This window comes from Harpia harpyja, chromosome 4 (genome assembly GCF_026419915.1).
Source record: "Harpia harpyja isolate bHarHar1 chromosome 4, bHarHar1 primary haplotype, whole genome shotgun sequence".
NCBI lineage: Eukaryota > Metazoa > Chordata > Aves > Accipitriformes > Accipitridae > Harpia > Harpia harpyja.
This window is the reverse complement of record NC_068943.1, coordinates 70,772,766-70,916,944: the sequence shown is the minus strand read 5'-3', so window position 1 is coordinate 70,916,944 and position 144,179 is coordinate 70,772,766. Positions and strand designations below refer to the sequence as shown.

Sequence of the window (144,179 nt, the reverse complement as noted above, 5' to 3'; positions counted from 1 at the left end):
GTACTGAGAAAAGAGTATATGACAATACACATATGTATCAGATCTCATAATTATTCAAAAGTAGCCAAAATTCAGTCTCTGATTTAATCCACTGTTAGGCATATTCATTACATTTCTTTTTACTCAGTAATTAAGCTTCCCAAAAGCCTGAAGAAAAGTGGTACTATGGTAAGAACAAATTAAATCAGAACATTTGTAAGTTCTGATCCTTTTTTCATTAGAGGACTCGCGTTTAACCTGCTTATGTTTTAAGCTGTATTTCTTCACCATTTGACCATTTACAACAGTTGGAATAACTGTATTTTTTGCAAGTAAATGGAATACTGGCATATTTTTTGTCTACCTGCATCTCTGCTAGACTACAGCCACATTGCCATATTTGTTTAAATTTTTGTAGGAAAACCTGTCCTAGTGCCAGAGATAAGTGTTACCATTTCAGTCTTTCTCCATGAAGATCTAAAAGCATTTATTAAATATTTTTGAACAAGGACTTAACAGAGGCTGCTGCTGGGGTTTTCTCTTTTTCTCCCTTTACAAATCTCTGCTTTCCAACCACACCAACATCACTAGAGAGCTGGCATGTACCCCAGGAACTCTTCATCCCATGCTGGAGGAGTAAAAAGAGGGCTGCATGGGGTGCAGACCTGCTCCTTCCTGCTGAATCCCATCCTAGCACACCACAGTTTTCCTAGGATTCCCCTGAATTTAAACACTACACTCCAGCACTTCCCAAAGCAGAAGGGATAGACCTCACTTTAAACAGATTGGAGGCAAAATAAGACCACTTCCACCCCTCTCTGTGATGGTGGAGAAGCCGTGAAAGTAGTGTTAATGTGGAAACCAGGAGACTTCAACACAGTAGTACTAATAATTTGGAATCATTTGGTGTGTACATTTAGACACAGAATTCTGTTGTGGCACACTGGCTGTCACTGATCTCTACAAGATCCGTTTACATCCTCAGTCATTCAAATCCAAGTGGATTAGATAAAGCATTGCCAGCAGGTCGAGGGAGGTGATCATTCCTCTCTACTCAACCCTAGTGAAGTCACACCTGGAGCGCCTCTCGACATGATGGAGACAGTCCGATGAAGGGCCACAAAGGTGATGAAGGGACTGGAACATCTCTCCTATGAGGAATGGCTGAGAGAGCTGGGACTGCTCAGCCTGGAGAAGAGAAGATTCAGGGGGATCTCATCAATGTATATAAATACCTGAAGGAAAAGTCCAAAGAGCACAAAGCCAGGGTCTTTTCAGTGATGCCCAGTGACAGAACCAGAGGCAATGGGCCCAAACTGAAATACAGGAAATTCTGTATAAACCTGTGAAAAAAATTTGTTGTAGTGTGATGGTGGTCTGACAGTGGCACAGGTTGCCCAGTGAGGTTGTGGAGTCTCCATCCTTGAAGATACTCAAACCCCAGCTGGCCACATCCCTGAGCGATCTGCTGTAGGTGACCCTGCCTGAGCAGGAGGCTGGACTGGACCATCTCCAGAGGTCCCTTCCCACCTCAGCCATTCTGTGATTCTTTGTAAAAGACAACACTTAATAAGCATAGCCCATTCACAAGAAAATGATTATGGAAACTATTATCATCTCTGGTGATTTAAGCATTTACTTTAATGAGACAACAACAATATTTGACAATTTGTGTCAAATTGTCAGAGGAAAGATGAAAGGTTAGTGCGTAGAAGACACAAGGCTCAATTATAGCTAAAATCCCTGGTTGCAGCCAGGCTGTAATACCCTAGAGGGCAAGTTCAGACATGTATATAAAAAGCAAATAATGGCAAACCATACCCAGTATTTAACATTTTGGTGGGGCAGAATCCGAGCCTTCCAGGCTGTTCAGAGACTGGGAGAAAGGAAAAAGGAGTATTACCTGATCTCATCTACAAAGTAGCTTAAATAGCCATTTATATATGATCAGCCTGAATATGAAAGTCTAAGCTTTTTTCATTAGCTATTATTTTAAAATCTATTTTATAGAAGATCTAAACCATTATGTCTGACATCTCATGTGCTCAAAAATCAGGTTTAAACAGTGGGCTGCTTCTACATATGTGGGTGTTACTAAGACTCTATCTCATGCTTTTGCCTCTAGCATATGATGGTGACTTTCTGGCATTTTCTTCCAGCAAAGACAACACCAACACACAGCAGGACACGGAGTTCAAAAAAAGATCCATTAAGAGACATTCTCTGCAGCAACACCTGGCACCATTAACCCTCCTTCCTCACACATGGTGATTCTGCAAAGACCCTGTCTTGAGGCATCTAATGCATTGAAGTGTTGAACACCAGTGATTATCTGATAGCAATCAAGACTGTGGAAATTCAGCTCCACAGTCACCAAACCCACCATATTCTCCATTTTAGAAGCCCAGATCTTCCAACCTGTTCCTTGTCTGAAGAACTACCATTTGCTGACAGCAGTAACTGATGTGTCTGTGTGGGCTGAGGAAACTTCTTCCTTCCAATAAGTTAATAGTGGGTGGAAGACAAAAGTAAAAACAAGCTACAGCTATTCATAATTCTTAACACAGGAATTTCAAAAATAGGATTCTATATTTACCAACTTGGTCTTTTACATATGAAATGTTTGTGGGTTTTTTTTTTTTTAGAAAAGAAACATACTTGATTTAATACTTTAATCTTTGCCTGAGACCTTGAAATTTTCCATCCTCCTCTCTCCTATCTACTGTCACTACTAAAACAGTCATTACCCCTAGGCATGCGTGAACAGCTCTACAGTCCAGGAGTAGCATTTCCATTAGTTGTGTTGTATCACAAATGTACCTGTTACTTACTCCATTTTCTTCACTTGGTTTGATAAATTGTCATTTAATTACATTGGAATTCAAACAAAACACAGGCTGGAGCTGAATTTTGTGCATCCTTGGTTTGGTGTGCTGCCTCTGAAGAACAAATGGGTGTGAAGAGCAGTTAAAGTGATTTCATTTGCTGAGGGTGGTAGGTATGACATAACTACGTTACCAAGATGATGACTGAAAAAACTGGTACAACAGCATTTAGTTCTTATGCAGCTGTTCTTGCCAGCAGATCTCAAGCAGTTTGAAACAACTGATTTCCTTTACCAGAGACTAAACCAAAGCATGTAGAAAGACAGCGGCTTGCTTAAGGATACTGCAAGGCTGGTGGCAGGGGACGGATAAGAATCCAGGTATTAAGCATCCCAAGCTGCTGCTGTCTTCAAAAATAAATTTTTTTTTTTAAGTTCAGAGGTACAAATATAACTATATAACTCCAGCAGAATAAGTAACAGAGCTATTCCTTTCTAGACTCACCTTCAGCTTGGTAAAAAGTATGTTTTAGTCTCTCCACAATGAATATGTACCTTTCTTAATTAACAAATCATACGTATTCTTAACAAAATGTTCTGTCTTTCTATGTCTGGAATAGAACTTATCTACAGAAGAGAGCTGATTAAAGCCAGTGTGTGTACAACATAAGCGAAAAAGAGTAAATCTTTGTAAAGCTGAATGCTATTATAATGGATTGATTTCATGCAGAATGACTGAATGTAGAAAAATGATGAAATTTAGACAATAGGATTTGATTGTTATATTACAGAGAGGAGTGGGGTCACAGGCCAAACAGAAAAGAGCACTCTTGCCTGGAAAATAAAGTGGGATTTGTGGAGAGACAGGGAGTGATTCGCAAACCACCAGTTACACACAATGAAGGCTGAATGAGAAAAAGAAAAAAACTGATCAAATTCAAAATTTCCTGGAATTTCAGCAACATAGAGGTCAGAAACAAATGCCAAGGGGTGAAGGCCTTGGGGAAGGATTCCTTGGACAGAAATGGGCATAAAGCCAGTGAAAGGGGCTGTGCACAGTGAGGACAAAAGTGTGTCTAGCAACACAGTTGAGAACAAATATGTGAAGCTTGACTTGGAGGGGTTTCGTGCAACTCCCGTTGCCTTTCTGCCAACTACGATGGCATCTGGTTCAGACCCGAGGGCAGCACACTATCGATGGGTGCATTTTAGAGAACCTCAGAGGCTAACAAGGAGCTCAGGTTTGATGAGTTCTCATACCATAAAGAAAGAAAAGTGCAGAGGATGGATACGAGGCAAAGCTGTAAGTGGAATATACAGTAAGTGGTGACTGAAAGTTTGTGTAGATGCTTGCAGCTTGTCTGCTTTTTGGAGCTGGAGCCTTAGAGCCAAGAAGAAACAGAGGGAATAGGAAAAAGACTAAGTGTATTTGAATTACTTTAACGTAAATGGAAGATTAAAAAAGAAGAATTAAACAAATGAGAAAAAACATCATTTTAATTTAACTAATTCTTAATTTGAAACAGGAGATAAAACAAATATCAATTATTCATAGGGAGCCACATCCATTGGCTTAGATTTCTTTTTTCAAAAATATTAATGAATATGGTTTTTACACATTGAAAATGTTTATTTAATGAAAATTAACCATGTGATGCATTAAGGGATGATTATTTAAAAATAGCAGCACTTTATGATGCAGAAAAAAGGCGGAATCTTAATAGCTGCTTTCATTTATATTTTATGTGCAAAAACCCCATCATAAAAAAATAAGAACCTGACTTTAACTAAATCAAAGTTATTCAAAGAAACGCTGTTTTCTCATTTTTTTAAAAACTTGCTCTCCTATGCTGAGAAAGTATTATCTACAGGTGAGAGCACGAGACTGCAAATTAAAACACGTGGCTGCTCTGTCACTTTATCACAGATTCACTCTGGCATAGGGAGAGATTTTATGGCAACTTCACCTTACCTTCTGTTGACTGTTAGCAGAACTGTATGAGTTGACCTCCTGTGAAAAATCCAAAATTCTAACCTAGTATTTGTCTAAACGCGGAGCTTCTGCTTGCATGGTGACTCACAGATGGACACAGCCCCAGAGCTTTACAGTTCAAATTTTCACAGCACTCTACAGGGAGCTATGCAGAGAACAGTCAGGTGAGCCGAAGCATGGCCATGTCTGCACCTTGCCTGATTGCCTTGCACCAATCAGATCTGACAGCGTTACTGAAACTCTTTCCACTCATAATGACACATCCCAGAGAAAGCTGCTCTACCCCATGAAAAATTTCCTATTCTGACCCCAAAATAAATAACAATTATAACGGAAGGTCAGTAAATGATCCCCATCTCCTGGTTTTGCCCATCTCTAATTCAATTATTTATTCTATATATTTTTTTAATGTAATAAATACATTGGTAATTAAGCATCAATGAAACAGATATACAAGGAAAGTTCACTATACTGACTGCTCATGCATTTAGACTGCGATGTCCTGGTGATGCAGGGATTATGTTCTTTTTATGGCACTTTGTAAGTTACTATGGACACTTACAGGGTTTACAGCAGAATAATGAACTGTATTACTTTCACTATTTTATTATCAGGTGATGAAATTTTTCTAAATTAACTAACATTCATGTAAAATGTTTCCTCCCAATTTTGTGTGAAGCATGTTTAAATGAAGAGATAAGCTTAAAATATAGCATGCAATCATGGTCAGACATATACCCTGCAAATTGAAAAGAAAAGTGACAAGTACCCCCCCAACACACACTATATGTAACACAACAGACACAAACTTTTTTATTTGTTGTTGGTGCTCATGACAAAGCAGCAGAACTGAACCTATTTCCTATGCACTCACTGGGCTGCATTATCCATGGATCACATTTAAAGTGGAACTAATAATTTTAAAGTAGCTGTCATAACTGTGTGCATGTTGAATTCAGTGACATGCACCCAGGGATATGATTTGCAAGAAGCATCAAAGAAACCAATAGTTCATGGTTCAAAAATAGCTGGTCTTAGAGCTTCAATGGCTAAAACCCCTGACATCACTGAGTGAAAAGAAACAAGGTAAGAAAGCAGCTACGTATAGAACTAACATTTATGGTTGACTAGAGGCAGTGGGGACGTAATAAAACTGGTTAGCTGATGAGAGACCCTACAGGAGTTTTTCGTAAAAACAGGAAAACAGCATTAAACTGACATTTACTCAGCAAGCCACCAACCAGAAGTGCTTGGGGGACCCCCTACACTGAAGCAAAATGCCAGAGCTGTATAATGATTAGACTTTGATGGATCCCACTGACGTCCCAAAGGCTGTTCTGTTTCTATTTTTTATTTCTTTCATCTGATCTTCATCCATAATTTGACAAACTATTTTTAAGTGTCTATTTTCCTTGTGATTTATATATTTCAGGCTCACCAAATTAATTCAATACTTCACCCGATCACCGACTACACTTATCTCTTGTTTAACTGTTGAAGTGACACCATAATCTGAAACCTGGCCCGTTTAGAAGTAGTGACAAAATCTCATCACTTTAAAAGTAGTGACAAACATACTTCTGCAGCTGAGATCCCCCCAATTTATGTGCCCCTAAAGTCACATTCTACCACTGTTTTCTTCTACTCTCTGCATTAAGCTCCAGTGACTGAAATAGGAAGACATTAAAAAAAAGTAACTGTGAAAGGTTTGTGCAGAATTCTTCAAAATGGTTTTCTGGGCACACTGAGAGACAGACAGTTGACTGGTATAAATCAGATATGTCCCCCTCAGTCAGAGAACCTCATCCCACTACTGAAAGTGTGATGCAGTCTCTGTCCAGTATGTTACTGAGACTCACTTATGCCAGAGCTCTTGTGTCTCCCATTTCCAGGGAAGCACAAGTAGAAGAATTTTCTGCAGGACCTGATAAAATGCAGCACTATTTGATGCTGGAGCTTCCCTGCTGCCTCACATTTCTGTGGATGATGCACTGGTAGTTATTTATTTAATTGGAAGAGAATTTTTACTAAATTTCTAACTCATTTATTGTCTAACAGCGGTATAGGCAAGTCAACAACAGTATAGGGAAGTCAAGTTACCTTTTAGGTACACTGAAGAGAGCCAGGTTAAACCTAGCAAATTGTTGGTGACCTACTTAGCATTTACAAAGGTCTTGTGTTTCAGTCTGCTGCTGCCTCGCTGCACTACGACTTACAGCACCTCCAGAACTAAGTTTCAAACAAAATATCATCTAGTCCCAGTTAAATCATAGGCAAGGCATAAACTTGAAAACTCCACCTGCACCATTACTACCTGAGGAAAAAGATGGTCTCTCACACAACCCAGGCCCAGCACACTAGAAAATATTTCTATGAGAAGTTTGAAGGGGTCTCAGAAATTCACCTCAGTGAATATACCTCAAAAGCAAAAGCAGACAAAGAGCACATATCTCAAATGCAGATGACCTCTGATTCAATGCTCACCACCACCATCATAAAGGTCTTTCCCTGTGGTATAGGGGACCGGGGAGAAAAGCTTTTGTGCAGTGAATGTTTTTGCTGTATTGAAAGATGTGACCAGCTGAAGATGCCATTTATGAGGAAAGATTCTCAAGTATTTAGACCGTTGGGTCAAAGAAGAAAGGAATAAATTGTTGGGGTTTTTTATTTGCTCTGGATAGTGCAAGTGATGGGTTTAAATTGTAGCAGGAGAGATTTCTAATAGAATAGATAGTCTATGGGAACTGCAGCATCTCCATCATTTAAAGAATTACAAGAATAAACGTCTATCAGGAGCAGTTTAAGTGCAGGTGAGTCCACTTTGGGGACATGGATATAAACTAGGTGAATTTCTGTCGCCGTTATTTTTTAATTCCACACTGCAAAAAGCCATTGTCAAAACCCCTCTGAATTCTCAGAAACAAAATTAATTTATGGGAATCCTAAGTTAACACAGAGGTGTAATCAGTGTGTTACACAGGTTTTTCTACATTAAAGAGCAGATTGAATTAATGAGTAGGTTTTATCTGTCTGCATGTGCACTTGGGGCAGGATCCAGCTGTTCAGACATAGTAATTTAATGCCTTTTCAGCTACTCCACAATACCCCACTTGCTGCCTAACTGCTGCTACAGAACGGCACATCTCTCCCATGGATCTGCCAGCCCCATGCACATCTGGGACACTGATGGTGTCTCAAAGGGAACCCCCTGCGGAGGAGAAGCTGAGTGCTGGCACAGCCCCATGCAGTTACCCCCCGAGAGGCAGCTAGTACCCTTTGGCAAGGCCTGGCACATCCTCCCATCCCTCTAACCGCTGCATGAGAAGGACATGGGTCTCCTCAAGGCCCTGGGTGAGATATCCTGGAGCCTCACAGGCGGTACAAACACTTAAGTCCAGGCAAATGGATTGAGCTCCTAGGGTTTAATGCAGGACTGGAGCTATAAAATGCTGCCTGATACCTCTTGCTATACATATAACATATTCTGAAATCATGCTATTGCAACCTCCTCTGAAAGCCTGCAATAAATTATACTTCAAACAATGACCAGCTCTGTTTTAAAACAATTTGGATATGATTTTCCCAACTCCTGTGCCGTTACCATCATAGCTTTTTAGTGGCTTTAATTTCCTTTCTGATAGACTTCCATTTGCACAATACATCATTAGGAAATACTTGGTTGAAAAACAGGTTTTAAAACTGTAAAACCAGTGGTAAATTATTAAAGCTTAATAGGGATATGCTGAAGGAAACATATAACATGCAAAGAAAATAAGAAAAAAAAAATCAGCTGTAATTTCTGTAGGAAACCATGTACTCTGTGAGCTGCTATACCTATCAGTATTCGGAATCCTATTCTGTCTGCTAGTCAGGGGAGAGATGAGGAAAGGTGAGAGAGGCATACTCTGAGACAAATATATGAAAACTTTCTTTACTTTTTGTTAGAATAGCGTTTGAACTTACAGGTCACTACCTACTAAGGTTAACAGAGATTTAACCCACTAACATTAAATATTAATGTTTTCTCTTTCTCTTGCATTTTAAATCAAAATTTAAAAATCTGTTTGTTCCCAGAAGCTAGCCAGAAACACTGGAAACCATCTTCAAAAAAAAAAAAAAAAAAAAAAAAGTAATTTTTATTAATTAACAGAAAAATCTTCAACATAATAGCTTTTGGATTCCTGTAACTTCCAGAATAAGAGCAGAGATAATTCTCACTGAGCTCCCACTGGCTTCTTTTGGAACTCTTTGTTATGATGCTACTGATTAACAACAGGACAAACAAAACTCTGTCAGTGGGTTTTTTTTCATAATTACCTCATCCTGGCTGATGAAAAAACTTGAAACAAATAATTAGTTAAGTTGTCCTTAAGAGAAAAATCTGAAGGTCTGTATCTGTACATATTTTTACTTTTTTATCAGTCAGAAGAAACAACTTCTACATCTTAATTGGGAGTTTGAAAATATTAAGTCAAAAAACAAATTGCAGCTCCTAGATTTAATTTTTCTTATCTCCTTTTTCATATGTTTTCAGTATTTTCTGAAATTCTCCTGAAGACATCAGGAATTTAAAATTTAACAAGAAGCTGATCCTGAGATTACATAATCAAAATTATACCTTTACTATTCCAGAGATTTACTAGACCTCTGGAAGTTGAAGATACAATGAAATCTCCTACAAGTGTAGGAGAAAGTTGAGATTACGGGAAACAAGGACAAGTGGGTTACCCACAGAATCATGTAGGTTAGAAGGGACCTCCAGAGCTCATCTACTTCAATTACTTACTCAAAGCAGGCCCAGTGAAAGCAGGTTTAATGCAACATGTCTGTATAAAGGGCAGCTATTTGAAAATGTTCAAGCCTTGCGGTCATTCTACAAAAATATACCTCTTTAAAATAAAGTGTTTATGAATAGTAAAGCAAGAACATATTTTAAATATAAAGTAAAAAGTGTTTTATCTTCTTCAAGAGGTTAATTTCTTGCTGGAATGATCCAATGTACTCTGTAGAAGGAACATGAAGGCAACAAGCACAGGAAGTAATAATTGAAGATTAAAGCTTTTGTGACCTTGGGTGGGTTAGAATGCACTTGTGCAGGTTCCAGTAATATAATTATAATTGCACTGCATAAAGGTGTGAGAGCTGAAGGACCATTATATAGTACTCATTGTCATTTGAGATGATGGATAACAAGCAGTTAGCCTGTTTTAGCATCCTGTTTGAAGATTAAAGCTTGGATAATAAGAAATAAATCTTGTTTTCTTCCTAGCATACACTGGTGAAACACAATAAAGCTTTAATAACCAGAGAAATGTTCAGAAACCATGGTGATGATCATGGTAAAAGAGATTAATAAACTAGCCAATTTGGTAAATTTCAGCTTCCAAACCTCAGCAAAACTGTAGGCATGAAGGGGCAAAGAGGAGTTTTCTAAGGGAAGGTCACATGATCACAAATTACCTGCTAGTTTGTGAATAACTTCAAGGTGCTGTTAAGGAAGCCATGTATCCATCAGAGAACTGAATTTACACCTCAGTAGAGTATTATAGACTTGCATTACATTTTGGAGTCAATGATGACTTCTACAATAGAAGGAAAGATGTTCATGTGGGTTTGTCCCACCTTTTTTTGCAAGATCCCATTTCTTAGCTGTGATTGTAAGCAATGCTTAGATTTGGGATATGCGTATTCCAATGTAGTAGTCTGTTACCCAGGAAGTGTTAGCATAATGGTTTTAAATCAATCACAAAAAGAAAAAAATTCTCTCAATTGAGAACTGTACTTCTAAGATGAAACATTTGTTCCTTTGAATATTTTGATTGCCCCATAGATTTTGTTCTGGGGAAGACAACAGAAAGAAATTCTACTAATTGAAGGATACATGCCCAGGTCCCTGAAGCTGTACTTCTGTTTCTCCAAACACCACAACAGGCTTTTGTTCCTTAGAGAGAATAAAAAAAACCCATGGCCCTCACTTGGAAAGTCCTTTGGACAAATCAGTTCTGCCAAGGCTCTGTAGTCTAGAAGAGGTTGTGCTTTCTGAGTCATGCAGGTGTGCTTTATAAACACCCTAGAATTTAGCACAGACTCAAGACCTATTGATGCAACAGGGCAAGTGCAAGGTCCTGCATCTGGGAAGGAAGAACTCCCTGCAGTGGTGCTGGCTGGGCTTCACTGAGAGGAACAGCTTTGCTGAAAAGACGCTGGGGGTGTTGGCAGACAGGGAGTGAGCATGAGCCAGCAGTGTGCCCTGGCAGCAAAGAGGGCTGTGTGACTAGAAGAATAGCCAGAGATGGAGCAACGTAATCATCTCCTTTTACCCAGCACTCCTTAGACTGCTTCAACAGTATTGCATTCCATTTGGGTCTCCCCAATACAAGAAAGACATCAATAAATTAGAGTGGGTTTAGTGGAGGGCCACCAAGATGGTCAAGGACCAGAGCACTCACCCTGTGAGGAGAAACTGAGAAACCAGGGCTGGTTCAGCCTGCAGCAGAGATGGCTTTTGGGGCACCTATCAGCAGCTCCCCAGCACCTCTGGGAAGATCAGTACAAAGATAGAGCCAGGCTCTTCCCAGCAGGGCACACCAGGAGGAAGAGATATAATGGGCAAAGATAGGCCTGAGGAACCTGGTTTGAGCACATGGCTGACCCTGCCTTGAGTAGGAGGTTAGACTAGACACCAACCTCTCAATATCCCTTCCAGCCTGATTTATCTAGTCATAATGATATGTTCCCAGAAAAGAAGCCGAAGAGTGGAAAGGATCACAGCTAACATGAGTTAACAGTGTTTTGCTGTTGCCAAAGCAGTGAAATCATCCTGGGATGAATAAAGAGGAGCAGACTTGCAAGACTTTTGCAGAAAAGGGAATAGTCTGCCCTTTGCTTCAGTTGTGAGTAGGAATAGCCTTAAATTGTAGCAATAGATTCAACTTCCATGTATTCCTCCTTTCAAATGATATTGCTTAGCCATTCCCTGTTCTGGAATACATATAAAGCCTCTTCCATAGTTTTCTGTCTTTTAATTTGTATTATCTTTCTGGTATTTTCTGTCCTGTTTGTTCCTCCAGACATTTGAGCTTACGACAATAATAACAAAACCTTTTATCTTACTCTAAAACATCAGGGGTGTGATAAAGGGTGATTGAAGAGAAAAGGGAGTCTGAAACAGAGAATTCAAGCTTTGGTTTTTCTTGGCAAGCAAAATTGTGATGCTGTTGTACCTTTGTACTGGCAGAATATGCTTTAAATAATTTCAAAAATGCCTACAAAATTAGTTATGTCAAGATAGACACTGTTATATTTAACATGATATCAAAAAATGAGGAGGAAGAAAATTAGCTGTAGATCATCAGAAGAACTGTTCTTTCTTGCAAAATCAAGTGTAAGCATTGTAGGTCCTAGGCCCAGGATTACAGTCACTGAATAAAGTAAGCACTTCAACAGGCTTAATCTCAGAAATGGTGATTGTATCACTTAAGTCTGATATGAAGTCAATCTTTACTGGATTCTACAAGACCAGAGACATTTAATAGGTGCTTCTACTGCTCTAATTAACTTTCAAGATCATTCTCACACCAGATTTGTATTTCTAGATAACAGAAGAGCTAGCCAGAATGCCTGTAGAGAAAAAACTACTCTTGCTAAATAGGCAGTCTATGGAAATGAGGGAGATTTGTACTTAATATTTGATCTTACTTATCCTTTCCTTCACATAAAAACTTGGTGGACACCACTTTTAGACACACTCTTGTGTTCTTGACAAAATTTTTAAAGACTTTAATCAACTGCTTTGCAACCTCAGTTAAAACTAGAAGGTGAGTGAAGCATAATTGACCAATGTCTTTTTTCAGTCATCTGAAGGAAAAAAGGCAAAGAGTTAAGTGCTTTTTCAGTAACATAATTTTCTTGAAGACATACGAAGAAGTATCTTTACAGAGACCTCTACAAAATCAAGACGCAATATTTTTTATAACCTTGATCAGTCACAATGGGGAACTGTGTGGATGAATCCTATGAATTTCTGATTTTTTTCTGAAAGGTTCAGGTCTGAATTCAGAAAAAATACACATTGAACCTTGGACATCTAACACAATGTGCAGAGCTAATGCAGTCTGAGTTGTGTACAGCCTTACAGGAAAAAAAACCAAAACAAAACAAACAAAAAACCAAACCAACACAAAAAAAACCCCAAACCCCTCTGGAAATATTTATACAGTTTCATATGAAACTGGGATCAAGAAAGACAAATTATGTGTGCATTTCATAAGGTGGAAAGGATAGAAAAAGAAAAATAATTTTCAACAATTACTCCTTTTAACCTATCACTGCATTAGCTTTTTAAAACCAATTTCTATATGGAGTCTCTATTCTGCGAAGATCAATGCATATTTTTATATACGTTGTGTATAGGTACACTATATAATTCCAATAACATTCTTCAGAAAGAGGAACATAATTTTTCATTGAAGGACATCTATATCAAGAGAGAAAAATTGATGGACCTTTTCAAGGTATCCATATTTCAGTCCTTACAGAGACAATGGTCACAAGAGACAAATTCCTTGTCTTTAATGATGAAAAAAGAAAAAGAAAAAAAAATTATCAATGCAATTCTCTGCCATGTGTGGAAGAATGGAAATAATTCAGGCAAGCCTCAAATTAAACCCTCAGCTACTAGTCAGGTTTCATTCAGTCTTTATTTAGACAAGGCCGGCACACCTGTATGTCTAAAACTACAACAAAACCCCAGATTTCTGTACGCCCCAAGTAAGCCTACCCTCTTCTGCATCAGGTCCGTCCAGAATGGAAATCAGGATTAGGTGGAACCAGCTCCATTTCTTTCAGTGAGCCCCTACCTGAGTGCTTCCTAAAGGGAAATAATATACCTGTGCCCTTTGGGCTTTTTTCTTCCTCCATCCAGGTCTGCCAATTCCCACCACACTGCCTGCATCAGGAAGGGGATGTGACTCTGCTCAGGACTGAGTAAAACGGCTCCCAGTCCCTTTCTGACTTCTTTGAATTTCCCGAGCTTTACCAGTCAATACCACAGCCCTTTACAGTCATTCCTCTGGAAGCCAGACTGCCTGCTCTCCTAAAGAACATCAGAGGGCAGAGCTGGTAGGCAGAAGGCATCTCTGAGGTCCCAGCTAGATGTACTACTGATAAGCCAAGGCTGGAGAAAGAAACCTGTGCCACTACTGAGAAAAGGAGCTTTCTCCCACAGGGAGGCAGATGGCGTGCTGCAGAGCAAGCTCTCCCGCCACCGGGAGAGTCCCTTCATTGTTTGCCTGTATTTTCTGCTAGATAGTTAAGGGACAGTTAATCATCATCTGACAAATGCTCACACGGGCAGCTTTAACAATTTTTGTGCATCTCTGACTTCAGAACTTGCTTTGCAATCGCTTGTGCATGTAAAATGCCATTGTTTGCGTATTTGCTGCTGTCAACATGAAGAAAGCAAAGATCCTTACCAGGTTTATGTACCTATACTGCTGTAGGTAAATCTGAAACTTTAGAAAAGGTTGGTTTTTCTTCTTAACACTGGGCTTTTGTTGAGTTTCTGTCTAATTTTCTGCCAGGCAAATCAGAGCATGTATATTTTAAAAGGGCCAAGGAAGAATGTCACCATATATACCAAGAACTGTTACTTGAAAAATACCAGTTATGATTTAAAAAAAAAAAAGCATACTGGTGACTTATGATATAAGTCCTAAATTCCCATTCACTTCTTCATAAGAAATGAGAGAAAAATAGAATTTCTGATTTTTTTTCTGATTGATCTAAGTTGTGGTAAATAAAAATTGCACAACTGCTCTGAATGTTTTCTTTAATTCTAATTTGTAATTAATCCCTTTATGCTTCCTACATTGTCATATGTCTCAACAACATTAAATGTCAATTTGTTGACATCTGGTCCAGTCCAAATCAAATCAAAGATGTTTGACATTGCAGAGCTGTATTCAACAAGCTTTCAGACAAACAGCAGAGGTTGGACAGAATTTTTCAAACACTGCAACAGAACTCACTCATCCTCAGTATACACTGAAAAATAGTGTGAGAATCAAGTATCAGAAAAGAAAGAATCAAGAGATAGAAAAGGACCTCTGGTTCTTTCCACTTTTAGGTAAATGTGAACTAGAATAATTCCACTGAAGTCAACAGAATTGTGCTAGGAAAAAAAATAGAGAAATTACATTTTCTCACTTTGAACAAAAGTTCATTGATTTTAAATATTTGGATGAGTATTCTTTATTATTCACAAATGCATCATTCTAGTTCCCTTGTAATACAGATATAAATAAGCTTTCCCTAAACTTCACTTCCCTTCCTCCACACAAACCCTATCTACCTGAAATTTTGGCTTATGTAATGAATAAAACTTTCCTCAGGAAATCTGAAGCAGAGTCAGTAAAGCAACTTGGAAACAGGAGGTTTCAAAGTAGGAAATGATGTCGTTTCTTGCAGATTGTCTTACTTTCTACTTCCTTACTAAATATCTAAAATAGCTTGGGTGAGTAATTTTTAAATCTGTAAGTCATTAAAATGACGAAAACATTTGCTAGAGTTAGTGGGCATGGAGAATAACTCTTTTCCTCAATCAGAAGTTATTTTGTTCATTGTGTCTTGATTCAAGCTTTATACGTAAATCTTTGGAACCTTTATGAAGTAGTGTTTTAGTCTCTAGAATGGAGAGATGAAAATAAAGGGAATGGAGCTGTATAATGAGAGTAGGAGTCAAGCATTCCTGCATTATAATCCTGGCTCTGAAAACAGTTTGATGTGAGCTGTTGGCTAGTTATAAATTCTTGCTTCTGATTCTTCATTTGTGAGATGTAAATAAATGATAAGTTTGTGAGATTTAGTATGATTATACAGTGCTTTAAAACTCCTAAAGTTAATAAAAACTCAGGATGTATCCATCAAAGAATGTAACGAGAGATATAATTGCACAGACAAGGTAGAGGGAGTGCAGGATTTAGGTGGCATCAAAGATTTCATTCCTTCCAGTGCAGAGCTCCTGAGGAAAAACATCTGTTGTGATTTCAGTAACGTAACGGTCCCCTCCTGACTTTGCAGCCCCTTTTAGGCTATCCATGTCCACATCAACCAGAGCACCATCCAGAATGACTTTTAGTCCCTTGCTGTATCCCTTGGGTTAGGTATTGCAAGGTAATCAAGCACTAAAAGCTTTCCCCAGACAATTACGGAGGTTTAATAGGCAGCATCCAAGGGCTGCAGTAAGAGCAGTTTTCTCGGATTGTCTTTATACAATATAATTTCACATGTAGTTTGAGCTCAGTTGTCATCATCCCCAAACTAGCGACTGCAGCACTTCACTCTGAAATATCTTTTCAGTATGTGAGTTTACATTAGTCTACAATACACAAAACATTTGGTTCGGGGTGGTTTTGGGTTTTTTTTGGTTGAAGATTTCTATGCCAAATAATTAGCTTAGTAAATATAAAGATATCTATGAGATGAAACTATGATAATGAAAACATCAGCCTAGTGCTAAATTCCATCAACAGAAAGACTTGTGTCCTCACAAAGGCCAACACCATTTATCAACACGTTTTAAAAAGTACGAACACGTACCACCCTCAGTCGGACATGGCTGGGTGACTGAAATAGAACCATCACTCCTTTCAGCAATACATCTGTTTCACCATCAAAAACAACTCACAAGAGGATGTTAACAATTTTGCCTCAGCACCCCAAAATGTGCAGAGTACTTCATAAACAGAAAGTGAACAACATCTGCAGCAGCAGCAAAGCTTGGGGTCAGGCTGAGGAGGGAGGATGAGGACAGAAACGAGATGATGAGTACCCACAACAGTGAGTTAGCAACGTTAGCTATAACGTTGAGTTGGCATATAACTATTTCTACAAAAAAGAAATATGAAGGAAAGAAAATGTGACTAAATCAAAAAGGTTTGGGAAGAAGAGTGGGGAAGAGTGCTGCTCTAGAGCCACTGCCATTCGGAGGTGCCGCACGCCAAAGCCATGCAGCAGCCCTGTGTACCCCGGGCCTATTAAAGTGCAGCTGCTATTCACTGGCCTCAGTTTCTAAAACCAAAATAAACAAATAAGAAACCATAACACAGACATACCTGGTAAGAAGCGCTTCATGTGAGGGCCCTAATGGCAGCAAGCTGTGTGAAGTGCTTTCATGGGCTCTGAGCAGCCGCAGGCGCCTGCTGGCAGAAGGCCTGTGTCAGGACCAGAGCCTCTCCTCAGTCTATTTTTCACTATAAAAAAGTGCAGATATGATTCAATGATGTCATGCACCTCCTCACTCCCTCTCTCTACATGTTGAAGAAAGAAGCTCATCCTGTACTCTCCCACCTTCCTCTCCACCTCCAGGTGTTTTGAAAGAGCTGCCTGTCATATTTTAAAGCAGACCCCACCTTACGATGAATAACAGCATCTAATAAAATCCTAGGGCACCAAATCTTGCTGCTGGCCATGAACCCTTGAGGCTACTGAGACCTCTGCGGTTTGCCTGCGGTGGAAGGGTGAGCGACTCAGCCAAGGTACCAGCTGCTGGGTCACTGGGCAAGGGAAGGGCAACCGTTTCCTACAGGTGCTCCAGGTGAGACCCTGATACTAAAGGTGGCCTCCTATAGAAATGTTCCTGCTGCCTTTGCTCCTCCAGTCACCTGGAGGGAGTTACTTGTGTAAGGGGAAAAGAAGAATGCAGTCCTGACAGCCTGCTTTTCTTCTCCAGCCTCCAGGCTTCTATTTTGGGCAGAATGGGCAAATCTGCTGCTTCTCCAGCTGCACAGCTCCCTGGAGCAGCAGGGAGGAGGACGGCTGGAAGCACAGCAGCCAGCTGCAACCTCTTGAGAAGAATCGGCTCTGAGTCATCACGCCATCACGCCGCACCATTATCACCACTTAGCACGCATGATGACCAACGCCTTCCACAAAAGGCTAATAAAAGGCTATTACTTCTATTTTGGCCTTTCCCTCTTCTTTTTATTGGGTCTGATTTCTCATGTCAGCACTTCACAAGCATCTTGAAAAGCAGCATTCAAAGTGTCTTCTCCCAGGCTCTCACTTATACCTATTAAGAGGAATTAAATTTCAGATGGTAGCCTGAAATTCATCAGCACCAGAGCCATATGCCAGCTGAGGGATGTCTCTCTGGGCCTGTGCTGGGGCACTGCTGGCTAGATTGCTAGGACTACCTGCATTATTTGAATAATGACTCCTTTGAGGAGAGACTGAAGAGACATGCAGGATTATCTTGGAGTCTAAATCCATTTTACGTATCACCAGCTGGACTGTGCTGCTCTAAAAAATTTTTTCTCCTTGTGCAGGCAGAAATGTTATCTGTTAACAGTACAATAGTTGCAAAAAATACTCTGCAGGGGAATACCAGTTCTAAACACACTGTTATTAAGGAACCATCTCACAAAAATCTTCCACAGATTTGATGACAACTCCTTGCTGAATTATTCAAAGCGATAACATCTTAGCATATTTTTAAGAATATTACATGTGTTCACTTGCTTTTCTTTTCTGCTTGAAAAAGGCCTGTTGCTTTCAATAATATTCGCAATATTTCAGCATCATCATTTAAAATGAATAATCAGTGTTGTTCTCTGAAAGAGCACTAAAAAGACAGAATCAATGTAATTTATTGTGGTTTAGCCACAAATTTATTGCATGATTAGCGCTACGATGGGCTCAATTTAACATGACTATCATGGATCTAAATATATGCCTGTTGGGTTTTAAACTTGACAATGACAGCAACAAACACAACATAACCTGGCATTTACATCTTTGCAATGCACATGTAGGAGCTAATTCACCTCTCGCTCAATGATGAAATACTTTGATATTCACTGCAGTTATTCCAAAATTATGCTGGTAGAAATCACAAGAAAAACAGGCCACAGAATCCTTCTCATATAACAGGAATTATCTATACACAATTTGGACTGGATCCTCATATGCTGTGAATCATGTAGATGTTTTGATTTACAACAGCTGAAAAACCTGTCCCACCAAACATAAATTACAGCCTTCATCTGAGAGGTGAATCCCTGGGAAGCTTCAGCTGACGTGGAATCTATGTGCTGTTTTCACATGCAGAGTCTGTGTATATCAGTCAAAATCTTTAGTTGCTGAATATTGCAGGTTATACTGAAGCACAGCTAATGCAAGAAGTTCAGTAAGTAGAGGCGTACTTTCAGCTCTCAGTCATCTCCTTTTCTTCTTAACCTGCAGCAGGGATTTCAGAAAAGAGGCTTTCTTTCCACTTCCTTGACATTGCTCAGGACTGGAAACCTTTTCCCTCTGCCTTTCCACCATGGTACACAACCCTTTTTACCTCTCTGTTTCCTCTTTCCAAGATAGGACAAACCTCTCTCTTTCCGTGTGCCTGGGGCAAAGCGGAACAGAGTCCCTTCCACTCAGCTATCTGAGGATGTGTATCGTTCCAGCGCTTTTCTTCCACGACATTGATAGGGATCTGCATCTTTCCTGACAGGTGGGTCGGATCTATACATATATGGTAATTTCTTCACTATATTTCCTTTTTAAGTTCCTACAATCCATCTATCTAGCAAGTAGGCATACTATCCCTTGGGGAACTACAGAAATTGCATACATTGCTTACAATATTAGAAATGTGCATAATGCATTTTTACTTCTCTCTCAAACAGGATTCGGTCACTGCAAATAGGAATAGGATGAGGCAGCTCGCCACAGACTGCCAGGACATGTCTGGACACCCCAATCTGGCATTGTCTCCATTGCCTTGCTTCAATTCCAGAGATTTCCCTAAACTTTACCCCTTTGGCGAAAGATCTGAATGTGAACTGATTGTTATCCAGCAAATTCTCTCTCCACCATAAATGTAATTAAGAGTGTGGGCCAAACTCCAACCACTTTTAAAATGTCGTAGTTTTAGTAAAGATCATTCTCTACTCTAAAAGCTCAACCGATGGTGTTACAGCAGTTTAGCTGGTCCACTGTGGCTGCCTCTATACACGCAAATTACAAGTTACCTGAGAAGTTACCTGGGCACCACACTCTGTCTTGTAGTGTTAGAGCCGTGTCATTAGCCTGTACCAACAAACTTTTTCCCAAGTAATTCCTGGGTGCTGTTCAAAAGTTAACACTGAATGGAGATTATCACAAAGAGGTCCTGTGCACATAGCCAACCTCTTCTGGAGGCTCAGGGGATTTATCAGCATAGACATGGACTGTTCTGTACTAGTCAGCCTCATTTACTATAAACATTTCTGGACACTTTTATTTTGCCAGCTTAAACAAGGCTTATAACTGTGTGTATGTTCTTAGCCCACTCATAGTGCAAAGCAGAAAAATTTACTCTGAACACCACTGGATGGCCTTTAAGCTAAGGTGCGTCATGAAAACCAGGACTAAGATTGAGTCCTGGGACTGTTACCACACTTAGCAGATACCCAATACTTTCTTAAACCTCTGTAATATACTCATACATTTGATGCCTAAAATATAGCCTATTTTATGAATGCCTTGTATTGTAATATATATTGTTGTTATGGTGACTATTATTTCATGACAAATTAAGCACACACTCTAGTCAGAAAGCCTAAGCTGGGACAGTTAAAAGCTAAGAGCATGGTTCTGTTACATAAAGCTTGAAAAGTATCTTTTTTAAGTAAAGGCATGAGTATGCACATGTAGTCTTTGCAATTAGTAAAATAGCAATGCCATCATGGACAACTGCATCAATAGATTAAACCACCCCCAACCTCATTGTAATTCAACACTGTAGGAGGAGAAGGTCATGGCTATATTCAGGGGTTAAAATTAAGAGGAAGATTCATTAACTTTGAATCCAACTCATCATGCCTGCAAGACTGTATACTGGGCAATGGCTTCACATTCTTAACAAGACACAAAGCACTAGAAACTGAAAGACTGTAGAAAATAATTTAAGTGAAGTAATATTTAAAACTAAACAGTATTGGCTATAAAACAAGGTAGTAATTCAAGAAATATGTGTGTTTGAAAAAGCACTTGAATACGTCAATAAACAGATAAATTCAACTATTTTTTCTCATGTTGAACTCTGATATCTTTCTCAAATGGCTTTTGGAAATTAATGATAATCAACAATATAGGAACACTGTGCTGGAATTTAGTGTGAAATAGGAGTTGAAATCTTTATGCATGACAAATATCTAATGAAAGGTAAAAATCTTTGGTACTTACTTTATTTCAAGACCTTTTCTTTGCCTTTCTCCCCTTTAGCAGAGGACCCTTACTTTAGGTGTACATGTGAGTACTGGTATTGTTGTTGGCATCACAGAAACTGACAGAGTTACTGAGATTAGATCTGATTTTATATGCACTTATAGCAGTGCAAAGAAAAGAGCATAGACATAAAGATAGCCAAAAGTTGGATGGCTAGATTAATATGATAGCAAACTTGAAATCAGGGCCAAGTCTAATGGCAAGGATGTGGGATGGCACCGATGACACGAACTCTAAAGCTTTTTACAGCAAACCTTGCAGCAGGAAAGAAAAAGCTCCAGTATCACTGAGTTAGTGTAACAGTTTCTGCAAGGTTGTATCCGTGAGAGTTTCCACAAGGAAGGTCTACACAGGCATCTGCTGAAATCACCGAGTTCAAACTCTGCCCTGGCCACGGATCAAGAACTGTATGTGCGTGTGCTTTCACCTGCTTGTTCTAAATCCCTTCAGACAGCAGGGGAGAAGGCAGTTCTGTCCTCTCTGCTCTGATGTTAAAGCGCTGACTGGGCCTTTTTTTACAAAGTGGGAAAGATGATATGAGCACTAAGTATTTTAAAATAAAAAGTCTTTCAAAAGAGTAGTGTCCAGCTGCTTCAGAAGATAGGGTGGACACCGTGGTTCCACTAGTGTGAAGGTGTGTGGCTGCACTTCCCTTGCTGCAGAGGAGAAAGAGGCTGGAGTGGGGAAGCGCTGCTGTGGGTCTGTTCCTATCGCGCTGCCTGTGCCGGCAGTGGGAAGCGGCAGTGTTCCCTGCCAGCCTGCTCCCCTTTGCCTCAGGGTGGCCAGAAATGGGGGAGTACAAAGGTAGTTAAAATTTGCTTTTCAAGCTCGGCTCTTTGCTCTGGACATGATCCAGTCCGAGAGGCGAACCAGGTCTTTTATCACTCTTGGTCTTTGGTAAAACTAACAAAAAGGGACGTTCAGTGCTCCTGCTGTGAACTTTGTGTGGTAGAGTGCTGCAAGATGAGAGCAGGAGAGTTGTGAATTCAGTGTCTGTATGTGTGAGTGATGGGATAAGAGCAAAACAGGGGGTGCACATGATACATGTGCTCATGGACGTCACTGGCGTCTTACTAGCATAAAGAGTAAAACCAAGGGGCAATCCTGAACTCACCAGCATGCATTCAGGACAGTGCTAACTCAGCTATGTGCCTGGGTTTGGATAGGACCTGTCATGCTTCCCGCTAGTTCAGAGCACGGGTGGAGAAGTCAAAAGTCTGTCTGGAAAAATAAAAAGATAAAGTTTCTACAGACATGCCCTCATCACATACTCATAGTGAAGGCAAAAGAGCTACCTGAGGACTAGTTTTATAAGCAAAAAGAATCTCTTGGACAGTGACATATTAGTTAAGGAGGGATCAGACCTTGACTCAGGCCTCTTTTGAGTCATACTATGTTTAACATCACAAACCTGCATGAGGTGGAAATTACACTGACAGATGCACAGTAGCAAATACCAAACTTCTCAGCTGCAACTTTTATTCCATTTCATCATAATTTCTTCACTCTCCGGGGTGCAGAAAGGTTTACTGAAAATTTTCTGTGCTGTTGAAAATTAGTTTTTGTCCTTTGTAGTTGTTCCCCAGTGGTCATTGAGTAAGAGGACCTTGTGAGAGGTCGAGTTTGCCGACTCAGAAAGTCTTAGCTTGAAAGATAGCAAAATAATCTTGAAAGCATTTAAATTTGTCATCAGCATTGCAGGAATAAGGTGATGGAAATCAAGAATTATTAAACAGAAGACTATATTAAAATTGCATAATGTTTTAAATCAACAAATTTAAAATTATACGGAGCACATAAAGAAGACAAGGAAGTCTCATTAAAGCATGTTCTCCACTCCCTGAACAAAATTCTATGATCTCTCAGATCTACCAAATGATATATTCTATGTTCCTTTCATGCTGTTTCAATTTTAGCATAAATAAAAATCCACTTACTACTGCTATTCTGAACTCAAAATGAACTGATGCTATCTGAGGTTTAATACAGAAATGATGATGATGCTTTTTCATCCTCCTCAGAGTTAACATTTATTACCTGCAAAACGCATCCAGACTAGAAGGACATTGAAAATACAATCAGAGAAGTGTATTTTTTTATAGCAGTTTTGCAGCAGCTGCTATGGCAATACAGCAGCATCTCTAAAGCAAATTCATATAGAGGATATATAGTGCCATTGAGTGTTCTGAGTTTGCCAGCAGATGAAATCCATTTTTCAGTAACACAAACACTGGTTTAATTTACAAAGATTTATGGATCAATTTCTTGCCCACTGGCTGTGTATCGCAGTCCTGTATTGAGCTTCTTTCATGCCCTTAAGGGCAAGCTTAAGGAGAAGCCTTTTGGATCATGTTTCCTGCCATGTTAATTTTTAAAATGATGGAATCTCTTACTGGCTTTGAACAAGTCTTAAAAATCATAACCAAAACAGATGCTGACTTTTTTTCATTTCTAATCCTTCAAATTTTTACTACCGGGTATACAGCTTGCTACCAGCAAACCATGATATTTGTGGTGGCCTAAAATGGAACACTCTGCTTTCATTTACACACCAGTTTAAAATATGATTTTTTTTAGCAGCTACCTTTTATCACACTGGATGAAACATTTCCCCAACTATTGTAAGCTGCATAATAAATAATAACTATGTACTTCCCCTGTAACACTAGGAGCTCAGATTACAACCTGAAAGCCAAATCACATTATTTCTAGTTTGTATGTTCTTTACTAGAAACAAAGACATGGCATACATATTTTATTTTTCATTCTTTCACCATTTACTGGCCACAGGTTTATACCACGGATGTGCTTTCAGCATAGTTCCCACAGAAATTTCTGTTAAATTCTAACAAAAATGGAAAATGGATTGAACACAGAGCTGGCATAACATTTCTCCTCTCCCTTTCTCTGAAGGGGTCTGAGGTAAGGGGGGCAAAGCAAAAAAAGAGGCTAAAATTGCTTTCAGAAATGAAACTTATCAAATACAAATGTATTCCTGTAGTTACCATTCATGTTTTTATGTATTTTAAAAGTATCAAGACAAATATTTGAAAATTATATTTTAATTAGGTTATAGATTAAAAATATGTTTCAGCAAAATACACTTTAAATTATAGAAAAGGGAGCAAAAATACCGGTTTAAAAATCTGCAAATTAAAAATAAACTCACAACTTTAAAAAATTTCTATAATCTCCCTACATTTGACTAGCTCCTATGACAATAGTTTACAGAGAATAAAAATTAATATTTTATGTCTAACATTTTGTTTTAAAATTGACTAAATTTTCTGTGGATAAGCACTGTAGTTACATATACAGATAAACTTGGAATAGGAGAATTCTTTAACTTTATTCCTTGGAAAAAAATTAAGCTGTCTTATAATAGAGAATTTCTGTGCATATGGCAATGAAACATTCTGAAATATTTTTGAACTTAACAGTTTTGTTTAATGATTCCTCCGAAACCCCCCCCCCCTACTAATTTAAAATCAAAGGAACAGAAATAAATAGTAATATAGCTAATGACTTATTCTTTTCAGCTTATAATCCTTGTAAACCCATATTAAATTATATACTTCATTTATTCAGGACAGATAGAAGAGGAAAAGCTATACTTATCCTCTACCATCCTCTCCATAATTAACATTTTTTATCCTTTGGAAGCCTAATCCACAGGACGTGTCACAGGTATTTCTTCCATTGATTTCATTTTTTTCACTTTGAGTGACAACCATTTCAGCCTAGTTAGCAGTGCTAAAAGTTTATCCTGGTTTTATATAGGAGCATAAACTTCTGTTTTCATCAGCTGCATAAGTAACGAAAATGTATTGTAGTCTTAGGAGGGCTGTACAAGTATACATCACTTACCTGCAGGAAGAAATTGCTTCAAAGGGTGAATTCTGTCTCACAAAGTAAAATAAGGATATTTGTTACCTCTGATCTTCACTTGGTCTTGAAAGTGTTTGAGGCATGAGCTGAGCCTGGTCTTATAATTTCAGACAACCTCTTTAGTGTATATATATATATATTTTTTTTCCATCAATAGAAGTAACCTGGTTTCAAATATTACCAAATTAAACCAGTAATCTTTCTTAAGTAGACAAGCCCTCACATTCCTAAAAGTTTCATTGCTTTTTTGAGCACTAGGTATCATAAAATACAAAGTGTTTCTTGATTTACCACTTTAATTACTATGAAAAGCAGTATGGATAGAAGACATTAGCCCCAGAATGTGGAGTCAGAAAGTCCAGGCTGTATTTGTAACTGAACCACTGCCTGACCATGGACCAAGCGTTTCATATCTCTGTTGCTTTACATTTAAAATAGAGTAACAACATTCATCTCACTTGTGACGTTCTTTGCAACTTACAGATAAGAAAATGACATGTGATTTAGGTATTCTTATGTCCTATTCTATGCTTGGTTTATGTTCCAATAAGCCAAGATCATTCTAAAAACTATTTCCGAAAAATGTCATGTTGGTCATGCATTTGTTTGGCTTAGTGTGAATACTCAGGAGGAAAAAGTTTCATGAAGGTCCAGCTACCACCTTCAAGAAAAGATCATGGAGTCCCTGAATACTATTTTTCTCACTTCATCCATTGGCAAAAAAATGAGCTTGCAGGTCAAAGAGCTACATCATCCAGAAATCAAGTTGTTCTTAGTGCAAGAGTTACCATTAGCTGCCCTACAAGTCAGTGTTTTTCAATATTATTGTTATTACTTAGTACATTGTAACAAACAGTTTCTTTTTCTTTGAGTATTTCCTGAGGAAGGAGCACGTGGGCTCTAACTTCTTAAAACATGCACAACCAGTACCTTTGATTTTGATCACCAGAATTTAAGAAATTGATATGGAAAAGAATAATTACAGGCATTTAATTTGCTTCAGTGTCAATATGTATGGATAGGAAATCTGAAAGCATTTTAACCACATTCCAGACCAGCACATAAGCATAAACCAACATACTGAATTACCGTCTGCTCCAGAAACTTTGTGAAAACCTTGCTGTAGTGAGGATAAAGCTGTTCTGTATGAACAATGAAAACCTTGCTCTTGACTGAAACTCTAAGGGAAGAGAACTTTTCTTCTGTTGTGATATGCAAAACACAGCAAAAGAGTTGTCTTCATCTTGTTAAGAAAGTCACCCTTCAGGGTATGCTGTAGTCACAAGAGTGCTGAGAACACTGAAGAACGTTATGAATACTGACAAGAGAATAAATACTGTGAATATTAACATGCTGAGAGTATAAATAGAAATATTAAGAAGTGTACTCCTTATCTACTTCATGGTTAATTCATAGCAGAGTGGTGGGACTATGGTAGTGGTGTAGGACACTAAGACATCTTGGTTTATGTATTTTACATTTGTATATCATGTACAAATACTGAGAATATAACTGCTATTTAACAGAGGTGAGGAGACCAGAACAAATATGAACTGCTTACTTTTCCAAAACTCTTTCTAAAATGTATACAGTGAGACTGGAAGTCGTGCAGTATTCTTACCTTTAACATATGACACCTTACACTTTTTTTTTCCCTTGCTTTTCCTACTGCAGTATAACATCACGACTTATTACACAGCCATGATGTGCCATAAAGAATGACAGGGACATGGAGCAACTCACAAACTTTCTGGTTTTCATACTGACACCCAGATTTTTTTCTAGGGGTACATAAGTAAATGCGCTGCAGAGAGGAAATGTATTATTGTGATGCCTGTTGGGAGTATTTTTAAGGCGGCACAGAGCTTTTTAGTTTAAAAACATTATGTGTATTTTTACAAGCAGCTGGTGTTTAAAGGTTGTTTGTAAGCAAATTGCAATTGATGTCTTCTCTACTAATTTGGTATCCAGGGACAATCTTGAAAATTAGATCTACATATGACTAACAAAAATCTGTTGTACAATGTAATTAACTGAGCTGAGGTAGACCCTCATAAAATGACACTAAACATAAGAGGTAAGTCTCAGAGGTCTTGTGTCATCGTGTTTGCATAATGATTGACGCAGGGGCCAGCCGCCAGTGAAGCCCCTGGCCGGAGCCTTCATCACTGCGGTGAAGGGGCACCACGCTCTCCGGTGGGCCTGCAGGCGACATGGGCAGAGAACGGGAGCTTCAGGAGGTGGCAACCGGTGACACACCACCATAGCTGTACCCACCCTAAGTCTCTCGTGTGAAGCTATACCTCCTCCTGAACCACACAGGAGTGTCGTCCGAGCCCGGTCCTTCTGCACAGCAGCCGAGGACCGCCTGAACTTCGTATGCCCACAGCAAATACTTTTGGTTAGAGCTGACCCTGGCCTTCACGATGCTCTCAGTGCGGGTCCAACGTGGGCCAAGGAAGCCAGAGGAACTAGGTCATTTAATGCAACACCAGCGTTCACCATTACTATCCTGGTTTGGCTACAAGGTAGCATCCAACGTCCAGAGGCCTTTGCTCTTCAGCAAGCACACACAGTCAACGTGCTGTGTTACCTGCCGAAAGGCCATAGTCCTACAGAGCCTGCCCTCCCGCCCCCGCCCCCAGGCCCTGCAGCCCCCCCAGCTGACTTCCCCAACCCTTCCTCTGCTCCCCAGCGCAGCCCCTGCCACAGCATCAGCCTCCCTGCTCCCCCTTGCCAGGCACAGCTGCACCAGCCAAGGGCAGCAGCACTTCGGGCACCTCCCAAAAGCTAGCCCAGCACTTAGGAGGCGAAAAATAGGGCGGAGGAGGGACAGGGTTCCCTCCCTTTCCCCGGCCGTGGCCCTGCTCAGCCAGGGGACACCCTCAGGACTGGCCCTGGGGCCCTGGGCTGGCCCTGACACCTCGGCGGCTGCCTGAGGGCTGTGGAGGGTTCGTCGTATCCCCCCAGCACGAAACCGAAACCTACGGGGGGGGGGGGGGGTCAGCAAACAAAGGGAATGGCATTTTTTTACATCTTAGTTTCTCAAAATACCTCCCAAGCTTTTGGCTTGTTTCAGTGCTATACTGAGGTACCATGAGGGCAGTTCTGAATGCAAAGAGCAGAGCAATACTAAACCTTAAGGGACAAACCCTCAGCTGCTGAACCATCTCAGCGGTTATTACAAGAATGTCTATTCCTTCATTTGAACCTTGCACCCATTTCTGCATGTGCCAGCTGGCTCAAGTAGACCCTTGCTGCTTCTACTTTGTGCTCAGAATATCAGCACTATGGTTTTCCCGCTCCCCTTATGTTCCCCTGGACTCCTTTAGAGGAGAAACCACTCCGACAAAATAACATTAAAATCGGGTGGACGTGACCTGACAATTTGTTCAGCCTCAGGTAAAGACTCACATTCCAGCAGTTGTCCACCTCTGTAACTGCTCATCCTCTGCTCCAAAGTTTAAATGTATTAGAGAGGGAATCTTTTCTATCACAGCAAGTGTATTCCAAAATCAAGCATCTATCACAGTAATTGCCCAGTCCATCCTTGCATTCAGATAATGGCATTGCAGCTCAAGACACCAGCTCCTCCTAACCACAGCAGAGGTGCTGTATGAGAAGTTGCCTTACATATTCATGCTACGCCTTTTAGGTATTTTGCAAGTCAGCACCATGGGCTTCTGCCAGAAGTTGCGTCCAGGTCAAGCCACAGCAGTCAAGCAGCTGAGGTCTTCACCGAACCTCAGCAGATCAGGAACATGACGTCCAATCCCAGGCAAAGCTCTGTTTGCTGAGGGCTTCATGGGATGTCTTGCACCCACTGCTTTGGAGCAGTGGCTTTGCTCTCCACTTGTCACTACAGGGGCACAAGGCAGGCAAAACAAATGTTTTATTTTTAGGGCAGCCTTCACTCCTTGAAGAAGGCATGTGCGTTTAGCAGCAGGATAAATCTTTTATGAAAGGCACCTGTATTTTTTTAAGTTTAGCAAATATGTACATATCCTACACAAATATGTTTGTAACAAATGTTAAAATCAGTAATTGAATTCAAGGTTTGGGTTTTGTTCTTTTAATTGCAGATTTAATGCAATTACCACTGACAGTAGTAACGAGATGGATAGCTACTGTCAGTGGAGGTGGAGGAAATACGAGCGCAGCAAGAACGCAATGAATCCGGCTTCATGCAGTGTTTCAAGAGCACCATCTTGTGGTTTTCCCTTTCCAGAACATTATTTTTTAAAATCTCTATAATACAGCATAATTTCCTCAAAAGGGTTGTCAGCCCTTGGCTTTAGGAGTAGGTATTTTGGGAGGTGGGGAAGGAATTCTTATCACAATCTTAATCTAGATTCCTTTTTTAAAACTCTGTGAGTGAGGGAAGACTTCATATTTTTACCACTAAATATTCTGAGCTTTTTAAGAGTGTTCACTGTCAGAACTTTGAGTTTTAAACTTTTTTGTCAAACAAAACATTCAACATGCTGAAATGTCACTTCTTTGCGGTGGAGCCTTCGGCTAGTGACAGCATATCTGACACATGCTGCAGTTTTGCCACTTGTTAGAAATCAGCCTCCGAGGTGAACAGCTAGGCTGCGTGCCGTGCTAAGGCACCAGCAGTTGCAGAGTTGAAGAGGGCTTTTTTTCTGTTTTGGTTCTTCCATGTCCTACAGTCCTCAAAGCACAAAGGCTGCTGCTGCTGGAGGATAAATTACACTGCGAAGTGCATACAAACTTGTCCTTGTTTTTACAAGTGATTACATCATCAGATTAATCATCATTATCTGACAATTCTCTCCAGCTTCTTTGGTCACTGCGGTGGGACAGCTGAGATTGCCTTTAAGGCTTTGCAGAAAGACATAAGCATCTCAAGCAGCTCCTTGGGTTTTTCAGGACAGCATCGTAAGTGCAAGAGAGAAGAGCTGCAAAATGCGGATATTCGATTTTCATTTCAGAAACTCCTAAATCCCTGCCTCTGCCTGCCTCCCAGCTAGGGTCATGATGAAATTAAGGAATATTCTAGATCCATAGCTGTTCAGGCCAGAGGGAACAGCTGCTAGCCACGGCAATTTACAGAGCAGAGAAACGTCCCGCCCTTCCTCACCATGCAGAGCCATGCCTAGAGATAAGCAAGTAACTGGGAGAAATCTGTACTCCTGCACCAGCCAGGCAGGGGACTCTGTCAGCCTGCAGGTATTTATCAACCTCTATAGATCTGAAAGGCATATGTGATGTGGGTGAGCAGCTTATCACATTCCTGCAATGTCACTGGGGCTGCCAAGTGTTGAGTCTGAAAGTGGTTTTGACAACATAGCTGTAGTAATTCGGGACGACTCATCTCCATAGGGCAAGCGCTATGCTCTTGGGCTAGGTAAGACTCACACATTGATTACATATCAAAGGCAGGTTCAAGATAGGCTCAGCGCAGACATTAACAACAATCTGCATCTACTTTGTTCCCACCTTTGGCACATAAATCACTTTCCTCAGCACTGGTTGGGGCACTGCTAGTACTAACATCCAACACCCTCACTCCCTGAGCTGCTTTCTCAGCAGTACATGCCAGCATGCCTGGGTAGGGACAGATTGTCCACTGTTTTTTCTGCTGTACACCATTCACTGAAGCTATTTATGAGCAGACCAACAATCATGTGGCTTTCAGTGAGAAAGGTTTTATACAGGTCCAGTGCTTAGCATTGTTGGGCAAGGTTTCAACTGTCAGGCAAGACTGCCATAAAGGAAGAAATAGCTGTGTGGCCACCGCAGACACCTGTGCTTCTCTTTAGAAATTTTGCATAAGAAAATTGTAAGCATTGGTAACAGGTCAAGGTCCTTAAGGAGCTGTCACCCACCTGTTGAAGGCTGCAATCTTGAATGTCTGATTATTAACCTTAAAGCTGGTAGGCAACGGTCTGAGAATCAGGATAAGACAAAAACAGTTGGACAAGGGGAAAGAAACAGCCGCAGTGATTTGCAGCAGACCCATTACAGCTTGGCCAAAGCTTTGTTAGAAGTCAAGTAATCTGACCTTTCCAGCAAGGTTTTAGGTAGAACGTAGTTACGCCTTACCCATCAGAAGTTAGTGAAAAATGTCTGTTTCTTCACATATTGTTCATCTCCAGTTGTGACCACTGAAGCCATGTAGTCCAATTTGTCCCCCAAATCTGGAGGTAACCAGGAATTTTCCTCAAAATTCTGCATGAGCAGATAAATTTCTACAGGAAATAAAACAAACAAACAAACAAAAAAAAGCAGCTGTTCTTCACTGTCTTCCTATACAAATTGTTAGGCCTGCTAGGGAGTGGAGAGTTCGACTTAGTAAGCTGAAAACCTGAAAAGGTACATCTCATAAGTTTGTAACATCCACATTCAGCTCCAAAACAGACACACAAATTTTAATTCAAGATGCATCATACTCTGCAACACCAGTCTGAGTGTGGATGCCTGTGCCACATTTCTCAAAATCAATGTACAAAAGGGCAGTTCTGTCCAGATCCCATTAAGACATCTGTGCTCTTCAGGACACATGAATTTCAGCACACAGATGAAAATTTTATAACAAAGTTTTGTTTAAAATATTTCTTATCTACCTGTGCTCAGCCTACAGCCCACTAACAGATTCACTGTGGTTGCAAGCATATCAAGCCCCTGACCATTGCTTTTTCCATCTCACAAACAATACTGGAGACACCAATATCTAGTAGTTGAGGGCTGTTACTTATACAAACATCATTCTTCCGGCCTGCAGGACTGGTTGGTAGAGGTGGTATGGGTCTAATTACCAGAATAAGGTATAATAGGATGGAAGACTTCTACCTTTCATTCTCAGATCTTGAGCATATCCTTAAGTGGACTTAAATACACAAAAGATTTATGGAATGAAAGTTCTTGATATAACTCAGCCAGCCTCTTATTTTAAGTCTCAGATTTAGGTTAGGAGATTAAGTTCACCACATAAAAGCAGAGTGCTAGAGGTCCTGCACAACTGTTTCTACCACTGCTGTCACAAAAGGAGAATTGCCATGCAGTATATAACTGCTGTCCCAGTTCAAGGAGCAGGACCTACAATGCTACCTTCCCAGTCTGTTATTCGCTCATTAACAGGAAAAACACAGCCAAATGCCAGACATTTCCAGAAAATTATCAGTCCTTTTCTTGAAAGCTTGCCTTTCTTTGCTGTGGAATCAGGAAGACTTTACTGACAGTAAGCTAGTTCTGCAACAGCAACATAAATTCAGCCAATAGAAAATTTTCCATTGAAGGGGTTGGTTCAGAAACTATCAACAATTACTGCTAAGAGCCATTAGGTAAGCTGCAGGAATGCCACATGAGAATGGATTCAGTACATTTCACACAAAACCAGGAGATTTGCTCTTTGTTAAATCAACATTTTTAGAAGCACATACTAGAAAACTTGAGAAATGAGCATAAGAAGTAATCTTTTAAGATGATAAATAAGAAGTCCAGATCTGCCAATCAAGTTTCTGAGAACAGGAATTTATTTTCATATTTACAAGACAAAAATGAATAATATTTAAAGTAGTATTTACAAATATATACAAATATTAAAAATTTATCTTATGATTTAGAAAAAACAGGCAAACAAAGTATTTTTTTAGCAGTATAGCCAAGATACTGTACATTTTTTTTTTTAAGGTGGAAAGGGTATCACCTCAGTTCAAGGAAAACCTGCAGTTTCTGAATGAAGAAATGAAGGAAGAACAACAATTTAAGATCCACATAAGGTAAAGCATCAGAGAAATTTTTCACATTTTAAAATTAAGGCAAAGCCTTGAAAAAAAAATATCATAAAATCTGGACTCCCTCATAATTTTATGTTAAAAGGGACTTCACTCACCTCACTGACATTCTCACTATAAATGCTTTTAAAAGACATTTGAACAAGAGTAAACATTTAAATAAAACAGTTTACCCTTCTCCCTTCTGGCATTCAAGAATTGCTAGCATTAAACATGGAAGGCTACTTGCCAAAACTTTTTTGTTTTGTTCAATATTATTGTGGGGTGTTTTGAAGACTGGAAGACAATAGACAAATTGTCAGGACAATATTTAAAATGTTATTAGAATCCATATCCAGAATTTTCTTTTAAATTTATAGATTAGCAAGACATTTTTGACTGGATATTTGTGATTATTCCTAGGAATTTCAACATGACCAAATAATACAGAGGAATAATAAAATTAACCTTTTTTTAAATACAAAATAGCAGAAAGCATTTTCGTGTTTGATTTTCTTTGAGGATAACTTCATACCCTAAAAAAACTTTTGCTGGCACATCTAACAATCTCTATTGGGATGGATGGATCACAACCGCCGTAGATTCTGTTTGCTTTTCTTAGTCCCAGGAAGCGGCCCTAGCTTAGAGTTGGGTTTCACTGGTTTGCCACTCATACAGTCACTGGAGCTGTGGTACCCGCACATGCACTTTGTGCAAAAGTCAAAGCCACAACTTTCACGACTGCATGTCGCCCTTTGTAGATAGGAGTCATACTTTGCAGGTGAGCCACAGCGATGGCAGACTTTAAGGCTTTCAGTGTTTCTCAAGGTCTTGGCAGCCTGTTGGAGAAAGAGCATGAAGAAAATCATGAGTGGAGGGTAAACACACAGGCCAAACATTCCCTGATGTTATCTAATTGCCACAAAACATATTATAACTTCTCCTACTCTAGAGAGAAAAATTACAAATTTAGCCTAATTCTGGTTGTATCAAATTCTGATGGAGATTGAACAGGAATAATCAGTCTATAACTGCAGGTACTTTGGACTGGAATAGAGGTAACCAATTTAAAATTCTTTAAATTTTAAATTTAAAGGACAGACTAAATGCAAGCAGTAAGAAAAACAGCCCTCCCGAATCCTCCAAACCTCATCCAAGGATGGTGATTTAGTTAACTTTAATTTCAAAAAAGAAAATAAATCTGAATTCCATTTAAATAATTAACATTTTTGAAAAGTGAGCAATGTGTCCAGAAATCTCAGCTGTGGGGCACTCAGCTTGAGACACTAAATGGAAGCAATTCCTACTTCTCTCCTATGAATGCATTTTTGACACAAAACCATATCCAGCATTCAAAATCATTCAGCATTAGAAAATCATAGACCTGTATAACACCTTATATCACTCAATTGTGAAAAGAAAAAGTTTTTATAATCTAAATGTGTGTGTGTGGACATACATATACGTTTATCAAGGAAAAAAATTTTAGACTGCTACTTCACTGTACAGTTGAACCTTCAGATTCCTAATGCTATATAGTAGTATTAGAGCAGCTTGATTGTACTTTCCAGTGCAATTATATCTTCTTCTCTTCTTGCACAAATTTGCAGAATAAGACTTTTGAGCTTGAGCATAAAAACTTTTTCTACTTAGGAAAAATCTGTTGCTTATTAACAATGACTTTCAATAAACTTTTCTTAAAGTCTTATAAGACAGTTGCAATGTAGATCTGCAGCTACATGTGGAAAAAAAAAAGCTTAAGAAAAATAAGAAGGTGAAGAGAAACTTAGGCTGTTGGCAGTTGTTGACAACTCCAAATGTTTGATGCATTACAAATAAGTAGTTAAAAGAAGTATAGAATGAACAGAAGAAATATTCATTTATTTAATTCTTAAGAAATAAGAACTACTTAAAGTCTTTGGCTTTTTTTTTCTCCTTTTTTTTAAAAAATTGTTTAAATTTTTTAAATTGTTGAAGCAAAATTGACAGGTTTTGTGGGATTGCTTATCTGGAAAACATGTGATTCTTTATAAGCCTGTGGAAACTAAGATGAAATGACTAAACTTTTTCATGTCCAATTCAAGCCAAAATTTAAGAAAAAAAAAAAAAAAATCACTAAGCCATTTTGAGGGTACCTAGACACCCAGGGGGGTGGGGGGAAGATGTAGAGGAACCCAGTGTATCAGTTGTCTCCACTTAGTTTCTGACATTGTCTCAAAATAGGCACAATAAGCAAAATCTGGCAGCCACACTAATAATAGTTACAAGCACTTCAAACTGGAGATACTACTTTCAGAAATATGCTTTACAAGATGATCATGTGCCAGACAACATGTGAGAAATTAAAGATGAATGGAAATCACCAGTTACCTCAGAAAACTCCATGAGCCTGCTGTGATTCTTGGATGCTTTGGATCTGGTGCCTTTTTTGTTCAAGTTGGTTGGTGGGGTTGCTTTCTGAATGGAAGCTAAAGCCGCTCGGTAGAGAACATACTCCCTTGTTGCAGCATGCTCTGATGCCTTAGTGCCATTCTAATGAAAAGAAAAACAAGAAAATTTGAGAAGAGACTCATCCAATACCAACTTTTTGTTTAATATAAGTTAACAACTTATTTTTGATCCTTCCTCCTGGCTAGAAGGTTTCAAATAATAAAGCTTCTACCAAGTAGTATGCTACTAATTTTACCTTAGCTTTCTCAGTCACTACTGTTATAAATGTGTAGAACAGACCCCTAGTTCAGACCATCAAAACCAACCACCTTCTATTTTGTAATGCAACTTACTTTCTTATTAACACATAATTTAGGCAGAGCATGTAACCTAGTCACCACAATGTTTTAAAGCACAAACCTTTTTTTTCTAATTCTTTACGGTGAAGAGGGACGCTTGTAGTTTTCTTTCTGAGAAGTAAATTCCTCCCACCAATTTTCTAAGTTTGAGGTTCAGGTTAAAAAAAAGCATACAATGGCAGGGAGGAAATCAAACTTTATGGGATGAATGTTCAGTGGCGTCTGTTTCATCTCAAGAGGCTAGCACCGTAAAATACTACATAAAATTCAAACTTGTCGACTACCTTATTCTGTGGTAGATCCTAAGCCTTGTTTCATTGCCTCTCCATCTCTCAATGAAGAAAAACACGCTTAGTGTTTTAAAAGAGTCCTGCCTTGGCAAACTGCAATGCTACCGTGGTTGGATCTCGTATTTTTTATTTCATAGGACAAACAGGCATTAGGAATAGGTTGCAGTGCAAAAAGCTTTTCAGTTTTCTGTAGCCAGCACGTTGCACTTCAGAGACTGTTGCTAGAAAGTATAAGCAGAGAACGTGAGTTGTACACTCAGCTGAATGGTTTCTCTCAGTCTCTCTCCCTTCTGGATCAGTGGGGACGCCGAAGTAAGCAAGCCTCTGCTGAGAGCCTCTAGGGCTTGCTCAGCTGGCAGTGCTGGAACTGACCCTCCCCTTCCTGCCTTCCTCTGTAACACAGGACATGTGGAAGCTCTTAAGAACATCTGCATCACTCCTTGGGTAACCTTCTCAGTCAGCCTTCCTTGGGGTCCAAAGGCAGTGAAGTGACTAGCAACCCTTGAGACAGGGCATCCTCACAGGACAAACTCAGACACTCCAGTGACAATGCTTTCAATCTAAGAAGCTCTTCTGCAACGTCTCAAGGCTGAAAGGAATCCTGAAATAGCAGAAAGACACTGCTGGTTTAGCCTTGAAATATATAACAAGTGCGGAAACTTACAGAAACGTTTTTCACTGCTTTACTATACATTTGGAAAATCCATTTATCTTCCTGCAGAATCTTCTGCCATGTTGTGCTGACTTTGGCAAAACTGCAATGACAATACAAACATATCAGTTACCTCCTAGGAAAGGGAAAAACTTTTTAGCCCCATATCCAAGACATTCTTAAGCCATCTGATTAGGTTGTTTACTTTCCCAATGAAATACAATGAGATCAATATACTTACTTTATTAAATCCATCTCACCGAGATGCCTTAAAACGTTGGCTAATATATGCTTCAGGTTCTTTTGGAAGAGTTCAGCAAGAATGTCTATTCTATCTAATCCCATTTTCTTTCCAATCAGGTTACAAAGTTCAAGCTTTCCCCTAAAAACAATTCTGTCTAGCGCCGCCCAAGACTTGAGATTTCTTTTACCACTTTTTTTCAAAGTTGAACAAATCATTTCTTCATAACGGATTACTGGCAACAAAGTCTTCTTTGAGAACTGTGCTTGGTTTTGGCTCTTCATGAGACAATGCTTTGGTGTGCCACAGAGATTCCCAGCCAAAGGTATACTGTCCTCATGTTCTATTGCATCAGTGTATTGATTACTTAACATAGAGGAATAACCACTGTCCTCACTAAATTTACTGTTTTCCAGTGCCTCCATTTCATAGATACCTTCCTCAAGTCTCTGAGTTACTTGTTTGTTTTCTTTGTTATGTACAGGTCTTCCTTCATCTTCAAGATCTAGACTTCTAGTGGCTGCATGGTATGAGTCACTAAGCAGTATTTTCTGATGCTCTTCAGCACAGCTTTTACAAAAGCCTTCCTCATAATTCAAGGGGCAGGATTCTTCCAGTCTTGTCTTCTCCACAGCATATTTCAGTGGTGCAAACCCAGTGTGAAGAGACGTACGGTCAAAATCACATTTCATTTTGAAAGAGTGGTTAAGGTTTGATTTCATTATTTTGTTTGTATCCTGGAAAAAACAACAAAGACAGTATTGCAACACATATCACAAATTCTTTTCCTTATAAAGAACCTATCATGTCTTCTTTCTGCATTATGAATTTTAAGCTTACCTAACTCACCCTCTAGTGTCCCAACCACAGACAACTAGTGGAACTAAGGATTTGAAGAGCCACACATTAAATCTATGTAAGGTCATCTCAAAATTAGAGCTTTATGCTGCATGTAACTGGGGCAAGAAAACTGACTGGGTGATTTACTTTGTCACCATTCCACCCATATAGATTACTTTTAAGCACACCAATGTCTCCGCTTCCTGCCCTAAACGCAGCAATATACTCAGGACACTTGTGCAGGGACACCAGTGGCAGAGGGTCCGTGAGTGACAGCAAGACCGTACAGGGGTATAGCCAGGCCAGAGCAGCCTGAAGTTTGCATCTAAGGCCAGAGGCAATGCTGCTGATGCAGCCAGGTATCTGGCATTTTTAAAAGGGGAGGAGGCTGGGTGGCACAGGAAAAGCTTGAGTGCTCACATACATGTGTAAATTACAACGGAAATCAGCGACCCTTGCACAATGGTCAAAGTGAAATAAAGGTTACTTACAAGTGCGATTTTAAGAGGGTGGGAGGTCGATAGCTACTATAGGGAAATTGAGCTTTTCTTGCCCTGTTTCCCCCCCCCCCCCCCCCCCCCGAAGTGTGGTGCTATCGATATTAACCATTGCGGGGGGATGGGCGAGGACTGAAGGAAGCCATCTCTGTCGTGTTAAATCTAAGGGGAAAACGATTTCCAACATGCTTTGCAATCCGCAGGAAAAATAAGCTCCCCCATTTGAGCAGGTATTTTAAGGGAGTTATGCACTTCCAGCAGTTTTGGAAAAAAGGATTAGAAAAACGTGTTTCGTGAACGTTTCAGAGAAAAAGTCCCTTCTTCGTACCTACGTTTGGTGGAAGAAAGGAGCAAATACGCTGATGGCTTTGTACAGTGAGAGTTGGGGGCGAGATGCAAGCCCTCGCTAAGCCTCCTCCCCTTCCCCCCTCGCTTGCGCGCCGCCAGCGAGCAGAAGAGCTTTCGGAGCGAAACCCTGCGGAATTGGGAAATGTCGTCGTCGTCCGCCCCCCCTTTCCCCCTCTCCGTGTTTCGGGGCGCCAGGGCTGGCCCCGACCCCCCGGCAGAGCGGGCTCAGCCGCGGGACCCGCCGCGCTGTCAGGCTGCTCCCGCCCAGCGCTCAAGATGGCCCGGGTCGGCGGCAGGTAGACCGGCTGCCGGCCCTGCCGAGCCTCGCGGCCGCGGGAACGGCACCCTGCGCTTGCGGGGGGGGGGGGGGGGGGGGGGGGTGTCTCCGCTTTCCCCCGCCTCAGAGGATTCCCCCTAAAATGATGGCGGCGGGGCGGGCAGGAGCGCGCCGGGGGGATGCCCCCCTCCGGCGGCGTGGCCCGGCGGGCGGGAGACAGCAGGCGCCTGCCCGCCCGCCGCTGCCCGCCGGCGGGAGCTGCGCTCCCCAAACCGGCTGGGGCCGGGACCGGGGCCCGGCCCCGGCCCCGCTAGTACGCGGCGGGCAGCGGGGGGAGCCCCACACGCGGCTCCGTGGCGGGACCGGGCGCTCGGCGGCCGCCCATGCGCCGCCGTCCCGTCCCGCCGGCGGAATAGCCGCGGGGCGAGGCTGGGGAAGAGCGGCGGGTCCTGGGACCCCAGCCCGGGTCCGCCTGCCGCCTCTCGCAGCGCCGCCAGCACCCCCAGTCCCGCCACCACGTACGCCGGCAGCCCCCCGCCGTCCCGGCCACGGAGCCCTCACCGCGGACTCTCACTGCCCCGAACCGGCTCTGCCACAGAGCCCTCACCGCGGAGCCCCGCTGCCGCGGCCCGGCCCGGCCACAGAGCCCCCCGCCCCGCCGCCGCCGCCGCCCACCCGCCGGCGCTCACCTGCAGGGCTGCGCCGCCGCGGCTGCGGGCAGTGACTGGGCGGCCGCTCTCGCCGGGTACTTTTAAAAACTTTGAATTTGGTATCCAAAACGGCGCCGGCCAATCGGACGCGGCGGGCGGGGAGACGCGGCCAATAGGGAGGCGGGCAGAAGGCGGGGGCCAATCCGAGGAGCCGCGGGCGGAACCGCCCCGGCTCGCATTTTCCCTCCTCGGCCGGCAACGAGCGAGGTGAGTGGCGCAGAGGCGGCGCGCGCGCGCTCGGGGCGGGGCGGGGCGGGGCGGGGCCGGGCCGGGCCCGGCGGGGGGCGGAGCGCGGGAGACAGGGCTCGGGCAGCGGCGGGGCCGCCCGCGCCTCCCGCCCGGCCCGGGGCCTCCCGCCCGCCCGGCCGGCCCTTCCTCCGGCACCCGAAGGGTCTCAGGGCCCTCTCCTTAAGCGAACAACCGATTTCTGCGGCACGGGGGCGTGACACCGCTCTAAGCCCTGCCTGGCGCCCGACTACACCTGCCTTTGCTTTTATAAATGGACGCGCCTGGGATCTTCCCACCATCCTCGCATGCTCCGAGGGCACACTCCAAGTGTGCAAAGCTCCTCTACCGGGGAAGGACTTAGTTAAGTCTGGCGGTGGGTCCTACATCTGCCTTCCTCCCCACGGAACAATTGTATTTATTTTAAAGTGTGATCAACGTTATTAGTAGCCGGCAGAGTGAGGAGGAGTGCTACGGGGAGCTAATCAGACTGGACGGCAGCGCGGGGATCCCACCGCTGCTGAAAATGAGGTCTTCTCACAGCTCAGGGAGGTTGCATTTTTAGTGAGACAACAGATCTTGCATTAAAATGAACGTGGAGCAAGAAAGGGACTTCAAGTCTTTAGGCAGTAAAGCTTGCCATGACAGGCCAAGGAGGTACCCCTCAGGATAGTGAGGTCCACCCCGTATGATGCCGTCAGATGCCAGTTTTGGGATACCTCTGCCAGCCTCCTGCCAGAACCACAAGATACCTGGCTGTTCTCACACTGACCAGAGGCTAGCCGCTTGCAAGGCAACAACAGAGCTGGTGTCTGTTCAGGAGCCAGCCTGGAACAGGGCGGCTGCGAGCCAGGCAGGATCTGGCTAGCCAGGCCGCCAGCTGCAACATCAGGGAAGGTCTAGGGTGACAAAGACCTGAACGCTTATATAGGTTTCATGCAGGAGCCCAGTGCTTACACCTGGTTGATGGCCTGCCTTTGTTTGGAGGAACATGAAGCTGAAGTTAGAGAGAAGGAATCGCAAACTCCATCCACCACTTGGTGTAAGATAGCCTGGCTTTAAGTGAAGTCAAGAAGACTGTCACAAGTGCTCTGTAGTCTTCTGTTCACAGTACTGATCTGGCAGGAATCAAGACTTCACTCCTAGTTTCTGCTCTAATCGGTATCTAATTATTTTACACACAAAATGCATCAATGTTTATTTTTACTTTCTTATGTGCCATCTGGGAGTTATAAATCTGCTAGTTAATCTAGACCTAGGTCTCACACTTACCAACAGGAAATATGTACGCCTCACCTTATGCACACAGGCACTCCTACATCTGAAGTTAATGTATGCATCTTTAATTAAAATACTTGGAAGTTAATCATAATTACCATGCAATATTTCCCAGAAAACAAAGCTGATAAAGGTATTAAATGAGTCTATGCATTGGTTCAAACTGCAGTCTCAAATGTAAAAAAGAAGATAGTAAACTGATAATAATAATAATTTGATTTTTATATAGGATGTTTAAATAATGCATTTCTATAAACTATCTGTAGCAAATTTACTTTGTTCCTATTCTAATTTCTTATACTAATTTTAATTATAAGTCTGAAAGTAAACACCCCTATATTCATGGTAACATTTTTCCTTAGGTTCCAATTTCTCATTTACTGGTATTTATATTTCGAATACATCCTGTGTGTGTATACACACATGCATAGGTACAATGCATGATGGGATAACGTGACATGGAAACCACAGCTTTTGTATTGCTAGATGTACTTGGGATTGTGAAATGTAGTCTAAAATAAAGGTTAGAAGTCTTCTTTGCCCACAGATATAAACATGTGCACATATATCAGTAGATTAGGAAGGCAAAAGTTTTACTTTGCTTTCACAGATCAAATGTTTTAATATGCCGTTAAATAACTAGACAAAAATAGTAAGATGCCGTTCATACCACATAACGTTTAGGAAACCAATAAACTGGAGAGTCAATTAAAAAGAAGGAGAAACTGAACTGAAGCCAAATGGAGACTGAAATATCAGTCAAACAATATTGTAATGATTCTTTTCACTTTTGACTCAAGAACAGAAACATCCTCTTCAAAAACAATTCACACAGCTTGTCACTTGGCTTCCACAGCTTTTTTTTTTTTTTTTGGAACAAGGGATATTCCTAAACAATTTTTTGTGTTTATTAATAAGGGCCACAAGGCCATGAAAACATGAAGGAGATACACTTTGACTCCCTCTCCCATGCCACTTGTGATTAACAAATACGCAGATTAGTAGTGGGGTCATTTATTTATCACTTTCTTCCAATCACTCAAACAAAATAGGATTTTTTTTGTTCTCTCAAGTAAGCTATCTGACACTGTACTGATGTTTAAACGAAAAATGGAACTAGAAATAGCTCATTTTTTAATGCGTACCTTTCGAGCGTGGAGTATCAGTAGCTTCTCAGTGGAGAAAGTTAAAAACTGCAGTTACTCCTGGCCCAGTCAAATTTACTTTTTAAGTGGACTGCTGCAGCAATAATGTCTCATATGAAGGTTCTAAAGTCTTTTACTCAGCAAGTAAGAAAACTGTTTATCAGTCATGAGGAAACAAGTTGTGGTGTCTTTCATGATCTGAAAAGCAGTTGCATTTTCCGGGTGGTGCTCCAAGAAACTCCTTTGCAGACAAATGTCTACATCTGTTGTAATGGGCTGACAAAGAGCAACGTTCAGGATAGATTCTTTTTTTCATTTTCTGAAATAATTTCCATTAAGGATTCATAATCAGCATATTCTCTCAGAGTTTGTATCATGTCATCTAGCATTTCTTCCCCTAGCATGAAACACTCAATACGATGCACTGATCTGCTTATCCTGTGGTCAGTAATCCGGTCCTGCGGAAAGTTGTATGTTCTGATCTTCTCTGATCTTCCTTTAGTCCCAATCTGTCAAACAAGAAGAATCAGTTTATCATCATCTTTTTATAAAAAGGATGAAATATTGGTTAAGCATCTAAAGCAAAAGCTTTCTCTTCCTCCCATGATTATCCAGAATTTGTTATAGTTACATACTACTTAGACCAGTTCAGTAGTTGCAATAATTGTTCTCAAATATGTAAAAGAACAATTTTACTGCACCTTTTTCTAGTACTATTCTGGTTCTTCATGCTGTAATCCAGTTTTTTTCACTAGATCTTTAGAATTTACATACTACTGAAATTTTTATTAATATGCGACATTTATTCCTGAAATAGAATGTAATTTTTTTGCCTTGTATAAGTCCTTCCTGGGCTCCTGTTCCTCTATACTTCCATTTACTATTTGCAGTTCAACACAGGAGTTACCCTAAGAACATATGCTTGTACAGAGTTACATCTTTACTAAGTGAAACTTACTTGAATTTTTCGAACACTGTTTCTCTTTTTGGTTTCTTCTTCCAGTTTGGCCTTGTATAGTTTAGCACATAGCATTTGCATAGCCTTCTCTTTGTTTCTAATTTGAGATCTTTCTTGCTGACATTCAGACATGATGCCTGCCAAAAATATCATGACATTTAACACTTAACAGTAACACATACTAAAAGGGTTTTGCAATTTCTAGAAGATTTTTATTATGTTACAATAAGCTGTTTCTTTCTTCAATACATATTTTGAACTGGGATTGTAAAAGTCCAGGCTTATTAACGTCTAATGATAAATTTGGGGAGAGAAGTGCAGGCTGAGTTGTACAGGTGCTTTAAGACATAAGAGAAGAGATTTAATTTGATATGCTGGACAACAAGTAGAATGTGAAATAAAAGATACGTAATGTGATCTGACTTACAGAAGACACCTTTAATACCTGTAATTTGCAGCCACAGTTCCAGGAAATTTAGGATTTAATGAGCAGTAAAATACACGAGATAGTATCTAGAATACGATCAGAATATATAAAAGTGGGCACTATTTTCTTAAAAAAAAAAGGTGTGGTTTCTCCCCCCAAAACATACAATTCAATTTAAGATGAGAAGTCAACAGCCTAAGAAAGGAATAGGGATTTATTTTAAGTAACTCTGGTAAGATTACAGTATGCTTTTATAAGAGTACATAGTATTACTTCATGAAAGGCTTGTTTACAAACAACTTTTTGGATCGCAGTGAAGGTTTACAAAAACAGTTAGGATGAGAGAAATAGAAGTAACAGGACAATTGTAAAGGAAGAGAGATCAAGAGGAATGAAGAAGGGAAAGGTGGAATAAGAAAAAGTCAGGAGATAAGTTGAGATATAAAACCCCCTATGAACCATCTCTAGTGCATAACCACAAAAAAATTTGCAATACATTTTAAGATTTCTATAACACTAATAACTGCCTTTAGCAAAAACTAAGATCATTTGCTGGTTTTAGTTTGGGGTTTTTTTTCCAAACACACAGCAATCCAAAATTTTTTGAACCTGGAGTATCTTTTCGTCACCATACCTTGAACGGAATTCTATTCTCTCCACTGTTCACTTTCTGCTTTACTGAGGTGATGCAACAAATGCAGAATGGATTAATGTCTTCAATAAATATGAAGAAATGGGTGGCAAAAATCTGGATACATGAAGATAAAGAGCACTTGGGATTACCCAGAGGCTGTAAAGCCTGACTAATGTTTGTGGTAGAGAAGAGGAAAAGTTAAAAAGCAATGAAAGTCAAGGCAGCTGTTGCGGATTGCTTAAAGGGAAGTAAAAAGCTTAGGAATGGCAATAAAAAAAAAAGATATGATAGCTAAAATCAGGTAGCATTTGAGGGTGTATCTTAACACTCCTATGTTTCCTAACATAAGCCCTGGGGATGGGCCTCCTAATTATGTGTGTAAACTATGGGAAAGGAGCCAGCAGATAATTGGAAGCTGGCATCCTGAGTAGACTCTGCAATTAAAAGCAACATTTTAATATGGAAATAGAGCAATCTCTCTTTTGGAGACTAGTCAAGAAAAAGCAAATCATCAGGTTTTAACCTACTGTTTTTCAGTTTCTTTTCCATTATTTGAAAGCTTAAATATAACTTTTTCACAGAAACTGATCTGGATGCTTGTTGTGGTTTAACCCCAGCCAGCAACCAAGCCCCACGCAGCCGCTCACTCACCTCCCTCACAGTGGGATGGGGAAGAGAATCAGGAGGGTAAAAGTGAGAAAACTCGCAGGTTGACATAAAGACAGTTTAAAGACAGGTAAAGCAAGAGCCACACACGCAAGCAAAGCAAACCAAGGAATTCATTCCCCACTTCCATGGGCAGGCAGGTGTTCAGCCATCTCCAGGAAAGCAGGGCTCCATCACGCATAATGGGTACTTGGGAAGACAAATGCCATAACTCCAAACATCCCTCCCTTCCTTCTTCTTCCCCCAGCTTTTATTGCAGAGCGCAACATCATATGGTCTGGAACATCCCTTGGGTCAGTTGGGGTCAGCTGTCCTGGCTGTGTCCCCTCCCAATTCCTTGTGCCCCCCCCAGCCTGCTCACTGGTGGGGTGGGGTGAGGAGCAGAAAAGCCCTTGGCGCTGTGCAAGCACCGTTCAACAGTAACTAAAACATCCCTGTGTTATCAACACTGTTTTCAGCACAAATCCAAAACATAGCCCCATACCAGCTACTATGAATAAAATTAACTCTAGCCCAGACAAAAACAGCACAACACTTTTGGAGTGTCATGCATAATGGCAAAATGGACAGCTTACCCACTGAAGCCAGTAGTCTTCACTATTACAAATTGGAGTGGGCACAAGATGGTGCATTTAGAGTACTATAAACACACATGAAAACTATACGAAAATCTACTCTACTGTTGTCCAGGATTGACAATAAAACCATTGTTTCAAAAGAAATTCTGACAGCAGTTTTGCGATGTAGAACTTGTACTAGGGAAAAAATGAAGCACCTGTTGGAATATGAATTATCCGTACAGCACTGTCTGTGGTATTGACGTGCTGGCCTCCAGCTCCACTAGCTCGCTTTGTTTCTATCCGTAGATCTTTTGGATTAATTTGCAGCCTCATCTGTCATGGGAGACAGGAAAAAAAAAAAAAAAGAAAAGAACACATTTATGTTGTTTCTTTCCAGACAGATAGAAAATAAACCAAGTATGCATATTTGACAAGGCACATTCAGGCAAGATCAAACTTTTTAAAGTTTATGAGTGGTAGCTCGCATCACTTATAACATATTAAAAAATCCTGTAGCCAGAATGGAATGCGACATGATGGAAGCCAGGAAATCAGACAAATAGTAGCTTAAGGCATAACCATCCCTCAGCACTAATCTTCCCCCTCTTCTGAAAGCTCTGCACCCCCTCCCAACAGAGTTAACCAATATTTGAACTTGACCAGATGGTTTTTAGATAAAATGGAACAGATTCCCTTTGCTAGCTCTGGAATGGAACTATAGTCTCTGGGAGGAAGGAGCGAGACAACTTGGGGTGAGAATACGAAGGAGTAACATCTTCGACAATTTGCTAGGTCAACATGAAACAAAGATCAAAACAAAGCTTTAATTCTTAGCCAGTTGTTTTTAACCAAGCAAATATGGCGAGAATGAATAATCACCTGTACACTTTGGAAGGGGAAAGTGAGGACACAACAAAAATGGGGAAGAGGAGGTGCTAAAACAAATCTCTATGAGCTCTGCAAGCTAATTCAGTCTTTTGTTACTTTGTAACAAATGTAAAGTTTTGCACAAAACACGCAAGACACAGTCACAGAGAATTTTCAAATTACAGTGGACAGCCAGTGACTTTCTTGAGATAGGATTATGAGGAAATCCAGAAATTCTTTACTTCACCCCCCTAGACAAAAATAAAAATAAACAAAACAAACAAATATGACTTAGTTTAAAACTAAGATTAAAAAAAATAATTAAGAGAGAACAAGAGAGACAGAAAACACTTGGGTATCAGCAATACAGCATGTAAAAACATTGCTCATGGTAAAGTGTGTTATGCTAAAAGACAAATATTACCTCAGTGGGTTGGGGTAATATTGCAACAGTCATTGTGCTGGTGTGAATGCGTCCTTGTTTTTCTGTTTTTGGCACCCGCTGAACACGATGCACTCCTCCTTCAAATTTCATGTACTTGTAAGCCTCAAGACCTGCTATACTGGCAACTGCATGTCTTAGGCCACCTTAAATACAGAAGAAAAACAGTTCTAAAGCTGTAAGAAAAACTGTTGGTACTATGCTGTTATATTTCAAACACTGTATTTAGACATCACTGTCATTTGTCTCTTAAAATTGTGAATTTACTATTTAAATACTTAGGCAGAATTATACTGAAAATGCAAGAAAACTCTTAAAAACAAAGCCAGGCATACACTCACACACTATCTCAAGTAAAGGACTGTCAAATTCTTTTTTATAGAGTCCAATTTAATTTTTTTTATATACATAAAAAGATTGTCCATGAACCATGTACATACATGTACACACACATACAATCATAAACCACAGCAGAACTCTAACATCAGTAGTAAGTTTACAAAAAGATCAAATTTTGGAAGCCACCTTCAGAAACTACATCAATATTTTTATTAGCAGTTCAGAACTTTATCATTCAATGGGAAAAACGCCAACTCTTTAACTAAAGGATGAGTATTATTAATATTCTTATCCATTCTCCTCTATGCGTCCTACTCGTGTCTCGTCTTTGCTCTTTCATTTCATTTTAATCTTTTGCTCCCTTGGAGCAAGCAGAACTCCAACTCCTGCCCCTCTTACCAATATATCCAGCAAAACACTTGACAGCAATGTACTAAAAACTAGCATTGAACAGCTTGGAACTTGGAAGTAAAGCCGAACACAATCATGGCTTCGTGACAGAAAGAGTTTGTTGCAATACTAGTTTATGGCATTCTTGCTCTTCCCTGTTTGCTAGCGTGCAAACCCTTCAGTCGTGCCAGTATAACTGTTTGTAGGATCAGAGAAGTGATGGCACTATAAATGAATGTAATTTTTCACCCATTTTGGCTTTTAATCCAGCTCAGTTCCCAGATCCCATTTTCAGCACAGTGGATGGTGTGCCAAGGGAATGATTAAAGAGGAGATAGGCAGCCTTGAAAGAGTATTGCCATTGAAGTCTTGCAACATGAAACCACAGCCAACAAAAAGAGGCGGCACATACTTCTCAGAAATACTGTTTTGGGCTGTCTCTAGACCAAGGAAATAAACCATAGGGACAAGATAGCACCTTTTTAAAAAAGGAAAATGAAGACAACGTAGAATCTGAAAATGCCCTGCAGAGCAGGAAAATATCATCAGTCAGAACATAGGCCAGGTTTTTCACCTCCACGGAGAAGGTTTGCAAATGTTTTTATTCTACAGAAATTTAAGATTCCCTCAGAACTTTAGCAAAATATAATTCCTTTTACAGTCACGTTTGTGGAAAATAGCCTAAACTGCCTCTTCCTTTCTCTTTCATCTCATTTTTGTCCTTCTGACTTTTAAAATTTTTCTCCTACTTGTACAAATCTGGACCACTTTCATTCAAATGCACTGTTCAACATACCTAGTGCTTCACTGATTTAATTTATAGCCATTATCTACTATCAATTCTGTAAGATAAATCCATCATGTTTAGAATAAATCTGACCATAAAGTATGCAGTTTAACAAATAAGAATATCTGTCAAAATCTTCAGTTTAGAACAGTAAGTTTCATTCTAACAGGTAGTGTGAAATCTTTCTACTGCTACGCAAATGCTATTCAAATGAACAAAAGATTTCTTCTTTACTCTGAAAGAATCTTATATAACCTAAAATAATTAATGCAGTTGAGTAATAAAACTTACTTACTCTTTTACATATAAAAGCAAGTGCTAAAAAAAATCATAAGCAACTTCTGCACATAAGGAAGAAGCCAGGCAATGTCAGCAGTAAAAATAATGTGAATGTCCACAAGGCTACGGCCCTACTGACAAGTATTAATTATGTGATAAGCAGTTCATTGCAAAAGCTAATGTTCTGTCTTTTCTCCCTCACTTCTCCTGGCATTAATATATGTACCACAGGTGCAGTCTGTCTATTTGAGCTGCAGCCACATCTGTGACACGTTCAGGAGAGTTTAAGTTTGTAGTGATAACAGCGTGCCTATGGCACCGCAGTGCTTAGCACGAGATGACCAAGAAACTGGTTCAAAAGACAGGTATTTAGGTCATACTGCTTCAAATCAACTATTACCAACACAGGTTTAGTATGAAATGCAGCCAAATCCAATGAAATTTCAACAAACCCTTTACCCTGGCAGACATGTTGTAGGCCTGTCTAATATAGTTAGCTCTTACTAACTATATGCTTGCCCCTTTCAATTAAAATGTCCCTCTCTACCCTGAAGAATTATGTGCATGGAACAAGGGTATGAGTTTGCTGAGTGCAAACTCAGTGCAAACTTTTTTATGTGGCATCTTATACCCAGACTGAAAGTCCCGTATCTGCGTGTCTGCCTGCTACTACAGGGTGAGAGGCAGTGGATAAATAATGACATGCAGCTCTGTGCTTTAACGTGCACGCTAAATCTTGAACGTGCTATTTTTGCACAGTGGCGTCCCTTGGGGTAGGTCAATAAAGTCAGTTAAGAGTGGACTGAAACCAATTCTTAACTGCAGCTTTGTTTAACATTCACCTTGTTCACACATGCTCACATTAAGATTTCAGCCAAATTCTGGGGCTCTCTGAAATGAAGGAGTTTGACATTTTAATATAGGACTTGCTTTTGCTCATGCAGTCCATAAAAATGGAGTGTGGATGGGATGCAACAGCCTAGTGTCACCAGCAAGCATCCTTAACTCCATTCTTACCCAGCACGGCCCAGACACTTTGAACCTGAGGGATCAAACATGCCTTTCAGTGGCAGTGCCATCTATAGTCCCCCTACCTCCCAATTTATTTCTAGCTCCTCAGTTTTGATAATATGCGGTCACGTAAGTAGGATCAGAAAATACACTGCAAGAGGTTTACATAGGCTAGGCCTGCCTTTATTTTTCTCTAAATTTACATCCTACCTTCCTAAACATTCATTTCAGTGCACAGGCAAGCCCTCAGCAAGACAAAAAGAGTTTAAAATAAATATATATCCATTTAAACACTAGCAGTTTCAAAGAGAAAATACAGTTAGATATATACTAGGTTAATGTATTACTTCAATTTCTGATTTAAGGCATTAAAGAGAATGCCTCTGAGGGCGTGGGCTCCTTGTCCAAGGACTGAGCTTTCACCAAAAGGGCAGTCAAGCACAAGTCCCTTTCTCTTCCAATCATAGGACTGCAAGTTGAGTCAGACCTGACTTAAAACTATCCAACGACAGAGAGCTTTTAAGCCAAATGAGTGGATTGATCCAATTAGCACTGTGGCCTCAAAATTGCTAGAGCTGAGAGAGAGAAAGAACATACGGCTAGCAGCTGGCTGGAAGGTGAGACAGCCCTTGTTTAAGCTGACTGTGAAATTGTCCTCTGAAGGTAAAGTATGTGACTGCTGGAGTTTACCCCATCTAAGTCTTGCCTCAATGGAAAGGGCAACTCTCCTCTTCTCCTAGTATATGAAATAAAGAAGACCCAGACCCTTCCCCCATTCTCTTTACACCCATCTAACCTAGATCATGTTTATTCCATTTACTTAAAAAAAAAAAAAAAAAAAAAAAAAAGTTAATAGATTACTGTCGGCTTTGATGGCTGAACTGGCTCAGCTCCTGGCAAAGTGTTTGCCTAGTCATGAATGGGGATAAACATGACTTTCCCCTTTCAGCAACAAGCTGCACTGTAGCATGAAGCTTCTTCTTGTCCCTACCTTCATTTGAACTGTGCAAACAGTTTACTTGACAAATTATTTCTTGACCATAGAAAAAAGTTTATTAATAGTGAGAAATCTAGATAATAGACAATACTGAATTCAAGTGTGATTAAATTAAAAAAATATTTATTAATTGAATCAACAACAGCCACTCTAGAGAGAGATTCTCATACTGTGAAAACCTGAGTTCATGTTCATCAACTTGAAATAAGTCACCTGCTAAGAACTGTAAAGTTATTCAAACATTTTACAGATACAATACTTTAAAATCAAATTCTATTAAAGATTCTAAGAACCCAGAAGCGTAAGTGAAATCCATAGTAAGTTAAATAGTACCTGCATATCTAAAAGGTGAAGACATGGTCTTCCCTTTTTTGAAGTGTGAATACCGACAACAAATCAAGCCTGTACATAGATTTTCAAGTTCCCAGTTTGTGATGTCCAACTATTTCTTCCATGGAGTCCAATTTTTGAACCGGCTTTTAATCCCTCAATATATAACAGTAAATCAAAAACTGTACTTATGCAAGAAGGGTCTTCGGGCACAGAAAGACCCTCATTAGAAGGGGAAAGTAGCTCACTGACATAAGAAGCTCAATTAGGAGGGTTGTGGATATTTATTTTTTGTGAATTTCTACTTGGTTGAAACAGAAAGGGTTCAAGATACTTGAAAATATCATTGACTCCAAAATATGGCATAAGTAAACAGAAGAAGTATTAGAAGATGCTTCACATTTCTCAAAGCTTGATAAAAATCTCTCTGCAATTATATTAAGTGTTGACTGAAAAAATATTAGAGTTTTTCTGACAGATTGCATATCCTAACATCCTAGCTTTTCTCATTTCTTCTTCAAAGTTTCACTAAAAAAGAAAAAAAAAACACCGATGAAAGTATGAATACAGGTAAAGTTTCACAACCAATCTGAGCTAGAAGCAGTAAGCTGCACAAGTGTCCATCTACTGATCCATACACCCTATGATATATACATTACCTCCACAGCAATACGTAAGCAAGCAAAACGTGCTAGCTTTACTCACAAAGCCATGGATAACAGTAAGCCTGCAGATCTGTTAACACAGACAGACTTAGCAAATCTAGCCTGCTGAGAAACGTGTCTAGCAGTCTGCCAATCAAAACCCAAAATCCCTGCCACTGGTTGGGCATGTTTTGGATTGCAGTTTCACAGTTGGCTTAAGTTGACTGAACCTGTTGCTGCTGGAAGGAGGTCCTGGTTTTCTCACTGCCACCACCAGTAGCCACACACTTCTGCCCCCACCACCCCCATGAGCATTTCTCCTCTTCTCTGGTGCTGGATAACCTGAAAACTAATCGGGTGGGGGGGTTGTGCTATTTTTCATTTGGATTGACCTGGTGATGAGACTCTGCAAAGACACATAATCACAAGCGCCAATGCAAAGAAGTCAGCAGCAACACAGAGACAGCAGCCTGATCTTTGTGAAACAACTTTACACACTAACTAGGTTTAGCTTAAGTTAACTAACATGTGCCACTGCCTCAGTTTGTTGTGTAAACCTACCCATCCCCATCTTTGCAAAGAGACCATTCCATGAGATGCAGCGAACCAACGTCACAGCTCATCATCACCAGAAGATCCAGTTTTTCCACCTCCTTGCATTCAGCCCCACATTGCTGCTTCTCTTATGGGAGCTCTAAGGCTCACGTGAACTGACTTAACACATTAACTAGGCAAAAAACTATCCCAGTCATAAAAAGCAGTCTTTGCCAGTTTAAGTGAAAGGACATCAAAACAGACAAGAAAAAAAAAAGTAAAAAGGTAGGACTGCTCAGACAGACAGAGAGGCAGCAAGGAAGAGGGGAGAAAGGAGAAACATCTCCTTTTACTGGCATCAAGTTGTTAAACTGATTACCTATGAAATTTTAGTTGAAGACTTTCATAAATAATTAGATCTCTTATCTTTCCTCTCAAAGTCTCAACAATTCGCCCACTTTGCTCATACACTAGCTGTTACAGATGAGCTGTCTCCAAACATCTCAATTCCTTATATAAATCCTCTGATGACATTATTTCAGATAAATTCAAGATGTTTTAGATTAAACCTCAAGAATAATTTTAATTACACTGATCCCTCTGCCAAGGGTTCCATAATAATAAACCTGCCACCAAATTGATCTATAAACACTAGAAACATTAAGTAACTAAGTAACATAGAAACATAGAATGGTTTGGGTTGGAAGGGACCTTTAAAATTCATCTAATCCAACCCCCCTGCCATGGGCAGGGACATCTTTCACTAGATCGGGTTGCTCAAAGCCCCATCCAGCCTGTTTTTCAACACTTCCAATGATGGGGCATCCACAACTTCTCTGGGCAACCTGTTCCAGTGCCTCGCCACCCACATTGTAAAAAACTTCTTCCTTATATCTAATCTAAATCTACTCTCATACAGTCTAAAATTGTTGCTCCTTGTTCTGTCAGTAGAGGCCTTGGTAAAAAAATCAAAGCATTCATTTTCACACAAGACTAATATGAAAAGAACTATTATTCTTTCAATAATGTTAAATTATTACAGAATTGTCTCCACTATTGCAGACTGCGGGTTTTGCAGACTGCGGGTTTTGCAGACTGCAAAACTATTGCACTGGAGCCCTGGCTGCAGAAAACACAAGAAAAATAAACTCAGTAGCCAGCATTTTCAAATTAAACACTGACTAGGATGCTCAGGGTACAGTTTCATAGGGAGCCAAGTCAATGCAACAGCTTCCTGCCACAGGAAGCCCAGGTCTCCTTCCTTCCTTTCCTGTGGCACCACCACCACCTCAGCACCAGTGCTAATACCTTTCCACAAAGACTCAGCTAGATAACCAAGTAAAAACTGATCAAGGGGTTTTTTTGCTGAGTTAGCTCTTTTTCAGGTTAACAAGTTGCACCAGCTCACACGGGGTACTGTAAGTACTCGAGCTGATGTCAGCTCGAGTGACAGGAGTTACAGGTGAGTTACAGGAGCATGGATGGAGGACTCCAGTCCCAGCCTTCAGTAGAACAGCATAACTTAAGTAGAACAGCATATCCAAATAAAAAGTATATGTAGTATGTATTTGTAAAAAAATAAAACTAAACCAACATATCTGCATCACTTTCTGAATTTTGTTCTGCCAAGTACTTAGTTTCATTTCTACTTTTTGAAACTACCGAAAGACAAGTTTTATCTTGTAGCACTTTAGTATTTTAATAGTACTTCTGAAGTGGAATTTCATTCTCAAATACAGAAGCTGAGGAAAATTGTACTCAGGCATTCAAACAATTCTCTGCTTCTAAAATTAAGTTAGTGCAAATTAGCTTCCTGTAGTCAGGAAATTCAAATATCATATGAATGAGTGTTTCAACTTAAATTAAAAAGTTACGAAGATTAAGTAATTTCATTACTGACCTATTTCACTGGGAAAGTATTCTAATATTTCAAATTTCCACTTTTTATAGGCAGCATATCGTTGATACATATCAAATATTTCCGAGGTGAACAGCATGGCTTCTTGCCCTCCAACTCCAGCAGTTACTTCCATGACAAGATCACTCTTATCTGTTTCTTCCGAAGGAATCAAAAGCAACACTATCTGCGAATACAAAAACACCCAGCTAAGACTTCCCTCTGACACTCTTCTCCACAACTGAGATAATATAAAATGCCAGACAAGTCTGTAATCGATTTAGGCTGCGTTCTCCTGCACTAACCCCTCAGCTGCCCAGAGGACAGGCTTCTCATGCCTCTTGCAGTGAAGCAGCAGCAGCCAGGAAGAGGTGGGGGGGATGCTGCACTGCAGGAAGGCTCCTCGTATCTGTTCACAGTCGCAGGAGCTACATAGGTCTCTCTCTCAAGACCTACAAAACTTCACGGAAGTTTTCACCCATCGGGAGCATTGCGATGTTTGGCCACAACAGGATATATGCCAGTTCTTGCAAGACAACCGAGCATCTCCTTTCCCATCAGATTCCCTTTTAACCCAGTCTCAACTGCAGAGCTAAGAAGGTATGGATGTTCAGGAGGACAGTCCTTCAACAACAACTCAGCTGTATTACTCATTTATTTATTTAAAAAGGGAGAGCCAGCCTTATATTGATCTGTAGAAGAAAGATACACTAGAACCAAGAAAATATCACAGTTGTGCAGGCTGGATCAAAACTCTGGATGATTTGCAAATGCTTTTCAATCATCTTCCTTCACTAGCATTAGGTGATGTTTCTTTGCACAGACTTCTCCTCCTTCTTTTGGCAAAATCATAAGTACTTACAAAAATATTTATAAAGTAACTGTTGTATTGTTGTTGAAAGAATAAAGAATGTGACAACACCAGCTTCTACTTCACCAGTAACATTAAGAATATGTAACAGTTTGTTTATGTAAAGATCATTATTTTTATGTTAAATAACATAGATACTATGTGGAACCTATATAAGGTAGCAGTTTAAAGTAGTTACATAGTATTAAACTATTTTTTTTCAACACCACTAATGTGTGTGATACTATACAAGTTTAATGTTCCTAACAGATAAAAAAATGGACTTCCATAAAGGTATACTCAGACAAGAAAAAGATGTATTGATTCAAACAATTTCAGATACAAGTAGACATGCACTTACAGGCTGTCTCTCTATCATCTGCATTTTTCATTTTCCTTAGATAACAGACGCTAGTTGAGGAATATAACTGCCAGGGAGGGGGGGAGGAGAAGCGTTTATCGTATACATCTTATGTTGATGAGAAGACAAGCTGGCTTTGTTAATTTAAAAATGGCAAGGAAATAGAGGCTTTTAAAGGGGATCTAACCTGGTGTTTCAGTTCAGCTATCTCTTCTTCACAGGAGGCGATTTCCCTTTCTGCAAGCTTCTGGAAATCTTCGCTCTCATCTGGAATATTTGAGTATGGTTAATCCTCAGACTCATATCAGTGCCACTCTCAGAAAACCTTCTGAAAAATAACCATGTGAAGAACTTTACAAAAAAAAAAAAAAAAAGCCTACCACACAACCCCCCTCCCCCAACACACTAAACCTGTCAGAAAATGAGATTAATAATATGATCTGTAACAAAGATACACAGTACATACTGAGTGTTTTCTGATATTGTTCAGGTATGAGATACAGGAAAATCTGAACTGCAGCAAGTTCCACTTAAATGTAAAAAAACCCCAACTCAACCAAAAAAACAACAGTTGCAGTGCTGGTGGTCTGACAGTGGCACAGGTTGCCCAGAGAGGTTGTGGAGTCTCCATCCTTGAAGATACTCAAACCCCAACTGGCCACATCCCTGAGCGACCTGCTGTGGGTGACCCTGCCTGAGCAGGGGGCTGGACTGGACCATCTCCAGAGGTCCCTTCCCACCTCAGCCATTCTGTGATTGTAAGAAATTACTTTCTCTATTTCAATGTCACGGGAACATCAAGGATTTAAAGAGCACAGCAGCCCCGCAACCGACACTCTTCATTAAAAGGACTACTACCCCATCACTGTATGCAAAATTTGAAGATGGTAGTAGTAATTTCAAGTATTTTACCTCTGTCAATTTATTCCAGAACAGCTGCGAAACTTCTAACACATCACTAAAAACAAAGATACTTGACTGATCAACACTAATGCTTTACAATCATGACCTGTTTTTCTGTACTACAGTTTTGATATGTTAAAACATTTCTTTTTTTTCTGGTCAATATCAAACTTCACACACACCCAAAAAAGTGCCTCTGATCCGCACTGATTCAGCTCACTTGCCCAGAAGAAAAAACTATTACCCCAAAAAGGAGCAAATGGTACACACAATGAAAAAGAGGGAACTGGGGCGGGCATTGGGACACATAACTGCACAGTCAGCAGCAAGAGAAGAAAAAGAAAGATGCTAAGACTTTTTTTTTTTTCTGTGTACAGCAAGCTTTTAAATGTGTTCAGCTAAGATGGGAGGTGCACTCTTACAATAAAGCCACACCTTTTCATCACTGTAACTGCATTTAGTCACTAGCACAATTTTAAATTCAACTTTTTGACTTTACAATTTAGTTTTAATATTGGTGACTTAAACCCCCCTCCAATCACTTCTGTAAGAAGGAAATTAAAAAGACAATCATGCGTAACTTGGTTTAAACAACAAGCATGCTTTATCTACAGCTGGCTAAGAGTATGCACGGTTGACTACCTGACTAACTGTAACTCTTGACACATGTAAACTGATCATCTGCAACTATCTACATTTCTGTACAATAACTACTGACTGACTGGGGGCTAGTCATTAAGACCAATAGAAGGAAGGATAAGAATTAAGGAATTACAAATCTATTAGAGTCAAACCAGCTATTGATAATGCAATTAAGAAATAATCTAACAATTAATAGCAGTTCTGTACTTTAAGATGCAAATGTATTATAGACTCTAAAATCAGTTTAAAATAATATATACAAATATTTTTAAGGATGAACTACAGAAGTGCTCAAAGTTACTGACTAAGGTCTTCTGATCACTTCACTTTGCTTAAGTTCTAAGCCTAGTTTTGATGACACTGGCTTCTTCAGCAGGTTCTGAAAGGAGAAAAAAATCTTCCATTCCATTTCATTTGATTAGTTTGGATCAATGATTAGTTTGTTCAAAGGAACCATTGCTCCTTTTTCAATCTGAAGTGGGAGAGAATGAATAGAAAAAAGACCATTTGCTTTTAGACAGCGTTTGCTACCTCCATTAGTCAGAATAACTAACTATAGTTAACACTTTTAATTACCAGTATTTAGCAAAGTAGTAAGTATTAAACGATCTAGGGAACATTTCATGATCTAGTGAATGTTTACTGATCTTAAAGCACTTATTTTCTGCATTTTGGTTTCTAACTGCTATCAAAATGAAGTTTGATTCAGGGTAGAAAAACATTCCCTATTTGGCAAGACTAAAAGTGTGCAGGTACTAACACAATCCAAAGTTAAATCACAGCGTGGAGGCAGCGCAAACAGATGCTAAGGTCTGTGACTTGACAGGCTGAGAGAGTTGGGCCTGGAGAAGAGAAGGCTCCGGGGATACCTTACAGCAGCCTTCCAGTACCCAAAGGGGGCCTACAGGAAAGATGGGGAGAGACTTTTTACAAGGACATGTAGTGATAGGACAAGGGGCGATGGCTTTAAACTGAAAGAGGGTAGATTTAGATTAGGTGTAAGGAAGTTCTTCACTGTGAGGGCAGTGAGGTGGTGGAACAGGTTGCCCAGAGAGGCTGTGGATGCCCTCTCCCTGGCAGTGTTCAAGGCCAGGCTGGATGGGGCTTTGAGCAGCCTGGTCTAGTGGGAGGTGTCCCTGCCCATGGCAGGGGGGTTGGAACTAGGCGATATTTAAGGTGCCTTCCAACCCAAACCATTCAATGACTCCATGACTACTGAAGCAGATGCAGGCAGGCAGGTAGCCTGGTCTGTCTTGACAGCAAGAAAAAAGCCACCAAAACCAGAATTAGAAGTCTTCTATCCCTGATAAATTACCTTTATTTTATATGAAATAGATACCATCATGCTTCTGTTCCTTCAAGTATCAGCGGCTCCTACGCCTCAGCTCCCAGGCCCAAGGATGAGCCTTTCCCGCCCCGCCCCGCCGACAGTCACGTGTACCCTGACCTCTGCCCCGGACTTCCCCAGCTGACACCTTTCGCACCCTCCCCGCGTGCCACCGCTCTCCCGCCACCGGGGCGCGCCCCCGCCCCCGGCACGTGCCGCCCCCCCGCACACGCAGCCCCCGCCCCCGCCCGCCCCCTTGGGGCGCTCCCCCAATCGCGCCGGCATATGCAAATCAGGCAGCCCCGCCCCGCCCCCCCTCCCCAGCGCGCCAGGAGGTGCCGCGGCGGCCCGCCCGAGCCCCGCCCCGCACCTTGCCGCGCCAGCTCCCGCGTGTCGCGTAGCTCCCGCTCCTTCTCGCGCAGCCGCTGGACCCGCGCCGCCAGCTCCAGCGCCGCCTCGCCCCCGCCCTGCGCTCGCGCCTCCAGCAGGCGGCGTACGGAGGGGGCGGCGAAGAGCTCGTCTAAGCCGGGCCGGGCGCTCAGTCCGCGGCGCGGCTGCAGCGGGCGCGTCCCCGCCGCGCCGCCCCCGACCGGTGCTGCTCGGAGGCTCCGAGGGGGCGGCGCGGCGGCCCGGCAGCCTCGCGCCGCGCGGAGAGCTCGCGAGAGCAGCCGCATGGCCGGCTGGGGCGGCAGCTCGCGCGCCCTTCCTTCGGCAGGCCTGCCCGCGCCGGAGACTCCCGAACGCCCTTCCGGCAGCCGCCGAAGAGCCTCGGCGCGGACTTCGGGCGCGGTCGGAAGTTATCGGGGCTCCGCCGGCCGAAACGGACGAAGGGGTTCGGCTGCTTTCGGTTCGAGGGGCCGTGCCCTGTGGTGGGCGTGCTCTGATTGGCCAGCGCTGGCGGGGCGGGCCAAGGGGGTGGGGCCCGGCGGTAACGGGGCTCCGCCTCGCGTCCCCGGGCCCTGCGGCAGCCTGTGGGTCTCGGGGGGCCGGTGTGGGCACGGGAGGTGACATTTGGGTGGGTTTTTTTTTTATTCGTTCTGACAAAAAAAATAAAATAAAAAGCCCCCAAACCCCAAAAGGGCTCCAGGGGTAAGAGCCCGCGGGCGTGCCGAGGTGTTCACTGGGCACTTTAGTGTCCTCCGACGCTGCAGCCGACCTGCAGGGCTGCTTACCTGGAAGGGGATGCAGAAAGTTTCAGTTGGGGGTTTGGATATCCAGGTTACTCCTACAGGTCTCGTCCTCTCACTCCAGAAGAAATTCTCAGAATTAAAATACCCGGGGGAGGAGGAGGAAGCTGCAAATACTTGCGGAAGGATGCCTCCACAGTAAAAGCAGGTGCAAAATTAAGCATTTAGAGGAAAAGCATTGTCAGAAGAAGAAAAAAGGGCAATTGAAAGAGCTTTTATGTCAGATATCAGTAGTGAGACAAAGGACTACCCACTTACTTACAAAATACAGATCTGAGCACGGTGTCTTACGTCAAAGTTCTAAACTGGAAGGCAGTGAAAATGCGGTCATGTAGTGAATGCGGTCTGATGGGCATTGTGGGAATACCTGACAAATCCCCTCTGGTACGTAGACAGGCTGGCGTAGTAACCTTGTTTTAGATAACATCGTTAATGAGATTCTTGGCTAAACTCAAAACAGTTGGAAGAATATACTTTATTATAAAAATGTGCAACTATCCATAAAACTTTATTAGGCAGTATTTTATATTACAGTCATTGGAGGAGTCAAAGTCAGGTCTTTGCTCTTCTTCCGTCCTTGTTCATGTGTTAACAGAACTAAGTAATAATACTTTACAGCTAATTACACTGGTGGAATAACAACTTCCATATGATACATTAGTAAATTGTTATTTTCATAACGTAATATCAAAAGCAAGAGTAATGCTTGCACACCTAAGTAGTTTTGGTAGTCAGAAGTGAAAACTTGGAAGTTTTGTTCCATTCTAGAAGTCCAAAGGCAATATGGTCAACGTGAGAATTTGTTATTTGGAATATTAAACATTAAAATGAATGGTTGGATAAAAGCCTTTTCCTATGATTCTAAATGCACCGCTTTGAATAAGGTTTATTGGCAAAATACGCTGTAGGAATAATTTATAAATAAAATCACACTCGAAGAGCATTGTGGAGAATGTCCAGTCTGCGCGGCTAGTCTGGTGCTGACAAACAGCCCAGGCCGTTGTTTATGAAATCTCACCCACCAAAAGCTTCCCTTGCACTCACTGCTGCCTGCCCATGAAGCTCCCTGAAGCCTTCTTTCAGAAGGGTGAGGGAAAAATGATCAAATTTATGCATTTAATAGACCAAATATTTTGGTGTTCTGTATCAATGAAAGAAATTAAGAGTCTTAACGGCTGTGTGAACCCTGCTTGTGAGAGAAGTATGCAGAACTCAGGAAATTTAGAGTAAGGGGTGATGTAATGTAAAGCTTTTGAGAAGAAAAAAAGGTAGTGTGAGTCAATGACTGATGGTCAGCCTTTGAATCACCTGAATTGTATCCCTGTTTTAAGTCAGAAGGATAGATTGTCACCGAGTGAGTTTATGGATGAAGGAAGGGGCAAAATCTGTCTTTTGGTATAACGTTAAAGTAATACGCAGACAATGTTTATGTCAGGTTTTTTCCAGCTGATTTTGGCACCATTATTGCTTTGTTCTTTCATCCCACAAACGTCACTTCTGCTGGCAGAAGTATTCAGGACCTGTGTGAATGGGGCTGATGTTCTGTCGCTGCAAACATACTCAGGGTATTGGTGAACACAACTGGACCTTTGTCACTGCAGCCATGTCCCAGGATGTGCTACAGTGCTACTCTTGGGTCTCTCCAAAAACAGCACTACAGGCTGAGAAAAACCCTATTTTGAAGTTGGTAGTTGGACCTAGTTCAAATCAACTTGGAGCAGACATTGCAGCTGTCTGTCTACATGCAACCTTAATTTTTTCCTTTGTTAGATTTGATAAGGACTCAGGCTATCGTTGGCTGGGTTAACACTTCCAGGAGCAGGCTCACAGACATTGTAGAGGTGTGAACTTTACTCCTTGTGGCGTAGAGAGCCGCTGAAGTTAAGAGACTTTCTTGTATCACCTTTGATTGCTTTTGAATTGGCGTTCTGGAATACTTATGCTAAATGGCTTTTGCAAGCACTTACTGCATACAGAAGCTGCTGGTTCCTGAGCGGGCTCACGGTGTGGTCAGTCCGGCAAGCTGCTCCCAGCAAAAGAGCCCCCCGCCTGTTCTAGATACTGGATCCACAGGCAGATGCTCCTTGCGATTGAATTTACTGCCTAGGGGAGCAAGTTTGGCATCAGGTGAGAGCTTAAACCCTGGCTGTTTAAGGTAGAATGTAGGTCTCCTCTATTTGCTTGGTTTAGACTACAGCCTAGCAGACACTTTAGCATGGTTTTAATTTAAAACAGAGCTATTACTAGCTTAAGTCTGGTTTGTGTCCACTCGGTTGCCCTGTGAATGGATTATGTGGACTCCACAGGTGCTCAAGCAAGTTGTGGATGGGCTGTGGACCTGGAAGCACTGTGGCCACATTTGCACAGTACCGTGCTGCCTGGGCCCAGCTGGTTAAAATGCAGCCCAGCCACCTGTGTCACTGACCTGTCTTTTCTCCATTGTACCTTTAGTCTCCTTCATACCATATGTGCCTTCAGTCTAATTTAAATACTCTTGATACTGTCTGCGGGTTTTGTTTTATCCTGGGTATCCCAAACTACTTTCAGCTCAGTTATGTGAAAGTTGACTGTAAACAGCTAAGTTGAACACATGCATAATACAATATATATCCAGTTTCTTTGAAACCTAAAGGTCAGGAGTGTACACAAGTGCTCTGCTTATTTGTGGCTATTTGGCATTAGGCTCTATTTGACAGAAAAGATTAAACACTGGGCAAAAGTGATAAAAACATAACTCGCTTTCTGTAGCGCACTTGCTACATACATTCTCATGAAAAACTGAAATACAAGTTAAATACATACTTATTTTATTCCATGCTATAGAATAAGTGTATTTAGGCAGTTTTTCAAAGTGTATTGTACACTGCATGCACAATAAATCAGTTTAATAGCTTGACTGTTTTACAATTTGTGTTCAAAGAACTGTATGATAGGCAATGAGATCATGTTATGGCATGACTTGTTGTCCACTTGGACCAAATCCATTTTTTCATAAAAAAATTTGGGAAACCCAAACTGATAGATGAAATGTATATTAAACATTTTAATATGAGCATTTGCTCCAAGAAAGAAACTTCACGTTATGTTCAATTTTTAAATCCCTCCAAATAGAGGATTTAAGACAAGAAATTTTGAACGTGATTTCATTGCAGTATTACACTGAAGATTGATGTAATATTTTTCAAAATGATGTAACAGTTTCCAAATACAGATTTTGGAATCCTATGCTAGAAATCAAGATAATATTTTAGGGCCTGCACCTTTAGCTTTAAAACTGTCCTTGAAAGGATGACTTGTCTATGTTGACAAGAACTTCTACCTGTGTGAAATATCTTATAAAGATAGCTTATGACTAGCAGGTCACCATCAAATAGTAACACTAAGAATATTCAAATCTACATTTGTAAAGACTTATGCATGCAGTTTTGTCTCTTACACATTGTTTAGATGTGTGGACTAAATGTATTGTGCCTTAAACACCAACAAACTTGAAATTACACTATGTAAATATATACATATATGATGCTGTATATGTTTAGTACCACAGTAAATATAACTGTAATCACATGATACTAGACATATGTAGGACCATAGTTAAATTCCAATTAAGAAAAAAAGCCAGAAAAATTCATTTTTTCTAACAGTATTTCACAGTAGAAGGAGGCAGTCCTTTCTCACTGAATTTTCCCCCCTCAGGATTTGTAAACATCATAGCTATTATTCTATCAGTATAATAATTGAATATTTTATTCATAATGGTAAGTAGCTAACCAACATGAATAAAGTTGTCATAACACAATAACACTTTCAGACAAAACAGGTATTTATTAAAAGAAACATTTATAAATATTTTGTCTTGCATTTTAAACTACATTTTCATAAATAACAATATTTAAAAGTGCTGAATATGGTAGGATAGTCAGCAACGCCACTGTAAACAGATTTGTTTTCCACTTTGCAGATTTTGTTTTTAGATCCCATTTTGTCAAACACTACAACAGTTAAAATATTTGCATAGGGAATAGTGAATAGCCCTTTTAATCATCTCCTGAATTCTATATAAATTACAAAACCAAATGAGTTTAAGAAACAGTTCGTTAAATTGTTCGTATATATATATATCCAAAAAAAGCACACAGGTTTCAAGTAAAAAGAATGATTAAAAAATTCCCCAGACTTGCTATTTGAAGCATGTTCAATAAATTAAAAAAAATGAGAGGTAGTAAAACAAAGGAAAAATATAAGCCCCAGAAGATAAACTAAGACCTGCATCCTACCAGTTACTGTATAGCAGCAGACCTGCCTCAGCAGCCGCGGCTGCAGCGAGAGCCGGCACCAGAGGCTGCCTGCAAGGAGGAACTGGGTGGTTGGAGCCAAGTGTGTTAGGGCTAGATTCTGCTCAAGGACACAACTGCCAGACCTTCCAGTCCATTCAAAAACAACAGGCTTATGCCACGTTTAGTCCTATGCAAGTGAGAAGAACCTTGCCTCTTAAGTCTTAGTACAAGACCAGAGTTGTCAGTATTAAATATATATATACACATACACACACACATATATATATATATATTTAACAAGTATTCAGAGCCATTTCTTGGTATATCTTTAGCAGTTTGTGAGGGATGCTAACTCTCATTTTACTTGTATATGGTAGGTATAAAGATGTGGGTTTTTTAAGTTCCAAGTCACTGTCTCTTTAAACATCAAAATGCATCCTAAAATTGGACATTTTTTGATAAAAAGGCCAAGCAAAACACCTGTTAAAAACACCATGGCAGCCAAGTGATGGGTGTACTGTGCTGCCTTAGCTCTGATTAAGGGCTCAGTACAGGATTCTTTACCCAGGAAAGACACCCGTTGCATTTCTGTAGGCATTTTGCTTGGGTAAGGACTGTAGGTTTAGGAGCCCTTTAAGTTTGGTTTAATATTACTCTCTAAACCCCTTGTTTTCAAGGAGTTACTCAAAATCAATGAGGCTAGAAGCTAAGATAAGTCTTCTTTAACCCGCCACCTTGTAAAACATTACTTTGCTTAAAAACATTTTTTACTGGATTTAGCTTTCAAAAAAAAAAAAATCTTACAGGACAGATGCAATTCATCAAAATGTTCTAAAATGCTCTAAAATGCTACATGTAGGCAATCTTTTATTAAATTTCTTTATTAAAAAAACTAAATTATCAAGCTTTTTGTTTTTTTGTTTTTGTTTTTTTGCTGAAGTACATAACATTATACAACAGTGTTAGAACTGGATAGCCAGTCTTTAATAAATCAATTACAGTATCTGACATCTGAAATGTACATTGAAAACCTTTGTTCTTTTAACAATTAAACAATATCAGCGCATAGATTGTGTCACCCAGATATGGATCCCTTTAAGTGGTTTGTGCTTTTTTTTCCTTTTTTTTTTTCTTTTTTGACATTGCAAACTCTGTAATGAAAATGCCACAGTTTTGGCAGTGAACAACCAGAGGAATCCTCCGCTTGATTTATTTTAAATAAACAGTGATAAATAGCTCTTTTTTTCTGTACAGAAATATTGGCTTCAAAAAGTCAGTGTATTGTACTCAGTAGAGGATGTTGAGTAATGCTACACCTTAAAAATTGGCTTTTTTCAGTTAGTGATGTTAAAAAATGCAAGCCTTTTTCTGGTTTGCTGCAATTGTTTCTATGTACCATAAGACTGTATTGCACAAAAAAAGTTCTTAAGTACAGATATAATTTATGTTATTGGATTAAATATTGCAACAACTAAGTGGTAAGTGAAGCAGTTTTACCTTGCACATGCAGTGTGAGGATACACAAGGAGACTGTTCATAAAACTACAAATACATCATTGCAATCTTGACTGCAGTAGGGTGAAAGGAGTGTGAAACAAATGTATTTTGGCAAATCCATTGTTCCCCTCCCATGCCATCTCGAGCAAGGAGGACCTTGGTAAAAATGTAGACAGAGACCATAATATGTATTTGTTTTCTTCACAGTAGCCTGAGTAGTGCTAAACTGTAGTTCTCCAGGAACCCAGCTCCAGATGTTATTAAACTACTTTTCTTCCATCCCACCCACCCCCAAAAAATCAAGTTATTTTGCTTGAAAATTAAAACTAAGTTTCAGAAGTAGAGCCTGTAATACTTTCAACAAGAGACTTATAAATCTGAGAGTTCAAAAACCTTGGAAAAGAGTCTCTGTGCATTAGGGTGTATATCTGGAGTTGGGCATCTTCATACATGTGAGGGCTGGGATCCAACAAGTTTCTGTTGATCACTTCTCTCACCCGGGAATCAAGACTAACCTGAAGAAGATGAGAACACACTAATTTTAAATAGTAATATTGGAAAGGCTGTTATATGTATCTTTATTTCCCAGGGCTCCATTGAACATGACAAGTTTATCAGTTTATTCAAGTAATGTTCTGTGCTTCTTTCAGAGCCACCAAATTACAGACCGATACAGTCAACTCTATTTCAGTTTTGACTTGGTCTCTGCATCCATCTTAAGATCTGTAAGATGAAATGCAGCTGTATAACAGAATAAATACAGTGCAACTAAATAAACCTCTGCAGTAACCCATATTTCCCAAAATATGTTATTTTACATTAAAAAAAATTTTTACATATTTAAAATTACTTCTCTGAAATGAATGCTGAATGACTGTCATTCAGAGAGCTGAAATGTTTTTTTCCTGACCATTTGTGGTTAAATCTTTAGAAGCTTTCTATTCAGCATTCTCATCTGGCTGCCCTACAGATTTTTTTCCCATTTTTTTCAGGCACTACACTTGTTACTCACAAATCACCCTGAGTTTTTTTATCATTTCTATTGTGTTAATCTCTCCATTAATATTAACTATTTCAGATTAGTCCTTCTTTTCAAGACTCTTCAACATCTAGTAATTTATACTTTCAGGATATCATATGCCCATATTGAAGTTGTTAGCAAGTTTCAATTTTAGCTTCTCACTTACTTTCCATTTGTAATGAACTCCTGTGCCTAGGCAGAAAAGGGCATATTATGCTTGGGATGAATGCACAGATGATTTTAGAATATCCTTTAGAAATTTGAAAGAATGTACAGCTTATCCACAAAATGCTCTAAACCCAGTAAAATTAATGCCTTCTGGATTAAATGAAATGGCAGTAGCAGGAAAGCCCACTGGGGCCAGCAAGGGTTTACTCAGCTAAGGAGAAAAAGGCTAAAACACTGAGTAGAGAAATACCAAGCATAGATCAGTTAAGCTACTATAATTTACACCAGGTTGCAGTCTGACCCGACTACTCTGCAACCATATAAATAGCCATATTGTCCGAAGAATTGAGTTCAACCCTGGAAAGCTCCACGTACCAAGACACCTTGATATGTGAAGGATGCTACCTCAGAACGTGTGTGGATGCATGAGCTTGTGTATTGTTATATGTGGTGAAGAAAAATCTTTGAAATACAGGTGTACCGAGGAGTAAATATACATTTTCATTGTATCTTCAGTACCAACTGTAGAATCTGGCATCGTCGGTTTGTTGGCATATGGGAGTATGTTACTGCCACAGCAGGCAAGCTCTTTCTCCTTCCAATATTTGCTGTTACTTGGTTATCGGTCACAAGGCAGAGCTACGATGCAGCCTAACTGCGAGTAAACTGTTGCCTATTCATGCTAGCAAACCGTACCTATTATTCAAGTACGCTGTCTCTGCAGAACATCCGTTATGCCGGCTTAATGCACGCTCTCCGTCCAAGTGCTCATTGCCACGCCCGCACGCAGCACGCCGGGGCGCTGGCGTTCGCCTCCCTTGCGCATGGGCAGCGGGGCTGCGGCAGCTGCCATGAGCGGCTTCCCCCCTTTCCCACCCTGGCACTTCCCATCCCTTGCGCTGGCACGGCTCTCTGGGCAGCCCCGCAGCTAGCTGAGTTAAGGAACCGATCCGTCTGAAAGCAGCACTTCTTTTCTGGGCGGTTTTTCAACCCGGGCATTTTTCTGGTAGAAGTCATTGTCTTAACTAAGGTAGCTGTGCGAGCAGACCGGGTTGCACAGCAGGAATGAACAGAGCGGTGGGGCCGCTCAGCCAGTGACTACCTGCTTTTAGATGCAACAGCGTGCAGGGGTATAGTGCTCTGGTAGTTTTGAGAAGCAGGGTTGCAGCCATGTGTCTTCAGAATTTATTTGAATAGGTTTCAATCCTAGACCATTGCATTTCTGTAGCACAGAAACGACACGCTAAGATTTAAGCAATTCTCCCCCGACACACGTGGACAGGCACATATCTTAGCAAAAAAAGTTTGTGCAGTTAACTAATGGGTCCTTCATTATCAAATATAATAGCTGGGATAAAAAGCTCAAATTTGGCAGGATGGTGGGGTTTTGTGCCGTTGAATATAGTAAAAGCTAATTGCACTTATAGAATGAAAAAAATTTAATTATGGAACTACTAATTTACATCGTAGTTTTTCAGTGACTCACTAAAGCCAGATGGCAAAACTAGCTGCAATTATTAAAGGTATTTCCTTGCTAAACAGATGAATACAAAGTATCTGTTTATAATACTAACACCTTCTGCCTCAATAACTTCATCACTGAACATGTGATGCTAAATACTTTAGCTCTTATGCCAGAAGATCACATCTGGAATGGGATGCCTGCATGAACAAGAACTTTTCAGCTCCTGTGCTGATCTAAAGCATTGCAAACAGTTCTTGTTTGCCTCAGAAGATTTCCAGTTGCAGGAGCAACTGGATCGATGACATCTGCACATGTCCAGTGCATCAAGTTTGTGAGTAGTTTTGTAAACCCTAAGTCAAATAGCATTTAGTTAGTTCGAATTTTAACTGCTGGTTGACCTTAGCTTAAAAAGACAACTAAGCATTCAGCACATACTTATGTACTAGAGATATTATAAGAAAAACTCATTATTAGCTTGCTGTACTGGCAGTTATCTCACTCCAAAGCAAAAGTACACACTATGGCACAAGAGAAGATAATGGCGCTATAAATTGCTGTGGGCTTCATTCATATGAATGAAGTTGCAAATTATTACTGAATGCAGTGCAGAAGTAAAATGTAGGAAGCAAGGTTCTTCACAGTGAGCATAAATTAGCAAAACACCATTGAGTGGAAAGTCAGATGCAATGCACAGACAAGGCAAAGGAGCTAAAGGTACATGATGTGGCCTAAGAAAGGTTCTTCTATAGTGCCGATAGATTTATATATCTCTCTGTTCCAGAACATGGTGTGATAGGGGATACTTTTTCTTTAGTTCAGGTGAAGATAATTTCATAATTTGACTATTTCAGTTTCAGGGTTGAAGGAAATCTTATATAATTTCCTAGATGTTCTCATACTTTTCATCAGAGAAAATACATGGTCTCCATTCCTGGACTCTCACATAGGAATAACCAGTGCAAATTTGGATTTTCTCCCAGACAGCTGTTGCAGCAGATAAATCTATAATGATTCTAATTTAAATTCCTTAATTTGGGTGCCTTTTCTCCAGAAATTCATTTGTATTACTTACTTCCTCTCTCTGGCAGGCAGGTAGCATTACTAAAGAAGCATACCTATTTCTCAGCCTTCTCTTACTGGAGTTTCTTGAGTCTTATAGAGAGCTTTGAGTGTTCTGGCCAGTGATGCTAAATGGCCTGGCACCTGTGTCCCTTCCTTTCCTGATTTAACTAAGACTTTCATCTGACAAATCAGGCAGACCTTCAGAGCCCCATCTGGCAATCCAGGGTATAACATTTCTGCTCCAGAATAACAGAAAATGCAAACGTAGTGTTTACAGCTTTACCTCTTTTGGTGATAGTATAGAAATGTAATCTTCATATATAAGTCTTGCTTTTTCTTCAATAACTTTCTTGTTCTGTTCCTTCTTTAGATCTTCACAGGCAAGCCAGAAAAGCAGGTTCTCCTCACTATACTCTGTTCGAAGAAACTCTCTGAAAAGGTTCCTCCCAGCTGGTGTTTTCATCATCTTGTCAAAATTCTGAGCCCAAGACAAAATTTCATCTGCAGTAGGATTTTGGCTGCAAAAGCAAAGTATCATTACAAATATGCGTCTATTTTTGTAACAGTGTTTTCATACATTCATCCAAAAATTCTCCTTTCAACTGCACTGTAGTCCAGAGTGAAAACTGGAAGCAACAAGGCTTCAGCAGTGACAGGGGAATTTTGTTCACTCTCCACTTGTGCATTCATTATCTCAATAGCCCACTAAACGTGTTTAACGTTATGAGACATGCACTTGGCTTTCTACAAGTTTTCTACTAGTGTTGTTAGCCATCAGACTCAAAGACAAAATCCCACAACAGCATTGAATTCCTGCCTTTGCAGTTAAAGGAGATGTGATTTCAGGGAGCTGGCAATAGACTCTTTTCCATGAGGGGTTTAGATGACACCTGATGTCCCTGCCTGCTTCTGATGGTGTTTGGCCAATCACTGGCTGCCACACGATTTGGTTCAGGAAGGACAAGAAAAACAAAAGGCTCTTGGCAGCCAAAAGCATACTAATGAGGCCCAACAAAATAGTAATTCAGAGAGCATTTAAATTAGCATATTTCTCTGTGCTTGTACCTAAGGGTTGCTAAGCTTCCCTCTGTTTGGTGCTATTGACCTGAATGATGATCTATTGGCATGAGATGTGACGGATGTTGCTGGCAAAACTGGAGAGAGAAGAAATGGGAAAAAGTCCTTATTCCCATTTTCTGAAGGAAACTATTCGTGGATTGTAACAGTGGAAACACTGGATGAGTGATCAGAAGACTAACTTGTGTCACTAATCCATTAATGTACTAATGAATAGCTTGAGAAGGTAAGACTCCAAGTTACTTAACAACAATTAAATATAGTTTCAAACTTAATTCTGAGTGCTCACCCCCCTCCCTGATAGGATCCAATACAAGAGCTTTACTAGCTGTTGTTAATAGCTTCCGTGTAATCATGTTGCACAATAACTGACATTTGTCTATATGATTTCCCTTCAAGTCCATTTATCAAGTCCTACTCTGCATGCAAGGCAGACTGGATGATGGGAATATATTTGCGATAGCTTTTCGGCAGTCCAAAAGATCTAATGAATGAGAAAGTGTTTAACATTTAAACTATCCAGCAAAATAATTGTAATTTGATCCAAAAAGTATAAACATATAGATTTGAAGGTGAAAAGTCCTCTCTCTGAGGAGAGTGAAAGAACCTGCTGAGGTGGATGGAGCTGACAAGCAACCTGTGCTCCCTCATTTTCTATTGGGAAGCTTTCCTCACTACAGTATTTTGTGGAAATTTCTGACATTGTTCTCTCATAAATGACCTTGAGTAGCAATGAAGACAATGAGTAGTTTGGGTTGCTTTTACCTTCAATCATATCCTCTTGAGATAAGTTTTAATTTACTTTTTATGGGACTAGAGAACTCAAGGCCACTGATAGGTTATCATTTTTCCCAACACAATAAACATGGGCCCTAACTTTAGACAGAAGTTCAGACTTCCAATGTGTGTTAGCCTGTTTCTCAAGGTATGTGTTTCCTTGGTTAATTACAGTGAAACCATAGTCCAAGCTGTTTTATGAAAGGTAGCCATGTTAAAAATCTGACTATGAAGTACACTTGGGCCCCGTTAGTTTTTCTTCTTGTCTCGATAAACAGAAGAAAATGATCCCACAGGTGGCAAAGGCTTCTTATAGAGACCCACAGATCTATGGAACCATCCATGTGCCTCCCATTCCTCCCCACCGTTCTCCCCTGCAAATAAGAAACTGTAAGTAAGCCTGGCTTATGAATGTCTCTGCTGGCTTTTCATTGTCAGGACAGATTTTGCTTCCTTTTCTGTAGAATTTTTTGGAGGAAAAGTAATTAAAAGGACATTCCGGAAGCATAAAACCCAAGGCAATTCTTGATATTAGTTACAGGCAAATTAAAAACATTTCCTAGACAACAGTTTGACCAACTTACCATTCTTCTATGACTTGGATACTCTCCATTTTGGTCGTGTGTGTTGGCCTTCCTGCATTGTCTCCTCTATCTTCATTCCTAACAGTGAGGCTGCAATGTAGTACAACACTTTATTTTGTCTAGAGAAAGTTAATTTAAAACAATGACTATAGTAATGAAAACTCTTAAAATATATAAACCTATGTAAAATGTCATTTTTCACTCTTGCCCCTAAAATTTTGGAGAGAAATTTTTGATAATGACTTCTCCCCTTAATTCTGATGAATATTAATTAACAGTTGCTATTAGCATATGTAATGTTTTACAGGCTCACAATTTATCCACTGAAAGATGGACACAAACTTAGAGGCCACTTTTGGAGTGATTTCACTTAGTAAATTGAGCATATTAGTAATAATAAGGGTAGGGGGGATAAGAATATCTGAACTGGACATTGATGAGGCTTTGGTGCCCCACCAGTTCTGGATGGTTGTTTATTCTTTATGAACGTTCCCTTTTTTCTCTCCAGGATACAGTGGCAGTAGATGGCTCAGATACAGTACTTAGCGTGTGGCAGCTCCTTATGACTTCCTCCTCTGACCTAAATTTGTTTTTCATTCCAAAAAGTAAAACTTACTGGCCTCTCAACAGAGGCATCCATTACCCTTGTATTACCACAAGCAAGGAAAAGAAAGACTTCCTTTACGTAAGGATGTTTTTAATTTTTTTTCTTCTTCTTTTTTGAGGTGGTAACTAGCATCACTTATTTTTCTGTAAATATCTTTTTAATTGGATTTGCTTTAGTGGTAGTGACTTCCTCTGTGTGTGCTCTCTATGAATGTTCTGGAACATGGCCTTGCCAGCAAAAACACAATTACCGGTAACTACTGAAATAAAGCACGTTTTGAATGGCATAAGTATTCATATAGGAAACCTGGTTCCAATAATTAAACTTAAGAAGTGGAATGTAGTAAGGACATGGAGATTTCCCTTTATCACGTGTTCCCTATGTGTCCAATTGAAAGAAAACAAGTAACCAAGCAAAAAATCCCCCCCTCCCAATCCTCATAGAGCTCATATTTTAATATTGAGTATTCACCATAGAGTGATGCTCTCAGTCATCCTAAGTGGCGATATACAAAAATATGTTGGTAGCATAAAGCTTCTCCCTCCCCCACTAATCTGAGTAACTTCTGCTCAGCTCTCAGAAGAAATCCCAGCTTTGAGAGATTTTTAGCACAAATAACCTTTCTTTCTGGCCCCTCTGCATTTATAAGTTTCATCAACATTTTTTCAAGCGTTTGGCAGAGTTACCAGGTGATCTCAAATACTCTTCTGAAAACTGGAAGTTTAAGCTCCCAGGTAACGCAGAGCACATATTAAGACTTAAACATTACAAAGACGTACACTTTCAAACGAAGCTGTTTTGATACTGGTTGCTCCTTCACTTACCTGCCAAGACCTTAGTTCAGGCCCTTGGTCCTGCTTCCCCTGTTACAGCGTAGGAATGCAGCTCCAGTGCTGCTAAGGTGTTAGGCTGTCATCAACTGCTGCAGGAGAAACAACACATCCTGAACTCTGGGGTTGGCAGGTAAAAAGCCTTTCCGTCTCCTCTGACCTGTTGCTCGTCAGTCTATAGCGGGAGCACCCAGGAAAGCCAATGGGAGTTCCGTATACAGGAGGAGAAAAAAAAGGGACCATCCACTTTCTGTCTTGTAATCTTTAAGTCCACACATGTAACTGCGTAGGGTCACCTTGCATCTGGCTGGAGCACAAAGTTGGGGCGAGGGAGAAACAGGGAAGGCACTAAGCTTCTCTCTCTCCCTCCCTTCCTCCCTCCTTTGCAGTCTGTAGGTAGAGCAGCATTTGTCTCCTCTGCTAGGTGCAGAGAACTGACTGTCCTTTGGTTCCATGGAAGAGTAACACCATGGAAGGAGGAAACGGCTTGTGAAGTTTGGGAATGTAACAGGATGTTCACCCGAGTCCATCCAAAAGAGAATGAAGCTGCCTGTTTTCTTTCCTCCATCACATGAGCAGCAGCTAAGCTGTACTGAGATAATTTACTTGTCGGGCAGTAGACATCCAAGGTTTGGATGCAGAGTCTTACTGGAAGTAGAATGTGACTCATCTGAGAGCAGTTAATCTACACTACTAATTTAATTTGATGTCTGGGATCAAATACTCTTTGTTTTTCTCATGCCAAATCTGTGCTAAACTTAGGAAAACCAACATGGGCTGATGAAGGTGGAATACAAGTAGTGAGTGGCGAGTCAGAAAGGGAAACAGGAAAACAGACAAGAAAGCCATGTTGACTTGATTGCACTTGTTTATCAAAGGAGTAATGGATAGGCCCTATGCATTTTGATTTTCTACAGGACTACACCTCAGTAAAAAGTTCAGATGGTGGGCCGAGAACGTAGCGCGCAGTTTTCTGGTATCTATACCAGAGTGACAATGCGAGGTACACACTTGGCCCTAATTCCTTCATCTCACCACTCATACCTGGAGTTCAATGGCTGAAGTTAGTCAGAGTTGCAAAACAGGGAAGACTCTAAAGAAAGAAGTGTTATACCTGGTTGGAACAATTTCTTGAGTTTCAGTATTGTATTTAAAACTGTGCTAAATTTATAATACATCTTGGCCTAAATTCTGCATTATGTTTCTAGTAACAAACACTAGCACTACATTTCAACTTTTATTTATCTACATCTGTCAAGGCTGGAGTTCCATTGGATACATTACTTTTGATATGTTTTTCCTGTGAAAGAAACCATCATTTTTATACAGAAGTACATTCAATATAGACATGTTCTGTTTTCACTCAAGGAACTGGTTGATGTTCGCTTATAAAAAAAATTAAACATTTACACATTTGTGACTGCAAAGCTAATTTAAAAGCAGCCTTTAAATAATGCTGATCACAGTAACACATTGCTACCTTTTACCTCAAATTGACAGCACTGCATTGCTATGTTGTTATCTTCAGTTGAAAATACCCTATCTGTTCACATTTCTCTGTGGAATTCAAGCAGTCCTCAGCAGGAAAGGCACCCTGTATACCTGGAGCTGATGTCCTTGATACATTATTCCATCATGGAAGCTAGCTGATTATGTCAGAAAAATTACGCTGTATAGTGTAAAACTAAACAGAATAAAAGTAACAGGATAAAGATTAACAAAATTATCTTACTTAGTTAAGGCTTTAAGAAGAGGAAATTGCTGATACGCCTTATCAAAAAGTAGTTAAATGAAAGGGAGGTGTTCTAGAGAGACATCTGATGTAAGTTAACATATATGGTGCCATTATTATTTATTAGTTGGAGTACATCCATCAGATATGTTTAAAATTTAGAGATGTAAAGTACCCATGATAAAAGCACAACAAAACTACTAATGCCTTAAAAAGAGAGAGTTTGGGGTGTCTAAAGGCTGAGTTTAAGTGGAAAGCACAAGCACTGGTTTGTTTTCTGTTCCTATGGAAGGTTTGTTCTACCTGCTTTTATGCTGATTTTATTGCTCTGGAGAATATGGTAAAAAGTACTTCAGTAAACCCAAGTGGCCTGAGCTCGATGTACCTTTCAAATATATTTTGGGTTCCTGACTTCTACAAAAATGATAGTTTCTTTAACTACTGCAACAGTATTATTATAATTTGTTTGGAGTGCATTTCTATTTTGCAACTTCACAGACTTTATAAGTAAAAATGTAATGACCAGGGACTATTTGAAGAAGTATACAAATTGAACAAATTACCACATATAAGGTTAAACTAGTCAAGGTTCCTAGCTGATGTGTGTTTGGAGGAACTACTGGGATTCAGAAAACCAATCTTTATTTATTTAGCTACTCTTATTCCACTGTTAATATTCATGTTCAGCAATTAAATAATTGTTCTGTTGAGTAATTACTTAGCATGGCACTGCTGCATGGTAAGGTAAAAAAGCCAAGCTAATTGGATAAAATTATCAAGAAAGTCGGACTAATTTAGGGGCAAAAATCTCACTGACTCTTCCTCCAGGTGTTTCCAGCTGGTGGTTTTAGCCTTTTTTTTGAAGTTGCTTAGCATCCCTACTGCTGCACTTACCTTCTACTGCCGTTAAGAAACTGAAAATCATTTAGAGCTTGGACCTCATCTTTCATTCTCTGTATAACCAGTAAACAAATAGTCTTTAATTGCTTCACAAGGGTCAGATTCTCATGTACCAGTAGCCTAAATCTGGTGAATCAGTGAAATTACTCTTATCACTATGGCAAGAAAACTATGCCATTGTGACAGGTCCTGGTATTAATATTCTGCCCATGCATGGCTAACACCAGTTACTATTCACTCAGGTATTTTATCAGTTACGTGCATGATATACAGTATATCATCACAGTATTTTGCAATTATGTCTGGCTTTGAAGACAATGTGACAATTAAAGCCTTAGTGGTGTTTTTTGTGCTGCCATGAAGATAAGGAGTAGAAATCAAACCGGGACACTGTGAACTACTTGGTAGGCTATTGGGTTGCCATTCAAGAGATCTGTGCTCAATTCCTACTTCTTGGCTGAAGTTTGTAGATGCTAGGCCCTGCAGAGCAACGATTACATTTTAGGCTGAACCTGTGTATGTCACACAGTGGGGCCACAAGCCTTCTAGCCAGCCCTGTAACACAAAAATCTTCCTTATTCCAGCTCAAACGCCACATGAAGTCAGCTGCACATACATCATTTAAAGGCAGGATTTGCTTTTCAGATGAAAATCAATACTCAGTTAAGATCCTCTGGATAACAGATGTTCTGACATCTTTCTTTCACTGATCTACCCTTTGAAAGAGTGTATCTCACTGGCACCACTCTTCACCCTATCCTACTCCTAGTAATTTTTATTATCATCGGCTCAAGAGACAAAATATTTTTAGGTCATAGGTCCAAAAGCCAAGAAGTATTTTTTGATGCTTGAGTCCAGCTTCCAGTGCAAGCAAGCTACAGGCAGGACTGCCATAACTTAAATAATGGTGATTTAGTAGATGTAGATTAAGTGAAGGCTTTCTTAAAAAAACCACAACCCCCCCCCCCCAAAATGACAAGAGATCAAGATTTAATTGTGATTTTAAAATTCCGCTGGTAGATGATGTAAAATGGCCATTCACCTAAAATGTTGACAAACACAGGTTGAATTTACCAAATAGATTCAGATAGGAAATATTTTTTCAAGGTTGTCTGGAGGAGGAAAAGCCCTCCTTTAAAAAAGCAAGTTAGTGCACTCATTCAGGATTTAAAACACCCTTCCTGTGGGAGTGCAGTGGAGTAGACGTCTTTCAAGCTATTCTGCTGAAGCTATTCCACTTTGGTGAAAATAATAGAATACTCATTACACAAGACAGAAACAGGAGACTCCTAAATTAATGGCAAATCATCCTGTAATAAAGACTTTTAAGCATTTTATATAAAGTACAATATTTTATACAACATTGAGAGGAGAGCCTGAAAACAGGAACATATGATTAGTGCATTTTTCCTGGAGTGAGGGGAAGGTGGTTTTGAAAACTCTGAGATAAAGATGGGCACCAACCCTACATCTTTCACCAGCTGGGTAAATACCTTTACTCTTCAATACAAAGTGGTTGTGCCCCTGCCTGTCTCTAAGCTCTTTGATTCCTTTACTTTTATTATAAGTGTCTGGCTTAAAACATGCTATATGAGCAGAAACATATTTTTCCTGGTTTTAATTGGGATGCAGAAAAAGTGCATGCCAGTATCTTTTTCATTCTTGATTGCGGTTCAGTCTGACCAGACTGTCTTCAATACTGTGGTTCAACAGTCAGTGACTGAAAAATCGATTGTTTGCGCAGCTCTGTTCACAAGTTCACTCCTACATGCTGAGGCAGGCTCTGCTAGAAGTCAGAGATGGATGTGGTCCACGTATGCTGTATGATAATGCAACAGACACCTATACTGGCACTTTTTAATTTCTTTTATGAAAGCAGAGATAAAATTCTTTTCTGACACCTTGTTTTTCTGACAGCTGGCATAATTAAGCCTGATGGCAGTGAAAACTGATCAGGGCTGTGTTTGTTTATGAACAGAGCAGCATGATGGTTTTGCTATGCTGTACAAAGCAATAATAATGAAAAATAACTGCAATATTATCATGATCCATTCATAAAGAACAATACAGCTATGTTAATCTCAAAATCACTGACAGTCTAGTCAGTGATGCTATCTCCTATATCCCTTTTAATGGCACAAAAGTATGCATCCATGAGAATGAAATGTTACATGAACAATACTATCCAAGGATAACTTTTTTTTTTTAATCTGAGTAAAGGGTAAAAAACCTGCTTCTATCAAAGTTCGGAAAAGAATTCACTTTCTGTTACGATAAGTGAATAGTGTCTGGAGTAATTACTCTGAGAAAAACTAGAGCTAGAGTCTAGTCTGATTTTTATGAAGAAGTGATGCTTTGCACTAGATATTTTCATAGGCTCAGATAAACTTGCATTATATCCATCAGGCCTCTGGCTCTATTAGAGAGAAAGGGGATGCATCAGCCATCAAAACCATGCACTGTGGTCTCTTATCTCAACCCTCTGAGAATTTACCTCCTTGTAAGAATAGCAAGACAGACTAAAGCACTTAGACTGTTGTAGTAATACCAGCATATGCAAAGCATAGAAGTGCAGAGTGAACTTCAGCCAAATTCGTGGCACTAAGAAATTCTAGAGCGGAGGCTTACATGGACCCCTGGAAGTCTGCGAGGCCAGCGTAAGTGATGTGCAGTTCCTCCACAGAAAGACGTGAAACAGTAAAAATTGCAAACTTGGTATTTCCATAAGTCTGCATTGGTTGTCTGAGAGAAACTTTGGAGGGGAATGGTGGTCAAGAGCTTTTGGAGTCATTTACTTAAATTGATCAGAATCTGGTCTTAACTCAGGCAGAACAACATGATATTTTTTGTTCCAAGGAGGAAACAGAACAAAAAAATGTAAAACTTTTTTTTTAAATTACTGTCCATCCTGGTTCTTTGATGAGGTAAGATTTACAGATCTTCACTGAATTTATTAAAGAAATGTAGGATGTAAAATTTTATTCTGAAAACAAGGTAGAATTTTAGTGAAAAATAGCTATAACCTTCTCTGAGTAAAAAATGAATTGTCTTGTTCTTAGAACTAAATGATGGAGGTTGTGTTTAGTAGACTGACACAGTAAAGCGGTCTTTTGGGGAAAAGCCAACAATTACCATAAGGCTATAATCAGCCTACTTGGCAGTGTCCACTGAAACTATAAACTCCTTTCAAAAAGTCCAGGTACCTGTGGTGCTAAGTTTCATGAGTGCCAGAGTTACATTTGCCTTAGGTAAAAAGATGGTACAAGAGACATGTATAATCCAAATTGTTTTTAAAAGAAAAAACCAAACAAGCATAGACTCCAGCTTGGATTCAGCTGTTTTAGAGTGAAAAAAGTATGTGCTTGCAAGGAGAATTTATAAACTGCGGTCTGATCCTGCAAGCCTTACCTCGTGTAAGAAAAAAACCCAAACAAGTATTTTGTTTTGTTTTGTTTTGTTTTAAATAATGCAAGTATTTGCAAGGTTAGCATCCTGGAGATTTTGTATTACAGCTAAACCCCCTCCAATATTTCAATGCTTCAGATGGGGGAAGGAATGTGGAGTGACAAACCTCACAGCTCTTTGCTCAGCTTACACTGTGGTCTCATCATTTTGACCTGTAACCATAAAAGCCACAGTGATAACTGGCCTTTTTTTTTTTCTCATAGGTCACAAAAAGTAAAATTAAAATGAAACAAATGATAAAAACAGATGTTTTGTCTCTTTCAATGGCTAGAAAACATCCAATTTCTTCCCTTCCAATTTTCCTTGGTGGTATTTTTTCCCCTAGAGTCAGTTTGCTATGTTATAGTGTGGTGTACTTCAGATTTTTTCACTTTTTTCCATCTCTTTGTTTGAAGAGCATACAGCTGAGAAACAGTCTGTAACAGACGGTTGGGCACTTGTGTGCCATGAATGTGCTTTCAACTGAACAGCTTAGTGTCTGCTCAGGATCCAGTAATAGTAAATGCAGGCAGACTTCTGGCTCCCATATGTACCTTTCTGCATACCATAAATCCTGTGGGCCAAGGGGGAGCTCAAGGTGGAAATTTTCTGGTCTGATTTTTGCTACCTAGGGTGGGTGCAGAAGCTGTTTCACAGGCCCTTCCACTGGGGTTTTATAGAGAATGCAGCTGACTGGAATGGAGTTTGTGTTCCGCACAGGTTTGACAGTTTAATTTACTTCTGAAATGGATTTTCCACAAAATAGTGTTTGTGGAAAAGTTTAAGATTAATGAAGATTCATAATTTGTTTTCATGGTTTTAAAAATAATTATAATTACATTTTAAGAAGAAATAATCAGCTGTCTTCATTTCATTCATTGTTAGTAACCGTTATTCTAACTAGTCTTTTGTAAGTATTTCTAGCTAATGTAATCAAATAATAGATTTAAATGAAATATTGTGCTTAACTTTAAAAGGCTCTTTAGAAAAATTACATTCTCTCATAGTAGATGTTTTTCCCAGTAAGCTTTCTGATTACAAGAAAAGAGATTTTCTAATAGGAAAACAGTTCATCAGGAAATCCAGCAGCTATAACTCTTGACTTCATGATACCTGGAGTTTATTAGAACCTCATCTCTCAGAGTCCTGCAAAGAGTTAGCAGCCCCACCTTTCACTCAGAATAACGCTTATACTAAGAACTGTGGAGAGAAGCTTGAAGAGCACTGCCTTACAGCACCAAAATCCTAAAGCCCAGCAAAATCTGCATTTGGGTTTTGGATTATTTTGAAGTATCCTCGCTTCCCTAAACCAGTCTGGAGATTTCTAGAAGAGTGGCATTGGTGGTATGTCTGCAGAGCGTGTGAACATAGGAATAAAGGGATGTGGTCAAATCCCCCTGTGCCTACACACAGGTAGCTTGGCCTGTTCGCTGCCGTGTTTCTGACACCTGTGCTGTAGCAACAATCCAGGGGTGGCTGAAGGAAGTACTGACAATTCCCCTGTCTTTGTTCCGTAGTGCTGCTCTTGCAGTGCTATTTAGACTTTTCTGTGTGAAGGAATAGCTTTTATCCCTGTGAAATATTTGAGAGTTTAGAAGGAAATACACTTAAAAACACTACGGATGAGCAGGGTCCTACCTTTCTTCCTTGTGAAAACCTGGACTAAGGTCTGTGAATTCTTTTGTTCAAAGGCTTTTATGATAACTCATCATTGTTCAGAGTTGTGAACTTCCCCGTGAAAAATACGAAACTTCTCAGTTCATCTGAGATTGTATGTTTCTGCCATACTTTGAAGCGGGGGGAGAGCAGGCTGAATTTCTTACTGCTTTTCAATTGCAGCGCTTTCTTAATACTGTGCTGGATTCAGCGTAATTGGTCAAAGTCATTACAGATTCAACTATAAACCATAAAAGAAAAAGGAGATTGGTCGAAATTAAGGTTTAAGATATCTGGAGCATCTCAGGCTATTAAGGTCTAGTCAGTTAGACATTTAGTTCTGTCCTCCTAGTCTTACTTATGTTGTGCTACTGCTCAGCTTGAGTAAAAGCAGAATTGAACCCAAGTGATCTAGTGCTTAAGAGTATAATCATCTCTCTGTTAATGGGAAGTCTTGGCCAAGATTTTGGAGTTTATGTAAGATCATTATATAAGGTTATTAAATTGCATCTCACGTGCCACTGTGAAGGTAGATCATCCTTACTGAAATACGAATGCTAAGCTAAAGTAAGTCATGGAGGGATGTGCTCAGTAAAGCAAGTACCTAAAAAGGTTTTAGCAAATCTGCAGTGTTCCACTCTATTCCCTTTCCTGTATATTTAAAATGGCCTAGATCTAAAATCTGGTAACCTTTTCTGTTCATAAGGGACAGTCGGACTAACTGTCTCCTTTTAAAGCCGAGTTATATCTTCTGCTGTATTTTCCATAAAAGTTACATTCAGTATACATTTGGCAGACAAGTGTTCAAATTTGTCCAAACTCTGCATTTTCCTTTTGGACCCCTTGAAGAATTTGAAAGCAAAGCCTTGTAGAATCAAAAATCCACATGTCAATACATCTTCCATTGTAGACTGCTATTTGCAATGTGATCTTTGATGTAATTTTTATATTGATTCTTTCTTCTTTTAGAAAATGTTCAAAAGTGGATTGGTAGTGGGAAAACTAACCTGCTGGAAATCCCCTGACAAAAGGGACATTCTCCTAAGATACCCACAAATATATCCAGAAATGTTTTGCAAACATTTAAGATCTTAGTTCAGTCTTCGCCAAGTTGAACACAGAATCACAGAAACACAGAATCACAGAATGGTTGAGGTTGGAAGGGACAGAGATAATCTTGTCCACCCCCCTGCTCAAGCAGAGCCACCTAGAGCAGGCTGCCTAGGCCTAGGACCGTGTCCAGATGGGTTTTGAATATCTCCAAGGATGGAGACTCCACAGCCTCTCTGGGCAACCTGTGCCAGTGCTTGGTCACCCTCACAATAAAAAAGTGTTTCCTGATGTTCAGGGGGAACCTCCTGCACTTCAGTTTGTGCCCGTTGCCTCTGGCCCTGTCACTGGGCACCACTGACAAGAGCCTGGCCCAGAACTGGACACAGTACTCCAGGTGTGGCCACCAGTGCCACAACCAATACATTTACTACAATCATATTTAAAGAAAGACTTTGATTGAAGAATATATTTGGGGGCTAACTAAAAAAATGCAATGATATTTACACTTCAGGATGACTTCAGGGTAAAGGAGGGAAATGCTCTCAAGGTCAATGCAGGCTAAAATGTACGTGAAAGGAGACTGCTGCTTTTAATGGACAGCCTTGCTGAACTTGCTTTCCTCCTCTGTTCTTGTGTGACTGATTTAAACTACCTAGCTACAGATATTGCAGCTCAGCAGGCATCCAAAGGCAGATGGAAACTACCAGTGTGCACTGTACTTGAACTTCTGAAATAAAGGACAGTATCTCCCTCAAACTTAGACTAGCACTGAGCAAAAGTTGCTACTTTGTGCAGGAGAGGAAAGAACTAGTGATTTAAAGCAATCTGACTTTCCTAAACTCTCCTTTTTCTCAGATATATTTTGTTCCTCTGAAAATCTGTAAGAAAATATGCTTTCTGCTGGATTCTACTTTAAAGAGATTATTTTACTTTTACATAATGATAGCCACACCAGAAGCTATTACAACTTTTGGAAACTTTTAGTCCTTTCTAGGATAAATTTTTGAGACTTCTGTTCTCAGATGTGCAATGTAATTTCTGTATAGGTAAGAAATCCACGGCTTGCCAAATTTTGCTTGCCGATGATTCCTAATGGAGTTACTCTAGCTTTGTTTCATTACTGTAGAGCTGGTTTCTGCTTTAGGCAAGATTCAACTCAAGGGTGTATTTCTCTTGTCAGGTCACCCAACAGATCACTAGTCTGGCTGTCAGCTTCATTCCTTCCTTCAGAATAATATTACCCTTCATATTCCATCTTGTACAATGGATACATCTAATTACTAGACAACCTGCGGTGTCCTTACTCGTGGCTACAGCTATTCTGCAAGCAATTCCTTCATAGACTTGAGACAATTAAAAGTGGCAGTTGTCTAGTGTTCAAAGAAATAGAAATTGTATTCTTTGAAAGGGTAACCAGCTGAATACAAGCACTCCAATCCACCAGCAGGCCAGCCTAATGGTCTCAATTAATTCTGATAAATGGGCCTAGTCTCAGTTTCTGTAGTGGCTTTTTTTATTATTCTTGGTTTGCAGAGATGAAAATAGCAGCAACAGTAAAGAATTGAGCCTGATTAGGGTCACTCCTTTGCTTCCATAGATTTAGTTGTAGTTTCCAAATGGGAATAGATGCCTGGGAACATTCATACTAAATTCACATTTTTTCCTTTTCATAAGATGTTGTAAAGTTCTTCAATTAAAGAGGGCTTTATGTATTTGTAAACTATAATTCCTACCATGATGCTTATGAAGACTGTATTTTATGACATTAGCCTGGACTAAACTAGTTTACGCTTACCCACATTACAATCAAATAAGTTGAGGGATCTTCCACTTAACATCTGTCCAGCTAACAAACAGGATTGAGAAATGCCATGCCAACCAGTGTAAATTACAGGCATCTGTTCTGATGGATGCTAACTGCTGGTTTCCAGATTTTCTGTTAGACACGGCCCTGAGCTGGGAAGCATTTTCAACATGGATGTCAACGGGAACTGAAGATATCCATTGCTCCATAATGGGTGCTCAGCACCTGCTGGTATCAGGCTCTCAATCAGCTACTTCAGAAGAGCCAGAGTTGCCATCTAGACAAATGTATGTGCTATGGAATTATTAAGGGTGACTAGACAAGATTCGCATCTCCTTTGCCTTTCTGCCTCACGTAATGAATGTCTGACCCACTTTTCTAGTGAGAGGATCTCCATCTTATAAGTGTTATCTTCTAGGGGTGCAGACTCATTTTCATGATACATTTTCTCTTTTTTTTCTCTTAAAAGCGCTAGACATTTATTCCTGTTTTAACTGACATTTTAAACCGATTTGGAATGATACATGGTTAAAAAATAAACCTTTGTAAGATGGAAATTTTACCACTAACAGATTTAAGTAGCCTAATTTTTTTCCCTTTTGGCTTGGAATTACAGACTGCATTTATTCTTGCAGATAAAATGGGCTGGGAGAATTCTCTGGCCCTGAGGCTGACTGGCAGCACATAGCCCCAGTACATAAAGACCATACCCAAAACAGGGTTTCTGCACCTGCGACAGGTCATTGCCTGAGACTGTGCACTTTGGCACTGGCCAAAACTCTGCCAGGGCATTAACACTTGCCAACAATTTAACTGTGCAGCTGATTGCTTGAGCCCATATTAGACCCTGGCCCTGCTTAGTTTACTAGTATAGACACAGCCAGTGTGTTTAATTTGGATAACATTTTGTTGGTGGTGGTTTTGCATGTTAAATATTTAACTTTTTATTATACTCCACGATGAACAAAGTTTGGAGGATTTGCAAGGCCACCTTGGCACCTTTAAAATGACGCCATTTATCAACATGCCTTACTTCAGCTTATATTTCGATCTCAGATCCATTTGACCTTTCTCAGACTTCTCTATTTCTGTGGTTTTCCACAGACTCCTGAGTTAATGCATCTTTGTGTAAATACATAATTGTCAAATTTGCATATGGAAACAAAAAAGCAGCCCAAACCCTATCGGGGGAGATTTCAAAGGCTCCAAACTCCTAACTGCTGAAAATCACAGCATAAACTGGACTCAGGCATCCTCAGCACTCCTGGTTTTTTGGTTTTTCTTTTTTCCACAGCAACAGTCAAGCTGTGTGCTGGTGACAGAAAATCTGTCATGACATTATGAATCTTCCTTCAGCCACTGTTCCGCAGACACCACGCTGAATAGCATTTTGGCACAGGCAGGTGGGAAACGGGCATGAGTGGTGAGGGAGAGCCAAGATGCTGATGCTCTGAAGCAATCCATCTCTTAAACAGCCTCCGAGGAGACATCAAGCTGCTTTACCTCAGTGGAGGTGATTCTGCCATTCCTTTCTCTTCCTCAAGAGTCCCTGAATACACTCTGTGAGGTGTGCCAGGGTAGAATCAAGATCATTTTCTAAGTTAACTAGATTTAGTCTGCTGTCTCCTTCTAAGGAGCTACTGTCAGCATCTTATGTGCGGCTGAATTAGAATGAGCCTTGTGTAATCCCAAATCCCCTCTGAGCATGTATTTATTCTTCAATTTAGAAGGATTGCAGTTCTGATTTTTTTTATTCCAGTTTTCTTTACAGAATTGTTTGCTTGAAATACAACTATTTTCTGCAGTTAGACTGATGAGGGTTTCTTATCTTAGCAGTATTATACACGTAGGAATCTATGCATTTGGTTTGTGAAGCTTCAGAAACATTTATTAAAAATTTGCTAATATATTATGTTTATGTTTTACCCATTCTCTAACCTGCTTTTGATATCACAGATGGGTAAAAATGTCAGTAAACACATAAACCTCCACCTGTTCCTCAGCTGAAATGAATTTTCAAAGTTTAAAATATTAAGGATAAAATCCTCATACTAGGAAAGCTTGGCCCAGAGAGCCCAGGGCTGGTTTTGATGATGTTAATGAGGATTCTACCATTGCCTTGTGATTAACGTTAACAGACCAGCTGCATAAGAAGCTATTGCTCCGCTCTTCACATTAGACTTCTGTTTTATTATGGGGAGGAACAAGTTTACCTCATATCTTTGAAAATAGAAACATTTATCAGTTTACATGGAGTTACACTCACTTCACAGTGTTAAAAGTTTTTTTCGAACCACAGTTCTTGGTTGAAAATTAATTTAAAATTATTTATATATGCTGAACGCCTGTGTAGTGTCTTCTGTATCTTTGTGCTTCCACCATGATTTCATGGTAGGCCAGCAGCACCTTAGTGACTACCCCTTTGCAGACACTTGCCAAAATAAATGCACTGTGTAGCTTACAGCTTTCTCCTAGAGAACTGCACGATTTTGATTTACTTTGCATGTCCCACAAAGCAATGAGCTGCACCAAAGCCGCTTCTGAGTGGCGAACGACCTGTGGAAACCCGTTGCTGCTGTGGGAGTTGGTGGCTTACAGTTCCTGCCCCCGCTTCAAGGCCGCGCAAGACCTTGTGCTTCCACAGGGCTTTGGAGGTAGCTGGCAGGGGACTGAGAAGAAGAAAGGAGGAAGATAAAAGGTGGTGGATGAACTTGGAAGTAGGGATTTCTGGGCTGCTTTTTGATGAGGGGAGATGAGATGTATTTGATTAATTAGAAGAGGGCTCCACAGTGACCAATGCAGGTTCGCATGAGATTTAACAGGTTAACTTTAAGCTTCCTTGAGTTGTTTTTACATTAAATTTTGCTTTTTGTAAATTTTATTCCTATAGTCCTTTTCGTTTGCCAGTAACAGTTCCTGCATTCGCATCTTACTCTTTAGAAGTAGATGCAGGAAAAATTATGGAGAAGCAGTTTGCTGCAGTTAGTATACCTGAGACCTCGTCTGGCATACTTTTGCACTTTGTGGCATCATTTATGTAGAAGAAATGCGCTGCCCTTTTTTGAATGGTAGTGCTTGACATCTGTTTCACAGGGAGGTGCAGGAAGCGGTCAAAGGTGCCTCTACTCACCACCTCTGGGGCTCCAAGGTAAGCCATGTATTGAATCACATCTGAGGTGTATTTGTGTTCTGGCTTGAGAAGAGAGCAGACTTCCAGGAATTATTAGGCTAACACTGACAATCTGGCCCAGTGTCACAGAAGGGCGCAAGCCCAGAGGTTGGCAAGTCAGGCCGTGATGCCCTGGGAGAGTTGTGTAAACAAGCATGCACAGAGCCACCTGTCCCCAGCCTGCCCTGAGGACCTAAACATCCATAAAACTCCAGAAAAATCACTTGCCTTGTCTGAATTATAAAGCAGAGAGAGCCTATTAAATGTCAGACCCATTAGGAAGACATGCTTCTCCCCTCTGATTTTTTTAACTTTAGAGATCTTCCCTTTCTTTTGCTTTAAAGGGAAAAGAAATGCTTTACTTGGGTATTATTTAATAAGTACTGTTAACATAACTTACAAAAGCATGAAAAAATACTTGACAAGCTATTTATTTTTAGAGTGTCTTCTGCTTGTTTTTCCAAATGCTGAGAACTTAAATTTCTTATTTTAAGTAGCTCAGGGAATCCTGAGAGGCCCATTTCTGAGGACTAAGTATTTAAATCCTTACCCCACACTCACCCCATGGTGCATTCCAGTGACAACAGGAATGTCTGCCAGGCAGCTTTCTCTCATGGCCTCAGCACTGAGGGTATGTGGACTTAAAGACAAGGTAATTTAAGACTGAATTTCTAGAATATCACATTCGGTAGCTTGTGTGACAGGTCATATAATGGATTTTATCCAGCTTTAAATTCCACCTGTCAGAAGAACTGGTGCTCCTTTCCTAAGAAGGCACCAGTGCTCCATATTGCACTGTGATGATACAGATGATACTGTCCCATAGAAGCATAAAGCACGAGTTCCTGTGCTAGCTAAGCCCACTATCCCTCAGAATAAATTATTCTCCAGGAAAGAGAGGGAATGTTTTCATCTTTGACCTCTGCAACAGCAAGTGATAAAAACATAAGGAAGTCTTGTGATGTTTTAAAGTATAAAAAGGCTCAGAATGGAACATCTTTTCCCATTAAATATTTTTAAAAATATCACCTTCTATTTCAGTAGAGTACAGTATTCTGCACTACAGTACAATAATTCCCGATGCACTTTTCCATACTTGCTTTTCTCAGGTGTGATGTTTTGAAAAGGTAAAATGCAGAGACTTGAGTACATCTGTTTCAGATGTGTTGTCCTATGGGTTCAGGGAGGAAAAGAAGAATTAAAAAATTAAGTTTGTAAAAAAAATAAAATTAAAAGCCAAAAATGTTTTTTATAATGAGTGCTTTTGTTTCAAAGGTAAAGATTTTCTTTTCTTGATGAAAGCTTTAACAAAATCCTGGAGCCTGGGTGACTCCTTTTGTACCAGCCCACCTCTAGTCTACTCCTATTATAAAAGTTCTGCTGCAGACAGGCATGGGAAGCAAAATATGGATTTTGTTTTCCACAGATTTCACAACATGTGGCTATGATTTATTGCATTAAATTGGGTTTTTTTGTTTCTATCCTTTCTTTGCTTCCCTCTCCTCCAAACTTTCTACCATAGTTAAATAAGATAAAGCAGCCATGACTATGACCCCTGGGGATTATCTTGCATAGAGTCATGCAAAGCTTAGACACAATTTTTCGATGACAAACTAACACTGAATACACCGGAAAAAAATTATTCATCTCAAAATACTAGAGAGATGGGAAATGCAAAAAATAAATTGTTTTGGTTTGTTTTTTTCATTTAGAGTACCATGCACACTATCTGTTAGGAGAAGGAAAACGTTGAGCCCCACAGAGAAAAAATATTAATATAATTTAAAATCATCCTTAGAACTGTATCTGTCATCTCGTATTCATGGCACAAGTGACAGAAATATCTTCTTGTAGGCCCAAGTCAACTGCTAAACCAATGCAAGGAAAATGTTCCCTTTAATAAAGAAAAATATTTGTGTAACAAGGTCATCAGGAAGAAGTTTCAGACGTAACTCACAGCAGTCATAGACAAGTTTAAAGAACTGGAGGAGAGATGTTTCTTGCCAAGAGCAACTCTTGTTTACTGCCAAGCTGGCAAATACCCTATCTTCCTTGGCATCTCTTGGGTGTGGGAAACTAGTCATGGAAGGGTCACAAGAAATCAAATGGCAGGCATAGCTTTTGTACAGGGCACAGCTCGGAGCTGCTGGACATGAGTCCCTTTCCCTCTTCCACAAGAGTCTTCAGCAGTTGTTTTAATGGTTCCCTTTAAGGTAAAGGCCTTCCAGCTTGCACATTTGAATCGAGCTACAGAACCAAGTGAAGTTGTGTGATCATCTTCACTTATCCCCTGGAAGCCTTTTCACATCCCACAGACTCCAGTACTGCTAAGGTCTCTTGCAGGGCAGATGTTAGATGCCTTCTGAGCCTTCTGTGTGTGGTAAAAGGAGAGGGATTATCAGACATCAGTGTCCCACAGCTTTAAAATTCACTGAGCACCTTATGACTCCTGCTCTAGGTGGGAGGCAAAAGAGGAAGCAAAATAAAATTGGCAGAATAGCCAACCTCCCTGTGCTAGTGTCTTGAGAGTTTTTTGAAGAATGTGATTTACAAGTGTTTGCAAGAGAATGACTGGCTCCATGTCTGCTCAAGAAGCTGGAGTAACGGATTGCTAAATAAGGTTGGGGGTGTGAAATAGCAGGCTTCTACCCTTACCTCGCCAAGCTGAGCTCAAAACTCTAAAGCCATAGCACTAAACACTAAATGTGCAGCGCTCTGGAGAAAGTGTAATTGAGGAAATTATAGACTGTCATGTTAGGAGGCTTACTCCAAATTTTGCAACTCTCAGGCTACCCGAGTCACTGAAATTACACCTGGTAAGGAAGCCTTTTCTTCTGTCCTCTATGGGAACAGTGTTTTGTGGAAGCTTAAGACACAGGGTGAGATTCAGTCCAGCACCTTCGGTACCTGACTGGTACTTATCTGTTAGATGCTTTAGTGAGACAGTCTTCATGAAGTAAGTGCCTAAGGTCTGTGTCTGGTCAGTGGAGAGAGGAAGGTCCTATAGAAGATCTCCAGAGGCACATATCATCTGCCTCTGTGGCAAGCGGACAAGCTTTTCCTGTTGGGAACTTCAGAAGCACTTTATTTTCTCCACCGAGGAGGACTGCCTCCTTCACTACTGATGCTCAGGCACCAGTTTAGGGCTTAAGCTAGTTAGGCAACATCCTGACCATACCTATTACAATACAATGGCCAACTTAAGGAGCCCGTCTATCTCCATCTTTTCCAATCTGAGCAAACCTTGGTTATCAGCCCTGCCTTGTTCTCGTAAACTGAGCAATTTACTGTCCTGACAATTACCAGTGTCGATAGATGTACCAGGTCTGGCTGGGATGGAGTTAATATTCTTCATAGCAGCCCATATGGTGCTGTGTTTTGGATTTGTGACCAAAACAGTGTTGATAACACATCAGTGTTTTAGCTGTTTCTGAACAGTGCTTGCACAGCATCAAGGATTTCTCTATTTCTCATGCTGCCTTGTCAGCAAGTAGGCTGGGGGTGCACAAGGAGTTGGTAGGGGACACAGCTGGGACAGCTGACCCCGACTGACCCAAGGGATATTCCTTGCCATAAGACATCATGCTCAGCAATACAAGCTGGGGAAGAAGGAGGAAGGAGGGAGGTTCAGAGCTGTACTGTCTGTCTTCCCAAGAAACCGTAACGTGTCATGAAGCCCTGCTTTCCTGGAAATGGCTGAACACCTGCCCGCTGATGGGAATCAGTGAATGAATTCCTTACTTTGCTTTACTTGTGCACACAGCTTTGCTTTATCTATTAAACTATCTTTATCTCAATCCATGAGTTTTGTTACCTTCACCCTTCAGATTTTCTTCCTGAAAAAAGAAGGAAGGTTGCTGGGCAGGAGTGAGCGAGTGGCTGCATGGGGCTGAGCTGCCTACCAGGGTTTTCCCACAACAAAGAAGTACTCCAAATATTTGATACATTTAAGAAGGAATTATTAGAAAAAAAAAAAGTTTGTAATAAGATGTACTGAATAATATTTTGATCTAACTTTTTGCTGTTAATAAGTCTCTATTAGGCAAGGTACTGTTTCCCCAAACAAAGGTGTGAATATTTGCCTATGCTGTTATGCAAACAGAAGACTTAATGCCTATTCTGATTTTAACACAGGGTGGAACAGAAGAAAACAAACATCACATGATACACAAAAGATATTTTTAGAATTCTAATGATTTGTTTGGATATATGATCTACTGAACTAATTCTTCAAACAGATAAAAGTGAAAGCTTCTTACTAAAAGCTGCCCCGCCGCCCCTTTCTATGAATGATGAATGAATGATGAGCAAGTTGAGGCACTAAGAGGTTAGTGATATAAGAGCTGTCTTCAGTCACCCAGGCTGGTGGAAAAACAGAAGAAAATTCTCCTAATCTTGTTATTGACAGTTAAAGCATTGTCATCACCATTAATGAATCCAGCAACACTTCCAGACAGGTATCTCTTGATAGATTCACATTACTCAAATACAAAGACCTGTGGAACTAGGGAAAGCAAGTAATTACATTAGGTCCAGAGAATCTGTTATGATTAGGCTTTCCTGTTACAGAGAACTACCCTAGAGAATTACCTACCTAGGATCCCCTATATAACGGGTGACTAGTAAAGTTTGTTACTTTTTTTTTTTATTTTTTTTTTTGGTAGTTTTTTAGGGTACACAGCTGAGGCAAGAACAGTAATCTGTACTCTACCTGGAGAGTTCAAATTTACCAAACAAATTTGGCACTGGAACCAATTACTTCATTTTAACTGAGATTCTGAAACATTTCATATTGCCTTTTTCAAAGTTTTTTCCCATCACTCCTCTAATGGAGTTTCCACTATGGAATCACAGAAGATAGAGCTGGAAAAGACTTACTACATTATCTGCTCTACCTTTTTGATTTTAGAAAACACAAATGATGTCACTATCCCCTTCGACCCATTCTTTGATTTAATCCTGAAAACTACCTTAAATTGACAGGATTTCTTTGTGCTCAGTCTAATCTACTTTACCAAAAAAACCCCTCAACCCCCAAAAAACACCAAAAGACAGGATATTAACAGCAAAACCAATTACTAAAGCAGCTGAAGGGACATCCTACATTTTAAAGCAATAATTGCTTTAATTTAGATTTAATATGCATAAACTGTTCAAATATATAATGGTATTGCATTCTGAGGAGTAGAGGCACTCCAAGGGTCACAAAGCTCATGAAAGCTTCAAAATAGAGTATAGCTGTCAAATAAGACTTCCTGAGCGATAACATGCTTAAAGAATAAAATCAGTTTTCTTTAAGTTTTAGAAATTAGACTGATACTCGTATGGCCATTCATGTTCCAGTATGCAAGGCAAAAGCCAACCCGAGCTGTACATGTAGTCATGGTGGATAATTCTATGAAAACATCATCGCAGCGGTTGTTAAAAAGCAAGCAGAGTGCTAGGAATTAATAATAAAAAATCAAGAGCAAACACAAAACATGGTGCACCTATGTCTTGACTACTGCAACAGATCTAGTCACACATCTCAGACAGGAGACAGTAGAATAGAAAAGGTACACAGAGAGACACAAGGTAGGTGGATAGATAGAAGAGAGATAAGGATAAACCATGGTCTGGGTCAGTTTCGTATCACAGAGATTAAAATAGAGAAGACTATGGAAGAAAAAACAGCTGAAGGGGGATATGAGAGAGCTCCATTATCCTGGGAACAATTCTTCACAATCATAAGACCAAGGAGGCATCAGATGAAAGTAACTTCTCATAGGTTAAAAAAATAAAAGGGAGTAATAGTTCACAGAGTGCACAGGTCCGATGTAGAATTTATTGCTACAGGAAACTCTGGATGCCAAAAGTTTAGATGAGTTCAGGAAGTCGCTTCAGAAAATGGTTTGACAAATTAATGAAAGAAAATTCCATCAAGGGCTATAAAACACACAGAAATAACCTCCGGACCAGGAAGTCCCTAAGTTGCAGATTGCCAGTTGTGAGGAGTTTTGCTGTGGGTAGACTGAGGAGGTGCATGTCCACTTGTTTTATCCTTTCCCTGTGGCATCCGCTACAGGTCACTTCCTGAAATTGGATACTGAGCTAAATGAACCTCTGGTCTGTAACAGTATAGCTAATCTTACATTGTGCCCTTGTCACAAAGCAGAGATAACAGTGGCAAAACATCCTCCCTTTTCTTCCCATTTAATACACTTCCACCTCTTTGCTGTATGGCTTGAACACATTGCAAAGTAACTTCATAAAAGCATGAGCTCTCGCTCATCCTTGCTCCAAATATCCTCTGCCTGCAGGTGAAACTGGAAGAGCGAGCCAAGGCAGGTCCACCCTGGTACTGCCTCCAGGATGTGGTATCTTGGAAAAAGCTGTCCCATTTGATGCCTGGTACACACATGCTGGTATGTATTTTTAAATATATTGGGGACAAATAGCCTCAGATTAGATTGGGTCCACATGGCTGATTCAGGTGAAAATAACACAGATACACAGAGGAATGGTCACTCCAAAAAGACTGAACTGTGTATGTAACAGGATGCACAGGCTTCGAACAGTACTGCATGTCAATTACTTCATATTTCAGCACTAACTGTGTTCATGAAAATAAGAAATAAAGACATGATACCTCTCAAGACACTGAAAATTTAAAGCTCTTTCTGATACTGGTTTTAATTCTTTGACTTTCCAAGTGAACTCTTTGGTTAGGAAGAGACAAGCAGCCACAATTTTTGAGCCTATTTTCCACTAAAATTACTCCACACCAGTTAAAAGATAAAGTGGAATTTAAGGCTTGTGTTTTCAGATTTACAGAATATATATTATTCAACAACTAATTAGTAAACCAGGTCACCATATATTCACATTTATGACCATCTCCCTTTTACCTTGTATCAAAAGTACAAGCAGAAAAAAAAAAGTTTTGAATGCAAATTATAAAATGTTCAGTATCAAGTCTCTCATTCACACATACTAGTTTTACAACTGAAATTTCCTCATTTAGTTATGGTTTAAGTAGGGTAAATACAGCTTGAATTTACTATTCTCTCCTCTTCCCCCTCACAAGATGTCCAACCAAATCAGGGAATTGTTTAATCAAATTTTTAAGTGAAATGTTAAATTGTGCCTCTTGGCAGCAGTCCTCTCCCACAAGTTTGCATGTTCCCAGTTCTTGGCACTTTCCATTCTCATCGTTTACCTGTGGTGGATATGGAACCGAATATACTACAGGACATACCATGAACAGCTGCAGCAACAGCACCAACAAAAGCAACATGTGTTGTTGGGCCTTTGGTTTCCAGGTGCTTGAGACACAGCTGATGTTCCTTCATTTTGTGACTGCTGCCTCTTTCTCATTTCAGCTACTTCAGTGCCCAAGTGGCTATAAGAACACAGACATAAGAGATGTACAGAATTACTACAGGCCGTCATAAAGTACATTCACATTTCTACAGCGCTCTGATTCTACTGACTCTCACAGCTCATGGCAACAAAAGCACGTGGCCATCAACTGTGCTGGCCAAGTAATAGTTCTGTTGTGTTAAAAGCAGTTTCCAGAAGACCGCATTTTAGTGACACGCTTATGCTACAGTGCCATTGAATCATGTCTATTCTTATCGCTTTGGCTGGACTAAAAGAACTGTTTATTACCCTTTTGAACAGCAAGCTACACAGCTTGTGTAGCACTTGGTAAAGACTGAGTTGTTCCTTACCATATGACTATTACGGCTCTTTCCATTGTACTAAAAATAGAGCGGGATGGTTATTCACTTTAAACATGAGCTGGAAACTGTCCTTTTTTACTTTTTGACTTCTCTGGTCAATGCTAGACCGATGAAATTGATATAAGTGGTATTATATCATGGGCACTAATAGCTGTCTGTTAAGAGCCAAGATTTGCTACTTAAGAGTTATTCTCTGTAAATAAAAAGAATAATAAATACATATTTCCAAAATACTTTTCCAACTTCGGGGCTATTTTCTTGTCACAGAAGATTTTCTCTTGCTCATTGCCAGTCTTTCCTAGGTTTTATTAGGCCAAGATATTTTTCTTTCCAGTGACTTGCAATATGCAGCTGGAAGTAATATTCCATGCATTACTTAGTTTTCAAAAGAAGTTAAAACATTTATTGCTAAGTTATGTTATTTAGGAAGTTTTAGACGTCAGGATCCTTCCAATGGTTCACATCTTCTTTGTACAACAACCGTAAGTTTCCCAGAGTAATGGCTATTACAAGCATACATAAATTAGAATAAATTTAGTACTTTTGCCTTTGAAAAAGTACAACCAGATTACTGTGGGGAGGGGCCCAGTTTAAAACAGAAGCAGGTAGAAAATGGCCTGGTGTGAGCAGCACGCGCTGTGCTCCACACGCCCAGGGCATCCTGCTGCAGCCAGGAGTGCTGGGAAAAGGCAGGCTCTGCTTCATTTGCCACCTGGATCCAGCATGCACAGACAACCGAGAGATGTGCTACTCTGTCTACATGCATTCAAGCAGCAGCTGTGAGAGTTTGCATTGACATGGTTGCTAAAACTCCTGAAGTTCTTCTTCTGCAATAGTGTCCTTATAGACAGTTTACACACAACAACATGTAGCAAGGATACTAAGCTTCAGTACTCAAACTCATGCTGCAAAACTCAAGGTTGGTGGTTATTTCAGTTTCTTGCATAGCTAACTTTTCCATGTACACTGTCACTGAGTAGAATCAAGTAATTTCTGAAGTGTTTGGTCAAATTAAACAATGAAGAACCATTTAACTACCGGTGGTGATGGCACCTGCTTATGCTATTGATATTACTTCTTATGGTTTATAGTTGCTGAACTCTTGAGGATCAAAACGACATACTAAAAAAACCCACACCATTTTTTTATCAAATGTTAACACGTGTTGTTAGCAAGGGATACTTTGACATAATTGAAAAACTGCCCATACTTTTACAATAGATAGGAAGGAAAGGAAAATTGTTGCAGCATAATATGTAGCTCGAACAGTGAGTGACAGTATGGAGTCACTTTCTCCTAATCACAGTGCTGAACTTCTGCTGACTGCGCATGATGCAGTTAAATTATTTCATAGATAGCTGTGTCATGCTGTGAATGGTATTTGCTTCAGCAAGTGCAATGACTATGGTTAAAGGAATTAATTGTTTCCTGTAAGTAAGATAGAGATTCTAGAAACATTTGTATAAAACCACAAAATTTATTAGTTTCAGAAACCAGTGAAATTACCCATATTTATTTGTAGGGCTGGAATCTTGAAATGAAAACATCCCATGCATTCCACCTGTGTACCTAAAGTCACGCATTTCTTACACAATTTTAGCTATATGTATAAAATGTACTATGGCTAGAATCTGTTGCACTACAAATACAAGGGGGCAGGATGAAGGTTATCCATTCAGACATGATGATGACAGTTGGTGACTTTGCTGCAGTTTCACACTAACTTTAACACAGCACAAGCTGCCACTGCCACTGAAATAAATGTCTCTCTCCCTTTTCTCCTGCACAGCTCACAGTCACTCATTTCCTCACTGGAGCTGTCCCCTTCTCTGTGCTGGCAGCAGCATTTGTGCAGGTACTGGGTGAACTGGACAAAAGAGTAGCCATGATTTAAAATTAATCCGGAAGGGGAAGGAAAAAAAAAATATGGTTCACATCCTTAACCCTGCTCAGCAAGCTCTACCACTGAAAATTCTCCAGCATTCACCCTTCAGTATGGACTGCCGTGACCAAATGTTTTGGAGTTCCGCAAGTCTGGCAATACATGGTAGCAACAGGAGTTGTGAGGAAACATGGGTCTTCATTGTAGAGCATTTCAGGAGGCATGGTTTCCTCCAAGGCTGCTCAGAGCCCACAGGCTAGCCAGTCTTTAGAGTGAGACTGCTTGCTTTGCTATGCTCTCACTCTGCTCTGGAGTATGGGGAGGGACATGACCCACCTCCTTCCTGACCGTGCATTATTTGGAGGAGGAAGAGGGCAGTCCTTGATTGCAGGTACACTTATATTTATCTATTTAGGCTGTATCTGAAAGAAAAAAAAAAAGAAAGAAAAAATCTCCCTCCGCCCAAATCCTGTGTACTTACATGCAGGGGTAGTTTGCATCCTAGCCCTAATACAGTATGTTTGGCTACTTGAGGATAAAACATTAATTATAATGCTAGGAAAGTGCTGCAGGGGGGTATATTTTGAAATGGGTTGATAACATGGATACTGTCTAGTGTGACTATCCTTACCTTCCAAATATAATGGGCAAAGATCTTACTGGCACAGTGGGACAGAGCTGTATTTAATCCATTTCAGATTCTGTCCTTTCCACTGCTGATGTTGGTGTTCACTCTGAACCTTGCTGTATCTGACAATGCAAAACTGTTATTTAGCTTGGCATGACTGGCATACTGATCAATAAAAGCACAAGCCTGAAAATCCAAGCAATGGGACGGTGTTCTTAGTGAATACATGAACAATGTTCACTCATCTGGCTTAACCACTGGCTGAAGTCAAAGTTAGAAGCCCTTTTCTTCTTGTGTTACATTCTCTTAGACAGCTTCTAAGCTGAAGTCTATAAAAAATATGAAAAATCCATCCTGTGATGCAAAACAATATGTTTACTGAGGATGAAGTAGGATGGGTGGAAACTTTAGTTTCATGCTTGTTTTGATTGGATTTTGTGTTACATGTTGTATTTGCAAATACCAGATGTCATCTGCGCAAAACCGTAATTGATTCCATTAGATTATTTAGGATGCAGAAGCAGCAATATCTTAATTCTTGGCTATATTTAGAGACTGAACTGTAGACAGAGGGTTTATATTTGGTGCCTTGGTCCAAGGCACGAAAAGGAAATTCAGAATCTTTAATTCAGCAAGTCACTCTGATGAGATAAATCATTTTTCTGTAATTAAGTATGAAAGTTGGTACGTAACTGTGAGGGAGTAGAATATTGTGAACTGATATTGAGCAGACCTTCTAGGTTAGCGGTACAAGTTGCACATACTGTCTCCAAGATCTCAGTTTGCCTTTTAGCTTTTTCAATGTTTTCATTCTTCCTGAGACCCTGTAGCTTGGCAAAAATACTGGGTGGTGAAGGTGGGCCTTTGTTCAATGAAATAATTTTTCTCCTTGGTACTCTATATGATCTCTCAGACCATCACAACACAGGTATAAGTTTCTTCTGCCAGTTTTGCATCTGGTTCTTTCCCTCCATTTGGTGGCATGGTTTTACTAACAATGTTATGATTTCCATTTGTGCTGATAGGAAATAGGAATAGTATTCTAGTTTGCTTGACTGACTTATTCTCTTGAAGGTGGGTAGGTATTATGGCCCCCTGAGCAATCCCATAATCACGAAGGATTTCATTTTGCAGAACACCTGCTGTCCCTACTCTGCAGCTGAGGAAAGGAACCCAAGGGTACAGCAACTGTTTATTATACAAGTTACGAGACAGGTAGTTCATATAAGCCGCAGAGCAAGAAATCTGTGCAATCCTGTGTGTATCTTCTGTGTGTTGCAGTGCTAGAGGAATATGAAAACTAAAAAACCCTTAGAAATCTGAAGTAAGGCTTCCTGTCAGTTTTGGAACCGATGGCACAAGGATCTATTTTTATGTTTAGACAGTGTAATTACCACTTATTCCACTGGGTACTCAGGGGTAATTATTACAGAAATCCCCTTGTGCACAAAGCAGTACCTTGGGAAGAGAGCTCAAAAAGGAATAACTGATGGAAGAATCATTTGGTTTATTACATTTATACCTGGACAGCCCTATTGAGTACTGACTACAATCATTTCAAATTCCACAGAGTGCCTCTAGAAGATGAAAAGGTAATTTCTGAAGAGTTGCACCTCCCTGACTCTACCTCCTGCAGGACTTGTGCTAAGGTTTTAGAGTTTTGCCCAGAAATTCCCAAGGTGTTGGACATGGCACAAAACACAGGCTGCATCATTTCAGTCATTTCAGTGGCTCTGTTGATGCCTATCCTCTGATGAAGCAAGAAGCAGGAGCAAGCTTTTTTCTTTCTTTCTTTTTTTTTTTTTTTCCCCTGGCCTCAAAAGCCTGTCATTACAGCCCCACAAATTATCTGAACTTTTGGCACTGTCCCATCCAGCCCTCTCTGCTCATTTTGGAGCTTCCCCTTGCACATGACCCTCCTGTAAGCATTTCTGTCCCCCTCTCAGGATTAAGAGGGCATTCCCTGGAGAAGCTCACGTGCTAGGAAGTCATACAACTGGAAACTCCAGTAGGGATTGAGAATTTTTCATCCTATCTTCTGGAGCCATTCCCTAATGGCTTTTTTGAAAGACAGATATCACATAAGGGTGCGGATAAACACACGCCATCATTTTATACAGCAAGGAAGTAGCATTTTGTCTTTTGTTGCAGGTAGGACACATAATGGCTTAGCTTTCAGGACAGACTTGGAGCAGAATCAGCTAGAGCAATCTTTTTTCAAACTTCTGCAACAGGCAAGAAAGATCACCTTGCATCCGCAAGGAGCAGTCAATGACTTAAGTATATTGAGGGTGATTTACTCTGCAGGCAAGAAACTTAGCCCTTAAAATACTTTCTTTTTTGGTGATTTATCACATCAGCTCTTCTGTATTGCTTTGCTTCCTTTAAGTATGCTCTTCTGCATTGCTTTGGTCCTAATAAAGGACCAAAACTTCAACTGTGTAGCTTACATAAATTCAAACCTTGTACCACCTCATACCAGCCCCAAATGTGACTCTATTGATCTCTTAACTGTACTTCATGTTTTCACTGCCTTAACTGGCATTCACTTGGTACACGGATTCCTAACAAGAATTGTTTTTAAGTTTAGGGCAGTTGAAAACCTTCAAGCCCTAAGCATTAAGATAAACACTATCCATTTAAGACCCCATTCAGGGTTCATTGTAAGAAATAAATGTACATCGAAGAAGGCTTTGTATACTGTGGATTCAAGACTTTCAACTATTGTTTTAGATTTTCCACACATTTGGAAAAACTCAACATTTATAAGAGCAGAGTTACATTAATACTTCCTTGAATTTTTTTAATAAGTTGTTTGGGCATAATTGGAGTGATCTTTACAGGATTTTGATTGGTTGCTTGGGTTTTAGTTTCCTAAAACAGTCAATGGGAAAGTGACAGAGATAGCCCTGAAATACTATTTTTTTCAGAGGAGTTAGGTGCCTTACTGAATTTTTAATATATAAGACATCTTTTTAACTCCAAACACTAAGCAAAAACCCCCAGAGGATGCCATAATATGTTACTTCTAATGATCTGTGATACGCTATCTGTTTTAAAACCATAGGTTTTTTTAAGGACAGACTTACTAGAGTACCAGAACAGTGCAACACAGCTTGGATGCACCTGCCAGTTAAATAATCTCCCAGATGCACGCGCTGCTCTTGCAATGTAAAGACAGCCCTAACGCAACACCGATCTTTTATTTGTGCTGTCTTCATCTAGAGGAGTGTCTTAAGGGTACCACAAGCTAAATGAAGACAGACCAAGAGATTTTATCAGATGTCTCTGAGCTGTAAAGATTTCCATACACCCCTTGCAATGTGGAGTGAAATCAAGACAGCAGAACCATGGGCACCCTTTTAAGTGCTGCTAACCATTTACACAGTCTTCATAGAGCAATGGCATTCATAGTAGTCACTCTGCCTGACAGAAAGCTTGACATAGGTATACTCTCTCTTTTGCCACTGAGTCCGGAAAGCCATTCCGTATCTCACAAATAAATTCATTTAAAGTAATAGAGAAGAATAAGTCTACCAGAAGAAGTGTAATTGAGTTACCTTGGGCTCCGTTTACTTATTTCAATGTATTTGTAGTCTATTACAGAACAATTAGAAGCTATTGGCAGCAATGGAACCTTAATTGCACCTTAATAGATTTAAATATAGCCTACATGGAAAATTTCAATTAATTGTATGGAAAGTTTGAAATGTATGCATTTTTAAGAATTTGTGGTTTGGAAGGAAAGATCAATGCAAAATGCAATTTCTAAAAACTATTCTGGTTAAAAGTAGTCATGTCAGAAACTGAATTATAACTTCAAATTTTAACAGATTTGCTTTTCTGTGTTCTTCAAAAACTATATTTTGCACCACGTCTAAGTTCTCAAAACTTGTGAAGAGTAAGAAGGTCTGAATCAAAACAGAAGTTGACCCAAGTGTTGGTGACTAGATTTTCGTATTGCATACATACTCCATGTTGATGTGTCATACAGGCCAGTGCACAGATTCTGTGTTCTATGTGCTGACTTCAGCCAATAAAGGGCATGCATATAGTATAGCTTTTAATTTTAAAAGCTTGGCTGCCTACATCAAGCTGTATGAACCACTGCTTTTAACTTTGATGATCCCATACTGATTACCAAGGTGGGAGAACTGTGGAGGGAATTTATTTCTCTTAAGTATCTTGGAGTGCCCAAGACACCCCACAGCCTCCATTCTGTCATTCTTCTTGTATAAATGGCAGACCACCTCTTGGTGGAAACTTTTGAAGTTGTAGGTTTTGAATACTTTTTGTCTCAGAGAACAGGTTATTGCACCTACTGAGTTTTTCTTTTGGGGAACTGACGACTTGAGTGTCTCCAGCAAAACATCTTGCTCTTCTATTAGTTACTGCAACCCAGCAAAGAGTTTCAAGACATGTACACCTCTACCATACAGACATCTTTCTCCTGTCAGGTCTTCTACTCTGGAGATGTTTGACTCTTTCTAAAGTCTTTCAGAGCAAGCCCTGAGAAGGTCATAAAGTGAAAATTCTATCCATTGATAGAATAGGAAGAAAAAGAAATTGTGTGGACACTTGGCAGAAAGTGTTCAGACTTTGTTTTATTAGGATAGACACTGCTACGTGAATATTTGTTTAAATTGAAACTGTGCAATTTGGCCAAACATTATAAAATCCTTGCCTTGTGTACAGTAATATTCTTTTTATGACTTTGCCAGACAGCTTCTGTCTCATAAAGGATGTCTGAGATATTTCTTTTTATTATTTTATGGTGAACTTAGTATCCTGAGGAAGCCCTGCTTAAGTCTCTGCATCATCAAGTAGATATGCATTTGTACTTCTGAATCAGACATTACTGCTCAGTTACAAAACATTAAGCCTGACAGTAATGCATTATTGAAAAGTTTGAGATGCCTGCATGTGGTTTTTAAGGAGCTGTACTAAAATTATGATTAAGAGCACTCTACAGTCTTCAGGAACATTTTATAAAAAGCAAAATGTAAAACTCATCAGGAAACCTTTTATCTTTTTTAAGCGTATTGTTTTTATTTGTATGTGTGTGAAAAGCATCTGAGAATCCCATTTTACACCACATCTACCTACCTATTCGTTGTGGCTCACATGGCTGCAGCTGACTTAGATACATGAAGCCACTACCCTTTAGGAAGTGAAAAGAAACTTTCCTCACAGGGGGGAAATACAGATCTTGAAATATTGCTGGAAAGAAGTGTTTGTTAAAGTCCATGACATTCCCCATAAAGAGGACACTAAGACAACTCTTGAGAACACAGAGAGCTTTACTGCATGCATTAGCACTGTAATTTCTAAATAAATTTCCCTGTGCTCAAAGCCATTTCTCTGTGTAAAAAGCCAGATGTCATTTGGGGGTTATGTGAACTGCACAGATTCTGCACAAATTTCAGCAGAAATTTAAGAAAATATCATAAGGTCAGCCAAGAATTTGTAGCTAATGTAGGGTAAAAAGATTTGCAAGTGTAATTCAAGTATCAAACAAGCTTCAATGTTGGTGAACTACTTTTTCTGCACATAAGACCATTCTGGAAAATTTTTATCTGCAGAAATGGCAGCTTTTAATCAAATAAATGCACACAGCTTTCATTTATGGCACAGGTGCTACTACAGGCTGAAAAACAAAGGAAGGCATTAGGAAAATTGTTTTAGTGTGAGAACAGCTTTTGTGAAACCACTTTGGACATGGTTCTAGTCTCTGAAGTGACAGAATCTACATTCTTCACTGTAAAATGAAGACTTGCACCCTCTACTTCCAAGGCACTTTATTTTTTCAAATGCCTTCTGGAAACAGAAGTTGCAAATTTGGACAGAAGTAGTCTCAGAAAGGCGTCCTTAATATAGGCTTTTTGAAATAACTGGATATTTGGCCATCATGCTGATTTTAGTTTCACTGATTGACTTCTGAGGTATCCTCTGACAGGATTTCTGTGTGTTCCAGCCCTCCTTTCCTCAGCCACCCTCAAAAGTTAAAAAAAAAAAAAAAAAGTAGTATAATAAACAAAATCAAGAGATTAGTATGGCTCGGAGAATGTATTTGGTTAACATGGTAAAACTGAGAGGGAGAGGAGCGGAAGGTGGCATGAGGTAGAAACAGGCTTAGGGTCTTTCTGGCTTGGACGCCTGGAACAGTGGGAGAAGGTTAATCTAAGCACTACATGTGGACATGCTTGATCTAAAAACAAGCTGCTTCCAACAAGACAGACAGGGGCAGGGATTGTCCAGGTACCACGCTCTGCTCATAGTATCTATGAACATCATGACTGTAGAACTAAAGGAATATTTACCCTTGACAAATAGTGGTCAGACTGGGCGCACACCCATCGGTAATGAATCTCTACTTCCCTCCCACAAGCTATGCTACTTATGTTAAACTTGTAGCAAGCTCCTGATATTTCTGCTTGTCTAGTTAGTGCTAAAGCTTGCTGGTCTGAGGAAGGGAGAGGAGACCAGTGCCTACTCTGTGCAAAGGACGTGCTCTTTCCCACCATGCTGGCATTTGAATTGATAGCAGTTAAAGCCTTGACTCTCTCTAGTGCACTATGCTGTTGGCAAGGTTCTTGCTTCCACTTTGTTATTTCTGTGTTCATTTACCTTGCTGCTATCTCCAGATAACACATTTATCTTATCACTTCTGACTTCTTCCTTACTTATTCCTGACTTCAACCCTGTTAACTGAGGGTTTTCAAGAGTTTGCCTGGGATTTGTATGTCAGTGTATGACACTTTCTACTACTGCTCCAAAGTTGCCTTTGGTTTCCTCTCCTCCACTCTCACCCTAAGTCTGTAGCTGCTTTAAGTGACCTGCAATCCATGGCAGCTTGGGGTTTTGGTTTCTTGCCTATGCTGTGGGTGGCCACCTGCTCACCTGCATAACAGGTTCAGATTTGTGGTGCTTTTACTCCTTAGCATTCCTATAATGAAGTCTGTGTCATGTCAAGCATTTCTCTATGTGTTTGGCTTTAATAGGCAGGTCTTTACCTACCAGTTTGTGCAGGGTTATAATTAGCACCTGATAAGGTACAAGGGATGATTCAGCATGACATAGGAGGGATCCCTGTCCATCCGTTCTTTATCCTCTGTCAATCTCTTGGTTATCTTTACTGCTGACAAGATCTTTCCATTGTTTTCTGACTATTGGTAAAGACAATTTGTGCTTACTGGTACCAGGACTGGTGCTATGCCATGGGTGCAGTAATATTGTTGCATATGGTAAGAGCATAAAGCATCAAGTACTTTGAAAAGAACAAACCTAAGTATCTTCCAGATTGCCAACTCAGTTTTGGGATGTGGTCTAATAGTCATTCATATAATTAAAAGCAAACAGGCTTGTTCTTGACTTCTTCCAGGTTTGTCTGCAATTTTCTTAGTATGTCTTTCTATTTAATCGCTATGTTTTTATCAGGGCTATACAGATCATTAATTTTCACTTTAGGCACATATATTAATCATTCCCTGGGTGGTTCTGCTGCCATGAACATTTTAGACTATAGCTTTATGATGAAATTTACTATCCCCACCCAAATCTTTGCTACAAATTGCAAGCAAATGTTCCCCACGTTGAGTGTTTTTAAATTATGGAATCTTGAGCAACTTCCAAAATTACCAAGTTTCTCATAAGTTCTCATGCCAGTCTTCTTGTTGTGTAAGTCTGTTCCTTCTGTGCTCCTAGATGTTAGGTAAAAAAAAAAGTAAGACAAAAGAAATGTCTTCCTTTTTTTCTGTTACTCGGTATCTGCTATTGCTGTGTTTCAGGCACTATTCTTGACATCGATGTCTTAGTCTCTTTCCATCTCCCCTTTCCCCTCCCCACATCATAACAAAGCTTTACTTTCATTTTCTCATCTCTTTACAGAAGCAGCTATTGTTCTCATCCTTGGAGAAGGTTTATTGTCTGAAATCCCACATTTCCACTGGTCTGACTCTTTCACCCTACTTGCTCGTTCTGCGTTAGATGCTGTTTTGTCTACCTGTTAGTCACATGTCCTGTGCAGCGACTCACTTTTCCATCTGCTGCTACCAAGCTTCGTGTCCTTTGTGCTGTCACATGAGAGGGTTCCCCACTTATAAAATGAATACGGCCCTTTTCTTCAGTAGCAGAATGGTTTGTGGAGGTGCTGTAGCGAGCACTGAGGCCACATGCTTCCTCAAAGCTTCATCACATCCCTGTAATTGGTGCTCTCCCCTTCCCAGGCTCCGTGTCCCTCTCGGCTGGTTTTGAGACCCAGCTGGGGCTTCACCAGTGCGGAGAGAGGTGGGAGCCGCTGATCACAGCCACAAGCACAGGACAGTCATTGGGAGGAGCTATCAAGGGCTTTTTTACCCCTTTCTGCTATTCAGCAAGTTACCAGGAAAAACAGGCATGAAATAAAAAGGGCAGCTAGCTGACAACAGTGGGGAAATGGGAAGACAATAAACAAATATGGAAGACAGAAAACATGGATTTACCTGACTAAATCTTGGGTTAGAACCATTTTGGAGCAAGAAATTAGAGTGGGTGTCAGAGAGGTGACAAGCTATGTGGCTTGAAAAGCTTCCATTTATTTTGGGCAAAAATATAAAAATTCTACCTAGATCTCATGGAAAAGTCAAGGCACGCCCCATACCTAACACATCTCTGGGCCACTGGTCTAGACGCTGAAGCTGTTTTCTTCTAAGATTCTCTGACAGCAGAAAAAAGTATCACAGAGTTTTTAAAAATGATGCCACTGTGCTCTTTGAGCTTCGATTTGCATTCACCTGCAACAACCCAGTGCAGTGGTACAGGACGCACTCAGCCGATAGCAGAGTGACAGACTTTCATGAGACTGTCTGCCTCCTCCTGATTTGCACCAGTGTCTTAGCTCAGCTCCCTTTCCATGGCCTCCTTTCCTTCCCACTGCAGAGGTCACTGTCTTTCCCTGGCTGAGATGTCTGTCAGCTCTGCTGTGAAACCAAAAACCTGCAGAGAAATACAGCAGGCAGATGTGTGGCTAATGCTGCTGCAGCAAGACTCGCTACGATTCATCTGTCAAAGCCACTAGGCAGCACAGGAAATAAAGAGAGATCTGTGGAGAAAAAGAAAAAGCAGACTTCCAGGTTAAGCCCCCTTGCCATTACAAGAGCTTTCTAGAACTTACTCGCTGTCTTTTCAGTGAGAGAAGGCAGGTTTTCTGTCCTTTCCCTTGTCCTTGTTTTATCCCTTCCCTTGCTGGACAAATTCCTATGTAGAAAGCTGCAGCCTCCTTTGTGTACCTCATCACTTGAGCGTGTACCTCATCACTTGAGCATCTACCTCAGCTGCCTGAATCCTCAGTAGCGTCTTGTTTGTTAGCTTGCCTGGAAGAACGGGTTTCTCCAGAGCTACTCACAGGTCACTTTCCGACTACCACAAATTTATGTGGCTGTTAGTACTTTGTAACATCAGGGAGTGGACACTTGTAGCAGAGTCTCTCTCCCCTAAACATAGAGGTATGATGCAAGTGTGCAGCAAAAGCAAGCCATAAATATCCAAATTATACAGAACATGCCTAAGAGTCAAAATGGTATCTCTAAGTTCATAGAGTTTCCCCAAATACCACACTGAGGAAGAGGCCTTGGGATGTTTTGACATTAGTGTGAGGAGTCCCTAAAGCTAGTTAGCATGTTGTGTGTTGGAAGGGATGTATGGAGGTTCAGAGAAGAAAACAAAACCAGTTATGATTTCTTCTCCTCTCTTTTCTCCTCCCATGGTCATATTTTAATGTGTCAGTTTTAAAAATGCAGATTTCCAACCATCCCAGTAAACAAATTTTTAAAGCAAGCTGTGCATGTATTCTCTCATATTCACCAACAGAAGAAAATAAATTCTGTCTTCCTGCAGAATCTGACAGCTGTTGCACTATGGAAAACTTACATATTAAAAAACAATTTAGCCGTTTTTCTTCTTTCTTTTTTTTTCTTTTTAACCCTATCAGGCATGTGAGTTAACTCTTTCAGCATTTCTACAAATGCTAAATACAAATTTGCATAGAAAGAATCCACTATTTTTCCTCCTGGGAGAGGATATTTTACTTTGGAGGACAGGTACCAATAATAAATAATATTCCAGAAGTTAATTTGTTCCCCCTTTTCTTTGTATGATGGTATACTTGAAGCAGTATGTGCTTAGGGAAGGCTGTAGTTCTATTGCATTTTTTTCAAAGCTTAAGAAGAGAAAAAGAATTGCAAATCATTTGCTCCCCAGAAAAGAGCAAAATACATCCAAACGCAGAAAAACTTTTGAAGACCACTTATAAGTGAATTACAAAAAGTCTTACCTAAAAGGTCTATTTTTAACACCTCATTTTTACAAAGTTTAAAGCATGGAACTTGAAACTACTCTCCCATAATATAAATGTCATGATTTTTCACAATCCAAGTCTATTTATTGTGCCAATATTAAAAAAGCTACTGCTAAGACACAAGGGACTGAAAACATGCTGTGAAAACTGGAAACCTTTGAAATCTCTGGAAACATGCAAATTTTGATATGAAAGTGTCATGTCTAGTCAGATCTGTGCATTTACAAGCTCTTTGCTCTTATGCTGAGCATTAGCACAGATTTACAATCACTAGCTATGTTACTGTATTAAGGCATTAAAGCAGCTCTTCCACTTGAGTATGCAAGTGAACCCATTTAATTTAGATAAATAGATCCCTGAAGATCAGCAGACGAGACTTGTTGGAACACTGTCTCCACAGATTACTGAGTAAAGCTTGATGTGAATGTCTGGTCTATCACCTCCCTTCCTATAAAAGCTCTGCTCACTGGCAGTGCAGCCTGTATGATGTCCTTGTTCATCAGCATCCTTTTATCCAGTATTTCATAATGTTAAACAAAATTAGAGAGCTTTGCATAAAGAGCTACATTTCCGTTAGCCAGTGAAATATACTTAGGTAGTTTTCTTGCTGAATTTTATAAAAGTTATGTCTATAATGATAAGAGGACAAGGTAATGTTTTAATTTAAAAGAACTGTACAAGAGCTCTGGGCAACCTGACAACTGTATGTTAAAGGACAACATTAAGTGGATTAAAAAGAACTATGGGCACGGCACAGCTGGCCCAGCCAGCGATCCACAGCTCCACCTTCCCCACAATTTGCCCTCTCCCAGCCATTCAACTGTGTCATGACTTGGGCATTGACTTCTGTCCCAAACTCTCTTTGAAAGCAGGACCTTGCTGTGAGATCTGTAAGAGGACGGGGAATGAGGGAAGCTTGGGAACAAGCTTGGGTACAAGGCCAAATTGTACTGAGACCTCACACACCAATTCTTCCTGAGGACCTTCTCAGCAAGCTATCACAGCAGCTCTTCCAGCAGGAGGGCTTTATACAAAGTCTGTGTTGGCCAGTGAATGTTAAGCTTGCAGACCAAATCTTCTCTCAGCAAGAGCTTTAGTAGGACCTCTCTCCTTCACTTGGCTGCTGGGGTTTTTTCCATGCACTTGGGTTAATTTTTTGTCTTTGAGATTGTCTTTGAAAGTTTAACCTTTGGTTGAACTTGGATGACACACATGAAGTTAGTGGAGAGGGACAGACAAGCAGATACAGCAAGGTCTCACAAGCATCATCAGCTTAGGAAACCAAAACGAAAAGTCAGAAACCAGATGAATGTGGACAGCTTTGAGCAGTATAGCGTGGAATAGCCCACCACTGAATAATAAATTCCCATTCATTCAGCCACAGCTATGATCCAGGAGCTATCTTCAGTCATTGAGGCAAAGGGTGAAGGGTGTTGCTGGGGAAGGGTGTGGAAGGAGAAGAATAGTGCTCACTCTAGCCCAGCTATATTGAGTAAAGCAGAGCCAGACCCCACTGTGGTTTTATTTCGTGTATCGGGAGTATTTAGGCTAGATCCAGTCCCACCAATTGCGCACCTTCATCACATGCTTTGGGGAGGGGAAAAAAGCTATGCGATAAAAGTAGAAAATATGATTGAAGCTACCAAGCTTCACAGCAGGCTAAGGAGGAGGCTTAATATTAGAAACTACTTCAGTCTTTTTTAAAAAAGGCAACAGTTAGAAAGAAGTTTTCTTTAGGCTTTTTTCTTTTAGTCCCACAAGACATAAAAATTCAAAATATTCCAGCTGAAGGGCCTTATCTAGCTCCCATTTTAGGTCAAAATTTTGATGTCTTGTTTTTATTTGCCTCAGTTGATTCTACTGAGGCAAAGGGTAGGGTATGTCATTCTATAATACTTATATGTTATTAGAAATAAATATTGCATCAGTTGTTTTAAAATCTCTACACTAGTTATTTATAGTATCTTTTCTTCCAAACCCCTTTACAATAAAAGAATAATGAAGCCTTTCTGAGTGAGTAAACTGGAAATTAGGGCATAATGCTTGTAGCAAGCAGAGCTTGGTATGGACTAAGACATACCTTTCCTCTTATAAAAACCACAACATGTTCTGTATGATAGGACTTTCAAAAACATCCAGTGGTTGTAATATGCTTTGTCCTCTGAACCAACTCTTAAAAACTTCTGTAATTTGAAGGAAAGTGAAGATGAAGCTCTTGCCCTGAAGAAGGTGAACATCTCTGAAACATTTTTACTCTTAAAACCTTCTTAGTTAGAAAAGATTTTGCGGCAGAATCTTTAAAAAATGCATAAATCACAGAAAAGTGCATGGAATTAATTTTATTTACTGCAAACCTATCTGTGTTTTAAGTATTAGACATAAGGCTGCTAGATATGGGTAGTTCCTAAGGTTGCGTGGTGTGGATCAGAGATTCCTCTGACATTCTAGCTCTTTCATGAAACAAAAAACATTACATTTGCTACAGCTAAAATCCTTAGCCTTTGAGCAAAAGATGAATATTTAACACAACTGTGCAGCCTCAGAGATCTATGATATGTCTTTCCTTGTTGATACCTGAATGGTGTGCAACTAAGTGCGATGATAAATAAGAACAAAGGGACATTAAACACAATATTTCTCAATAAAAGAGATTACTGCTTTGTTTCAAAAGCTCTCAAACTAAATGATGCTTTCATGTTATGTTTTATATTTGACTCATGCCTCTTGCAAAGTTCTGGCACATTCAGTGAATGCACAACTGAAAAAGCAAAACTCAGCATTTCTTCCCAGCACGCATGACACAAGTCAGCATGCCTAATGCCAGTCTGCCAGTCCTTGCTAGTTCTAATAAACATCTCTTGAAGTGGCTTCATTCCACATTATAAACAAGAAGAATAGAAAAATCCCAGCAGAGTTACTCAGTTATGCTTGGAGACAACTGATGGAGAAGAATTGCCCTGTGCTGCACAGAGCTCACAGATGTGGAACAAACAAGGCTGATGTGGCAGGCACCCGTGGCACCCGCAGAGCATGCAGGGGCAGAGGTCTCCAGGCTACCATTCCACTGGAGGCCACCTGAAGCCTCTTCTGAAGGGAGGACAGCTAACAGAGAAGAAGAAAAGATATAACAGATATAAGCCCTAACAGGAATACCTTTCCCCAGCAGCACTGCAGGTGTTATCTTTTCTGTTTGTTATTTAGCTGTCCTCTCATGGGGGAAAAGTCACCTTGAAAACCCTATTCCTGGCTCCCTGTTACTATCTGTTGCTTTTCTTTCTGAGATACTGTCAGCACTTCCAGCTCTATACTAACTTGTGCATCAGCATTCAACATTGGATAACTGAGCATTCCATATATTTGCAGTTAATAATCCAGTCATCTTTTATTCCAGGGCTGTTTCGGACTGTTAGGAAGCATTCCTCTGTTCATCGACTTTCCTGAAGTTTGCAGAATCTTCCTAAGGGCATATTCCAACACAGTTCCTTCAGTTTTTCCACACTGAGCAGCCATACTTGGGTTGTTTGCAGGGTGCTGCCTATGGTGGACTTTGAGTTCTGAATGCCATTCTACTTCAGGTCTAATTTTAAATGCGTTTTATGTTTGTCCTCATTCTCCACAGTATCAAAGTTCTGTTTATCATTCAAAACTTCAGGCAGGGGCACTTCCTTTGCCCATCAATAAACACGTTGCTAAGAGTTAATTCCGGATCTTTCAGTAGGCCAAGTGCTTTGCCTCACACTGCAGTCCTAGTCTGGTTTTGTACCTGGACTCACCTTCCTAAAATTACCTGTGAAAGCTAGACCAGTCGTTAACTCCAGTTTTACTTGCATGTAATATCTTGTTAAAAAACACATTTTTTCTGGGGCTGATTTTTGTGCATTGCGCATATTTTGAACATAGCCTGGTGGTTAACCATCTCTACTCAAGTTAGCAAAAATAACGAAAACCAACAGATTCTTCAGTACCATTTACTTTCAGAAACATGAACGCTTCTGCCTGTCTTCTTTTTCAGATAGCACTGGCTCCTGCCAAAATGAAGGAATGTCTGCTTTTCCATTAACCTTCCCCTACTAGCCCCCAGTACAGGCTAAGAGAACTCCAGAAGTAATTCACACTGCAGGAGGAACATGGCAACATGAGGGAGATTTGTTTTTTCTATTTGTATGTAAATACATCTGCCACCCTTCCCTCCCATGTGAAGGCAGTGCTTTTAATGACACACAAGCAGGGATTGGTTAAAGGGATGTTGCCAGGCAATTTTTTTCAGGTTGATTAATCATTACAGATAATCTGAATGTAATTAAAAAAAGTGATGAGAACCTAGAAGTTGTGTACTCCACTGATACCATGTGCTCCGACACGAAAGCTAATTCAGCTGAACCAAAAAATGGCTTATAAAAAATTATGCAGGTGATGTAGCTGGCCACTCTTGTTCAGGCTCTCATGAAGTTGTCAGGTATCCTACTCGTGATTTATTTATCCATAAACAAAACCCAAAACTTCCAAATAACCTGCTCTATGCTGAAACACTTGCGAATCGCTCAATAATATTCACAACTACGATTGCACTTTTTTCCCAGAAAAATAGACTCAAATTAAATGATGATGATGATAGCAGATAGTAGACAGAACTTTTCAGAGGTATTTTCAAGTTATATAGTTTAAAAAAGGCAAAAGATTCTGCAGAAACAAACAGTTGTGTCTTGCTGCAAATTACTGAATAACATTTAATCTGGTTCTGCCAAGGACTAATCAGTTTCCCTGTGACTGCTGGAAAACGGCATTTTTGCAACATTACAGGTTTCCAAGGGTGTGGCAGTGGTGGAAAGATTTTGCTGGTTATGTTCTAAGTTTCTGGTTGGGGGAATCCTCCCCCCCTTTCAGATTTGTTCAGTTCAACGTTAGACTGTTTCTGCCCCTGATGCCATGATTCATCAATTGCCCAAATTCTGGGAGCACTCGCTATGCTCCTGTGATGCACTGTTTTCCTCTCGCTGCCTAAATCCCCTAATGTATCACTGAAGTCCCATTACTGGAAGTGCACTGTGGGAAACAGTGGGTAGAGAAGCTCTTGATGCAATGGGAAGGTGCTATTCTGCAATTAATGCCTGAAATACTTTTATCGGAGTTATTTAAATGATGCCTTGGTATTTCTAAATCAAAGTTCAGAAGTTTTGCAGAGTTATTTCAATCATTTGAGATGAATACAAATATTTAAATAAGACAGATTTCCATTGGGTTGGTATTCTCATTTTCGCCTAAGTTAATTTCTGTTTTAGAGCCAGAAGAGGGGCTGAAAAACTCCATTGGCACTTCTGTCAGCTTTGTGGTCTTTTCAAATTCAAATGAATCCAGAAGAACAATTTTGTTGGAGTGGGTCCTTTCCTACTCACATCACTTATTATTTTAACTGCCTATATTTAAACTATTATTTGTATTCATGAATTGCCACTTTAGTGACAAAAGGCCAAATTCTGATCTCCCTGTTTAGCAGTAAATGCAACTACTCCACTGACTCTATCGCAGGTGTTCTTCCTTTGCAGAGGTGTCGGTGAGCCTGGGTTTTCTTGCACAGATCAGGAATGCTAGCCACTCTGGCATTTCTAAAGACTCCTCCTCTGTGCCTACATACTTCTCATTCAGCAGTTCAAGACCGCAGTCTCTATTTCAGTCAGCCTTTTGGTAGGCTGAAGTAAATCAAGCTGGAGCTCAGTGAAGTAATTTATAGCCACTACACTCCCCGTGTTCTTCCTTCCCCTTCCCCTCCCCATTCCTACTAGCAAATGTACACGCAAGATGAAGAAAAGAAGAATTTTAATCAATTTATGGGCGTTACAAGGGATTCCTGTAACGGTGACATTCATGTCTTCTTTCTGTCCTCAGTTCCCCATGAAAGGAGGGTAGTAACTCCCAGTTACCCGTGGAGGCTGATACAGTGATCTGTTGTCCTCTTGGTACATCTAGGGCTTTAATGTCAGTAAGGCCTATGCAAAGGAGACTATTTTTATTGTTACGGTTTAAAGAGAACTTCTGCCACTACACTAAAAACCTGAGTATCTTCTATCTTTTTGTTCTATCGTTCCCTAAAATCCCCACCGAAGACTGGCTGCTTTAGTGAATTAGGTATCTAGGGGGTCTCTGTCCATTTTGTCGGTTCTGCTCCAGGATTATACATGGTGCATTCCCTCTCAAGGAGAGTTTGTTTTCTTCTAAATGAAGAATTATTCACCACAGCTTCCAAACATCATTTATTCAAACTCTCTTGAAATATATCGATTAGGATGTTCAAAGTGAGTGATTTGTAGCAATGAATAAATCCCCCCTGGGGAACAAAGGTGTCTGCTGAAGATGAGACTTGGAGAGTATCCCAATGCATTCTCAAGTGCGCAAAGAAAAAGTAATTATATCTGCCCCCAAAAAGGCTGTAGCTAGAAAGCTGGAATTGCACGGGGAGACTGTAATCACTACTGTCCTGTTGTGCTCTAGGAGACAAAAAAGAAAAAGAGGATTTGATTTGGAGCTATAAAAACGTTTTGAAATCTCTCCAGCATCTCATTTCCTCTCCCTGGGAGTGCAGAAATTCCCACTCATCCTACATGTACTTGACTTTTTTGATACTGCTTTTATCATTGCACTTTTCCCACCTCCACGGGTACAGCTCCTGCTGCAATTATCACTACTGTCTCAGTGCACCTCACCACCTCCTCTGCTAGTGAGGCAGCTGTGGTAGTAGCAGAAGTAACAAAGGTCATGGGAGGTGCAGCAGCAGCAAACACCCCCCCTTTTTTTTTTTTGAAAATTTAGCCTAAAAATGTGGAGGTGTTTATAAGCAGGGCTAATTTGTAATTGGCAAAGTAATTATTCTGTTAAGGTATTTCAACAGGAACATCAAGCTCTGCAACCGTGTGCACATACATAGTTTTCTGTAGCCCTGCAATTAGCAGAACACAAGCTGCTTAGTGGGCATCACCATCACAAAGGCTATTCCATAGAGTAAAGGGAAATCTAGATTTTAAGCTTTTTTTCATCAAAATGAGAAAATGAGATACCGATGACTCCCATTTGCTGTGATATTTCCACTTTTTAACCACTGGCACTGTGTATGTTGATCTACTACTGCTATGTGCTGTAGAGGACATATTAATAAGTGCATATGCTTTCCACAGCCAGGGCATGAAGCAATCCCAATTTGGCCATGCTAGTTTCCCTTGCTGTCACAGCAAACAAAATCAATAATGCTTTCTGCTCACTCTGAGATTTTTCTGGGAAAGAAGCTGCCTTATATAACATCACCTTAATTTTATGCCCTGGCTCCCCAGCTTACTTTTCTTCCTTGGGCTGTGCAAGTATCATACTTCTTTTGCACAGTATCCAACCACTAGCTAGTTCCCATGTCAGTCTAGAATAGGCCTGGTCAGGAGTTTTTCAATTAAACATCAATTAGAAAAGTCTATGTTTGTCAAAACCAAAACTGACTGCTGAAGAAATTGTTTTTGACAGATGTCCTCTTAAAAAAAAATTCTTTTAAAGAAAGTTTGGAAGTAGCCAAAGTATCTCACTGAAGTGGTTTTGTTTTGTTTTGTATTAATGGAGGCCAGTTTTTCATTTAAAGAAACCTTTGGTTTGAAATTAATCAATTTATATTGGCAATTGAAATAAAGGAATTCCAAAACCCCAATGTTTTAATTAATCCAACCAAATTTCCACATTTTCTATTTAGGAAGGATTATTATGTTTGAGAGACTTTTTTTTCACTATTCAGGGCAGGAACAGTTTTGAAAATGTTAGAGATGCTCATGGGTCAGGACAAATCTTTCTGTCTCTGCCTCTAGACTGGAACTGTTCAGGACTCTGTGTCAACTCATTCCCAGAGACCCCAGCAAGTTAAAAGTAGAACACAATCCTTTTATGATAATATCAATTTCCCCACTTGCCTATAAACCACTAATTTTCTAGATTTAAAAGTTGTATTCTCCTCTGGAATCCAATTTATCTTGTTTTCAAGCAGTTGTGCTGAAAAAACCCTGAGTGCTTCCACATGAATAGGTAAAACTGCTGTGGTATGACTAAAAATGGGAAAACAATTCAGAGGAGAAATCAGAGCTCAAGTTATAGAATTTGTAAATAGTTGGTTGGGAAAAAACAAAACAATATTTAGAGAATACATTGAGAGTTCTTCCTGTACCAAAACCATGTTTGCTTGCTTTTTATGATGTGAACAAATACCTTAAATTTGGCTGTAATTAAGCAATTGCTACTGATTCAGTAGGGTATACCTGGTTATTTTACAGCAGAAAACAGTGTTAATACAAGTTATGTATTTAACTTAAAATAAATACTAACAAAAGCTTTTTAGGTTGCCAAAGCTTTTCCACTTAATGAAACAATTATACTTGAATGGCAGTAGTATGTACAAAGTCATTGGGTTGTACTCTTTTCTCTAAAGCAAATGCATGGTAGCTAGAAGCAAGTTGGTTATTCTAAGTATAGAATCATAGATTCATTTAGGTTGGAAAAGACCTTCAAGATCATCGAGTCCAACCATCATCCATGCCCACTAAACCATGTTATGGAGTAAGAATATTTAGAAATTTTGACAGTTTAATCTCTTCTGTTACAGATATCTAGGCTACCTCTCCTAATTATCTCATCCCCTTTTGACTACAGCAGTAGGCAAGTAGATGATTGAACTGAAGGAATGGGATCCTCTGGGCATAATGGAGAAGAAAAGCTAGAGGTTCGCTCAGGCAAGTAGTGTCAAATAGTCAAGGAGTATGCAGAGAATTATAAAATTATGATATTATAATATCTGGTATTATATTATAATAATTATAATATCTGAGGTTTAAGGTAAACCTGTGCAAAAAGAAATCTTATGTGTGAGAGCAGTAAATTGTCATATAATTACTCCTGTTCATGCCTACAGCAGTTGAGTGACCACAATCAAGTTTACTGACTATTATAATAAGGTATTTAGTTCTGATTACACCTCAGCACATGAACTGTCTGGAAGGTTTCCTGTCTGGACAACTGAGTGGGTCAGGGATGCAAAACTGAGGGATACACAGTGACTGCTGCCTGAAAAATTCTGCTTCAAAGATTAAGAAATTTCCCTGGTACTTCTTTCACAAGACAGGTATCTATTATTTGCATAGCTGCTTTCTAGGGTTGTTGAATCATAAATACATCTAGGAATTATTAGTCACCATTTACCATCCCTTTATTCTTATACTGGAAAAGCTATATAAACTGGTATTTTAAAATGACGAAGTGAATAGTGAGCAGTAAGCTTTACATGAGCTGTTGGAGAAGAGGCATAATTTAAAGAGCAGCTGTAGCGTACATCAAAGAGTAATCATTTTAAGCAGTGCCCCAATAAAGTTGCCTAGATGTATTTCTGGTTCAACTCCATCATAGCTATTGTAAAGCCACAGTTTGTTTGGTAAGAAAGCAGTTTCATGCACTTGCACAAAATTTCCATCAGCCTCCAAGCGCCCAAGATATTAATCAAGTTCCCAAATAACCCTGAAAGGAAGATGAGTTTTGGTTTCCTATAACTGGTCATATAAACATAAAAGCAAGTGCATAAGGGTTTGGCGGGATTTTCTGCAGAGTTATACAGGAAACCACCAAGTGAATATTTAGAGCACAAGGTTTTCTTGAATCCCCCAGCTGTCCCCAGTTAGAACTGTAGATATATTTCATATTAGATACAATCAAAGGGCTACTTTTTTTTGTTTGCTTTTTTTCCCTCTTCTCTTTTTATGAAGGGAGGAATGAGGGACAAAGTTCTTAACACAGAATGGATAGCCCTTGTGTTTTTTACTCCTATGAAGAATGAGGGAATGGTATAGGACTCGGATTTTTGCCTTATTTGCTTGATAGTCAAGAAGCTTGATACTGAGAACGGAGATGTCAAATTGCTGTAGAAGAAGCAGAAGAACGGTGACTATTTCTATCAAAAGCCAAGCAATAGCTTGGATACACTGTGTTTCCTAAATGAGTCAGGCTTTCTCCTGGGCAAATGCAGAGGAAGTTTACTCCTTGCTCAAGAGGATGACATAGGCCATGATGCAGGAGTTTGCAGGTGCTCACCTTGTTTTCCTTTACAAAAGCAGTTCTGTCAGCTGTTTCAGCTTTTTCTGCTCCCTTTCTCTGTGGTCCATCCTCCCTTACACTGCTTCATTGTTATTCAGTGAGTGCTTATGCAGAGATATCTACTGTAGGGCTCTAGTGGCAGTTCATAGCCACTTGGCAAAAAGAAAGATGGCTTATGCTCTATCATGTCAGGAAACTGCGATTTGAGTCAGTGAGGTTCATGTAGTTTTAACAGACTGACCTCAGATTTCAGGAATAATCTCAGTCTGGTTTCCTGCTGTAACTACGCCTTTCTAGTAGCTTAGCTCTGAAAGTCCATTAGTTCAAGTGAGTCTATGGAGGCTAAGCTAAGCTGCAGTCAAGAGAATAATACTTTGGTCTTCAGCACCAAGTCAAATTCTGTCACCAAAATGATATGAAAGATTCAAAGTTTTACATGCCATGCTAAATGGTGTGCACTGTTGCCTGCTTGAACATTTTCTTCAATGACAGCGGACATTAATCACTCTGGGAGCACACTTGCAGTTTACATGGGTTACTTTGATATGCTTGCTTTGGGAAAGGTAGCAGGACAAAGTTTTAAAAAAAAACCACCAAAAACCCAAACCCAAATCCAGCAACAAACCTCAAATAACATAGCTTCTTGAAAAGCTGAATTTCTCTAAATCCAGAGTAACTAATCCATAATCTCCCAACTACCATTATACTAACCTAGATGTAAACTAAACATTAGCCTCCTTCAGATACAGAGGCTATTTTTATCAAATGGGGGCAATAAATTACTTTTTTGATGTGATACTCAAAACAGAAACCAAAGGAAATCAGAAACTGCAATAGATGGAGAAATTGAAGTAATATATAAACAGTTAATCATTCTTTAGACGTGCTTGGCAAATATTCCTGGTAAGAATGCTACCACTTTGGAAGATAACTTAATAGACAGACAGGACAGGAAAACCGGTTTGCTGCTAATGGCATTGCTATAGTGTAATGGGGCTGAGATGGCTATATTCAAGACAGATGCTATTATTTGTTCTAGTTTTATCATAAGTGACACTATGATATTTCCAAAATCAAGCCTGAAAGCTTGTTAAAAACATCTTGCTGGCTTGACTCATAACAAAATGTAGGGATTTTTTTTCTTTTGAGTCCTGCTGAATGGAGAAGCTTTCAGAACACTCAGCCTGATGAACCCTAGCTTTTATGGCAAAGTGCAAGGCAAACTTAGCGGTCTAGTGATATGATTTTATCCCCTTTCTCTTTTAATGGTGTGTCCTTTTCCATCTAAGTTATTGCAGCAATGGATAGAAATGTTGCTTCCCCATTTATTCACTTTTTCCTGTTTCTATGCATTTGTGTCACTTTCATGGGAGGCTTAAAAAGTTGGTCAGTCTTAATCTCACAGAAAGACACTTGCATGCTTTTTAACTGAAGAAATTAGTTCTGTGCTTCAGGTACAATCCTGATAATTAAAGTTTAATTTAGCATAAACCCCTCTCTCTTATTGCACTTTGGTTTAACAATGTTCCCTTACAGTAAGCCATTGTATTCCCCTAACAGACCACACCAATTCTCTATTTGATTTGTCTTTCAGTGTTCATCTTCACTGCTCTCTCATATCCTAAAATCTGACAGTGTATAAGCAAGACATTCCTTTCAGGAAAAAACAGCACTGCAGAGTTAATGTTTACATTAACTAATTAGAAAATCTGGTGATGGTGATGAGGACTCTTTCTCAGTGTGTTCAACTCTACATAGACAGCAGCAGGCAATCCTCCTATGATTCACATCTGGCAGTGTGTAAGTAGATGAGCCAGAGGCATTTTAACAGCAAGTGTTCAGATTCCACTAAAGAACATAAGCTTTAAACTTTCTACGACAGCTATTCACCACAACTTTAATAAATAGTTAATAAAGGAAGTTCCACTTGTGCCCAAGTCAGGCACCATACCCAACTGATCAGAAACAGTCAACAAACTGGAGAGGAAAGATGATCCAGTAGCTGAGGGCTACCCTAAAATTTAAGAAGCCTGACTAAATTGTTGCTTATTGTCTTTTAATAAGTTACTTTCAACAGGAGTTGGAGACTACAGGTTGTGAAATTATGTATCTCAGCTATTCATGTACCAAATAATTTTTTCATTCCATGAAACATATCTATAATTTTAAAATCTTTCCAGTTTTAATTGGATGACTCCAGACTTCTCACTTGTGTGTAGGTCACATCAAAGGGGATGTAACTGTTAGCAGATACAAAGCTAGGGGATGCAAGACATGCAGGTGTAAGTCCCTTTTCTACTCCTTATGAACTTAAACCTTGCTTTCTAAATCTAGGTGGAAGAACAAGTGATTGACTATTGGATGAGCAGAAAGAAGTCATTTCTTTTTGACTAGACAGTCAAAAAGTTGGGCTTGGACTCAGGACAGATTTTTAAGATTCTGAGGCACTTGGACAAGATGGTAATGAGACATACATAAGAAATGTAGATAACCAGAGAAAAACTTTAACTTGTAAAAATTTGCTATTTGCATTTCTCTAAGCTACTGCGCAGGACCACAATAGTGGACCTGTCTGCATTAAGGGAGCCCTGTCTGGAATTACCAAAGGTGTTGTACATTATTTGTTTCAGTCCTACGATCACTTTGAAACAATAGCTTTCATATCCCATATACGACTCCTGTCATACTAATAATTTCATGGACTAGGGGAACATACAGCCTCTTGTCTCTTCCACAGGTCTCTGGAGCAGGGACTGACAGATAACTCAGAAGCATTGAGTTTCCTAAATCCATCCACATTCTGCCTCCACCAGCATGGGTCCTGACCCCAGGAAGTAATTTCCTTACAGTCTTGTTTGCTGTCCCCATGGCATTTGAAAGATTAAAAACCAATGGTCTCTTTTCAGAAAGCAACAATTGCAAAATTGTCTGACACAACTGCCAGAAGAGCTCATCTGCACCCAGACCAAATGCTGTATCAGAAGAAATGCTTAGAAAAGGTCTGCCTTCAGTGCGCCCTCCATCCAGGTTTGGTGAATATCTTCACCCAGGTGAAGTTTCAGGTGACTTGGTTACAGTATAAATAAAAAAAAGAAAAGAGAGAGAAGCTATGGAGTAGAGGAGAACTGAATTTCCTAGTGATGGGTTTAGGATAACCACATAGCTGCAGAACTTCTACGCAAGGATAAATACCTTTTAGGACGTCCAGTCAGGTTGAACATGCACTTAATAATAATTGCAGACCTTTGAAGAGAACTTGCCAGGCTATTTGTTGCATGTAACATTTACTGTAGGTTTAGTCTTTGTCCCAGGCAGGCACCCAGACTTTGTTGGTTTTAATGTGGTCCCTAATTACATTTTTCCATTTGCCTGAACAACAGTTCATAAGTTGAACCACCTTTTTCAGCTTCTGATTCAGTTATTTGTTATATGTTAGTCCTGTTGCATATGATCATATTTTTGTAAGGTAACAAAAAATATTAAACACAAGCATAACCCCTAAAGTTAAAACTGGAGCCCCATAAAACTAGAGCACCAGAAGAAAAAAAATCACACAGTTCACATGGGCACTATTACCAAGATGACGAAATGAGAAAGGCAGCCTGATGCTCCCTCTGCTTCTAGTCCATTGTGGGGAGCTCCGAGTTCCCCAGAGCTGGGCCCGCTCAGCTGGCTTGCAGGTACCAGGCCAGGCAACTCTGGCTGCAAAGAGGCAATGAGCCATTTGGAGTTGGAGGGTTTTTTGCCTCCTAGAAGGGAACAGCCTTGTGTAAAGTACCTGGGCATCTGCAATACCTTGACAGGATGAGACACCTCAGAATGAATTCCTAAAGGCAGCACCCCAAGTATGAGGCTCCTTGGTCAATTTAAGTCCAAGCCATTGGTCCTTTGACTCCTGCTTTCTGGTGATGTGTTTCTACCATGTGGTAACCCAAATCAAGTTGGTGTTGTGGCAGAAAACTAACTCTGTAGAAACAAATGATGAGTTGTGAGATGGATTAACTCTCTGAACTGATTCACTGTGGTCACTGACATGTGGCAAGGAGAGAGGAGCAGCAGTTCTGGCTTAGACTGGCTTAAGCTGCTGCACAACCAGGAGTGGAAGATCGGTGACCAAGAGAGTGCTTTACCCTGCCCCTTCCCGGGATTGAGAAACCCAGTCTGAACTGCAGAATGACTGAGATTTGCAGCCATGGCCCTCTCCTAAATTTAAGACCCGAGTTATCCCTTTTAAAAACACATTAAGGACTAGGCTATGCTTTGAAAAAGGAAACAGCAGATGTGCTTTCTTGCTTTTATTCAATATTGCAAAGATTAAATAATGTGGCTCCCACACTCTTTAGTGCTTAGAACAGGGCAGAAATCAAGGTGTTCCTGCTCCAAGGTGAACATTGTAACAGTGGGTACTTTGTTGCCTCTCTGGCTAATTACTCTTTAATTGTTTGACGGGGTTTTAGGTAGGTTTTTTTGCAAAGCAGCACAGTGTCAACAGGAATAGTGGAGACCATTTCTCCCTTTGAATATCTTCAGGACACAAAACTTGTGATGGGGAAAGGAAGGTCTGAACTCCCTCAGATTCACAAGGGATGAACCCAGGTGTCTCACGTCCTGGCCAGAGCTGTCCCTCCTGCTTTACCTTATGAAAGAAAAATTGAGAAAATGGCAACAGTTTTGGTGAGGGCAGGAGGGCTGAAACAACCACAAAACTTACTTCTGACCAGCCTCCTTCTCTGGCTGTGTTTTGGAATGACAGTTCGTTTGTGTCTTGTGTTTTGTGATGAGCTCAGCTCTTTTAGGAAATGAGAAGCACACTCTCAGCATGTCTCCTGGACCGAGCTTCTCTGGGATCTCTGGCAGAAAACATGTCCTGATGAGAGGTGGTTGTGACTTACTTAGCTGGAAGCAGTTCCAACCATGAGTAATAGGCACTCAAGGCACTTGACTGGGGAAATTTGGGTACCTAAGGGTGTGAGGGGAATGGGATATTGGGGGTTCTTAGATACAGAGGACTGAAAGCCAACTAAGTCCTGGTTTGGATGCCTAATCTCTGTAGCAGATTGGGGTCAAGGTGCATACACCAGCTACTGTCATCCCAGTTTGAGTGAAGAAGATAGATAAACTCTTCCTTGCCTATCTCTATGCTATGCCAGTTCAACCTATGCACAAATATCTCATCCTGGAACACTGCATGTAAAATGGAGCTGTAGGAAATATTTAAATTAAGTGAAATATTTTAATTACATTTTTTTGTTTCTGTCTAAAAATTATGGTTTCCTCAAAAAGAATGACAATTAGTAATGCCTCTGTCCCTAAAAATATGGAAATCTTAGATGTGATCCCAGAATGTATATTCAGACATTATTGAAACAGCCATTTTCTGTTTACCAGAGGGTTGGTACTCAGGACACCAGTGTTGCCAATAACTATGCTACTGTAATATTTATGCATCTTCCATAAACAGAATTGCTCAAAAATAATATTAGGGAAATTTTGGATGGTGGAAAATGACTTTTTTTAAAAACAATGAAACAAAATCATTTTTTAAATTTTAAGGGTATTGATCAGGATACAATGAAATTTTGAATTATCTCTAACAGCAATAAAATCTTTGGGAGACTTGCAGTTGGCTCAATAGTACCTTTTTCCTTAGTACCTTAGTCCTGTAATAGAAAGCATGCTGTGGATAAGAAAGGCCTGCAGTAGATTTGCTGCATAAAGCAAATCTAGGAATGGCATGAGCTTTTATTACTATCAAAAGTTGTCTGCCTTCTTTCTCTTCATGTGCAGATCTCCAGATCCAAAGAAAGCACAGCTTTGGAAAAGTTGATCTCCTTTCTATTCCAGAAGGTCGTCTGCTCTTAGTTAGCCAGAGGTGTCTTACTTATTTTGAGTGTGGGGTAGGATCAGAAAAGAGGAGAGGGAGTAGAAATGTTACCTAATTGTTAGTTCTGATCTCCTGTTATCTCCAGATTGAGGAAATTGAGTTGAATGGCACATAGTTTTGAGTGCCTCAGGAGGAAATTCTAGTTGCAGATAGCAAAGGAAAACCAAACCTGGTTTTTGTGGCTTTTTTTGGTTGTTGTTCTGATGTTGTCCATATGTCATTATTTATTACACATAAAGGAATTACTCTAATTTTTAACACTTTTTTTAAAACAGGACTTGAGTAATATCTTTCCTAATATTCAGGCTGAACAAACATCTCCTTATAAAGACTGAATTTCTCAGATGCTACAAACATCGTCTAATAATCAAAAGCTATTAGAAATCAGCTTTTATTTAAAAAATGTTACTATATTTCTTCCATTCCCCTCAGTCCTTACTATAAAATTCTTCAGCATCTCCTCCTTCTTCTTCTAGCTCTTTACTGCTGGATTTCTTTTTCCCACAACATGCTCCCCTACTGCCTTAAGTCTACACTGGCACCCATGTAGTCAGTTTACTGTTGGTGAGATCTTGCACTTTTCAGCCTCTCACACACCGGTGGATGGCTTTCTTCTCCTTGATGTTGCACTGGCAATTTAAATTCATCGGATGGAGAGAAAATGTCTTTATCTCCTCTCCAAATTTTCCTTTCTGTTCTGTACTATAATCTTTCAAATCACTTTATTCCCAACCTTTTAACTTCAGTCACCAATGACTCCTCTCTCCTTCGCTTACCATCTCATCTGTTGCAAAATACTGTTGTTCATTTTTCTGAGCTCTAAAATCCCTCTCTCTTTGCCATTTCCATAGCAAAAAGCCTCCCTCTGCTCCCTGACTTTTCAGCATCCTACTCTCCTATTCCATACTTCCAAGATTGTATCACTGTAGTCATTTAATTCACCTTTTGTTCACTATTTTCCTTTTTCCTTCAGAAACTAGCATCCACACTCATGTTCTCACTTCAGTACCCTTCATTGCTATCTACCATTACAATCTCTGTGTCTATTATGCCTGTTTCTTGCCCTTTCACACTTCAAAGGTCCTTTTAACATCTCTGTGTTCTCTCAGTCTGTGCTGGTTATTAGTTCTGCTCTTGAGATTTGTTCCTTTTCCTGGAAGATCTGGATAGCCAATTCTGAGGTGTACACACTCTAAAATTTTCTGTAGACCATCCCTGTCAATAATTCAGTCTTCCTGCTCCCCAAGTTCAGCAGGTCTTGCCTCAGGATGTAAGCAGGGAAACAGCTGGAGAGCCAGGGGCAAAAGGCTCACAATGAATATAAATGTGGCATAAAAAGTTCTTTAGATCTTATGGAAGGCAATGAGACAATATTTAGCATCTCAATAGAAGATTCATCCCACTTAGTGAATAGGATAAACTTCTGTTCTCTGTGGAGCTGACTCAAGCACTTCCTCCTGCAGGGAAATTTTTTGTAGTTTTGTGGAAAGAACTAGTCAGAATTCAATTGAACTGCCTGCACGTTTGGTCACAAAGTAAGATTTTGTAGATTTTTCTGCTAGGGTGGAGGCCTGTGTCCATGTTCATCATTCCATTGTGTGGAAACATAGGAAGGAGTTTTGCCTTGCAATTATTGATTTGGACTAACATGTTTCCTCATCGGGATAGACCTGTGGGCAACTACTATGATACTTTTGTGGAGAATATTTTTTATTCCATCTTTCAGGATGCGGTAGCACCAAGCACCTTAAGAAAGTATATGTCTGCTCCTACTGTCAGAAACCATCCCTGGCCCCTGACCCTCTATACCACTGCAGATCTACTTCTAACCTTCCCATTCTCACTAATATTCTGGAAAAAAGTTATAGACACTTCTCAAAGACAATCTAAATGTCTCAAAGCTTCTTGAATTTTCTTTCTCTGACTTCACCCTAACTTACAGCCTTATTGCTATAATTGTGCTATGACCGATGACTTCTGGAGAAAGACTGACAAAGGTTAGATATTCTTGCCAACAATACTGCATCTAAATCCACACACGAAATTTTGATTTTGGAGAGCTGCTGATTAGTTTAGAGTCCTAGTAAGAATAACCATGTGCTGTGGAAACTTTCTGCCTTTGAGAAGCTTTGCTTACAAGGGGACAAAAACTACAGGTCCCTGCCAGCTGTAAGCATGGCAAGTTCCCATGGGCCATCCACATCGCTGTCTTGTGAAAGAGTAGACAAGATTTCTTGTGCCTGTGTGTGGCATCGTGATAGCAGCAGGGCCAGGGAGGCTCAGGCACTTGGGCCTGGCCGCAATGTGGAGTGCCTGATGGAGGATCCACTGGACACTCAAAAGATAAGTGCTCATCACCTGGGCATCCAGACTAATGCAGTGTTGTCCCCACATGTTTGTTGGGGTGTCTGAGCTCCAGACTGGCCTTTAACAAATGGTGTACGCATACCTACAACCTTGGGGTAGCTGCTTTTTCCGATCAGGGGACTTTTCTGAGACCCGTAGATAATACTCATGACACATGTTGCCTGCTGGCATGTCACCCATGCAACATCTTAGGAAGGAGATATGGATGGAAATGTTTTCAATGTGCTAATAGTACTGACCTTTATATTTCCATTATATATCACTCAGAAGCAGTGACAAGGCATTTGAAACCTGAAACAGTCTGGAAGCCAAATTTAGATGGTTTCTGAATGGCTTTATGTTTGTTTCAACAATGCAATTTTTTTTTTAATATAAAAAATGAACTGAGGTCATGTTATAATTGCATTTGGGGGGGGGGGGCACAGCTGCCTGCTGATCACATGAGGCGTTTGGTCATTATTCAGCCAGCATAAGTTTGGGCACAGCCAAATTTTGTTTCCTCGAGAGGTCCCTGTCCTGAGATAGGGCTGAGTATTTTTCTCAGTGCATAGTAAGAGGCAGGATGGTAGCAAGCAGAATAAAGGATATGGCATGCTTATGGTCAGTTCAAACCTCTTCTTGGGTGTAAAGACAACTTTTTAGATGTGAGTGCAAAACCTTCATAAAGCAGCATGATCTGTTTCCGTTCGAGTCTGCAAGTGGGTCAACAATACCAAGTTCATAACAGAACTGAACTCTAAGAATAATCATCAGCCAATCCATCCTAGTGGCCCAGATTCTTCATTTCCTTGACAAATGTTTAATTTTCTCTTACGATCAGACTTTTCTTCTGAAGGTAACTCATGCAGCAACAAATCAAAGCGATGACATTTTTGTTTGTCCTGTGCAATCTCATGTAGGTGAACCAAAGCATTTGCATCACACAGTTGTTACTGCTGGAACCCTGCTCTTCTAGACATATCTAAGTGTCTACATTAATATTTTGTTTATTTATCTAGTCCTACAAGATGCCAAGATTGAGAAGCACTTATAAGTAACTTACAGAAGTTTCCTGAAAAAGCCATTTTGTCTGAGAGGAGAAATTATACTGATACTGAAGCTTTCTTGTATCCAGATCAACATGGAAATGTATTTTGGTGATAGAGAAAAAAAAAAGACACTTTTAGCCCCTCCCCCCCAAGTTTATGTAGGTGAGTCTTACACACATGATCTCATGTGTTTTGCTGCCACTATTCACAGCAAGGATCGCACTGCGTCACAGCACTGAAACTCAAGCAGCACACTTCTAAGATTTCTTTAGGTGGCAGCTGCACCTTGAATAATTCTTAGCAAGGGATGCCTTTATGTAAATGGGAGTGAGAGGATGCTCATGGAGTAGTCACGCAGCCTACTGCATTCCTACTCCAGGGAGCTCCACAGGTGAAGTTATGAAGGGAAAGGGCTGGAGGAGGCGTTCTGTGGTTGGAAGGAGTGCTGCTGCCATGGCATTTGAGCCCCCTTTCTTCACAAGGTATGAAGATTTTGCATTCTGAGGGTTCCCTCCATCTTCTGACATCTGCTTGATCTAAAGAGCATTACTGGGACAAATATTTAAAGGGGAGGGAGATGAGTGTATCAGGTGGGAAAATGGAAGGGAGGAAGACCAATTTAATACAGATGATTGCACAAGAACAAATGGGGAATAAGCTGTCTTTGAATGAATGTGGCTGGAAATGAGAAAAAGGTTTTCAACAGAAGCTCTGGAACAGCCTTTGAGTAAGAATAGATGTAAAAAAAAAAATTCTAGCTTTTAATATTAACTTGATCCAGAAAAAGAAGGAAAGGTAAGAACGGGCTGCTGGAAACAGCCAGAGATTGGGATGCAATTAGCCAGGGTGTTCCCTCCAGCCTATGTTCTTATTTTCCAATGTTCCTAAAACTACTACTAAGCCACCTGCTGGAATTGGCCATACTAATGAAAAGCAGGCTAATCCAGACTGCTGCTGAGCACATGCTGCCAGCCTGGTTCGATAGCAGTTGAGCTGCTTGGCACTGTGGTGGATACACTCTGTACCTTAGAGGATAGGGCTGTAGCACAATTTAAAACAGTCTCTCACCTACATAGCTCAGGGTTTAACACAGGAAAAAAAAAAAAAAAAGAAAGTCTGCTATATGAATAGTACCCAGCTTGGGTTTAAAACATAAAATCGTGTTTTTAGGTGATGCCAGCTAGTACCTCACAGCACAGGGTGCAGTGGCATTCAGTCCCCCTGCTGTGTATGATCTCACTGTCCAGCAGAACAGCTTCTACTTAACAGAGCCTAAATAGAGCCTTGCAATCACGTTTGAAATATGACTGATGGCTAGCATTGCTTGTAAGAACAGTTTCTGCCACAGAAGTCCATTCAAGTTAATGGAAAAATGCCTTACACATTAATAGCAATTCAATTATTTGGAGTCTTAAAACCCCTATGAACCTTAAAACAACTGAATTCCATCTATAGCTGGGTCTGCAATAAATTAGGCTTTCAGACAAATTTAGTCTTCTTACATTGAAGTTCTTTTAGACCCTATTTATTTGAATTCAAAGAGATCTTTTCCCCCCATCTTTACAGGGACATGTAATAACTTACTTCTTTTCATCAAGAAATAAACTACATTGCATTTACTTGGGCCATCAGCATACTTCAGGGAAATTTACTAGAGGAGTTGATTGGTGGTAACTTATGCCACAGCCCATGGATGTGTTCTCTCTCTGTGTAAGCAGAAGGCAATTAATTCAAAGTATCTTAGGCTAAATTACAAAGAAATATATATAAGCACATATAAAGTATATGCTGATACAGACTGATTAAAGCATCTCACCTAGACCAAGCTCTGATCAAGCCCAAGAATGCAGTGTTGTTAAAATTCAGAGTAATCTGTGGCTAGAAAAGGTATGCTGCATTCATTACTAGAATTAGGCATGAGTTGACTACTTAAGTCCACTCTTTGTTATTACCTGCAAAAACATTTTCTTGTGTGTATTACAACTGTGACCTTCCAGGATCTTTTATGCATAGAATTTTTTTATACTTAATTTTGTAAAGCTAGAGCAGGTGTTATTTGATTAGTTTTACTGTATTTTTACTGTATACTCATTTTATGAGAATGACAGATCTACAGGTAATGGTTTAATGGATCACAAAAATCCCAGACTGTTTTAAAGAACTGATGAGCTGAATGTCAGGAGATATATGCAGAAGGTATCATGCTACCTCCTATATGCTTCCATTTTCTCTTCTGATTTTTTAAATGTAGGGCTACATTGCTCAACCATCCAAAGTCTTCATGTTTTTGAAGTCGTCTGCTTACTGAGGATTTTTTTTCTAACATGGCCATAACTAATACTTTTCATATTGATATTCAGGTTACATATTCAAGGGAACAGTGTAATTATATTGGATGGATTTTGCTCTGGTCATCGTCAGAATGCCTGAGAATATTTGATCAGAAAGACTGACTTCTGATTCAACTGCAAATTCCCATTTTTGTCCTGGAGATTTTCTAGATATGGAGATTTTCTGGAGCTTAAGCTCTCTCTGATGTTTTATATGTGAGCATTACTTTGGTAAAAGGGAAGCTGTCAAGTGAAGTGGGAGACAAGATTCTTAATGTTAAATTTTGACCCTTGAAATCAACAAGAATTTTGCCCCTTATATTTAATTTCTGCATCTGCCACTATTTTACTGTGTGATCCTGTAATCGCTTAATTGAAATATATCTCTATTTCTTTTCTGTGAAATAGCAGTGCTGTTGTCCCAGTATGCAGAGGTGATGTGGTTGTTTGAAAAGTGAGCTCGTAGAAAAGATGGCATGATGGGACAATTATCTTAAAACACTTACTAGGTCTAAATCCCAGAAGTCTGGAAAGACAGTAAGAGCCTTTTCATAATGTGTTCTGCATTTGTTCTCAGTGCTTACTAAACTGTCTAGATTCTCAAAATAATAATAATATCAAGGATAGTCCCCTCCTCTCTTACTGTTTTGAATTTTCTTAAAAGTTCCTGAAATGCCACCTGCTTTTACACATTGTATGAAACCAGGTCACAGTATTTGTCACACCATTATATGCCTGACCAAAAAAATTGCTCACTAGAAGTAAAGTCACATAAGGTATATAATTTTCCTATTATATCATGCACATACAGATATGAGCCACTCCCCCTTCCTAAACTTTACACTTCCTTGCTGAATATGCTTGAACAATTCTCCCTCCTGTGATATATGAAAGAAATAGTGAACATAAATCATATGAACCTTATCCCACAGATTTGATAGAATATTAATAGTAATAAACACATGAAGGACTTGAATTAACTCAGTATAATTAAAGCCATTCAATATGAGTTATGCTAAATACAGATTTTAAAACTATATATATTTGAGATTGGTATGAGATGGTTATATTAGTATTTTATATAAGATTAGCAATTTGATGGCTAAAGTTGATGGCTATATTGTCAATATAAATATGTTGACTTCTGTTAGTACACACAACATTGTGATTGTAGAATAAACATGATAAAAATCAACACGATAAACATTAAATGTGTTAAAACCTGATAAATCTTGGTCTGAAATGAAAAATGGGGAATAGTTATTAAGCAGGTGTGTTTCTAACTGGATCCTTCAAGAATATGTTCTTTTATATGACTCAACCACCTTCCCCTCTATTGTGAACAAAACAGAAGGAACCATAAAAATCGCTAATGCTATTGTTTGTAGGAGGCAAATATCAAGGGAACAATATAAGCCAACAAGGACAAATCACTGACTTAAGGTGATCTGGATCCATTGGTAAGTAAATCACAGCAAACACGGATTTACTTTGGTTGAATCTAATATCATACGCCTAAGAAGAAAGGATGCAGGCCAAAGTCAGAGGCTATAACCTGAAGAAATATGACGTGTCTGTACTGGAAAGCTAAGCAATTCCAGGGCTTGTTCTCTGGCTCTGAGGCCAAATGGCCAATTTAGTTATATTTGTATAATTATGACTGACCTGCTCTGGATAACAGGACAGCCTCATGGAAGCATTTTATTGGGAACGGTCCCTGGGCTGTGGTAACTTTCCAGCCAGGTCTGGGACCGTTCTAACGATTTAGTGCATAGACGATCAAGTTCTGGTGCGCAAGCTCAGGCTTTTGTTATTTTACAGAGACATAACCTGGGACTCTAACAAGAACTGAGAGTCGTGACAAGTAAACGAAGTGCTCAGTGCAATCCTGCACCCAAAAGAGCTGTGCTACCTCAGCTACATAACGCTGAAATCTTAGACAGCCATGTGAAAGCCATGTTACTTCTGTATTTTCTACTGACTGCTATTGAAACAACAGTTGTGATGTCCTTAGATGAAGAGGGTTATCGATCAATTGAAACAGGTTTAAGAAGAGCTAAGACAACGGTTGAAGTAGTATGGAACATATTTCATGGTAAATGCCCTCAGAAGCCATTTAGCTTAAAAATAGAAAAATTTCAACAGTGGATTTTTCAGTTTCTGAGTAGTCTATAACTGCAGGATACAAGATGACATACAGATAGTAGAGGTAAAATAAGGTCATTTGCTTGCACAGGGCTCAGTGCCGCTTTAACTAAATTTTTTGAATGTCCAACCTTTGTCAGATATCTCTACCGTACATTGCAATTTGCAGTGCAGACATAGGCTTTGAGACAGATACTTGATACAGGATGGTCCTTCTGCGGAGAGAGCTCAGGACAAATCCAATAAACAGTCAGATTTCTGTATAGTGAAGCACTGTATACTGCATCACTGACCAATGCCCAGTCCTACATGACCTATCAGCTCAAAGCTGCCGCTTTCATAACTTCATCGTTTATGAAGTTGCTGCATTCACTGGGCAGAGGTATTCCCTCTAGCCTTTTCAAGATCCTCGCCACACGAGTACTTCCTATTTTTGTGGTAGCTCTATGACTTGATTTTACATATCAAATAATCAGACGTAGAATTTGAAAACATCCTTGTCTATTCTGGTCAGCACGATGCTTACCATACAGCTGAGACTCTATTATTATCGTCTGGGTTTTTTACATTGTGAGAGTCAGTAAGTGTTTATAAGAATATTTGGACACATATAATATATACAGTAGTGAAAAAATGCTATGAATTAAGACTCTAGTTACCAGATTACCAGATATATCAAGCTGTATCAGTTAGATTATCAGACCATTATATGACAACTGCATTGCAACAAATGAGTTTAGAGTTAAGCATCAAAAGAATTTGTGAATATATTTTTAAACCATTATATGTGAAAGATAAAAAATAACTTCTGCATCTCACTCCTCTCTTCCCAAACCCATCTTGAAAGCTATGAAGTATCTGATTAATATTTTAGGACTTTGTAATTTCTGAACATGAGACTTGGAAATAAAAGTGCCTTTTGGACACTGAGTAATTAGGACTACACTTCCCACCTACATTCATTAAAACAGGGCTACTTGTGAAGCCCTTGTACAGGAAGTTATTACTCACTGCTCTTGATTTTCATATGATGCAAATCATTTGAGAAAGCAGCATCTACACCACCCAAAGGTCTGGTGCAATGTGAATATCAGAGGGCACATGCTGCCTGCAGTGCTGTCATAATAAGGTGGATTGGATAAGAAATTCCTTCAGAAGGTTGCTCTCATTACATAAACGATAAACAGTAACAATGGTATTAAAAATTTACTATACATTTTCCTCTGATTTAGGCTTTTAGGAGATCAGTGTGTATATGGTGATACCAGCCGGCCAGGGGTACTGTGGAAAACGTGAGGACTTCCTGCAGCTCCTCGCCGCGGCTGTGACGTGCCTAGGACACATTGCCTCTTGGGGTGCCCAGTGTTTTGAGCTCTCCCATGTGAAAGCTGTCTGAACTACAGTAGGCATGAAAGTGCTGTGCTAAGGATACCATGACAGCCTTCATCCATGATCCCTGTGCTTTAATTGCCTTATCTCATAGGATTATTTCACTGTAATTGACATGAGTTGCTGATAAATGAAGACATCGTTAGAGCACACCACAGCACAGCAAAACACAACACAGCAAAGCATAACACAGCAAACCAGCCCAAGCCATATTCAGCCTTCCTAAAACACAGTAAGATTAAGTCTTGCTTGGACTTGCACTTAAGTAAAATTACAGAACAAGGTGGCATAATCAACTGTCTCTTACAGCGGGGTGCCATGACAGAGTGGCAGTCTCCCTTGAAGGCAGCATTACTCTGGCACACTCTCTGCTAGCCTGTACGTACAGAGTTAGGGCTAACTTAACTAGAGTGGTCCAGCTTGAGATCTTTCTCATATTTCAGCAAGCACAGAGCTGGCATCACTGGAGAGAGCAGCCAAGCTGGTTTAAATGAAGCTGCTTTGGTAGCAGAAGCTGCATAGCTGTGTTAATGCATCACTCATTAATTTACTCTCTTTCTCACTGAAGAAACTAGGCTAGATATATAGTATTTTTGCATGGAGAAAGATTATGCAGTGCAGATGCAGTGTTTAAGATGTCTGAGTGCCTTTAAGTAATATGTAATGCTTGGCTTCAGGATTTAAGATTTTATTAACCTTTTATTTCTATTCCACCTCCCTACCTGTAATTCCCCACAGACATTCTGTTTAGAAATTTACTGATCTCTAGGAACTTACTTCCATTTTCTTACAAAGAAAATAACATGAAAATTTCGATTGTATGAAAGGTAAGAAGCATTTCATTCATATTTTATAAACAAGCAACTTAAAGACAAAGCTATCACTCAAAACTCACAGGAAGATAGGACAGAATCAATCTTAAATTGATTGCATTACTTTTATTCTTTTTTTTTTTTTTTTAAATTTAAGCCCAGATTCATTAATGTACCAGAACAGCACAAACGATTCAAAGCACACCCATCATTTAAATTAGTTTACATCTATTTTGCATCACTGGAGCAGTGCAAAGCAGATGAAGCATGCTAGGGAATCAAGCCCCTGCATTGCTTTGGAGGACCCACGTTTAGCCGAGGCCCAGGTTACATGGTGGCTGGGCAGGAGGAGCAGTGCAGACCCTGAGTGCATTTGTTTGTGTGCTTTAAGCGTTCCCCGAAGTTCCTGCCACAGTCACACTGCATGGCTGCTTCCTTTGTGCACGTTAGAGACAGCAGCAGTGCCAAGGGAAACCTTTCGAGAGCAGACACCCGACTTTGGGTTGAGACACAAAATCTTTGCAGAAAAGATCTCTCTGAATCGGTTAACTTGCCGGAGGATCAGAGACGTGCATGGAGCTCCCAATCTCAGACCCACTGTAGCCAAGACCTGCAGAGGTGCCAAGCCAAAGGGCTGAGCTCCTTCGGAGGGTGCGGTAGCCCCCAGGAGTCAGCAGCAAAGCTGCTCACACAAGCTTACTTACAGCCTGTATAGTTATAGCCATTAGCTATAACCATGACTAGATAAACTTAATTACAACTTAATCTATTCATTTGTTTTTTATACCCTGTGCACAAGCTTTTAATTAATTAACAGTATGGAAAGTTTGATTGCATTATTTCATTATGAAGACTACTTAGGACAAAGAATAGGCCAACAGAAATGCTGTATTTCTTGAAGGATTTAGTTTTTAACTAATTTTTACTCAAGCCAATTAGCACATGAATTTTCTGTTCTTAGAAAACTCATTCTGTATTCACAGAATAAGCACTACGAGTATGGTGAAGATATATTTTTGATTAAAAAAGCTGAAGCTGAGACCTTGGTAGACGAGCAAAATAAATCCCTGCCTGACATATTGGAGACACGTCAGGAGGGAGCTAATGGAACTGTGATGAACATCTCTGTAAGAGCTAATACTGTTTCACTTAGTACACTTCTAGTGTATTCATAAGAATCTCCGTATGTTTCATACTTAAACGCATGCGTGTGAAGCATACAAGTAAGAAAGTGCTATTTAAAAGATACTAGGGTTGTAAAATCTATTCAAGCTAATCTATTTTCTATGAAGGAAAGTTCATATAATATATATATATGTTTTGCCACATATATATACACATATATGCCACTTATAAGTGGAAAATCATTCTCACATTTAGTTTGAGACTGGCTAACATCCCTCCTATCCTGTCTTCGTAACGATGCCACTCAGTCTCTTCTTCTTTTAGTCCTTTGGGAGATGAGGATTACTGCATCTGAGGTTCCCAGTATTTTATTTTTTGTGAAGGATTTCACAACTCATGTGGGTTTCTACCATTTTCCACTTGTCCACGTTCTGCCGTGGATTGTGTTGCTCCAAGTTGTGCCTGCTGCCGAATTCAAACTGTGAGAACTTTGGGGTCTGTGGGTCCTGGTTGTGCTTTTGTAGTTCTCTGGTCTCTTACTCCTCTATTATTCTTGTGAGGAAATCAAAATGGGGCTACCGGTGAGATGAGGGAAGCTTTCTGTGATGCTGGTCTGATCAATACTAGTGCTCCTCAAGCATGATTCAAACTCAGGAGTAGTCTTGGGGAGAAAAACTGGTGTCACAGCTCCTTCCAGATCAGTCAGATTTTATGGGACATTTAAACTTTACTTTTGAAACTATGCATGTTGTTCAGTATGCACATCCTTATAATGAACGTTACACAGAACAACTGGAAGTGATGCTAATTCAAATGTACAGAGTTCATAGATATATGTCCCTCGACATACAGCTTGCATTTTGTATTTAGTATACTTCTTAAAAGTGAAGAATTGCAGTTTGAGAATAAAACATTTCATCTTGTTTTCAGGGTAGGTAGAAAACTGGATTAGGATAGGGCATTTTTCACCAAGCTGTCAGTCAGATTTCGATTCAAATCAATAGTGCAGGGAGCTAATTTTCAACTAACAGCTTTTCAGTAGCCTTCTTGAAATGAGTTCATGGGTTCAGGGCAATTCTTTGTGCACAAGTGTCCATGTTGCATAACGAGAAAAAGAATGACTATTCTTATCTGTAGATTTCAACATAAAGACCGAGGGCTGAATACGGCTTTACACCTCTAGGCAGACCTCTCAACTCAGTGATAGATAAAATGAAGGGACTTGAACTGCCAGCGCTGTATCTGCTCTGGTGTGAGAGGACACTCCTAGCACCTTGCACAGACACAGCGTGTGCTCCTTGTCACATATGAAAGCTAAGGAGCACCGAATGAAATTATCAGGCAGCAGGTTCATAGCAAACAAAAGGAAGTACTTCTTCACACAAATCGTAATTAAATTGTGGCGCTCATTGCCACAGAATGTGGTGGAGACTAAAGTATACACGCATTAAAAAAAGGGAGTAGAGAAATTCAAGGGCGTATTAAATATGATGGTCTGGGAGCAAACTCCAGTTTAAGAAATCCCTGTACTACGGTTTGCTGGAACTTGAAAGGATATACCAGGAAAAGATCGCTGTATACCAATCCTGCTTCTTACATTTTCTTCCCTTCAGCATCTGCTAATGACTATACTCAGAGCCAGGATACTGGACTAGATGTTCAACTCACTGTAGCAATTTTTTTCATCGTGTGCTTTTAATCAAATTATGTTCTTATTTTGGCTACTTAAAAGGATCTAAGACCCCGACGGAGAAAGACATTTAAATGTCTAACGCTCACGTATTTTAGGGAGGTAAGTACTGGTGTGTATCATAGCCTTTGCGCCTTAGGCCGTAAACTTACTGGGGTGGGGCACATACACCTTTTATTAGGACTTTGCTTATTCTGAGTATGAACTCAAATAAAAATATGTATTTGGTAACTGTGATAACAGTGTGTAACGGTTTCTCCATAAAGGTTAAATAATTCGTTTGCCCAAATGGCTGGTGCCACGGGAAAATTCCCTAGTGATTTACGTAAGGGTGATGACACTAGCATCCACTGATGTGAAAAAGAATTAACTTCCTTTATAGAACTCCCCGCATTTGCAATGCATGGATATTACATTTGTAGAAAGCTATTTATCACCTGTTACCCATAACAGTATTGCCAGACGATATGTAACTTCCTTACATTTACCTAGCAGGGTATTTGAGATTTCATCCATTTTGCAAAAGCATCTGGCTGCAAACCTATGCCACATGTTGGTGAAAATCCCGATACGGAAATGAAGAAACCAAATACCAAAAAACCCGAATTTTAGCCCTGCCAGTTCGAAGCCTGCCAGTGCGGGTGAGGTTTCCTTCTAAATCAACAAGACGCGGTGGCTATAAATCGTGCCATACAGGGTTGACAGCCGCGCAAGCGAGGCAACCTCAGCTTTCTTAATCGCGGGCGGTTTCGTCCCGAGGCGAGGCGAGGCGAGGAACCGCAGGAGCAGCACACCGCGGGGCTCGGCGGCTGGGCAGCGCTACAGCATCCCCCGCAGCACCGGGAAGCGGCGGCAGCCGGTGTTTCCCCGGGCGCAGGGAAGCCCCGCGCTGCTCGGGGCCGTGCCGGCGCTGCGCTCTCCCGCGCTGCTCCGCACCGGCGCCGGGGCCGGGGCCGGGGCCGGGGCCGGGGCCGGGGCCGGGAGCAGCCCCTGCCCCGCCGGCCGCGCCCGGCCACCTGCTCCACCCGCCGCCCCACCGCCCCCGCCCGCATCCCGCCGACATTTCCAGGGGAGGGGCGGGACGGAGGCCGGGGCAGAGGGATGGCGGTGCCGCAGGGTACGGCGGGCGGGGGAGGCTGGGTGCCGCCCGGGGGCCGCGGAGGGCGGTGCGGCCGGTGGCCCCGGCAGCGGGGTGGGGGCGGCCCCTGGCCCCTGGCCCCGGCCCGGCCCGGCCCGACCCGGCCCGGTACGGGCGGCCGAGAACGGGGGCCGGGGGGAGGGAGGGATAGGAAAGCAACTCTCGATCTTAGAGCAACGACTCGTTCGCTCGCCCTCACCTTCCGCCGGCTCCTCGGATTAAAATAATCATAACAATAATTACAACACCTCGCCCCCCCCCCAGCCGAACAGACCCGCGTTACAGGGAGGGGAAGGTCAAGAGGAAAGGCAAGAGCGCTGCCTTATCCGCGGGCTGGCGGCTGTCACACCGCCAGCCCGTGCCCCCGGCTTCCCCGGGGGCGGCCCCCTCCCTCCCCCTCCCCGGGCTGGGCAGCGTCTCCCGGCGCGGCGGATGCCCGGCGGCATCGCCCGGTGGGGCCGCGGCACCCGAGACACAAACCGGGGCGGGGGGACGGGGGAAGGGGGCGGCGGGGGAGGGCGCGGGCAGAGCCCGGCGGCACCTCTCCCCACCCCTTTGTGCATCGCGGGCAGGGAGACACACACACGGAGACACGCACGCACGCACACGCACCCCCCACCCTGCAGCCCCGGCGCCGCAGCCGCCCGTTGTTACACACGCACACACACACACACACACGCACACACACACGCGCGCACAGACACAGCCGGTCCCCCCGGCAAATGCATTTTCTGTTGCACTCCACCGCCCTTCATCCATCCTCCCTCTGGTCCCCCTCCCTCCTCTTCCTCTTCCTCCCCCCCCCCCTTTGGTTGGTGGTTTTTTTGGTGTCCGTCCCGTCCCCCGTCCCCCCCCGCCGTCCATCAGTATAAAGCAGACATTTTGATGCCGTTGAAGACGGTTCAGGCTTAACTAAAAGCGGAGCGCCTTACCCACCCCCGCCCGGCTGCGTGCAGTTGGCGCTGAGCGATCCCGGGAAGGGCTGGTGCGGCTCGTCCCTAGCGGAGCGGCTTTGCTGCCATCCGCCCAACTTCAGCACCTCAGCCGGCAGGGAGAGGGAGACGGCGGGCGGGCAGGCAGGCAGCTGGCGGGAGGAGAGGCAGGCAGCAGGCAGGCAGGCAGGCAGGCAGGCAGGGAGGGAGGGAGGGAGGGCGGCGGAGAGGGAGGGAGGGTGCGAGGAGCGGCGCGGAGGCTCCGCACATGCGCCCTGCCACCGGCGGCGGAGCCCGGCGGCAGCGGGAGTTTCCCCGCTTGGCCCCGGCGGGTGAGTCAGGGCCCGCCCCGCCCCGCCCCGGGCTCCGCCGCTGGTCCCGGGGAGGCTCCCTGGGCGGTGCGGCGGGACGGGCCGGGGGGGTCCCGGGGGCTGTGAGAGCGGCGGGGGCCGGGGCCGGGGCCGCGGTCGGGGGCAGCGGTCCGCCCCGCGCCGGGCGGCAGAGCGGCGGCATCCGAGCCTCTGGGCTGGTAGGCTGCTACGGCGGGAGCGATGCGCCGCGGTGGTAAAAAGAGAAGCACTAGCAGTGCTGGGCTCCTGCTTGGTTTTATTCTCGTCCCCACATCGGTGCGTCCAAATAGAAAAAAATAATAATTAAAAAAGGGTGTATAAACCACTATCCAACTCTTCATTCTCCTCGTGCAGCCGAGAGAGAGGCAGGGATTTAGTGGCTGAGTAACTTTTTGATGTTGGGCACCTGAAGCAAGATGCCTAAATAAAGAACCAGTGCAGATCTGTTGGTTGCAACCGTGAGAATCAAGATCAGGGTGTTCTGAAAATCTGGCTGTGAATCCTGAATCCTGACAGGTCTTGCCCATTAGTTTGTCCCAGCTTTCCAAACGCCAGTTTCCAAGTTTTGGCTCAACAGAGAACGTTATTTAGCTTCCCCACTGCACCTTAAAAATCTGGAGCCCGACATGCCTCAAGGCAACAGCGCTGGAAAAACACATATTTGGCATCAGGATCCTGTCAAATCATGCCACGATTCCAGAAATGTTAATGTCTCAAGAGAGAACACATTGCTGCGCTTACCGCTCCACCAAAACAATCTGGCAAGATGGTACAAAAAAGCACAAGGCCAGATTAAGGTGGTACTGTGCCTCGCCAACAACCCGGATTGATGTGCTTCGCAAAACTGGTCTAGACACCTGTGTACCCCATCTAGATCCCAAAGTGGAGTGCTACAAAAACTGTAGCCAAAACTGCACGTATGTTAGTAGGGCTGAAATTAAGAGGATTGGAAACAGTCCAGAAGGGCTAACTTGCATGAGAGCTGTAAGAGCATAGGCACATCAAAAACATCTCGGCTCCCAGGAATCTGTATTCAAAACATAACTAATTTAACGACATGGCAGTCGCAGTCATGGCTCTATGGCTTACTTCTTGAATTCTGGGATAGAAGCCTCAAATTCTGAATCACAAGGACCAAAGTCAGTGTTAACTTCCCCAAAAGTCACTCCTCATGAAACTATCACTTCGATTTTCTTCTGATCTCCATCCTCAAGGAGGAGAAGTGTGAGAACTGGAAGTCATAACTCTGCTTGATAGCAAAGGTTATTGCCTAACCGAATACACTTGTATCACTGATTTTATATCACATTCTGTCCAAGCAAAATTTTTGCAGCCTGTCTCCTCTTTGTCTTATAGTTGCTCATACCTTACCACCTTTTCACTGACAAACATCCCCCTCTGCTCTTTGTGTATCAACAGACTTCTCTTGAATTGTTCAGCCTAAACTAAGAGCAACTGATATTTAGCTTTTTTTATTTAAGACTTGAAGAGCTTGAGGGCCTGAAAAATTGTTTTTTCCAACTATCCCAAGTGTCCTAATAAACATGCTATCTACACGTGTAGCCTTGCCCTCAGAAAATCAGGTGATTTTTAGTTACATACCTAAATAAAGATGTAGGTGTAACTCCAAGTTAAGCATCTGAGTGCAAGGCAATTTTCAAGTCTTTATGGAAATTTAGCTGACATTCCCTTTCTTTAGAAATAGTGCTCGGAAGAGCATTAAAAAGGATTAAAAGTATTTATGAAGTGTTAACAGTGTTTTTATTTGTTAATTGCAATGCTTAAAATAACTGCTTGGGTATCTTTCTACAGCTTTAAAGAGCACCAGTTCCATTCTAAGGCCTCAATTCAGAAAAGCCTCCATGTTTAGGAAATAGTCTTAAGACTTGTTTAACTTCAAGCTCATATGTTGGAGCTTATTGACTTCATACTGAAGACAGTAAGCCTTCAGTACCTGCTTAATATTAGGAAGACAGTTCTACTCTGACAAAAGCTACGAAACTGATCAAAGCAAATGTCTTCTCCTAAAGATTTAATAGGTACGTAGAAAGTGTATACGGATGTTCAACCTAAAAGGGAGACTGAGTAATGGGTAGGAATGAAAGGAAATAATTTTATCCATATACTGGGGGGGGGGGGGGGGGAGAGATTTAAAAATTTTATAAGTTTGAAAAAGCTATGCTTAAAATGTTTAAATGAATAAAAGTCTTCAGCTTTTTATGACTCTGTTAATGTTTCCCACAGCTCTGAACAAGCCCAGCCATTCCTATTTACCATAGTTTCCTGCACTGAAGCCATTCCTTGTTGTTGCTTGAACTCGTGTTTATAAATCCACTTCCTTTCAATAGCTGTTCAGCTGCTCTGTTCTGACCACTGCCTAATCCGTGTGCCTATTTTAGAGCCCTGTAGTTGCATTCAATGGCTTTTTCTTCCAGGCCTTTCTATCCTCTCTCCCTGGTTCATGTGTCTTGTTCCATGCTTTTTTGCATTTCTTAACCCAAACAGTTTCCTTATTACCATGCATTCTTTTTTTTTTTTTTTAAATTAAAACCTGTTGTCATTGTTTTTCCAATGAATTGTCACTCACTTTTGAGAAAAGAGAAATGGAAGGAGCAATGCATTATAAAAGGACTTGTGAAAATCTAGAACACTGTGTATGTGAGAAGGCTTTCTGGTACAAAGAGTCCATATAAATCTAATAAAATCATTTTTCTTCAACTTTGTGATCTTTAATGTCTGGATTCCTATTGACTTTAACGGACATGAAGTTAGGTTCCTTATTTTTCAGTATTAAGTCTACATAATTATTAGTTGACTGTATCATTTCGGTCAACTTCATATTTTACCTGTAGAATACAAGATGTTTAAAATTTCTCATGGTCGTGAACTCTTCAAGACTACCTTCAGTTAATAGCAGTCTCTGCCTCTCTTCAACTTAAAAAAACCCAAAGGCTATCATTAAAACAAAGCAATAGCCAAAGACTTCAAATTGATCAGAAAGTCATGATGTTCTTTCATGCCCCCAGCATTGCTTCAATGTGATAGAAAATGAACTATTTGAAATGTGTTTGAGCCACTGATCATATATATATTTTTCTCTGTAAGCAACAGTATTGCCAAAGTTTAAAGACGCTTACATTTGTAGCATCAACTAGGCAATGGGTTAGAAAACTGTGCTGCAGTTACAGAGATGACTGTATATTTATGGTCTGCTTCAGGTAAAATACTGCTTTGAATCTTTCTTAGCTATGTCCCTGCAATACCACATTTCTTTTACAGCCACGGCTGTTTATAACTATCAGGCTGTCTAATGCTATTTGACACTATTATGAAGAGTTTAAAGAATTTAACAGGCCTTTCCATGCTGCTATGCAGAAAACCATGAAAATTAGAAAAAAACCCAACCAACCAACCACCAAACCCCCAACCTAACTCTTGCTCTTTGGCACAAAACAAATGAGTTGAAGAAGCGATCAACTTCAGTTGGCTATTTGGATGGAAAGCTGGCTTGCAAAACGTGATTAGAGCTACAGCACCTCAATGTTACAGAGATTTATTTTTGCAGTAGCAACAAATCGAACAAACACAGAGTCTATCTCTGAGAGTCCAGTTTCAGATTTCCCCAAGCGGCATTTGTAATTTGGCTTGTTTATATGCAGAAACAAAGGCTTCAGAAGTCCCCTTATTAAAGAACTGCATCTTTGCAGATGGCAGTGCACTTGTAGCTCAGTCAGAGCAAGACCCAGAGATAATGACATCTTGTTTTGCAGCTGTTTCTGTTAACTTTGGCTGAGCCATCAGTATTTCAAAGGCTGGTATTATGTGCCAACAGCCACCAAACCCCTAAAGTCTGTTGACTCAAATGAGAAGAAAAATGTCACTGGCACTAAACTGACGAAACCAGACTGAAGTACAGCACTGGTGCTTGAGGTAGCTTCCTGTGGGCTTGAGCTACCCTGGTGGTCTCTTGATCCTAGCTCAGTAATAAACTGGTATTATCATTTTACTATTTCACCAAATATATTCTTCCATCACAAGCTAGACAAAGATTCCTCACACTACTCCTAGAGCTAAATATATTTTATGCCCCTTCTTTAGCAGCTAGAGTGAATAGATTTTAAGAGGTTTCATTGCACAGAAGTGGGAGATGGAGATTCACTTCAGTAACCAGCTGATCTGAGCGCTCTGCAGCGAAACACTTCTGGTCCTTAAGTGGAACTGAACAGAAAGGACCAGTAGATGGTAAGTAATTTTTTAAGGCTAGTAGTCATAAAAGCCACTTATATGTCCCAAGAAATGACATTTGGATGGCAAAAAGTATGTAGTATTTTGAACGTGCCTGCTTCTAGTGAATAATCCCAAGGTAACAGTAAATTATCAAGATTAAGGTTCAACAATGAAATACTAATTTTTACTTAGCTTGCTGATCCATAAACTCTTTAATGTTTCTTTTTAATGATGACATCCCTGATTACCCTTAAAAGTCATACAACATATCATAAAGCCATTTCCCTAAAACTTTTTGTCTCAGTAAAAAACAAGTAATAGCTTTAAAATTTGATCCTGAGTCAAGAAAGCCTTTTCTTGCTCTCAGTAAATGGGACTTAAATATAGATGTAGAGGTAATTCCATACTTAAAAAGTTGTATGAGAATAACACATACTTGATTTCTTTCTCAAGTGGGAGTTTGTATTTTCTATTGTGTTTTACACAGTTTATAATCTCATATAGTTTGCTGAAGGTAAAATGAAAGCACAGAGACCTGTGCTTTATATATTCTGTTTCTACTTAGTTTATCTACTTCAAGTTTCCATGAAAATCTTAATTAAGTTGAAGCTAAAGGTTGGAGTGCAAATAATAGTAGGTAAAAATCCCCAAAGCCCCTCCCCCTCGTAACACAACAGTGGCTATAAGAGTTATTGTGGAAATGCAAAATGGTATGGTTAGACTTAAAAGCCTCCAAGCATTTGAAATCAGAGAATACAGGTGAATACAAGCCCACCTCTTAACACAGGCAAATATTTCAGGTGGAGAATTGTACCTAAAAATAGAACAAGGTAGATGTGCTGGAATAAAATTGCGTATTTTATTTCATGAAAGAGTTTGGGTAGTATCTGTTCTCTATTATAAGTACAGGCAATGTGTTCAGTATAATGTGAAGAAATTAATTTTGTTTCTAGTAATTAAATTAGCCCATTTCTTTTCATTGTTATTTTTGAAATATATGTAATTCTTCTGCCACAGTCATTAGCAGCAACCAGACTTGGGATTGGAAGCACACATAAGTGTCCACCTGGAGTTTCCGAGAGAACCAACAAGAACTTTTTTCAAGGGAAAAAAAACCATGAAAGAGCATAACAGAGATTTCTTTTATGGAAATAAAAGGTAATGTTATCTCTTAAAAAGTTGCTTAAATTGTAGCTTTTGAAATTCACGTGGCTCTAATTCTGTATACTTCTGTCTATGCTATGCAGCTGGTGGCAAGGTGGTGAGGGTCTGATCTGTGGCCGAGACCCTCCTTTTCCTCAGCAGCCTGCGAGGCAGGTTTAGCAGCTCTCAGCCTCGGAGATTTGATTACAGAGCCGAAGGAGGAGGGTAAGCAGCTTCCTGTGCTATGGATGGTGTGCCACCCTCTCATCCACCCTCACTACGTTTGGCAGGAGTTTATGAACTCAGCCCAGAGCCTACCAGCATCAGAGAGGCAACTTTCCTGCCTGGCTCTCGTGCCAGTCACGGGCTGGTACCAGAGGTTTATATGTTCCCACACTCCCCAGACACGTGCAGTAGCCTCAGTTCCAGGCAGCTGGGAAGCGTCCTCTGCTTGTCGCCTGCGGCTGCACCCCTTAGCCCACCGATGGGGATTCAACTTTGGTCCTTCTTCGGCTGCCAACCTTGTTGGCTTCAGCAGTCACTGCCATATCCCCTGGCAAAGGCACGTCTCTGTCCTTGTTTCCCTCTTTGTCACTGCGTATTGAAGAATCCTCCCAAAGGCATATGGGTTTTAATGGCTAGGAATCAGCATCTGATAGTAATTTAAAAAGATTCCTTACCGCAAGCTAGTCACCTTTTTCCTGGGATCGGTGCCCACGACCTGTATGTATACTTCACACGTAGCAGCGGTTATGGTGAGTCCCAGAGCAGTGGTGGGAACACTCTGGGAGAAAAGCTTACACGAATGAATCTCTATCCGTGCT

The 144,179-nt window shown here is 40.5% G+C and overlaps 3 protein-coding genes across 7 annotated transcripts; all 3 read right to left on the bottom strand.

Annotated features, from left to right (window-relative positions):
* Positions 1 to 32,495: 32,495 nt before the first annotated feature.
* Positions 32,496 to 42,097, bottom strand: FBXO5 (F-box protein 5). 2 transcript variants are annotated; one of them, XM_052784687.1, is made up of 5 exons: positions 39,307 to 39,426; positions 36,656 to 37,392; positions 36,427 to 36,517; positions 35,054 to 35,215; positions 32,496 to 33,522 (listed from the first exon to the last, which is right to left on the bottom strand). In XM_052784687.1, exons 2-5 carry the CDS (start codon positions 37,375 to 37,377, stop codon positions 33,271 to 33,273), a joined length of 1,227 nt encoding a protein of 408 aa, XP_052640647.1. In that variant the 5' UTR covers positions 37,378 to 37,392; positions 39,307 to 39,426; the 3' UTR covers positions 32,496 to 33,270. The 2 variants fall into 2 exon arrangements, with proteins under 2 accessions (XP_052640647.1, XP_052640645.1); XM_052784685.1 differs by lacking the exon at positions 39,307 to 39,426 and adding an exon at positions 41,976 to 42,097 and having other exon boundaries at positions 32,498 to 33,522.
* Positions 40,875 to 58,739, bottom strand: MTRF1L (mitochondrial translation release factor 1 like). The gene is made up of 7 exons (XM_052784688.1): positions 58,191 to 58,739; positions 55,136 to 55,215; positions 53,741 to 53,924; positions 46,512 to 46,675; positions 45,436 to 45,553; positions 42,934 to 43,070; positions 40,875 to 42,484 (listed from the first exon to the last, which is right to left on the bottom strand). Exons 1-7 carry the CDS (start codon positions 58,492 to 58,494, stop codon positions 42,269 to 42,271), a joined length of 1,203 nt encoding a protein of 400 aa, XP_052640648.1. The 5' UTR covers positions 58,495 to 58,739; the 3' UTR covers positions 40,875 to 42,268.
* Positions 58,740 to 61,791: 3,052 nt separating this feature from the next.
* RGS17 (regulator of G protein signaling 17) lies at positions 61,792 to 137,811 on the bottom strand. 4 transcript variants are annotated; one of them, XM_052784692.1, is made up of 5 exons: positions 137,636 to 137,811; positions 93,368 to 93,511; positions 70,936 to 71,025; positions 68,781 to 69,015; positions 61,792 to 65,296 (listed from the first exon to the last, which is right to left on the bottom strand). In XM_052784692.1, exons 2-5 carry the CDS (start codon positions 93,484 to 93,486, stop codon positions 65,108 to 65,110), a joined length of 633 nt encoding a protein of 210 aa, XP_052640652.1. In that variant the 5' UTR covers positions 93,487 to 93,511; positions 137,636 to 137,811; the 3' UTR covers positions 61,792 to 65,107. The 4 variants fall into 4 exon arrangements, with proteins under 4 accessions (XP_052640652.1, XP_052640650.1, XP_052640651.1 ...); XM_052784690.1 differs by having other exon boundaries at positions 137,640 to 137,755; XM_052784691.1 differs by having other exon boundaries at positions 70,936 to 71,013; positions 137,640 to 137,755.
* Between the last annotated feature and the right edge of the window lie 6,368 nt (positions 137,812 to 144,179).

What these genes read in the sequence shown, in the direction of transcription:
- FBXO5 (XM_052784685.1), bottom strand. Translation starts at nt 37,377, where the DNA reads ATGAAATCAAACCTTAACCACTCTTTCAAAATGAAATGTGATTTTGAC. An exon ending in GGTGAGATGGATTTAATAAA is followed by an intron (nt 36,518 to 36,655) that starts GTAAGTATATTG and finishes TTGTCATTGCAG; the next exon opens with TTTTGCCAAAGTCAGCACAA. An exon ending in AAGCAGTGAAAAACGTTTCT is followed by an intron (nt 35,216 to 36,426) that starts GTAAGTTTCCGC and finishes TCTTTTCATTAG; the next exon opens with AATGGCACTAAGGCATCAGA.
- MTRF1L (XM_052784688.1), bottom strand. Translation starts at nt 58,494, where the DNA reads ATGCGGCTGCTCTCGCGAGCTCTCCGCGCGGCGCGAGGCTGCCGGGCC. An exon ending in GCGGGAGCTGGCGCGGCAAG is followed by an intron (nt 55,216 to 58,190) that starts GTGCGGGGCGGG and finishes CAAATATTCCAG; the next exon opens with ATGAGAGCGAAGATTTCCAG. An exon ending in ATACTTTCCCAGTGAAATAG is followed by an intron (nt 46,676 to 53,740) that starts GTCAGTAATGAA and finishes TCTGTATTTAAG; the next exon opens with GTGGCCTAAGACATGCAGTT.
- RGS17 (XM_052784692.1), bottom strand. Translation starts at nt 93,486, where the DNA reads ATGAGAAAGAGGCAGCAGTCACAAAATGAAGGAACATCAGCTGTGTCT. An exon ending in ATCCAAGTCATAGAAGAATG is followed by an intron (nt 69,016 to 70,935) that starts GTAAGTTGGTCA and finishes TTGCTTTTGCAG; the next exon opens with CCAAAATCCTACTGCAGATG. An exon ending in CTATACTATCACCAAAAGAG is followed by an intron (nt 65,297 to 68,780) that starts GTAAAGCTGTAA and finishes CATCTTCTTCAG; the next exon opens with GTTAGTCTTGATTCCCGGGT.